This window comes from Diadema antillarum, unplaced genomic scaffold (assembly GCF_040938485.1).
Source record: "Diadema antillarum isolate AM-2024a unplaced genomic scaffold, OU_Dant_1.0 seq00000299_RagTag, whole genome shotgun sequence".
Lineage (NCBI taxonomy): Eukaryota > Metazoa > Echinodermata > Echinoidea > Diadematoida > Diadematidae > Diadema > Diadema antillarum.
The window spans coordinates 382,576-526,754 of record NW_027271322.1 but is presented as its reverse complement, the minus strand read 5'-3'; the positions used below and the strand labels follow the sequence as shown (position 1 = coordinate 526,754).

Sequence of the window (144,179 nt, the reverse complement as noted above, 5' to 3'; positions counted from 1 at the left end):
ACAAAGCAGTACCCGCTGCATGCTATAAGGATTAGAACCAACACTTGCTGTCGGGCGAAAGCTCGGTGGTTTAGTGGAGATGACGCCTGTCCGGTGATCAGGAGGTCGTAGGTTCGAATCCTGCTCGAGTATGTACGCCCATGATTTTTTATCATGGCTATTACTAAAACACTGATCAATTCAGTGCTTATTTACGTCGATGTAGGGCAATTTGTCAATCAGTTGCAATGAAAACATCTCGACGGAAGAACTTTATGAATTTGAATAACTAAAAGTTTATAATGGCAGAAAAGTCTCTATGAGAAAATAACAGGAATAGTTTTATCATAATTACGTAGGTGCATTTGCAAGAAAATGCAAGACTACAAACATAATGTTTCTCATACCCACCAAGGAAATGTAAATTAACATAATGCAGTACAATGTGCATGTGCTATAGATGTTACCTTTTACCTTGTAGGCAACATAAGTGATATCATGTTTATCTTCACTGCATTCCTGGAGTGGGGGAGCCCCGTGCTATCATTAACCACTGTCTTTTTGCTCCACAAATAACTCAACACTTATAGTCACATTGTTCATTATGAACATATTGAAAAGGCTGGCATGAAGAAGTTGGGATAAATGGCTTATTTGTACTTTTATTAAAGTTACAATCAGCAAAAATAGTCAGCATCAATTTCTGCTACATGTTGCATCACTATCATTCAATTCTAAGGACCATACAGACACAAACTGAACCCTTACTTCTGTTTCTCAAACACATCTCACCAACACAAAGGAATCATCACAAGTAGACTACTACTGTATGTTAATGACTACCACGGAGTCTTCGTGAATGTTGCAGCACAGTGAAGCAATTGAAGCAAGTGAAGTCACTTACCAAACATGATGACCCCTACTGACCACAGGTCAGCCTTGGCATTGTACTTCCTGTCGGTCACAATCTCAGGAGCCATATAAAGTGGGGAGCCTCTGAGTGTGTCTGTCAGAATTTCATCCGTGATGTTCTGGGCAAAGCCAAAATCTAGAATGTGTGAGATAAAACACATTTGGATGAAATGAATGTTTACATTCTCTTTGATTTGATGCTGGTAGCTCTTTCACACAAGAAAATCCACTTTCTTTTTAATACAGTTGGCATGTAAAACAGATATTCCCCTTGTAATAAGTTGGTTAAAAGTTTTCTGCATCGTCATATCTAGTACTTTATTCGTTTCTGACCTCGCCAAAAGACAAATCTGGCTATTATTCATTCATATGTATCTAATGAACATGTAAACATCGATCGGTATCTTTTTGGTATGAAGAGTAATCATGTCATATGTATACAGAATTACAATCATAACTTGGCTCTCCTTCTTTCAGATGATAATATGGTCAAAATACTCCAACCCCCCCCCCCCCCCCCGCAAAAAAAACCCAAAAAACAAACAAACAAACACCATCAATGATGCCTTATTTCCAACATAAATTGAGCTTCTCAAACAAGTGAATCTTGGTGGCCAAATTAAGTACATTTTCTGACATTCTGTACGTGCACGTCATATAAAATCCCTAGTATGTGCCTTCATCTGGATGTATTAATGGTACTCTTCGCCATCTTCACAGCCCAACACTTGGCTCTCTGCTAAAGGCTGAGAAGTGTGAGGTGTTGGCATACCTGCTACTTTGAGGACGGGATTGTAGGAGTTTGACAGGAGGAGGTTCTGAGGCTTGAGGTCCATGTGGGTGATCTTCTTGGAATGGAGGAAGCGTAGAGCACTGGCTGCAGGAAAAAAAAAATCGGTAGAGAATAATACAGAAAGATTGAGGATGGACTCAACATCCAGATTGAAAAGGTGGCAGTGACCCACTCTTAAAAGACGCCTCTAATGCAAGATCATCATTTACAATTCAGTAAGGAAAACAGCCCTGCCTTTAGTACCTATGAGACAGCTAAAATTTGCTTGAGATATAATTATGACAGTAATTCATGCATACGCATGGACTAATTTTTCAGTGCCCCATCATTTTATCATGCATTATCGGATTAACACAAGTAAACCAAATAGAGAGCCTTGTACTAAGATCACAATAAGAAGCATCTGTACCAAAGAGAAAGACTGTACATATTTCATTTACACACTAGCTAGAAAATGTAACCACACAATAGAATGGACTCTGTGCTCCCTGTAGCTGGAAATTGAAATCAGAAATCTTGCCTCTCCACCAATTAGACCATATGTAGTGAATAATTTTTGTTTGCTGTGTGATGCTTTTTTTTTTTAAAGATGGAAATTGTGAATAATTATGTACTTGTTTGTCCAGTATTAAACAAAAGACCCAGTATTCAAATATTTCCCTAAGAGAACTAAGGTTTCCATGTGCACAGATTACTTCTATTATCAAAATCTCCAGTTTAAATTGGCTATCCATAAATCATATTATTATCTTTACTTTCAACCAAATGTCAATAACAAACTACAAAGCAGAGCTCCATCAGTAAAAGTATTTTACTGCATACTACACCCCCTACAAAGCAACCAAATAAAGAACATGATTTTTAATAATCTAACCTTAGACTATGAAAAAAATATATATAGAACCAAAATATGAGAGAGAGAAAGAGACAGGGAGACAGGCAGACAGACATATAAAGAGGAAAAATACTCTCAATGGCAAGACCTGCCACAAGTACATTCTCATTGTTTTTCGGTAGTACATTATATTTTCTGCAACTGATTGAGATGTCATTGAATTTTCTTTTCTTTTTTTTTTCTTTTTTTTTTTTGCAAGCTTTCAAAAATTCTGGACAATGTACATACCAAGCTGTCTGAGGAATGTCTTGACAGTAGACTCTGGTAGTGCAATTCGTTGGTAGATGGTCTGTGAGAGATCTCCACCACTGCAGTACTCCATGATCAGATAAATGTAGTTTGAATCCCACTGAACAATTAGTAAAAGATAGAGGAAATGTTTTTTTTCTTTTCTTATCTTTTCTTTTTTATACCATTCTGACCAGTGTTTACCATATTGATTTATATTCAATAGCTGTTCTGTTTTAGCAACTTTCTAATTATAGTGAAGCCTACAACAAGGAATTTGTTAAACTTACAATGAAGTCACAATGCAATAGAAAGTACTCTTACTTTATTTTCCAATCGTTACACTTTCTTTCAGAAAATGAAAATTTTAATTGAAGTTTCATGCATAAGTAATCAGATACATGAGGCAAATCGATTTCCCTCTATTTTTCATATATATAGTACCGTAAGCACAAGATCTAAGGTTTAAAAATGTAAACTTTGATACATTCAGTAAAGCAAAATGAAGTTCTAAGTGTATTTGATACACATCCGTTCATACTAATCAAAAGTGATGTAATAAATTTTGTACAGCCATTTGATAAATACTACAAAGTAACAATTGTAATTCACAAAAAAAAAAAAACACAGACACAAAATTGAACTTCATTTTCATCTCTTTGGGTTGGCATAATAGAAACTGTTACATGTAGACAAAAATTGCTACATAGCTCTACACAAAGATACTTTTCAGAATACATGATTATGAATGGGAAATATTGCTCTTTACCTGGAAGTCTTTGAGTTCGACAATGTATTCATGCTTGAGTGTCTTGAGTAACTCTATTTCTTGGAGGAGGTTTTCTGTTGATATTTTGTTGAGGCTTTTCTTCAGTACACATTTCACAGCCACAACCTCTCTCTGCTGACCCTGTAACACACAAAAAGGAAAGCACAGATTATTTTCCAGTAAGTCTTTCTTGCATGCATATATTTATTTTGTGCGCAACTAGTCAATGGCTTGTAATATTACGTTTTGAATATGCTCTGGTAAAATTTGTTTATTGCTGTTCTGCAAAAACTGGTAAACCTATTTTCACTTTGTATCATCGCATCAATTACATTAACTTTATGACTCTACGTCTTACAAAATTTGTACGATTGTAGGATGCACAATTTTTTAGTGTTATTTTGTATTGAACACTCAACTTGATTATGGCACTCACCCTATGCAGTGATGTCATGAATACCGGTATCAGATGAAAAGCTTACATTCTTTTAAATTTCAGCTCACAGAACTAAATTCAACTGTCAAAAATTGAAAAATGTGTGATTTAATGCCTAATAAAGTAATTACTTTGTCTGTGGGGGGAAAAGGAAAAATTTCATAGACAATATCACACAGACTAGCTAGTTCCACTTTATGCGGTAAATCTCTAGATCTGACGTTACTGTAAAACAAGGAATTTTCGCGTGCACTTTAATTTCGCGAATTTCGCGAGCGCCAAGATTCGCGAAATTAAAATGCACGCGAAAGTCCATGTTTACATTATATGCATTGAACGCCAGTGGCACTTCGCGAAAATTTCATGCCACGAAAAAGGCTGTCGGCTCCAATTCGCAAAAAATTCATGCCGCGAATATTTCATGTTTTACAGTATTTATTGTTAGGTCTTTACTTACTGTTGGTAAAATATTGGTCTCCCACAATCCATTTAGCCTTAGAACTATAATAACTAACATCGATTACCATTAAGTCGCCACTACCTAAAAAAAAGTCGCCAGACATTCACATCCCATATAACGCGGGCCACGTTACAATCGGACATCAGCTGGGGCGACGGATTTTCATCGCTTTCAAAAGACATTCCTAATTCACCTTTTTCCTCAATAAAAACACAAATAATTGTAATCAAAATGTACTTTACCATATGTAACAGGTGACAAAACCATTTTTAATGCAAGAATGTTTTTGATTTTGAATGGATTTCAGGTGGCAGATTAACAAAGTTTTTCAAATGCGATGATGCACAATGCATCCTAACATTGAAGTGAATACCTGGTATAGTAGCCCTACTACATATCGACCACCTTCTTTTAAACCGACCGCGTATAATTCGCGCACTGAACACTTAGTACGCACTTCTCTACGCGCAAAGCACATAAAAATGGATTGGCTTTGAATGCTAGATGAGGATGGTGTGGGAAAACGCGATAATTCACTGTTCATCAATGGTTTTAATCAAGGACAAAATTTTGAATGAATATTTTCACCGAATCGTAATGACAGCACAATGTATTGTCTATGGAAAATTCTAAAAGGCTTCTAAAAAGCTTCGTACAACACGGTGTTCAATACAACTCAGTTTGCGTGCATTGTCATTGCAAAAACAGCGGTCGATCCTAATAACGCGATTTACCGCGGGGAGCTGAAACGAGGCCACGCAAGTTCGTCGGCGATATTTTTGAACTGAAACTTCGAATCGAAAAGGGAACAACGGCATTTGATAGAGCCGGATTTTCTCAATCACGTAGGTCCAGTTTTTTACGTGAATTTCAGTGTTAAATATTCTTATCAAGCAAATAAACATTAGGCAGTCGATGAGTAGTAGGTCCAACCCTACATGGCGCGCTATGAGCGGCAAACTAATTCAGTGCCTATCGACAATCGTTAGTTCGCCAACCCGGAGTGCATAGGAAATACACGCAAGTGGCGACTATACGGTAATTGACTTTCGTCTCTAGCCCCTTTAACCTACAGTAGAAAATAGACATATTGACATACATTGTCTAGATTCTACACATAGGGCCTAGACTCCTAGTACTAGACCATCTAGGCCCTAGGCTAGGGCCTAACTTGTTAGATTAATCTTTCTTTTCACTGTCTTCAACAAGCACCTTACGGTTAAGTTTAACATAATTTACATTGAATATTATCAGGGCTACAGTGACAAACTCTTGTTATTACAGATACACGTGCATGCTCTTTGAATTATTCACTCAGAGAAAAGCAGAAATGAAAAGAAGATAAAACTTAATCGAACACTCGCAGTATCAATACATGATATTACGCGTATGGGACTAGGCATGCACCTTTGGCCCGTCGTACAACTCAGAGTGCATGCTAACCCACTTATTCTTGGAAAATTAGCGAATAAGGCTAGTTTCAGATGAAACAACAATAAAATAACCGTGCAAATTACCTTTCTATATGCTTTGTAAACTGTTGCATATGTACCGCGCCCTAGTTTTTCTGTAAACACAAACCCAGGTAACCTCGGAATAACATCAACACCGGAGGCTGCCATCTTGATTATTGCAAGGCATTGTGGGTATATTTTCGCTCTTTTTAAACCTCTCTTGATTGCTGCTCTCTGATTGGTTTGAAGTTTTCGGATGTAAAACGGATCAGGGTCCAATCTCTGTGCCCTAATCGTGGCGTTGATTTTAGGAAAGTTTTCTTGTTGATTTTTTTTTTTTATTCATTTTCTTATTTTTTTTTTATTCATATTTTTTTTTTTTAGTATGAGTCCCCTCTACAGTATGGAACATACATTGAAAGACCAACATTTCTTTATTTTTTAAGTTCACCTTTAACACATATATGTATTGAGTGATTGCATTGAGTAACATGATCAGAAGGCATCAGTGAAAGTTTGGAGAAAATCAGAGAATCCATTATGACTTTTAAAAGTTTCTGCACAGTCACTTCTTGATGAGAAGACTACTGTGATGTCACATGCATAGAACGGTCAAGGAAGATAAAAAGATAATTCAACAAAATGCCATTTTTTTAAAGTGCACTTTCCCTTGATTCATTACTGATATATGATAAAGGTAATATTGTATACCCCCTGCCTTCTTTATATCGTTCTAGGCATGTGACATCACAAGCTGTAGTAGTCTTCTCATCCAGCAATGGCAGCATGGAAACTTCAAAAATTCTTAACTTTTGAACGGATTGTCTGATTTTCTTCACTTTCACTGATGTGTTCTACTAATTAATACTGCTACATTCTATCAATCAGTAGGCCTATGTATATGAAAGTGAACTTGTCCTTCGAGTTAGGAAAAAGGAAGTTGATTATTTCTAATGTCTAGTGATGATAGACCTCATGTGTCTTGTGAAAGAAATTAATTGGGACTAAAAAGGACATAAATAAGCAACTGAAATTCTGTATAGCACTTCACCATCCCCTATACTAGCATAGAATAAAAGTGAAATGGGGAAAAAATCCCTAATTCCTAGTAAATTGAAAAAAACAAACAAACACCAGAACATGTGTAGGTGAAGTATCCAGACAATGACATGTCCACTGATAAAGGGGATAAAATTAAGGAAAATGTGTTTAAAAAATATCTACAACTTGTACTGGTGATGGTAATAATGAGGGAGGCTGGGGGCTACATCCACTCATGCTTCAGCTTAACCCATTGAGGACGGGCTGATTTTGTTACAACACGTATCTCCCATAGACACCTGCCTGAGTATACATGGGACTTGTCTTCAACGGATTTAAAGCAAAGGGGGAAAAGAGAAATCCACCACAAGGGGGGGGGGGGGGGATGTGAAGGAGAATTGACCCTTGACTGACCAACCACAAGCAATATACCGTACCCACAACACACACACACACACACACACACACACACTCTCTCTCTCTCTCTCTCTCACACACAAACTATTCTGCAGCACCTGATATACATGGTACAGACATTGCTTTCATGGAGGTGTAATATAGCACTTGTACAGAGCGTATAAAAAAAAGTTAATCAAACTTTGAAGGGCTACCATTTCAAAAACTGTCAACTCTGGAGAGTGCAATCTTGGTTGTCAGGAAAGACAAACTCTTCCTCTTTCCATTCATACCTAATTATGCTGAAAAATGTCATGCATGACTGGACACATGAAAGTGGTAACATTAACAGGCTAGCCTGCATGACTGCAGGTTTGTGTTTAGAGTTTCTTCTAACCTAACTAAGATTGGATGGTAAATGGAGCCACAATTGCATGAATGATGATGTAATAGTGAAATGGGACAAATGATCAATAGCAAACAACCAATCAAATGACAAGGATCTATATCTAAAGCCCGCCACACACTATACGACCTTAAGACCATAAGACCCAGTCGTACAACCTGACCTTATAAGCCGGCTTACGAATGTTCTGCCTGCAGTACATTTTACCAATGTGTATTAACCCTATTCCCACCGGGGGGGGGGGGGGGGGGGGGGGGGGGGGGGGCATTTTCCCCTTGACGTTTCGTGTGATTATTCCGCAATGCGTGATGCTCTCGCCGCGACATTTCATGACTTTTTTCTTTCAAGTATCGTGCAACTTTTGAGATCAAATTTGTTGCTCCTGGACATTTCGTTTTGAAGCCACGCCCCTTTGAAAAAAATTGTCGACCCAAAAATTGCTCAAAAACCTGATTTTGGGTACAAATCCAATGTAAATTGTGTTTTTGCAATTAATTCATATAAAAACAAATATTTTTACTTTCAATGGCTGATAATAATTCATTTTAGCCTGATTATGCTTTAAAAAGTTTCTGCAACAAATTTTGACGAAAAAACTCAATAAAAACAAAAAGTAAAAAACAGGGAAATACATAAGAAATTCAATAAACAATAAAATACATAAGAAATAATTATGAAGCCGAATTTTTGCTTCAATATTATTGTTGAGGATATTGAAAAGAATATGTTCACCAAAACTTAGAAGTCTTGGAGCTTTATTTTTCTATTTATGGGCAAAAAAAATATTTATGCATAAATTAGCATAAATTAACTAATATAAAATACTTAAATTTAAATTTGAAAAATCTAACTATATAGTCTTGTAGATTGCATTGGCCTCTACCTTAGAGCAAATTTTCGGGAGGATCGCGCGATCCACGACCGAGATCTGAAGGGGGGGCCAAAAAATCCCTCAAAAAACCCGGTGGGATTAGGGTTAAAGCGCACACACATGCGTACTGTGTGAGCTTGCATTTTACTGTATTGTGAATGGCTGAAAGCCCACGACCGGTCGTAGAAATTCAATATGTCAAATCTCTACGACTGGCGCTAAGACCCAGTCGTACGACTGGAAACTGGCAAGACTGTGACGTCACACTTCCAGTCCTAAGGTTGTACGACCGGTTGGATCGCATAGTGTGCGTCGGGCTTAAATGTCAATATCTACATGCAGGGGTGTGTGTATGTACTCAGCGTGCTAGTGTAAAGCGCTCAGTGAGCACTCTCGATCTCAGATCCTGCACATTCTCTCTTGTTTCTAAATTCATAACATCAAATGACAAGGATCTTTTTAGGTGCTATATTAAACAAATAATAAATCTTTTTCATTCGTGCAATGGACAGAATATTTCATTTGGTGAAAGATGAAATTTCTGATCCATTCAACTCGGCTGCAACTCGTTGAATGGATCATTTCATCTTTCACCTCATGAAATATTCTGTCCATTGCACTCATAAACATTCATTATTCGTATACCATGTAATACGAGCATTCAAACAAACACTAAAGACATTCAAATGTACTTACTTACATACACTGACACTTATATAAGTCTTCAAACTTAGTCTTTGTACTAAATCTTTGTACATGTACTTAGAAACATGATTTTTCAGAGTCAGAAAAAAGAACAGATTTTTGATGGAATTTCTATGAAGCTTCTGTCACAGCTTCACTCACATTCAACAAAATAAACAAATGAAAAGCTTCATAATGTATAGAGATTGCTCCTTTTATTTCAAAGGCACAGAGTATAAGAGTGACATTGTAAGTAATCAAAAAGAAGATTTTGTATTTTCCTTCCATTCTTTGTCATTCCCTAATGGTGAAAGACATCAATGTCTTGATTAAAAGCTTCAGATCAGAACTCTTGAACAAAGCTTCCTGTGTACAAGAATCATGCCATAAAATATAGAAACTATTCTCCTGAGGAGAGAATGGAAATGAGTTGGCCATGTGTTGGGGAAGGAATCAGATGACATTACAACCACAGCCTTACTCTGGACCCCCAGAGGGGGACAACGGAAGAGGGGGAAGGCCAAAGTACACCTGGAGAGGCACAATTGAGACAGAATTGAGGAGTCTAAAGCATACATGGGGAACCATAAAGCAGCTGGCCTAGAATAGATCTGAGTGGAAGACCTTCATCACTGCTCAACATGCCAGGAGGCATAATGGGTAGCAGTAATGCCACAAAACACATTTACCAGGACAGAATTGACAATAACATGATTGTTGATCCACTTTGTTAGTATTGGAAGTTTCATGAAGTTGTATGAATTTGCTGTTTGGGGGATGTTTCTCATTTAGAACACATCCTCTTGTGTGCTCCACAGTGACTCAAGACTGCACTGTATACTAATAGGTGCTATGGTTGCTGTGTACCATTTTCAGCACAAATAATAAAACTGGCACATTTTTCAAGACCACCACCTTAAAACAGCATTGACATTGTACATAAACAGGTTGCTGATGAGGTTGACACAGCTCATGAAAGACGTATGCACACCTCTTTCATATCCTCAAAATATGAAAGTATGAATTTCATCTCGAGTCCTACATAATGCAAGGATGTTTATCTCAGAGTAGTTGCGAGTATATTTAACATTTTGTCTCTTAGAGATTGATATTGATACTTATTGGTTTCCATGTTCTGTCAGATCAAATATATATATATATATATATATATATATATATATATATATATATATATATATATATATATATATATATATATCTTTTAGCTGTTTGACCATTTTATGATCTACTATTAAAACAGACTTTCCACATGGAGGAGCTGCATCATATGCATGAGTTTGATATTTAAAACTTGCAGCTCCACACAGCTCACCCACTGCATACAGAGCCATGCATGGTACATAACACATGATTTCTGATTAATTATTGCATTTCAGAGACAAGGAGTTAAAAGAATTTAAAAAAAAAATCCCCAAACCCAACTAATGCTTGTCAGTGCATAAATGCTGCCAAGACACTATTAGTTGCACACACAATCAACTTTGAAGTAGTGTGCCTTAATTTATGCACACAATAAGTCTCAAACGGCCAGATTGTAAAGTGGAGCATTGCACATGTACGTGAGTACATAAATCAACAGAGGGGAGTTACTGTCAATATTTGACAATGTAACCATAAAATGCATCCCATAACATCACAATGTATACATGCATATCAAGATAATACTTGTGTAGTTACACAGTGAGTTTTAACACAAGTATTACTGAGTATGCTCAAAACTCAGTGGCAGCATAATCAGATGAAGCTTGATTTGAAAGACTGATTGTTGACCACAAAGACTGATTGTTGACCACCATAATCTATCAAGGCCACTTTTACATCAACTTGTCATTCTTCTGTTATACCTAAACCCTCTACAACTATCAATTAAGACAATTGACACAATCAATGTTGAATCTCATTCAAAATTCTTTTTGCAATTCATCACAGCCTACATACAATAACCCCAGCAGAGTTGTTAGTTAAGTACACTCTGGCTAGAAATCTGCATCCAAAAGAAAGATATCAACTCCGGAGCCCTGTGCTTGGCACAGGTTTTATGGGAGCGAACTTTCTCATGGGGTGACTTGTCCCTGTAGAACTCAATTTCTCATCATCTAAAATTGGCAAATTGCACTGAACACTTCAAATCGGTATGGATAACATTTCTTTAAGAGAACTATACTAATTTGGAATAACTATCCCAGGTGTTCCCTGTACCTCTTATTCTTCTAGTCTATTTGATTCCTCACATGATAGAGATAGAGACATTATGGCAGTGTAATGCACTCACCAACAACTGTTGTAATATCATTATTTTTGCTTACACTATTACATAAAAGAACTGAAATGGCTAGATGTCCGAGTACTAGGTAGCTGATCATTTGTGCAAAATGGACATTTCATGAATTGCTTTTTACAGTGCAAGAAATTCATTATATAACATTTCAGTCATAGGGTTGTTTAAAGTACAAAATTCAGCCTTCTACAGATTATGTGAGCTGTCTTTTTTCTCATAGGATTGATCTAACACACCCTTAAATCTGTACATCTCCATACACCCTTATATATATACACATACACTCTCTTATCAAATGTTACAAATATTTGAGCTTTGATTACCTGTTAATTCAAGTGATAGCAAACGTATGTTGATAAATATCTTGAATCTGGACATCGAAATTCTTTAGTCAAGACTCTTGCGGATTCGGAAGACTGACGTTGCATTTATAACTTTGTTTAAATGCCACAGAATGATTGTATCAGGAATTATCAACAATGTGTACATAGCAATGAAGTAAAGAATTATTTGTTATCATCAATGTAACACCTGCCGTTCCTTTAGAACGACGTATATCAGAGTGCACACAATAGAGAGATGTACTCAAAGTGATTTTCACAAAATGCTTTTTGACCCCAAAGAATACAGCTTCTATATGCTTGCAGTCTGAAGGGTAGGTAAATATGATTGATAAACAACTGAATAAAGCAGATGTCTTGGAAGACCGATTTGCAGAAAGGAATGAGTTTATTTTGAACATTTTTACTGACACATGGAATGTATATCAAACTCTTGTCAAATCTTGCTACATGTGCTATCTATGGAAATAAGAAGTTTTATAATTATAACAGAACTAATAAAGAGAAACTGCAGTATTCACAAACTTAAAAAAAAAAAAAAAAACATACCAAAAGTAATGACTAACCCACAGAATTGAAACTAAAGTTGCTAGTATTGATGGGTGAAGTAAGAGAAGTACTGGTAAAACAATTATGTATCTCACATTGATTGAGAAAACATGGGATTTCCTAATCTTAACCCACGCCCTACAGAACCAAAGCAATGCGTGATGCATCAACTCTTCTGAAGATTGTTGTACTGTATGTCAGTGATGATGGGTTTTACTTACTTGGATAATCACAATCATCACACCCACACTATACAAATCCACAGTCAAATATGTTTACGGAATGAGTTATGGGGCATGAATCACCTAAGACAGCAGCATGATGATAAAAATGGGAATCATCAAATGTTTGTGACTGCTTTAATGAGTTGAATAAAAACTTGACCACTGAGTTTTGAGTAAAAAAAATACTGTAATATGAGATCTGAACACATCTATTACCAGAACGGCTATAACAGCAAGTCAAGAGTGCATTCATTGCAGGTCAACGTGAGGCGCTGCATCTCCTACGCCTCGCCGCACTCTTTGACTATAGCGAGGTAGTCGTCGACGTCGTACGTGGATCCCATGACTACCGGCGTCTTCTGGTGGATGGTGGTGGGCGTGATGTCCAGGATCCTCTCTTTGCCAGTGGTAGCCTTGCCTCCAGCCTGTTCACAGATGAATGCCATGGGAGCACCTTCGTAGAGTAGACGCAGCTAGAGCACACACAACCAAACAGCATGAAAGAATCTAACACATACAGTACTGTATGCCTTTACAAGATAGGTGAAATGGGCCCTGGGAAAAGCATATAAATGCAACAGAAAATAATAACAATGCCACATCTCTTGTGTATCTAAAAGACTTCAAGTCATCTCTGGTGTATCTAGAAGACTTCAACTCAAACAAAGCATTGATTAATAGTCCTACATGCTGACAAAAGTAACAGTCAAAAAGCACACAACCGTGTCTTACACTTTGATTCAGTATTCCATGACTGATCTGAGATACATTATCTTTTTAGTCATGGGGTGCTGAGTACAACTGTGCAATGTAGTCTCTACATGTCACGAAGTATCTAGTCTTTGGTCTAGCAAACCAGGGCTAAACATGGAGAAGATGTCTTGCATCATTGGCACCATTTATGATCACCACCACAACAACTGGTATGTTCACATCTGGTTGATCGCTACCCTGCTGTTACCATGGCAACAGCAATAGCTGCATGATGCAGATTATTGTTTACAGGACCCAGACTTGATTTACATGAGTTATGATGGGACAACACGACACGAACACTCTTCTCGTGTGTCTCACAACAAAAGATGAAATGTTTTCATTGAATTGTGCTCCCCATGAAGCATCTTACATCAAGAAATATTTTACTGACCTTTCCACTCTTGCTCTTCTTATGTGCAGGGTAGAGGAAGATTCCACCATACACTATCGTCCTGTGCATGTCAGCAACCATAGAACCAATGTAGCGGGCACCATAGGGTGATTTACCTTCCTGTATTCCATGACACAACAAATTGGGCCATGATAATGATACATGTGATAAAATAATGATAAGAGTATGGTGTCATCTACCCAGGGCTGTCTTTTTCTTCTTTTTTTATTTGCATTTCAATACCAGAGAACCCTGGCAGTATTATCCTTACTCTAGGATAACATTCCCTGGATATTGCACTAGCATTCAGCTCATTCCCTCCCCCCCCCCCCCCCAACAACTAAAACATAACAAGACATAATGGAAAAAAAAAACCCTTTAAAGATAAGAGCCTCATATTGTCAAGGACTTTCTGTTTCACATATCAGCTTCAGGGAGATTTCAAAGAGCAATCACAGAGATTGTTGTGCTCCTCATGCATGCTTTTATATTCTCTTGTTAGATATTGAGATATTAAAGTTTTAAACAAGCCTTTTATCAAATCAGAAAGACTTGTTTGCTCTATTCAATGTCTTACTGGAAGTTAGTGAAAATTACTTCTCAATCAGTAAAAAAAAATGGAGAAGTTTTAAATGAAGGTCATTGTGAAAAAAAGAAAAGACAAAGAAAATAGATAGTAATAGGAGTATTTCTTTTGATTTGCAGACATAGTGCTAATTGACAGTAAAGAGAGATTGCCATTAATATACAAGTGCAGGCAGTCACCTGGCCATTCAGACGCAAAAAAAAAAACGAATGCAACCTGTGCACTCAAGAGATAATATAGACTATAATAATGATAATAACAGTAATATGATTTATATAGCTCCTTTTCTTCACCGGATACAAAGAGCTTTAACACAACAGTAACCATGTACAATACAAACATGACATAAACAAAGGATAAATAAAGATGAAAAACTGAGAAACTACACCAAATTAACCCCTTGAGGACGAGTCCTGAGTATATTCGGGCAAGTGTCTATGAGAAATGCGTGTTGTGGCAAAATTAGCCCATCCTCAACGGGTTAAAGACGGCATTTACTATACTGAAACACAATTTTTTTTTTTAAAGGACCTTCTTGAAACTGTTGAGTTTATTTGCATGGAGTCACTAAACCTGGAGACTATTCTAGAGTTTAAAGGCATGTGTAAAGATCACAAAGAATTGTGTGTTTCAGGGACTGCTGGAGTATGTGGTTATGATAAGACACAGTTTAAGCGGGTGTTGTATATAAAGAGGGGTGTACAGAAAAAGGTATTAAAGACAAGTAGCTCAAAGCCTGATCATAACTGCATATGTAATTACAATAGACTTGTACTGAATACATTCACTAAATGAATATGTTCATGGAAAAAAGAAATCTGTTGAGAATTCAGTCAAGACAAGTCAGCAGGGACAAAGCAACAGGTAATTATTTTTGTGTGAAGAGACTACACAGCAGTTTAGTCATTCCACCCCTCCCCACACACACACACACACACAGAAACACACACACAAACATCCAGTGACAATTCCTGGCCAACTGTTTACAGCGAGGACAGAGTCATGGGTGACTGGGTTTGCTCAATACAGTTTTGAACAGCAGAGCGTTCATCAAAAGGCTGGGGCTCTCAGATATTCTGGCACACGGAAGAGAAATTTCCCCCATGCTCCCAGTCCTGGATTTCTCGGCTGTTTGCACACAGGCTTGCAACAGCTGCTGTGTGCAGACTACTTGGCTCAATGTGACCTACAGAGCTCTGTAATACTACAAAATTTGATAGCCAGGAAAATGTCAGATAAAAATGACCCATGCCAAGATGTGATTACTAAAAGTGTTTTGACTGACTTGTGTCTGCAAACATTAAATTAATAACAGAGTAGACAAGTTCCATGGCACACTGGTTTCATATGGAATTAAATTAACTACATGTGCATTTTCTAACAGGATGAAGCAGGAATGCCTAAAGTATTTAAGTAAGAGGCAACTGACTGAATAGATGAACTGTAATACTTATTTCAATTTTTTGCAAACTGACCTTTTAATGACACCAGCCTAACTGAAAGTTGATGCAGCTTTCTTCCAGGTCATTGCTACGATCTTGAATAATGAACTAATTTTCACAGGCCCGGAAATCAGCTCTTAGTTTCAATCTGTGCACATGCCCTAACCACGATATTTCTTGTGGTTAGGAGTGTCATCCTAACTGCTAAAGACCTCGTAGCATTGGGAATACCACAGAGTGGGACAGCTGGCCTGGCTTGGATATTATTGAGAATCCCCATTTCAAATTGTGTACAGCTTTTCACTAATCCCTATGTTAGCACACACAGAGCCGAAGAATTTTGATTGGGAGTCAACCATTGCTGGTGAGTGTACGCTTAGCTGCTCATAGTCGCCGACGGGCATAAATGACGATGAAATATCAGAGGCAACAGTTTCATTTTTTCTGTTCCAGACCACCTAAATGTACAACAAATAGTAATAAGTTAACTGATATTATAAATATAAGTTCACATATTGTATGATAAGCAAAAAAATTATTTCCATGCATATACAAATAAACAAATCAAAGAAAATGACTGTATTATGTCTGTCAGACAAGATTCTGCAAAGATTCTTCACACTTTTGTCCAAACATTTCTGGCCACACCCAAAACGACCATGGCTAATGCATGCTTAACCCATTCAGGATGGGCTGATTTTGCTACAACACACATTTCCCATAGACTCCTGCCTTACTATACTCGGGGACTATAGTCTTTAATGGGTTAAACAAAGATCTTACCCCAGGGTTCTTCTTGGACTCCACATACTTGGTAATGCTCTGGTCCCAGTACTGAGCATAGCCCTCATTGATACTAAAAATCTTGCCCCGTGGCTTGATGGTCATCAGTCGGTCAGTCAGCACAAACTCTCCAATTGCCTGCATTTTGTAAAAGGTAGTATCAAGAGTTATTGAGTGGCAGATTATCTAATCGTTACCTATCACAAAATATATAAGTACTCACATTCATACACATCATTTTAACTCTTACTGTTGCAGCAGGCTTTCAAAGATTTTAATATCATTACGAATCTGAAGAACAAGATCTGCAATTGCAAATATTATTGTCTCACTGTACATCCCAAGACTTTTTTTTTGTAGCCAATCTTAAAACTACAAGGCTGGTATATCATTTTTCATTCCTGCATCAATAAATGGCAACACTCTGAAAATTTACGTAATAAAATGATAATGATAATGATGATGCAAATATGCATCAACAATGGTTCCGATATGGAGTTGGAGTTTGAAGGATCACATTTCAACTTGTCAGTTATTTATTTGTCATCTCTTAATTAGTGCTCATGATAATGACAGCAAATTTGGATTTTACATCTGTTTACAGAGTCAAGCAAAGAGTTTGAATAGAATTAAAAATCTTACTTTGAATGGTCTTCTACAGTAAGCAAAGCACAAAAATGACCCATTACAAATTGAGATTTCCACCGTGTATCTCCAACAAGGTGATGGGAGTCACTGAAACAAACAAGCTGGTGTTATTTTGTGCTATCAGATGCCGGGTAAAATAAAACCCCTACTGCTATGGACTTTACTAAGCACATCTCAGGCCTGGACAGGCACAAAATGCGGCTTGGCTCTTCAACTTCTCTGCTTTTCTCTGAAAGGTGTTTTCTGATTACTGTAAAAATGGATATTTTCGCACGAGTAATTTTTCGCGCGCAGCCAGGTAAGATGGATTTCGTGTGTTTTCAATTCCGCAGAATCAAGACATTAACTTCTGGAACATATGGCATCCCAAAATATTCGCTTGCTTTTATTTTTGCGCTAGCGTCTGGTTGTGCGAAATGTGCGAAAATTTCTACACTTTTACAGTACTAAATCTGACTGTCGAGGTACATCTCTCAAAAAATATACTTGTAGATGATTTTATTTTTAAACTATTTTTAAAACTTGTACTAAGGGGAATTTGTATCGCACAAACTTTCAATCTAAATTATTCTTCCTCCTGTTTGAAACTGATCAACTCAATTTACATAGACAGTTGTGACTAATACCAATGTTTTGTGAAAGCATGAGAACTTCCAAAACCCCATAACTTTTTTTTTTCTTTTGCATGGACCATTTCAATGATGCTCCACTGATCTGACTTCACTCCCATCTGCCAAATTCAATTTGTAAATGGAGCGGAATGGCTCTTGAATCTGATAATACTGGGCACTGATTAAAAATCTTACAATGATTCTGGAACATTATAAGAATTTCGGTACCAGCAACCAAAAGTTTAATTATTTGACTTGGCGAAAACTTCTTAACAGTCACTTACTGGATCAAGCTGAAAGCCGTTGACCCCACATCCAGTGCTTAACACCAGCATGGTGGCGCTTCCGTAAAGGGCGTAACCCCCGGCAACCATTTTGGACCCAGGCTGCAGGACATCGCCCTCAGTAATGGGACTCTTTGGATCACCGTCCTAGATGTGGAAATGATTGTAAATGAAAGCATCATCAAATGACTGTTGACAATAGTATGCATATTATATAATGATAATGGCAGAGTAATTTATAAAGTCCCTGAAACCACATTAGCACTCTGGTTTGGAGTTGCATTTTTTCCAATAATTGTTACTATATACAAATGTATATGTACCATTTGATGAATCCTCAGTCCTGACTGGTTAAACGTGCAGTCACTAGCATTTGTTATTGATTGTATCATCCAGCAGTCAACTAGCATTTTTTTACAATGCTTGTAAAGTATATCTTAAAACACGTATCTATATTTGTGTATTGCAAATTCATACTTCATGTAATTTCTCTGACTGGTAGCATAACAACTTCATTTCAATGCCTTACTCTAGCATTTTATCGTAAATTAAGTGGGGTGTGTTATATCAAAAAATATTGACTGCTTCTTGTCTGCGCGACATTAAAACCATTTGCCCTTTGTGTGATTTTTCAACACTGCCATGCCCCAAGACTTTGTTTGGGGGTTTTTAGTACTTTTACAAAACCATCTCTGGGTAGATAGTTTTAACCATGCCCCTCGAAGCAAACAGTAATAGTATACTATTCATAGTTGGCATTACGTACTATGGTAGAGTAGAAATTCTCTTTCATTTGAACACGGTGCTGCTCATATACAAGTTTCTTGGGTACAGATCAGTTTCAGTAGAGACATTCAGTGCTGAATCTACGTAATATCCCTGAATTTGGCAACATGTAAAACCTAATAGGAGTTTATACTGTTTTGTCTCCCAATTTGGCAAATAGTTGAGGTTTGTTTGAATCCCAATTTTGAGAAGATATAATGAATGCTGCCAGTGCTATTTATGTTAGTCTTTTTTTTTTCAATATAATAATGGAATGCCAATTAATGATGACAGGATAATAATTTCTGCAGTAAAATCTAATCCCTAGAATTAATGGTGTTCACCAAGAATACAGAGTAGCCTCTTCAGTGCTAGTAAAACTGCTCTTCCAATGGACACTGCCATTATTACTACTTCAATAGATTCATAACAATATCTACACCTTGGTCCACTGGAACATTGTGGGTGAAACATAAAGTCCATGAATATTTATGCCAGGCAGTTCAAGGAGTGAGAAAATCTTGCATACTGTTTGTTCATGATTATAATAATTGTTTGCCAAATATTCGCATCTGGCTAGATAAATGTACACAACTTGTACACATGTGCCATCATATGTGCTATCAGAAAGGTACATCCATTGCCTGCAGGAATTAGGTTACCATGTATCAAGTCTATGGGGAATCGTCATACCAATGAGTCAACATGTTATATTCTATGCAGAGACTATGAAGCTTTGACCTATGGATCTTACAATACTACACAAAATACCAAATGTTGTGACTTTACCCTCTTCCAGATGCCAAAGATGGAGCCAATGGACACTAGACAGTCGATGTTTGATGACCCATCCAAGGGGTCAAAGGTTACAATGTATTTCCCTCTCCTGTCCGTGTCCACCTCGATGACATTGTCCACTTCCTCCGAGACCAGGGCGCAGGTCGTGAAGGAGTTCTTCAGCTGGCTTACGAAGACGTCGTTGGAGATGACGTCGAGTTTCTTTTGCTCGTCCCCGGTGATGTTGGAACCGCCAGCAATACCATACCTGGAAGGGAGTGAGAAAGCATCTTTGCTTGATGACTCTAGAGACCACCAATATCCTGTCATTAAGGTGTGAGCTTGTCAATTTTATGGACCAGCACATTATTCTCTATGCAACAGGTCCAAAAAATATATACTTTTACAAAGTGGTGTAAATGGGTTATGTTCATCACTGTTCTAAATGCTACCACTGTTTACTATACGTGTGCAACATGGAAGTCAACTATCATTAAATGTAAACTACCCTAGATACAATGTATAAATGTTCCTTGTTTGTTTTTCATTTATACTTCAGGATAACAAATTCATGTACGAAATTACAGCTAAATTAACATAAAGGGTGAAGTCAGAAAATGGTAAAGTCACAAAATCTGGCATTTTTCTGTACCAAAATACAATTAAAATACCATTTCAGAAAGAGAAATCAATCCGCATTCCAAAGCTTTTTGTCTGACATGCTAAAACTTAGCATTCAAGCTTATTTCAAACTGAAAGTAATGCATCGACGAGTTCGTGAGAACTGAAAAATTGTAACAATTGTCAATTTTGTAAATTACACAATAGCCTTTAACCCTCTCAGAACCAGTTCAGTAAATTGTACATGAATGAGTTGTCTGTTGTGTCACAACTGGAGGGTGTTTCATCAACGTTTGTCGGCGCTGACAACTTGAATCACCATAACAGTCAGTGACCAGAGCATCTCAGCCAATCAAAACCAAGGATTTTGCTGAAATTGGTCAGCGCCGACAGTTGTCGGCGCTGACAAGCGTTGATGAAACACCCCCCCCCCAGACCGAACCCACTATGTGTTTACATCAGCATTCAGTAATTTATTCAAACCTGACCTAATTGCAGATTAGCAAGCCAATTCAACAGTAGCTGCTTATATGTATGTGCCTCAGTCCAACAGGTAGGCCATGGTATAACAATAATATGTAGAAATTGGGGGAATAGGTAATCTCAATTGATTAAGAATTAGTTCCAAACATCTGTGCCAATCAGCGAAGAAAGCACTGCAGCATGCATGCCAATCAGTGAATAAAGCACAGCAAAGGGTTTTACTAGGAGCAAAAAGAGGATACAGTGTATGAAAAATATAAAAAGTAGCATATGTCTGTACTATTTCATATGTAGGCCAACATGAATTGAGCTCAAAGTACATCAAGTACATCACCTTCTGTACAAAGTTATTATTCTGTGATTTAAGGTGATGCTGTTGTTGAAAAAAAAACATAACAAAAAAAATAGTGAATTGTCCAAAAGTTTGCCTATTACGAAACAGGAAACAGTTAAGTACTACCTTTTCAGGTGGATTGTGTGAATGGGAATGAGGAAGTAACAGGATAAACTGTGTCTGAGGGCCAAATGCACACAGGGTAATTACAAATCCGTCTATCTCTCACTGTGCAATTTTATGCATATCACAGGAATCATCTTAAAAATATATATTTCACTCTAAAGTTTTGTTAGCATTTTGTTTACAGCAAGGATGCACAAAAATCCATACCATCAATGCATCCTACCTCTTACATCAAATCTTCATGTACCTGTCAGAAACAATACATTCTCAAATAGAATGGAGAATCTAAATGTTCACACTATGCGTGGAAAATAGATGTATAATCTAGTAGTGACATCCATGTCAAGGCACATTAAGTCCTCAACTACCAGTGGAGTTCTGCTAAAGTGCTACACAAAACAAAGTTCTATAAATCCTTCATATCTGAATAAGTTTATTTGTACACTTTGGGACACACACGTGATGGTTTTAATAACACTGAACCTTCATTCAATGGTAACTACGTGTATGTGCATGATCAAAACTTTCTTAAGTTGATCTCTGTATTGTCAGAGGATACATGTACATCAGTATGTACTCCATGCATATACAGTATATCCATTCTAAACATGTTCCATGGCTGAAGGTTACTCAAACAGTTGAATACAACACAACTGAAAGTACAGACTAAATAGATGCCTGTTTATCTACGTGAACATGCAAACACACATAAAAAACATAGCTGATAACATTTGGATTTGGATATTGAAGGTGACTTTCAGAGTCTGGGTACTGTATCACACTTACTTTCTACCCCAGTGACAATGAGCGAGAGATACTGGGGGTGGGGGGGGGGGGGGGGGGGGTGGGAAGGAATCAAAGTACAGTCCTCAATGATGTCCCATCTAGGATAACCAGACAATTCTTTGACTCTATAAAATGGGTATCAAGCAGTGAATAATAAATGTGTCTTCAACTTAAAAAAAAAAAAAGAAGGGGAAGAGTTCAGGTTCCGGTAGCTCTTTGATTTACACTAGGAAACACTCAATAAAAATCAGAGAATCTTGAGAGTATTGCAGTGACAGAGGAAAATAGAAAATAGGTGTCTGTTCAACTTTAAATAGTAGGTGAATACAAATTAGCATTGAGATTTGTTTGGCCAATACCTTTGTCAAGGTTTCGGGAAATGATAAATGCAAATCATACTAGTAAAATGTGCCGACTCATGCTACACAACGAATGAGTCAGCAGAGGAGGGTAACCAAAATATCTGGGAATATGACTGCTCTGATGTCATAAGTACTCTGATAAAGTGGGAAGATGATAACTTTGTTCACATTATTCACATTGGAGTGTTCCTCCAATCTACCGGTGATCTTTTAGTATGACAAGGAATACTGCTTTGTAAAATGTGCAAATCGACAACTGAGCACTGTTACAACAAACAAAAGACTCATATATACCCAAGGATCAATGAGGATTGCTTTCGCAAAACAGAAAACATGAAGCAATACAGTAATCAGCATTTATGTAGATTGATTTGACTGCACAGACTGGTTAGCATTAAGTATATTATATTCCGTAATGGACAGGATTTCAAAGTTTAGACAATACACAGAATTCACTAACTGTACCAGTAGCCATAAAATCTCATTATCATTATTAAAGCAGCAAACTGTTTATCATCATTCCATAATTCAGTAAAGATCAAAATATTGCGCTCCCCATCCCTCTTTCCTGCATAACTTTGTGCTACATTTGTGTTTGTCATTTGCATTTTACATACAGACTTTTGACATTAACTTTCTGTTAGTAGTTGATTGGGTGTGGGGTAGGAGACCTGTGGGGTACCCGGTAATGGTTATTATATAGTGTTATATAAACCGTTTCTTGTTCCTTGGCAGCTCTGTTTATTGTCACAATCTACTTTTCAATTTCTGCTTTGTTACTGCTTAGTATATGTCATTTTTTTTCTATCATGTTGAATCAAAATCTTTTTGTGACTTTCTACATTCACACATTGTCGGCAATGTTGAATGAATAATAATAATAACTGCATTCAAGTCCTAAAGTCTACAAATAACACAATATACACAAGGCTAGCTGGGAACAGTTTGCTGTGAATATGCTAGGAGATAGCACTTGCTAGTGTTTACCCAAAGTACAACAGTTTTCATTTGTCACTCTGCCTTTCATCTCTAATCAAGCATGAGAGAGATCCCAGGCGAGTTTTGAAGTGCTCAGGGTATACTATTGTAGCGTGTACTTCCGGGTGCAATGAGAGGCCACAGTGACCAATGACTACAGTAGCATTTTGCAAGCAACTTTAAATGTGCGTGCATTTGTGTAGACACACACTTGTTGAGGTCACTCTTCTGTGATTGTGAAGTGTGACCCTAACAGTGTGTGTCTACACAGATATTGTTACCACTACAGCTGTACTATGCAACCATCAACACTGCATGATTATGAGGTCTGGAGCTGAAATCAAGCAATTCCTTCGCTATAAAAATGGTGCCCTACATGCATGAATTTGTGTCGGAGATCTGTACATAGCCTAGCTTGAGTTGTAGAACAACCACTCACTTTGATATCTGATATATTATATTTATTTATGGTTTAGGCATTTCTTGCACATGGATGGCAAGGTGTGATTGAAAGTAGCGCCCCCGGGTAGCGCTGTCGAACCCACAGATATAGAAATGCCCACAAACATAGAAACCCCCGCTAATGTAGAAATACATTGAACCAAAAATGTAGAAAATTGCCCCAAAATGTAGAAATTGGACAGTGCCCAAAATGTAGAAACACCCACTAATGTAGAAATAATTTGCAAATGTCGCTCACAAATGCACAAACGGTATATTGGTTATTGGCTTTTGTTGATAGACATAGCTAATGTAAAATGAGTATGCTGTGTACGAGTGCATCTTTGCGTTTTGCTTTTGTGCAAGGTTATTGTCATATTATCTGGAAGGGAGAGGTTTGGTGCACAGACTTACGGAAAGACTTGTATGCTTTTAAAATGAGAATGTTACAAGAACAACACTGAGGCAGACCTACCAAGTCTCATGTAACATTAGGTATGATCAGGCCTCACTGGTCTTTCTCATGCTCACAAACCCAACACACTTTTTCTGATGCCTCTCACACACACACACACACACACACACACACACAGAATTAAAAAAAAAAACACCGAAAAAATATGGATTTCCAACCACCAATAGTCATATTTTGGGATATTGCCTTTTTTTGTCAGAATAAGTCAAAATATTATATTTTTTAGGCACCAGATTACATGATTAACAGCTTGAAATTGCTAGAAGCCTCTTACTGTGGGAAGGGGAACACACCCATGCAGAAGCACCACAAAATGTCATGGCTCTGCTTTCTGACTTTGGCATATATCTGACATCATGGGTCAAATAAGGGTTTTGCACCAAATACACTATGAGAAGACAGTAGATTCAATGCTTCACCAACAGGAACTGACCATTCCACGCATCATTCCTGTTTATCATCTACTCATTGGGCTTTTCCCCTCCCAATTTGACATTTTTCTTTTCAATCCATTGAGGATGGTTTGCTTTTGCTATGCAACGTGCATTTCCCATCTATACACACCTGCCTTCGCGAGTATACTTGGGACTCGTCCTCAAAGGGATAAGATTACATTTAAACATCATGAAAGACTGCACCTCCATCTTTCCTTCAGTAGTACGGTACTTGAAATGTTCATGTTACCAGCACTTTGAGATAATCTGTTAATAATCTTCGTCACATTGGACTACCAGCTTATTTACAGTCCAGAGTGCCCTTCAATACCCTGTCATTTTGGTTCTACCAGTGTGCCTATTCAGCACTCACAATCTTTTACAGTACTTGTCACATGCTTGAGTTTCTACTCCTAAGCACAATGTGCAAGAGTCAATATGTACAAAGCGCATTAGGGCTGTGAACATAATGGAAAGAGGGGTTTAAGAAATACCCCCCCCCCCCAAAAAAAAAAAAAGAAAAAAAGAAAAGAAAAGATCTAAGCAATCCTGAACTTGGGTATGATTTTGACCCAAAGATCAGTCTGTATCTGGTGGTAGGGGATATGTTCCATGGAGACTGCGTCTGGCTTCCCGGAATCCACTCCTATACGTGTCCAAGCAGGAGAGCCGATAAAGTAAAAATATTAAGAGGCTCCTCTGGACAGACAGATTTTTCTGTCTAGTGTGATTACACTTCGTTCTTTCTGATTTATTTTCTTTCTGAACTGAAGGTGTGCTGTCCCGGCCAGCCATACAAGTGTAGCCCCCCCCCCCCCCCCCCCCCCCACACACACACACACGTACACACACATGGGCGTACAGTATTTGTAGTAATGAATGCAAAACATGAAACATCCTTGCAATCTAGTATTCTACATACAATGCTGTACACAGGTTTATGTTGTAGCATTGTGACACAATTTCAAAAATGCATTGCAGCTTTTTTATGTTAACTTCACAAACTTGAAATGAAAACATCAAGAAATCTCAGACTCAGAGACAAGATTCTTAACTTAATACATTTACAAAAATATTGCGCCTCTGGAGTTTGATATGCTTTGTGTTTCCCTTTAATCGCGCAGTGAAATCCTACTTTTGTTTTGCATTGTTTGAAGTATGTGTCTGGCACATGGCACAGCTGGTATCATGATCAAAAGCGCATACATCCGATAGTTGTGCGATCGATCACCGTTAGCATTGATACGAAGATTGCCAAAGTTATTACTTCTACTTCTACTTCTACTTCTATGGTGCTTCTCATCAAAGCCTGTTCAGCAACTGGATGAGGGTTTGTGGTGTGGTGCTTCAGACAGTGGATGCCATTTGTGCTTTGTGCTTGTGCAAGTAAAAAATCTCTGCCATGCTTAATTGGCTTCTGTGGCTCTCTTGAACTGCTCAACAGAGGGCAGTTCAATGATGTGTTGAGGAAGCCTATCCCAGTCTCTGATTGTCCTTGGGAAAAAACTGTATTTGTAGGCATCCAAGGTAGAGCCGGTTCTCATAAAACGTTGATGTTGGCTGCTTCGTGTTGTTCTTTGTCTCTGTTTGAGGTAATGTGGTATAGGTACTGCAATTTGGTTGTTTATTGCTTTGTAGAAGGTGGTGAGTCGAGCTTGCTTTCTTCTGTCTTCTAGGGTAGGGAGACAGATACTTTCCCTCATAGCCGTGACACTGGCCTCTCTCTGGTAATTCCCACATACAAAGCGAACAGCTCTCCTTTGAATTTTCTCCAGCAGGTCTATTTGGTTTTGCTTGTAGGGGTCCCATACTGTTGATGCATACTCTAACTGTGATCGTACTAGGGTTATGTAGGCTAATTTCTTGATGTCGGTAGAACATTTTCCAAGGTTTCTCCGCAAGAATCCAAGGGTTTTCCCAGCTTTAGATGCTACAGCTTCAATGTGAGGTTTCCAGCTTAACTTTTCATGGAGTTCAATCCCAAGATAAGTTAGGGTTGAAACAGAGGCAATATCCTCACCCCCCATGGTATAAGTGTGAGTGGTGGGCCGTTTCCCTCTGTGGATTCTCATTGAGTAGCATTTCTCCGCATTGAGTTTCATCTGCCAGACATTGGACCACTCAAGGAGGGTATTCAAGTCGTCCTGGAGCTTGAGAGTGTCATCTGTGGATGATATTGTGCGAAATACTAGACAATCTTCCGCAAACAGTTTGATGGTTGAGTTGATTTTGTCCCCGATGTCATTGATGAACAAGAGAAACATCAGCGGTCCAAGGACCGTGCCCTGAGGCACTCCTGAGTCAACATGGACAGATGGTGAAGCCTCCCCATCCACGACCACTCTCTGCGTCCTAGTAGTGAGCCATGTCTTGATCCATGCTTGGGTATGGTCACCTATACCATAGAATGATAGCTTTGTCAGAAGACGTTGGTGGGCCACTGAGTCAAATGCTTTCGAGAAGTCTAATATCAGTACGTCGGTCTGATCCTTGTTGTCAAAGGATCTACTAATCTCCTCTAAGGTGGTGATGAGTTGAGACTCTGTTGAGTGCTTCTTACGAAACCCGTGCTGGTTTTTGGCTAGTATGTCATGGTCATCAAGGTGCTCCATGATGGCATGGAAGATTACATGCTCCATGAGTTTGGTGGTCACACAAGTTAAGGAAACAGGACGGTAGTTGCATGGAAGACTTCTGTTACCTTTTTTATAAATGGCAACAATGTTGGCTGATAGCCAATCTGATGGTAGGCTACCACTCTCATAGGACTGGGTGAAAATCATTTGAAGCACTGGTGCAATTTGCTTCGCTGCTTCCTTCAGGGCTCGAATGGGAATGAGATCCGGTCCACATGCTTTTTGTGGATTCAGTGACCTAAGCAACTTCTCTATGCCGTCAGTCGTGAATTCAATCTTGGGCATTGCTGGGTAAGGGCTAGGTCCTTTGTCTGGTATTGTGGTTACATCTTCCTTTGTAAACACTGACTGGTATTGTTTGTTCAGTGCCTCTGCTTTTGCTGTGCTGTCAGTGGCCAGTCCCTCATCTGTCCGAAGAGTCGGGATACTTCCCACATCTTTCCTCTGGCTTTTGATGAAATGCCAAAACTTCTTTCCTGCTTCTTCTGTGTTTCTGTCAAAGATTCCTCCAACATACCCCTCATATGCTCTCTTAAGGCTGCTCTTGGCCTTCTTCCACATGTCTTTGAAGTCCTGCCAATTCCTCTCAGTGCCATGGCGTTTTGCCTTCTGCCATAATCTTTTCTTTTTTCTGATCTGTCTCTTAATGGTTGTGTTTATCCATGGAGAATCCTGCCATGATGACAGTCGTTTCTGTGGTATATGTTTGTCCATCTGGTTGAAGAGTTCTTTCTTAAACATTTCCCAGTTCACTTCCACTTCTCTTTCCATTGGATTTGACTGGAGAAAAGAGTCTTTGAACTTATCCATACTCTGCCTAAAACCTTCCATGTCTCCTTTCTTGTAAAGATATACTTTACGAGGTTTTTTACGTGCATATTTAACAGTGGTATCAAGTTGTACCATTAGCTGTCATCAAGAGTATTAAAAGTGCATAAGTGTTGCTAGGTAACATTGTCTTTGTTGTCTTCTCTGCACATCACATAGTCTGTAGTGATGCCAGGGTGTGTGCTTATGTGCTTCTTAGTATGACGTCACAAAAGAAGTTTGTTAAAGCTGTCATCCTCCTCAGCCAAATCATGAGCCGAACTGTGATCGGACCACCGACTACAGTGGATCAGACTTCTTCGGACTCATGGAAATGGGTCATAGTGTAAGCGCTAAGAGGAGTCGATAGCATAAAGGTCTTTGTAGGAAACTTGCGCCGTGCGGCTGTGTACGCATTTCGACAAAACCACCAGGTCCATGTGCCTTTAACCCGTTGAGGATGAGTCCCGAGTATACTTGGGCAGGTGTCTATCAATAGGAAATGCATGTTGTAGCAAAATAAGTCTGTCCTCAACAGGTTAATATTCCAATTAATGCTCTAGAGTCTATACATTATGGAAATTATCAAATTAATGAAACCATGCTAGCAATCAGAAAGTAATTTACAGCCGAACGGGCCCCTACGTAACCGCAGCAGCGACCCCATACGGACAAATACGTACCGTTACTGTGTTACAGCGCCCCGCGACGGGGTTAGCCCCTACGATACATGTAGCCTACTTTGATATAGCCTTTGCTTTAGGTCTAATTTACAAATACAATTGAATTGGCTGATGTTTACGTTAGACCACCTATGTCATTTTAACTCATAATTATGACCTAACCTAGGCCTAATTTTACTGCTAGTAAGCGACTGTAAGTTCCTTTTGGGGGATCCTTTTAAGGTCACCATCATATGTATGGGATTCTTATCCAGGTAAGAAGATACCAGTACAATTGTAGTACCAATACCAATCATCTATCTAAATGCACTCACAGTCTGGAAATGCCGGCCTTGCGCACGTTGGACGAGATGGATTTCACCGCTGTGGCGATGGCGTTCAGTAGCTGTGTCATCTCCCCGGTGGCCCCCTCGCACCGGGTCTGCTCCTCGATCATGAACCGCGTCAGCGTCATGAAGTCGGTGTCGATTTTCGCCGAACTGTCACCCATGTTTGACTCTGATGTCTTGCTTTGGAAAGTCTCAAGAAAGATGAGGGTTGCAGACGTTCCAGTGCACCGACCGTCAAGTCCGAGGTATAGTATTAGACTATCAGTGTACGTTTACTAATAAATTCCGAAGCCAACACCTGTTGATCTCAGAGCTCCGCTGGGCTAATAAAATACGTATTGGACTCTGTGGAGTAGATAGGATCGATACACAGCAGTACACAGTACACGTTGCGTTGCGCTCCGGTCGCAGCGGCCGTGCGAAACTAGCTGCTCGCTCGCATCGCGGAATGGTACTGTATCTCTTTGCAGAGATACCATTGCACAAAAGTGTACGGAATGTGAGACCCCAAATCAATGCGCGCGCACCGGTGTGATGACGTTGGGACCCCGCCCACCTAACGCCCATGCTTACTACCAGTATGCGTGAGAAGTACACCGGCTGGTGAGTCCGGTCAAGTGGTTTGTTTTGGTTTTTAGGATTTTAAAGAATCTAGACCTATAGAATCTCTGAATCTTACTTTCTTTGTGTGCTTTCGTGTATGTGCGTGCCCACAACTACAATGTCTGTGTTTCTCCTTAATTCTTGTGTTTGTTCTTCATATTTGAGTAGAAATTAGAGTTAAAACAATTTTAATCGGCAACAATGCCCTATCCTGACTTATTAAACAGTGAGCCTTTCGTTCATTCGACCAGTGGCGTATCTGGGGGGGGGGGGGGGGGGGTCAAGGGAGGCACGTGCCCCGGGCGCCACTCCTTGGGGGCGCAAAAAAAAAAAAAAAACGGAAAAAAAAACGAAGAAGAAAAGCAAAAGAGAAGAAGAAGAAGAAGAAGAAGAAAACTCGCCGGGGGGGGGGGGGGGGAGGGAGAATGGTGGGAAGGGCAGAAAACCAAATCAAACAAGATAAAAACAAAACATGATGATGACACGGTCATGATGATGACAATGTTTATTGTATTCACACAAGAATTCCATGTTCTGTCAGCTGAAATACAAAACTTTCGGCTTTCTCGCTCCGCTCGCTCGCCAAACTTTATAAAAAAAAGAAGGTAAGAACAAAACGTGATGATGACGCGGTAAAATGACAATGTCTATTGTGTTCACACATGTCATTTTATATCTAACAGGCAATATGTTTCACGGAGCAGAGGCTGCAATTTCTTTCGGTTTGAAGCTATCGCCAATTGGATCAAAAGAAGGCGCCAACGGTTTCAAACATGGGGGGGGGGAGCAAAAACTCAAGCATAAGATAAGAACAAAACGTAATGATGACGCGGAAATTATACAAATTTCGCCTCACTCGCTCGTACAATTTAGAGTATTTTTTAAAGTCTACAGTTTGTTGGTATAAATCGTTATCTATAAGGCCGTCACTATATCTTGATTAGAATTGTGAGATTTGATAAGCAAAAAATGACAAGAATTCCATGTTTTGTAAGTTGAAGTACAAAAATTTTCGGCTCGTTCGCTGCGCTCGCTCGCCAAACACTCGCCAAGATTTATCCAAAAAAAAAAAGAGAAGAAGATAGGAACAAAAAGTGACAATGACGCGGACAAAATGACAATGTCTATTGTGTTCACACATGTCATTTTATATTCAGCAGGAAAATTGTTATACGGAGCAGCGGCTGCAATTTCGTTCGTTTTGAAGCGATCACCGATTGGATCAAAAGAGGACGCCAACGGATTCGAACTTACGTGGGGGGGGGGGGCGCAAAAAATCAAAAAAGATAAGAACAAAACGTAATGATGACGCGGAAATATACGAATTTCGGCTCACTCGCTCGTACTAATTTAGAGTATTATAAGTCCTCAGTTTGTTGGTATAAATCGTTATCTATAAGGCCGTCACTATATGGATTAGAATTGTAAGATTTAATAAGCAAAAAATGACAAGAATTCCATGTTTTGTAAGCTGAAATACAAAAATTTTCGCCTCGCTCGCTGCGCTCGCTCGCCAAAATTTATCAAAAAAAAGAAGAAGAACAAAACGTGATGATGACGCGGAAACATACGAATTTCGGCTCACTCGCGCGTACTAATTTAGAGCATTTTTTGAAGTCCTCAGTTTGTTGGTATAAATTTATCTATAAGGCCGTCACTATATCTTGATTAGAATTGTAAGATTTAGATGAGCAAAAGATAACGAGAATTCCATGTTTTGTAAGCTGAAATACAAACATTTTCGGCTCGCTCGCTGCACTCGCTCGCCAAAATTTATCAAAATTCATTACATCTATATCACCCTCAAAAGACCCTTTAAGTGCTTGAAAAAGCATATCATGTGGACTTTGTTTAAAGTCCCTACCGGGATGGGGTTAGGGTTGAACACTTTTTCAGAAATTAGGGGCGAAATTTTCGCGCTTGCCCCGGGCGCCGTTTTCCCTAGGTACGCCACTGACTTCGACCAGTTAGGATGAAATCAGATTGTAACTCAATTTCGTCTTCTTCTTTTTTTCTTTTTTTATATGATCAACTGTAACGATCATACAACTTTTGAATCCATTAAGACGGTGAAATAAGCATTTTGAAATCAATATTCCATCCTGATCAAATAATAATCATACTAACTGTTCACCAAGTTCTTTGATCGCACACACACACACACACACACACATCCAGACATCACTCACATCAAACAATGCGGCAACGATAGATATATATTTTGGTATATTTTCATGTTTGGATGTCACTATCCTAGTCCAGCTTGTTTCCTGATGGCTGTCCGAAGCTTTTTGACTTTTCTTTGATTTCCGTGCTGTGAAGATGCAGCGAATATTGCCTTGGTATTGTAACAGAGATGTGACTAATTGAAATACAGTCAAGAAATATAAATACACATAATCATGGTTCTATAACTTGATTTATTAGCATTCTTTATCCACTGGAGCATCGGAGAAATGTTACGTTGTTTTGTTGTTTTTTTTTTTTTTTTTGGTACCTTCTACCGCCACTTCTTTTTGAAATCGTCGCTTGAGCTGTCTGGAATTCTCCCCTATTACCGTGGACGCGCTCTTCTGCAACTTCTCACCCTTATAGAGCCATTGTACTAAAGTCGAACACCTAAGATATCTCCATCAGTCTTCCGACATACCAAGAACAATTCGGCTGTGGAACTCACTTCCCCTACCCCCTACATATTTTCTTTAGCTCTAAACATAGACATATTTAAGAATTGTGTTAATTCGCATTTTTTTTTATTCAAGTTCCATATTCCACATTCCATATTCAGGTTTCATATTCCATTTGATTTCGGAGTAAAATATGTATAACAAAACATTCAATTTTAGACATAATTTCACAAATGTATAAGGACATGTAATAAAATGATGTGTAAATATGAGGAACCTACTAAAAAGCAATGTTGTAGGATGTAGGTTTAATTAGTTTGTTGTAAGAATTTACTTTTGCTATTTTGTATGCACATACTGTTATTTTAACTATGGTTTATAATTTTGTAATCTAGGGCCACTTTAGATGATGGGATAGCATCAGGCCCAAAAGACCAAATTAAAAAATCATAAATTCTTTATATGTCATTTCATTGTTATAATATTTGTGCTCGTGATTTTCGAACAAACAATGCTACGAATGGGCAACACATTCCATGTCCAGTATATATTTATGTGTGTGTGTGTTTGTGTGTGTGTGTGTTTGTGTGTGTAAAGAGAGAGGGAGAGGAGAAATTACATAATCATACATACACATAATTATTGATAAGATCTACTTTATCCTATCAAGCTGACATTAAAGCAAATGTGATATAAGAGAAAATGATAGACATTATCAAAATGTTTCTTGTGGATAAGTCAGAAAGTAATAATGATGAATTTACAATGATTATCTTTTGATTATGATACTGATTACGATAGACTTCAATTTCCCCTTTAAAAATGGTCGACATTACGACTTTCACGGGGTCTGAAATTACTTTTACGGAGCACAAGTGCCAAATTGTTAGAGATATGATTTATGAAAATATGAATTCTTTCAGGGGCCATCACAGGTGAATTATGGCTGTTTTTGTTTATTCTATAGCTGTACACAAATTTGATTTCCAGGGTTAATTGGCATACTTTAACACAGACGTCAATTGTGTTTATTATATCGACTAATCTTGATTTCAAGACAACTATAACAGTCTTGAGATGACGACATCATCGATTCGTGTGACTAAAAATCTGGCCGAGTTGAAGTGGGTGGGATGTGGTTTTATGAAATCACATGAAACTTGAAATTCAACAATTTTATAATGTCATATTAGGTCCTGTTTCCATTCGGTTTGCTTTATTTTGTTGTATGATTGTATTGAAGACTACCGGGTTGCTTATTACTCTGTACATTCTAGAGTTTAGGTTGGCTGTTACACTCAAGACAAGGATATAATATATGGAACTTTGTGTTTGTGTATGCTCAAATGTACGTATGTTTCCCTTCTATTTAATAATTTCAACAAAGCGATTTGAATTTCCAGTAACCCTCCGAGCCCCATCCAGTCCACACCCCAGCGTAGTGTACCGGTAGAGGATTCGGGTCTGTCCAATCAAAGAAAGGAACAGCGTTGCCATGGCGACCAACCTGCAGCCGCCCGGCGATGAAGCTCACCCAGAAGTGGTTGTATGCTGGCATCGGTGTTAGTCTGGACACAATTCCAGGAGCAGCCCTGGAACAGTTGACATAATTCGAGGTAGGCGCGGAGCAGTTTCGCTGGACGTGGAAATCCCTGTTGCTTGATGCTCCGAAATCTGCATGAAAAGGTGTCAGAAAGGCCGAGGCAGATTATGCATACTACAGTGCATTGAAGTATATATCGTAATAACATTTAGCTGTAATAATAATGATAAACATAGAGTGACTCTTAGTATATAGGCCTGATAGTCAGATCCATCTTGTAATGCATATTTCATTGTCTTCCTCTTCTTCACTGCCCCCTCTCTCTGTCTCTCTTTGTCCACGCACATACAAGCAATCTATTTTCACTTTGTACTAGCAGAAAACACCCACACACACATTATACACTCAGCAAAAAAAAAAAAAAATAAATAAATAAAAACTTTTTAAAGTTCTTATTTTTCAAAGAATATTTTCACTAAATACTAATGGTTCTTTTTTTTTGATAGTAGAATCCCTGAGAATAGTTTTAGTCGTTTTGTCAACAAAAAGGGATGTCATCTCGTCAAATATCATCATGTGTGTTGATTGTGACGGCTACCCTACAACGTGGAACATGGCACGAGAGTGAAAATGCAACAATTCACTGTATTTTGCTTTTGAATCATTTATCGATTTTATTTGAACACTTAATCGTCTTAGAAAATACTCAACCAAAATCGGTGTTACCGTATTTTCGTTTGTACATTTTTCTTGAAAAAAAAATAGTTGTAGAAATAAATTAGAATTGAAATTGAGATTAAATTCGAAAATGTATTCAATTTTGTGAAATTATGTGTGTTTGTCTATTTATGCATGCTAATGAAGGCGCCATATCCATTTTAGATCTAACTGGACATTTATTTGTTTTTCCGAAATGTATTCATTTTCATTCTCATACAGTAAAATCTTCAAAGCATTGAATTTTTTATGAGAAGTTCTTTTTCCCGCTATCACTACATTTTTCAAACATCTCTGGACGTTTATACGGGGTCATCTCACGAGACCGACACCCACGAGTCATACACGGTCCACGAGACCGACATCAAAAATAGGTCCATGAATCATACAGCCCATGAGTTCGACACTAAGCACAAAAGGCTCACGAGACCGACACTAAGCAAAGAAGGCCCACGAGACGGACACTACACAATTAAGGCTTAACGAGACCGACAGTACGCAAAAGAGGCTCACGAGACCGACACTATAGGCAAAGAAAGCCCACGAGACCGACACTAGGCAAAGAAGGCTCACGAGACCGACACTAGGCAAAGAAAGCCCACGAGACCGACACTAGGCAAAGAAGGCTCACGAGACCGACAGGATGAACAGCGCCATCTACATGTCAATTACAAGTATGTACCTGAACAGGATGTTCTATTGAGGGAAAAATTACATACTGGCGGATGCAATTTCGTTGCGCTGTCGAGCGAGAGATTGTAACTAAGTAATAACAGCACCACATGCATAACAACGACATTACGTGTGTATCTACACACGTATGGCTTTTAGGGGGCAGTTCTGTCTCGCTATGGGGAGCGACATTGTTACCATTTTTTTAAAATAAAAATGTCCTCTTCATGGGAAATAGGACAAGAACGATGATGGTTTAATTTTAGATGCCATAGTGCTATATTTAATAGGCTTTCCTAATTTCTAATTAGAGGGTGGACAGGATCTAATTTTTATTTTTGCCCTTTCCTTTCTCGCTTCACAAGTTAAGTAGGCCTTATTAGATATCCTATCTGCCTGCTTATACCAGCCTGCTTAGAGTTTGATTTGTAATGTTCTCTTTAACTATGATGTATGAAATTCAACGGCTGAAAACGTTTTTCAGGTGTGCACTTACAACACTGACCATTCTGTGAATAATTTTCTTGTAGTGAACTTCATTTCATACCTGGGTATTTTTCTAGTTGGTTTATCAGACTGTCCACATCATTTTATTATTTTTTTTCTAAGTAGGTGTATACCGGTATGGGCTTTTCAGAGAGGAAAACGATCGAGGGTGTTTTGCTATTTTCGAAAGTAATGTTGCAACATCTCATGCACTTTTACTGAACTTTGTTAATATTTTCCACAAATACAAAAGTCAAACCTGTCTATAGCGGCCACCCAAGGGAAACGGAAAAGGTGGCCGTTATAGACAGGTGGCCGCTATAGACAGGTAATCCAACTTTGTGTGCATTGCTTACATGCACATGTATCATCGTTGTATCCTTACATGTACATGTATGTGTGTACGTATGCACACACCGTGTGTTTCATGTCGGTGTGTATGAAATTGTTGCGCACTAGTATGTGTATTGTCATGAAGAAAGCTTAACACTAGTGCATTATTATGACTGAATAAGGGATGGATGCAGCGGTGGCGATCACTGAACGTTACCCGCACGGCCACAAAGCAGAAAAACACGCTGAATCAGCTACGGCTCCGTTGGGTTTTGGGCCGCTATAGACAGGTTAAAATCTACCGCGGGAAACAAAATTTGTGGCCGCTAGCCGCGTTAGATAGGTGGCCGCAATACACAAGGTCTTTAACAGGGATTTTCTCTCGGGGGGATTTTTCAGTGGCCGCTACAGACAGGTGGTCGCTATAGACAGGTGGCCGCTAAGGCAGGTTTGACTGTACTCACATACGCAAACACAATTAAAGATCTTGAACCGTTCAGGGGGTGAGGGAGGGCAATTGACGAGGTAATACCCTAGCAACTTTCCTTTTCCATCTCTTATACCTTCTTTATGCCATTATCTGGACACCCTATACTAGTCTATAGATGGCGCTGTTCTTCCTGTCGGTCCAGTGCCGTATATACGGCACTCTGTCGGTCTCGTGGGCCTTCTTTGCCTAGTGTCGGTCTCATGAGCCATTTTTGCTTAGTGTCGGTCTCGTGGGCTTTCTTTGCTTAGTGTCGGTCTCATGAGCCTTTTGAGTGTAGTGTCGAACTCATGGGCTGTATAACTCGTGGGCTTATTTTACTTGATGTCGAACTCATGGGCTTTATTTACTCAGTGTCGAACTCGTGGGCTGTAAATGACTTGTGAGCCATATGACTCGTGGGCTGTTTGACTTGTGAGCTGTATGATTTGTGGGCTGTATGACTCGTGGGTGTCTGTCTCGTGACGTGCACCCGTTTATACTTGTACATTGTACTACAATTATGCTAATCAAAATTCAAATATTATGTTGTATACTATTAATATCACACATTGCACTCGGACTATTTCCTCGTGGAGTAAATTTTCCTTCCAACGGTTGCAAATTTCATGCAAAATGAAAAAAAGGTGTCCCTTACTAACTTAATTTTCGATCGACACCTGGTTATTAATCATAAAATGTTCGATGTAATGTCCTTACCCAAAAGTGATCACAGAGCAAAAAGGGTGATGTTCGTTGTTTCGAAGGGGCGTCAAAACGAAACACACAAATTCACTTTATCCAAATGTTCATTAATCCTAAAATGAAACAGGGTTCGTTAATCCGAATTATTTGTGTCGTTATTCTGAAGGTTCCTTATTCCACAGGGGCGGCGCAGCCGTGGGGGCCGTGGGGGCTCGGGCCCCCACACTTTTTGTGCACCATACAAAGGAATACATAAGGTGTCATCACTTTGGGCCCCCACACTTTTTTCAACCCGGAAGTACGTAAGAGGCACTACAATGGGAGGGGAGAGAATGAGCTGAGGACCCTTTATTTTTTTCTTTTGCTTGTCAGCTGAAGAAACCCGGAAGTGGACGGGTAGAGATGAGCTGAGGACCTTTTTTTTTTTTTTTTTTTGCTTGTTAGCTGAAGAAACCCGGAAGTGGACGGGGAGAGATGAGCGGACGGGGACGGGGAGTGATGAGCTGAGGACAATTTTTTTTTTTTTTTTTTTTTTTTGCTTGTTAGCTCATGAAACCCGGAAGTGGGCCCCCACACTTTTGAAAACAGTGCGCCAGCCCTGTTCCAGAGGTTCCTTAATCCGAAAATGAATTATAAGGTCCGAAGGTTCGTTAAATCCCAAAACGAAAAGAATTTAGTGCGTGCTAATGTACCTGCGGAATTACTAACTATGTATTTCATTTTCGGGTCAAGGAGCCTTCGGAATAGTAAACGAACCTTCGGAATAACGAATCTTCGGAATAACCATGGACCTACTACACAATCATAATATGGACTATGAACGGACGTCTTTCTTTGGTCCCATCATCACCGCCGCCGCCTACGGTGAGAACTTTTTGCATTTTGATGTTGTAAATGGTGCAATTTGATGCATGTTTTTGCGCGTTTTATCGACTTGAAACAGTCCCACTCATAGTTGTTAAGGTAGTAATATAATATTTTCATGTCGATTATTGCAAATAATTTTGCTATAAAATGGTATTTAAATAAACTTTTTGCATCAATGCTAACACTGAATATGATGACCGCGACTAAGAACGAGCGAACGGAGCGAGCGAGGGGGGAGGGGAGGGTGTGGGAAGGGGTTGTCCCCCTCCCTAGTTGGGACTTTTTGCATTTTGATGTTTTAAATGGTGCAATTTGATGCATGTTTTTGCGTGTTTTGGGACTTTAAACAGTCCCACTTGTTTAGGTTATATTTTGATGAGATTTTATTATTGAACAATCTGCCTATAAAATGGTATCATTTAAATAAACCTTTTTGTATTAATTCTTAAACTGAATATCATGAACGCGACTGAGCCCGAGCGAGCGGAGCGAGCGAGGGGGAGGGGAGGGTGTCCCCCCTCCCGCGGTGAGAACTTTTTGCATTTTTGTGTCTTAGATGGTGCACTTTGATGCATGTTTTGCGTGTTTTATCGGCTTGAAACAGTCCCACCTGTTTAAGGTATAACAATATATTTTGATGTAGATTATCTTATACAATGAATATCATTAACGCTGTCTGTTCAGCAATCAAACAGAAAAAGCATGCATACGAGGGTGTAGATAAGGGGCATTTCTCCTCCTTCATGGAGGTGATTTTGCATTTTTCAGACATGAAATTCAGCGATCTGGTAAAAACTTTTGGTGCAATGCGACTTTTTCAGTGACGTGTTAAAATCACGGAATTTAGCTCTTATTCCGAATGTGCATTTTCTGTGTTGTATGTACAAAGTCTATAAGGTAGAGCTTAGGGGGAGGGTGTGGGAGGGGGACTCCCCCTCCCGCTCGACGGAGCTTTGGCGTTTTTAGAATTGAAATGAAGCCATCTGGAGCACACTTTTTGTGGAAAATTCGGAAATTGTCATTCCCAAAGTGTACCAAGTCTATAGTGGTTACCAAGCAATGGGAGGTTGGCAAGATAGCTCTCCCATATTCAAGGGAGATTTTTTTTTTTCCGTTTCAGAACTGAAATTCAACAATCTGGCGCATACTTTTGTTGGAATAGGCCCTATCTGGAAATTTGTCAATCAGAAGAGAAGTGTGTAGGAAGTCCGTGGAAGGAGATTCTGTATAATTTTGTGATTGCAGTTAAACGTTTTGGTGCACACATTTTGTGGCATATTTGGAAAAACTGTTAATGTTCAAAGTGTAGCAACAGTCTCATGCATGAGGGGGGGGGGAGGGGCGGGCGAGTAGGGAGAAGGCGTGGACGAGCGTTATCACCACCTTCCCAGAGAATGGAGCTTTTGCCTTTTTAAAGTTGAAATTGAGATATCTCGTATTTAATGGAATATTTGGGAAATCATAGAAAAACAAAACTGATGGGGGGGGGGAACTGAGGGAGAAAAGGGTTGATTAAAAGGGAATATTCCCCTTGTTTATGAGGAAACTTTGAGTTTTTCGGAATATACGTGATAAGTCTTGTGCACTCAGAATTATTCAGAATTTTTTGTAAACCTTTACAGTGTACAAAGCTAGGGAAAGGGGCACAAAGGGGGAGTGTTTGGGAGGGGGAATATCCCCTCGCAAGCACGAGAGATATTGCTTTTTTTAAACTGAAATTCAACGATCTGGTGCACACTTTGAGTGAAATATTGAAAAAAAATGATATTACTTGATGAAAGGTTGAAAGGGAGACCCGCGTTATGTACATACATACAGTATACACGTATTTTTTTTCCGCCTCCCAAATCCCCGGTCCAAATCTTAGGGGGGGGGGGGGGGGGCGACCGCCCCCATCTCCCCCCCCCCCCCCGCTACGCCAGTGTATACAGTCGTCTTCCGTTATAGACTGTCCGTGTTTACTCTGAAGCAATATGCGAAAAATAGGGGAAAATTGATTACAAAGCCCAATCAGCCTGCCGAAATATTTGCTTTCTCTCGTAAATTACATGTATTTCGCAAATGAACTTGGCTTAGCGATGATTTTCTAATATGCACTACAACTGCACATGCATTTTACTTCATTTGAGAGAGTTATTATCTTCTGCGTATGTAGTTTTTAGGTTTCTCAAAGCGTCGTCTTGTGTTTATCCAGGCTAGCTGTCGGCGGCTATGATGAGATCAAAGTAGGAAAGCATGTTCAAAATGTTATTTTGGCGCTTACGGCAGAAACAGGTGTTTGAAGTTATTGACGAGCGATGTGCGTCCATGTGTAGTAGGTTCATGCTGTGACCAAAAATAAGGGGGGGGGGGGGGTGTGGAATACTTACTTAAGCGGTACATGTATTTCTCAGCCGAGTTTACACCAGACAGGGCGACATGGGCGTCGCAGTCAGCGCTAACCTCAAATTCTACGAGTGATGTATCTCCTGTTAGATTGATCCCTGGAAACCAGAAATATCTATTCAAAGTTCCTCCATCTGGCGTGTGAATCAGCGGGCAAGCTGCATTTTGAAAGTCAGGGTGTAATGTGAGCACGTTTTTCAATACAGAATTATACAGGTCAGTACAAAGATTACATATCATGCACATGAAGTAAATACATGACTGCAATCATAATTGGAAGTATAATGCAAAATTGAAGATATTCGAAACCTGATTGTGCGTGTATTCATTTGACTGTTTTACATATCCGATCGAACTCACTATAACTGATAAATTAGTTTGAATCAAGACGAAGTGACCTTTCCCTCAAATACCACATACGCACACCTGCCATCGAATAATTCCCACCTAAAGTAGAGTGATGTTCGTTATTCCTAAACATACAAATTTCGTATACCTAGCTGTTCGTTAATCATCACAAGAAGTTAACATGGGGTTCGTTAATCCTACGGTTCGAAATTCCCAAATACACAAATCTATACCCTAAACTAGATATTCGTTAAATAGGGTGATGCTCGTTGTTCCGAGGGTTCTTTTACCCCAAATTGAAATAAGATTTGTGATTGCAATGGTTCATTATTCCAAAAAAAAAAATCCATACAAAATATGCCTGGATTTTCGTTAATCCGAAAATGAAATAGGGTTCTTTTATCCGGTTATTTGTGTCGTTTTCCGAAAGTTCGTAATTCCGAAAATGAAATAAGGTCCGTTTACTGAAGTTTCGTTTGTCCGAAAATGAAATAAAGTTTGTTATTCTTAAGGTTCATTTATCCAAAAATGAAATATTCCAAACATAAAAAGAAGGTGCGTACTAACTAATCTTTGATATTACGAACCTTATTTTGTTCTCGGATAAACGAACCTTTATAGAACAACGAAACTTCGGAATAACGAACTGTAACCCCTAAAATGAATCTCCCAAACGCTCCCATTCCCTTCCTCTATACATATCTTAGGTATTCAATTTAATTCAATTCAATTCAAATCCATTCACATTCATATTCATTTTTCGACAAAAAAATGCATACACTTTTTATCATAAAAGAGAATAATGTCAAGAAGACAATGTAAAATGAACAGAATATACAAAAAATAGTAAGCCTTGTACTTATGATATTGTAATGAATACTAAAGTAATCTCAAAGTGAAGTGAACAATATGAAGTGTATATAATATTACCCCTCCCCCCCCCCCCCATGGTGATGAGCAGTGATGTAGCAGAATACTCCTCTTTTATAAGAATACTGTAATGCCCATAAAGCCTTTGTATTTCTTCATTAGCGTAAGAGATCTATTTTCTATTCCTTGACATCAACACAGGTACCATGACTGACCGTTTACAGGAGGGTACTGTTTGTTGGGTGATATTCGTTGATCTGAAGATTTGTCAATCAAAAAAAAAAATGAAAAGGAGGCGCGAACTATTGAGACGTTGGAATTACGAACCTTATTTCGTTTTTGGAATAACGAAACTTCGGAATAACGAACTTTTTTTTTCATTTTCGAATTAACGAACCTTCGAAATAACGAACTTTCTGTCATTTTCAGATTTGATAACGAACCTTCGGAATAACGAACCTTCCTAATACATGTAACTAACTGTAACCCTGTTGAGTGTAGCTATCAATGACTGGAGAGAGATATCAGAAAACGTACAACACTGGGGTCCATAGTAGTTAGTCGTGCACGAACACTCGTAGCCCGTCTCGGTCTCTGAACATGAACCGCCGTTCTGACATGGCCCCGAAACACACGCTGTATTGACCGTCAGAAACAAAACAAACAAAAACCAAAACCAAAAACCAAAAAACCAAGAAATAAGACAATTTAAAAGCAAAATATAAAGCCCCGCACGGACAAGGGTGCAAGACAGTGATAAAAGAAAATACAATAACCAGATTTTTTAAGACAGTACTTAATGCATTTTCAATAACTTAGAACTTTACAATAATGCCACAACAGCTCATTTAGAATCAAATGTATAAGATTGTCACACACCAAAACTATGAAGGTTTCAAATATCAGGTTCACTAATCATGACTATGCTTTGCCTTCATCCCGCAAATTTGACACTTTTTTTTAAATAGTGATCTAAAGGTCGTACAAACAGGTTCAGGGAGTGTCAACTTTTTAACTGAGTTTGAAGCATATTCAAAATGGCAAAATTTATTCTATATTATCTGATGAACTGAACATGCGTGTGCTCCCTCTTGCCATAGACCTGTATCATGTCATAAAATAACAATAATTTTAGATCTTTGTTTTTGCACTTTGAATTCATCCAAATTTGTTCTAAATTTTCGAAACGAAGTGAATCTTACGTTTATTTTTGGATCATGATTATACGACGCATAACAGTTCTACATCTAATTGCCTGTACAGCAACAAACAAAACAAAACGACAACAAGACAACAGAATAGAGGACAACAAGATATGACATAGCCAACTACTCTCTTCCTTCTGAAAAGAAAAAAAAATACTTTTTATCATTGCTTCAGGATGATCTCAATTTAGCATTTTCGTATAAAACTCGCTGATGATTTATTCATTAAGTTGATAATTTGTAAAGCTTAACGGATAATTCAATGGGCAGATTGATACATAGGTCTTGGATTTATTGTTTAGAAATGATTCCTGCGCAGTCATTGATTTTGGTTGGGGGAGAGAATACTCAGTGTCCTCAGTTTCTTGTTTCATTAGAATAGATCGTATCGCGATCACTCGCGATCAATCATCAATTGACTGAATGAACCTAAAATTCGCGATCTTAAGAGGATTCATGTTGGAGACATTGTTAATGTTTTGGTTACATGTATGCTTGTTTTGTATATAGGGCTACAAGAAAGGAGAGCTATATTGACTTGATGATTCAATAAGAGAGAGAGAGAGAGAGAGGAAAAGAGATATCTGTAGCAAAAAAAAAAAATCAAAATTTGTTGAGTTGAAAGAGGAATTAAAAAAAAATCAGGATTTAGCCGAATGGTGAAATACTTAATATTAATGATGCAGGAATACCAGACGATTTAATATGATTTAGATTCTTGTTCTGCCTTTATAGTGTGCTGTACTATCTACATGAAAACTCCATAATTTGCGACGTCACAGTACTCTTAATCTTTTTAACAATAACAAACGAAAAACTCCTTTCTTGGACAGCGAAAAAGCACTTAGCGCATTAAACTCAGAAGTCATGCGACTGTGAGCAGTAATTATCTTTAACATTTAATCTCAGTTACATGTGAAAGGGTGTTTCATTTTCACAACAGCAGGTTAAGCGTTATAAGTCTGCTATTAGCTTTTTGTTTTCTTTCTTTCTTTTTTTACATCAAGTTTTGTTGACGATTGGCAATTTGGAGAGGGCAGAATATAGACTTGCCGGTTATAAAAACATTGAACATTTTTTATCTTTGAACAGATCACCTGTTATTCCTGAAACTTTCATCCAGTGTTTCACTAATGTTTACACTTCTGTTGATTTCGCACTAATGTTTAGGGGAAGCATCCATTTAGAGTAAATATATTGAGAATGAGAATGAAGACGGCGTTAAAAAAATCGATTATTCATATAGGGAGTAATCTCGGGTTCACGTCACGAGACTGACATCCACGAGTCATACAGCTCACGAGTCACACAGCCCATGAGTTCGACACTAAGCAAACAATTTCCACGAGACCGACACATTAGCGGCGTGTTGTATCTGCCGAACTCGTGGGCTGTTTTTGCCTAGTGCGAACTCGTGGGCTGTCTTTTGCCAGTGTCGAACTCGTGGGCTGTATGACTCGTGAGTGTCGGTCTCGTGGGATGACCCCGTAATCTCCACACCTTGTCTTCTCCGGCCGTAATTAGCAAACCCGACGTGGCTGCTCATTTTTACCAAAATCAATTGTGATGCTGGTTGGTATATACATACCTGGCATGACACAGATGTACGTCCTTCTGTGGGTCAACATCGGATAGTTCTGCAACATTGCTATGACCTGACCGGGCAATAATAGCTTATGAACCATGCCAACCGTCTCCCCACTTAAGAGGGTCTTGGTTCCGCACTTGGTGCTAAACGTCGGGCAAAATGCATTCTGCCCCTCAGACCACATGGCCCCAGAAACTTTAAATTGAACAGTTTAAAGAACAATGGTGGACAGGATTTAGGATGAAACGCTTTTCCTCAAAACATTGCTATGTTGGTTTCATATCCCTGAATATGACATGTGAACCGTCTTCTCTGTGGATACTACTTTAGGTTGACTGTCACTCCGAGGCGTCTAACATTAGGCTATTTAAGCGTATGAGGGGTAGTAGAGTATCGTGACAAACTTGCAAGACCCTCCATAGAACACAAATACGGCAGATACTGTTTTGTCACATGAGACTATTATCATATGATAATCCATGATCATTATCATGCCTAGTCCAGCAACCTACAAATTCAGGAGTACTAATATTATAGACCGTCTATCTCATCTTAAGCATCATACATGAAGACTTGCAGTAGAAGGGAAATGTTTATCTCTCCAGACGAACGATTAATCTAGCACTAATCATTCTTATTTTTGTATAACCTTTATTTCACAGAACCTATACTGAAAATGGCATGGACTGATATTGAGGAACGTCTTTCGACCCTTTTCGTTCTCTGCCGTTTTCTCCCGTTTCCATGGTAACGATTTATTTTGTGAAAGATAACGATATCAAAAGTACAAAAGCTTTACTAATATCCATGCTTAAATCAAGTACATGATATTTTGCAAATGAAATCATAACCTTATCTCATAGTTCAGTAATTGTAAAACCGATAAATTTCGATAGATTTTACTTCACTAAAGAAAATTGAGCTGGGTGAGAATTTTAAGGAATCCAGTCTTTTATAGACATTCCCCGATATTTTTGACATACATGGCAAAAGAGAAATCGGACGATAATTTGCTACTTGAGTAAGATCATTGTTTTCACAAATAAGCGTTCACTTGCCAATTTTGATAAATCAGGACAACATCCAGTTTGGAGTGACAAATTAAAGCTATAATGTCATAAGTATACTACAAATCATTTGCTTTGAAAGATTGGTACATTATATCCCGTAGGCTTCTTGGATTAAAAAAAAATCTAGAAGTTTTATCTAGATACGTCATACTGATTATTTGATACGAGACACATGCTTTTGTTCCAAACATTTCAGATTAACGAAACTTTGGAATAAGGAATTCGTAATGCATGGTCACTGTATTATTCGTACACTTTTGTCAAAATATTCAACACATTCAGATCAAGGGACGATCAAAAGGGTAAACTATTTTAAACCTTCGATATTTCTATTGCAATTTGAGTATCAAAGGATCTTGACTGAAGATTGTGAGAACAAAAATAATCTGAAAGCTGAATTAATCATGAACCATGACCATGTGAGTGAAGGATTCGATGAGTTGATGCTGCATGTGATCTGTTGATCTGGCCGACATAGAGAGCATGTGATAGTAATTGGTACATAAACATCTGAAAACAGGACGCACAGAAAATGTCTAATAATCTGAGCTTTAATTTGCACTAATGATAGCCACCAGAACGGCGCAATCCCTTAGAAATGGCCAAAAGTTCAATTTTCCTTCTTTTTTTTTTCGTTTCAATTTCCCATCTGAAAAGAAGATGGCTGGATATCCCATATCACCTGCTCTATATAGCTGGTTTTCCATTGGCGTCCAGCAGGATGTGAGGCGGGGCCACTTCACCGGGATATATGCACCCTGTTCTTAGATATGAATGAAAGAAGCGGGATCACGAGCTGTGACATTCTCACACTCGGGACCTCCGCTTTCTGTCCTATCCGAGGGACAGAGTGTTTTGCCTCTTACTGGAGGAAACGGCATGTTTACACACAACATTGCTCACTTACATTCGAATTTATTAGAATCAAGAAATAGAGAATTGAGACTTACCAAAATGTATTCCTACCAAAGTAGTCAGTAGAAACGCTTGTAATTTTCGCTCCATTCGAACGTCTAGAATAAGATTCAATCCAAACGTAAAGATACTGACCATACAAAATGCCCAATCAATTTTTTTTATCTCTTCAATCAATTATAATCATCCATTCCTCCTTTCGTCCGCTGCGAAGTGGTTATGTTGGCTCTAATTGCTCACGCTTGTCTTAAAATCACCTCCGACAACCTTCACCTTGCCATAGAATCCGATTGTAATCGACACGTAACGATGCCACCGTTGTGTATCACAAAATCGAGATGCCACTGAGTTATTTTCAGACGTGACTATGGCAAAAATTGTAAATGTCGGTTACAGACAGTTGTAGTCTGTGTACCTGCTTGTTTAAAGGCCTCCGCACACCGAGCACGGTCCGTTTTTTTCGTTTTGCTTGTTTGGTTTTTTGTTTGTTTGTTTGTTTGTTTGTTTGTTTGTTGTTTGTTGTTTTTTTTTTTTTTTTTTTGCTATGGTGCGCCAAAAATTAACCACGTCTGGTTCAGTTACAATATAACTTGACCACTAAGAATTTTGTTACAAAATATACCTTCAACTGGCGACTTTTTTGCTATTGATTTTGAGATAAAAGTAAAATTTTGCTTGATATTGTAGCAAATGCATTGATATTTCTTTAAATAACAGAACCAATATCAAGGCAAAAATAAACAGTACAAAAGTAATGTTCTGTTTCTTCACTTTTATTTGCGTGCTCGAAAATGAGTTATAATCTCTGAAAGCTTATGTAAAGCTATACTGTTGTAAATCTGTGTTTCGTTATTGTTAGTGGGATTCTCAGATTTGGTTTGTTTTTTGTTTTTTTGTTTCTGGTTTTTTGTTGTTTTTGTTTTTTTTTTGTTTTTTGGTTTTTTTTTTTTTGCTGACGTTTTTCTTCTTGCATTTCGATGCGAAATTGCTGATATATCACTGTTTCATTAATAATTTTTTAAGGCCTAGAGCGGGTATTACAGACCTTCCATCACTGTCAGGAATAAAAAGATCTGCCGATGTATTTTGTCCCTTTCAATTAGCAGTAATGTGTGTTTAAGTTAGTAAACTTGAGTATATGAGAAGAGTAGTAGAATGGAGGCTTGATAAAGACATTTCTGGCTGATTGCTGATTTCAAGGCTGAAGTATGCGTACATTTGTAGTTATTAATTTGGCATGGATTGGGCAATGTGCAACACAGATTTAGAAAACGGAAATTGCCTGAGGAATTTATACAACTTGGATGGCAGCACGTAAACTGTATAATTCCAAAGGTTAACCCTAGGCCTTAAAGGTTCCATGCATTAGCTTTGCTGTCTGTCACACTATTGTTCATATTGTTTGCAGCTGTTCTCATGGAAACGATAAGAAATTTATCTGAACGTGACTTCGAACTGGCGATTTCCAATTAAAATGGATACACGCCTAAAGAACTCTTTAAAAAGGTTTTCGACTGCTTATAATAATAATAATAATAGTGGCTACTTGTATAGCGCACAGGTCCACTTTTCAGTGCTCATGGCGCTTCAAAAATGAAAAGGTATCATATATTTACATGCATATACATATTCAAACACTTCAACAAATAAGAAAATGATAAACAAAAACAAATATATACCAAATAAAGAATACAACATATACCAATTAAAAATACAATATTGATTCAATATTAATGACATACAGCAATTACAGTCCTCAGTATGAAAGGAACAGATAAGTTTTAAGTTTGGATTTGAATGACTCTGTCGATGACAGTTCCCTTAACTGAAGAGGCAACTGATTCCGCAATTTTGGTCCCATAACGGAAAAAGCACGATCACCATACCCATGTTTTACTCTGGGTGTTTGGAGTAAGAATGCATCTGATGATGAACGTAGCCTTCGTGTCGGATTGTATTTTTGAACAGAATTACTTATGTATATTGGGGGAAAAGAATGAACTGAATGATGTACTAATAACAGAATCTTGAAAATAATCCTTTTTTCTACAGGTAACCAATGTAAGGAACGGAGAACTGGTGACATGGAATCAAACTTATTAGTAAAAGTTAACAAACGGGCAGCAGAATTTTGCAACCGTTGAAGTTTTGTGACATCTTTTTTTGAAAGATTACACAACAATGAATTCGAAAAATCCAACCGAGAAGAAATCAAAGCATGAATAAGTATCTCAGCTGCAGATTTAGACAAATATTTCCTTACGAAACTTAAATTACGCAACTGATATCGAACATTCCGCTGAATATGAGTTACATGACTTCGAAATGACATTTCCTGATCAAATATGACACCTAAATTACGGGCTGTTTTCGACGGAGTAATAGAAAGAATTGACATCTTCCTCATAGAGTGTTCTTTTATCGCCCTAGGGTTTCATAGCAACAACCCCGATAATGGCCCTTAGTGGGATGGACTAACGACTAAAAGCAACAAAACCCATGCACTTACTTCATCCAGCAAGGGCTATATATTTTAAGGCACTCCCATGCAAATCATCTTTTTAAAGAGATATTTATTACATTTACTGCTCCAATGGTACGTTGCCATAAAATCAGGACTAATTCACTTCAACCTTACTAATTTAGGAGAAAAACAACTAATTGTGGGTTGCTAAAAACCTAATGTAATTCTGAAGTTGTATTTCAAACCTACATTAAATGCTTCCTTTAATATACAATTTCCAAGTTAAGTGTACAAAAGTTAATGTGAGAAAACAGTTTTCCGGCAGTTTTTGTGAAGACGTCGTCTGAGTAGCTTCCCAAATATATATTTCCACTAAATTTAATGGGGATAAACACCGAGACTTATTCGTGAGAAGAAAGAAACGGAAAATGTTACCTATGCTATTCTTTGAGCCACCTTTCGGCAATCATTATATAAAATGATTATACTACGTGTTACACACAAAAAAAAAATCCCACTTTTGATCCTTGATAGTTCGAAAACTATATATCAGATGACATTGCCATTGGTATGAGTATAATAGCTGAATAGTGCACAACTTAGTTGGGGTGATTTGACTATGAAAGCATGAATCAGTTTCATTAAATCCAAGATTAATTCTAAAGTTAAAGGGCCCCTGAAATCCAAATGAATGTTGATTTGTGTTGATTTATAATACCCTCAACATCACTTTTGCGGTGAAACAAATATCTAGAAACATTCCATATATTTTAATTTGCATGTTTGTGTGATATTAATGTGACTAACAAAAGACATGGCGAGGAAAATGCAAGTTATGCTGAGTCGAGGGAAAGGTGCATTCCAATGTCTTTTGTTAAACATTTCAGTATACTTTAGCAATGATTGACAGATGAGGTCATCTGAGAAATATTGGTTTGGAAGGATTTTTGTGGGCGTTCCCAAGTAATCTGAAGAAAAATAGAAGAAAAATCGTTAAAAATATGTGGAATGTTTCTAGATATTCGTTTTACCGCAAAAGTGATGTTGAGGGCATCATAAATCAACACAAATCAACATGCATTTGGATTTCGGGGGGCCCTTTAAGTTCCAGAATTTGGTCACATTTGAACCCTCTGTACAAAATTGAACATTACACAGGAACCAATAATGTGTATTTGAGTGTGTGCTTACAATGCCCCTTTCATAGCTCTATCTACTGACGAGGCTTCTGGTCTCTAGGGCTGCGTTTATCAACTTTCCTCTGTGTAAACAGCTTTCAAAAGCCGTTTCCAAAGCCCTTTCGAAAGCCGTTTCCAAAGCCCTTTAGAAACGGCTTCCAAAATAGGCTGCGTTTATCAACTTTTCCCTGTTTAAACGGCTTTCCAAAACACCCATAGTTGCGTTTATCAACTCTTCGCGAACACAATAACTGGCCTGTCACTGCACAGCTGCATGGCGCAATTGAAGAGTTTGTTTGCAAAAACCGATAAGTCCATATTTACCAAATGGAGATATTTGCGATTAAAGGTCAAGAAAAATAATGAGAATAATAAAAGAAAATTTTTGCTTCTTTTGACCATATAACTTCAAAAATGTACCTTCGTATATACCAAATATATCATTTAAAATATATATCATTTCAGATAAATCATTTAAAAGGTATTATTTGGTACTTTATGACAGAGACCGTACTTCAAAATCTTCAAAAATGGACTTGTCGGTTTTTGCGAACAAACTCTTCAATTCGACCCGAGGAGAAGAGGTCATAAAAGGCGTGCATGGTTCGTAACTGCAGTACAAAGCCGTTTCAAAACAGCTTTGCGTTTTAGGGTGCGTTTATCAACTCCTTTTCTCGGCAGAAACAGGTTTTCCAAACAGCTTTCAAGGATTTTTACGAGTTGATAAACACAAAGCTGTTTTGAAAGCCCTTTCGGATAGCCTTTTCGAAAGGGTGCGTTTATCAACTCTCCTTTTCTCGGAAGAGACAGGTTTCCAAACAGCTTTCAAGGAATTTTTACGAGTTGATAAACGCAAAGCTGTTTTGAAAGCCCTTTCGGAAAGCCTTTTCGAAAGTCACAAATTTGTGGCTTTCCAAACAGATTTCCTAAACAGGTTTTCAGAAACCTGTTTGTAAAAGCCTTTTGAAGTTGATAAACGCAAAGCTGTTTTGAAACGGCTTTGTAGTATTGTACTGCAGTTACGAATAATTCACGCCGTATATGACCTCTTCTCCTCGGATCGAATTGCGCAATGCAGCTGTGCAGTGACAGGCCAGTTATCGTGTTCGCGAAGAGTTGATAAACGCAACTATTTTGGAAGCCGTTTCTATAGGGCTTTGGAAACGGCTTTTGAACGCCGTTTAAACAGGGGAATGTTGATAAACGCAGCCAAAGTCTCATGCCGCCACTCAGAAATATTTGAAGTATGTGCTAAACTGGAGCTACCTCACAGATAGGAAGACAATTGATTCATGTGGCATTGCATCATGACTCGTCACTCTCAAAGGAAGATATGTCTTTATGATGGTAAGTGCTTTTCGCCGTCCCTTCTTTGAAAACAAGCGGCACATTAATAGTACAGGACTTTGGAAAGGGCTTTGGAAAGGGCTTTGGAAAGGGCTTTGGAAAGGGCTTTGAAAAGGGCTTTCGAAAGCCGTTTAAGCAGGGGAAAGTTGATAAACGCAGCCATACTCGCTTCAAAAGGCTTCTAGAAACAGGTTTCTGAAAACCTGTTTAGGAAACCTGTTTGGGAAAGCACAAATTTGCGGCTTTCGAAAAGGCTTTCCGAAAGGGCTTTCAAAACAGCTTTGGGTCTATCAACTCGTAAAAATTCCTTGAAAGCTGTTTGGAAAACCTGTTTCTGCCGAGAAAGAGAGTTGATAAACGCACCCATAGTTGCTCCAAGGGACATGGATGCTTTATTAATAATTCATGATGGTTTGCCCTGGCTGGGTACTAGCTAGTCTGAATTCATTCAAGGGTAAATTGCATGCACATGAAAAAAACAGTAAGCACATGTTTTCATGTGCTTGCATACACTATATTTCAGGATGAATAAAGACTAGCTGTGATAGTGGAATTTCTCACGAATAGGTAATAGATTATTCAAACCTCGGCTATTGTCTAAGTTTTAACCACACATTCCCATACACACCAATTGAGCCCTGTGCAAAATTAAAGTTTTGTACAGAGGGTTGAAAATACAGCAAAATCTGAACCCTAACTTAGAAATAAAGCTTAAATCTAATGGAACTGAATTATGCTTTCATTTTTTAATTACCTCCAACAAAATTGTACGCTTTTCAGCTATTGCTCATATCAGTGTTATCTGATCTGATATATAGTTTTTTAACTATTACGGATCAAAAGTGGGAAATGTTTTTTTTTTCTAACACCTAGTATTTATGCGTATGTATGCATATGCTTATATTGCAGGGGTCATACATGAACAATTGGAAAACATTGGTTATTCAATCAAGTTAATAGGAACAAAATGCAGGAACGTCATCATCAGTGGAAGCTTGATATTGAAGAATATGTAAGAATATGTTTTACTTGTTGCAAATAATTTCTTACATACTTAAGTTTATTTGCGAGTTGTGGTGAATATATTATAGAAAATGAATTAGTGCAAAGGTGAGTTAGGGTGTACGTACGGAGGTACAGTTTTGTTGGTTTGGATTGTTTGTGTGTTAAGTTGTTTTTGAGGATTCTGTGTGGATTTGTTTGCCATAAATCTTGTGTTTGTAAACGTGTATGAGTGCAAGTTTATACATGAGTGTATGTGGATGTGCATGTGTACATATCATGCATATTCAAATAAGATGAGTAGTTGATGTCATTAGCAAACCACACAAGCTCACCCAAATGACCTGCAAGCAAAGCGTCCTGCGTTCCCCTATCATGACAACTTTAATAAGGGATGGTACATTTTCGGTCGAGATGGGGTTTGGGGTTTCCAACATCTTTGATGATTCTTTTTAGATAATGAGAAACCTCTTATGAAATATGACAGAGGATACTAATTCTAAGAGGAATTCAAAGTTTATTTGATAGAAATTGGTTTTGAAATGGCTGAGATATCCAAATCAGAGCGATCCTTATAAAAGGTGGGACCTGCCCTTTATTAGGAGAGTTCTGTTTTCTTTGTGTTTGGATATCTCAGCCATTTCAAAAACCGATTTTCAGCAAATACACTTTGAATTCCTCTTAGAATTGTATGCTTTTAAATATCTTATAAAGTGGTTTCTCAGTATCTTACGAAAAGTTAAAAGCTGAATTCTTGCCTCAATTAATACTATACCATCCCTTTAAGTGGGAATGAAACAAATAATATTTACATCAAACTTTCTATGTAATGATTGTATGTAAGTGTGTGTTTGCGTGTGTGCGCGCGCGTTTGTGTGGGTTTGGGTGTGCTGCAATAACCTATAGCACAGACCTACAGAGAGAAGTAATTAGCTGAGAGATTACCCATTAAAATTATACTTACTCGTAAATTTGCCTGCTATACGCACTACTGACTATTATGGGCATCATCGCACACAGATCACTTTGTCAACGTAATGGAGTTTTGACTTTACTGTTTCTTTTATAGTTGTTTTTGTTGTTGTTGCTGCTGTTGTTGTTGTTGTTGTTGTACCATTGATTCCTCTGAAAAAAACAAGTTTTGTACAGAGGCTCAAAATTTGACCAAATTCTGGAGCCTAACTTTTAGATCAACAATAGATTTAATGAAACCGATTTATGCTTTCAGTTTCAAATCATCTCCAACTGTTCACACTTTTCAGCTATTACTCATATCAATGATTGCGTTTTCTGATGATACAATATCATAGTTTTCGAACTATTAATGGTCAAAACTGGGATTTTTTTTAAACACCTAGTTAGATAAATCATAGTGTGGAATGGACCATTTATGAAATCATATAAATGATCTCTGTCAATTTTGTATATATCATATAGACGAAGTGTCTAATCGAAAATATCCCTTTGAACACATGAAATGTGAAAATGAGAACCTGGCAGCGAGGATACTGACTTAACTACCTTCAGAAGTACAGCGTAGAGGGGGTACTAAACGGCAGATGATATCGTCGTCGAATTTTCGCTACTGTTAATATGATCATTTTTATTATTTGAGTAGGCCCTACTTATTTAGTAGAGCTGTAGTAAAAATAAAGTAGTAGTAGTAGCAGTAGTAGAAGTATCACTATAGTAGTAGTATGTAGTAGTAGTAGTAGTAGTGATAGTAGTAGTAGTAGTAGTAGTAGTAGTACTAGTAGTAGTAGTAGTAGTAGTAGTAGTAGTAGTAGTAGTTGTTGTTGTTGTTGTTGTTGTTGTTGTTGTTGTTGTGGTGGTGGTGGTGGTGGTGGTAGTATAGCGTAGTAGTAGTAGCAGCAATAGTAGAAGTAGAGGTAGTTGATGTAGAATGGGGGGTTCCTTCTGAGCATTCTTGGGAGTATTCCAACGAATTCCTTTGTTTACTTCGCGTAGCAGCCTTCAAAGATTCCAAAACTAACATTTGGAATTATATGCATATTTTATATATTTTTCTCCCGAGAAGTCTTCAAGGCTTTCTTGAACTTGGATTGTGGCGAAAGTTGCTTGGCTGCTGGCAACAGCTGTGGAACTATTGTTTCCTAGCTGATGAGGGATGGCGAGATCTCTGTGGTGATGAATATTATCCAATGTTATAGTAAGGAAAAAAAGAAGGTACATCTACGTCGTCCGAGGTAAATTCTGCGCTCGCTCTTATAGTAGGGTGTGATATGGAGACTACGCACAAAGGATTTGATTACCCTTTGATGCACCTCTTTGGTTAATGACAAATGATTATGACTGAGATACAAACGACTCTCATCGTAACACCACACGTATCATTTTCTCAAATCTAGTATTAATGTGGGTGGTGACCGGTATCGATAAGCGATTCGCTTGACTTGGAAAACGGCCTCTGGACATTATGGACAGGGAGTGCCACTGAGTGGCATCACTAATGGAAGATTTTCTTATTGCGTTCTTTTTACCCTTTATTCAGGGTATAGGTATACATCGGATATCAAACTACCACGGTCATATTCGTGTTTGTCTTTGTTTTCATCGACCAAGACTTGAAGATTTGGCAATAAACAACGTGCCACCATGCGCTTTGCTCGTACTGCAGTTATTTTGTTTCAGTGGTAAGATTTTTAGATAGTTCATCTAACTTTTAGCGATGTGGTTGAATCCTCCGCTCCTCACATAAACGAATAGATGCTTGACTGCAGTGACAACGGTATCAGAGAACTACTGCCTACTGAATCAAGGCAATGTGATCCCAGCTTCATTCCCTTTTCCAACTTGGCATTGTCGCGTTTCTTAAAGAGCGCCATCTTTCGGATATTCCTGGTGAATCATCAGTTATCACAATGATAGACTGTTTACTTGCCATATAATGCACTGAGGAAGGGGATTTTCAAGTCTTCTTCCGTTTTAAACGGGTTATGAACTATGGAAGCACTAGGAAGTATTTCTCTGCAGTTACTGCATAACCCAGCCTTGACCGCACATGCAAGCATGTTTTTGCCAAAACTCAGTTGACACCATTTCAGTGCGTTTGTTCAATCGGAACAGACGGAAACTACAGTTTAAAAAAAAAAATACTGATAGGTGTTAAAGGTACTGTTTACTATTGGGAGCAGTGATTTAAAAAAGAATGTTCGAGTTATAACATTTGATGCATATGTGTAGGTCATAGTATCACAAAACGTCCTACCATATAGAAATTGTGCAACAAAGCCTAAAATATAATGAGATATCACAATTTTTTCTTCAAAAACCATAACTGTTGGCTGTTTTAATTCTACAAACAATAATAGAATGATTAACATTTCTACATTGAATTTTGTTGTTTCTATTCCTGACTCACCTTTTAAAAATATTTTAAAACACTAAAGCTGGATTTTTGTTTCATTTGCAAATGGTGAATATTACCTTTAAATGAACAATAATAGAGACGTTGGGAGCTGCAAAGATGAGTCGCTGGAAGATTTTCTTTCATTTTTTTAAAGAAGTGAATGACGTGAGATAGCTATTACTAAATATACAGAATGAAGGCAGACATGGAGACTACAGTCTGAGCAGGAGTGAGAGAAACCAGAGGTGAAATATAATCTTTCTCTCTTTTCTCTCTCTTTTCTCTCTCCCTCTCTCTCTCTCCCGCCCCTCTCTCTCTCTCTCTCTCTCTCTCTCTCTCTCTTTCTCTCATTTCTCTCTCTCTCTCTTTCTTCCTTTCCCTTTCTTCCTTTAATTTTGTTTTTGTCCTATTCCGTTCAATTGTATCTCCTTAGTTTAGTCATGTCATGTTGTTGTGTCTCTGTTGTTTGTTCCATTGGATTTTTGTCTAAATCGTTTTTGCTTAATGTATTTGTAATTGTATGTGAAGTAAGTATTTTTTGGAAGAAATTCTTGAGTGGTCCACAATCTACAAGCACTGCTTTTTAGTGGACCTCTCAGTTCTCTTTTTTTTCTCCTCAAAATATAACTTTATATTTTTCCCGTATGTATACATGATTCATCTCTATTAGTTTATTGTATATCGTTTATCCTTCGCACTTTGTACTGTATATATGCTTATGATGGATTTTCTGATTTACCTTGTGTTACGTTTTGTTGGAAAGAAAATGAGAATGAAATAAATGAATTGAATTGAATTGAATTGAATTGAATTGAATTCAATTCAATTGAATTGAATTGAATTGACATAGAACGTGATAAATGGGGAGGAGAGAGGGGAGAGAGCAGAGAGAGAGGGGGGGGGGGGAAGGGGGAGATGACGCATGTATGATGAAGGGATAGAAGAGGACATGGGGAGGGAGAGAGAGGAATCACCAATTCAGTTTGAACACTGCACCAGCATCTTAGCTACCACCATCATGATCAATATCCTCGTTAAGAAAAAATCGAATTGCACCACATTTATTCAAATTCCACACTGAGGTTGGACGGATCCACTCCCCCCCCCCCTCTCCCCAAGAAAAAAATGAGAGAATGAAGAGGAACAATGAAGAAAAATAATAATGATAACAATAATGATGATAATAATAATAATAATAATAATAATAATAACAACAACAATAATGATAATGAAAATGATGATGATGATAATAATAATAATAATAATAATAAGAAGAAGAAGAAGAAGAAGAAGAAGAAGAATAACATGGTATTATTTATCGAAGGTAGCCTCTTCAGTGTTGCCACTGCTCTACCAGAGGGCCCTGCCATTATTATCACCCTTATGTTGCCAGGTACCCATTTATACACCTGGGTCGAGAGGGATATGGTTGGTAAAATATCTTGTCCAAGGACGTAAGCACAGAGCGGAAATCGAACTCGAGATCACCGATTGGGAGTCGCGAGTTTTATCTGTGCATACGTGTATGTAGGACCTAGGTACTATGCCAAGATGTGACAGATGTGGACAGAAGATATGACATGGAGGGGCAAAGACAAACAGTCATGATATCATCACGTCTCTTCGTTCAGAACTGTGATATCGTGTTAAAATAGTTTAAAAAATGCTGAATGATTCTTGTTTGAATACACCTGTGAAAGAAATTTCTGTGGTCCGAAGAAATTTACACAATGAAAAACGTACTGTAATCAACTCAAATGTAACACTAGTATAATCAGCGTATGGACGTATTTGTTCGTGTATATTTGTGTTATTTTTCACCTTTATTAACGGCGTTGTAGTTAGCTTTTATTTAATCGCAGGGATCGTTGAACAAGTTGCCAAACGTTTTTAAAAGTGCATGTGTGTGCATGTGTACTGTGTGTGTGTGTTTGTATGTGTGTGTGTGTGTGTGTGTTTGTATGTGTGTGTGTATGTGTGCGTGTGTATGTGTGCGCATTTGCATAAAAATATAAATGATATTTGATGAGGATCGATTTATTAAAGAAGGGGGTTGTTCAAATAGATGATATAGTGGATGGAATAAAAATGAAACCGTATTTCTATTTTTGGAATTTAGGTATTGAAAGCAAAGGATTACTGAAAAGTTATGATATGTTTGAAGTTTTTCCAAATAATTGGAAAATGAGAGATCATAATATGCTGGTTAATGTTCATAATTTTGGTACATTGCATACATTAGATTAAAAATTGGGGGTAAAAAAGGCACATTGCCTCGTTTGAATTCTAAGAAAATATGTTATTATTTCATTTCATTAGACAATTTTAGGAAGATTAGAACTTACAAATAAGAGATGGGTCCAATCAATCAATCACCATTGTCGTAAGTAAAGGAAATTCCAATATAAGTGACTACATGGTACCTTATATGCTAAAGAACTCATAGATTTGGATTTGCATCTGATAAATCATGTTCCTTTTGTAGGAGGAGGAGACGTATCCACATATATTTCTGTTTTGTGAAAGAGTTCAAAGAACTTAGATAGATTAGATTTGAGGGATCTAGACATCAGTGACTGGAATTTGATTTTTTATGAGGATCCAAGGAGACTCTCATAGAATAAAAATGTGCAATTCCATTATTTTCACTATAACATATATTAAATATTTTTCCGGATCAAAAGGATGCTTCCTTCAACGAACGAAATTTAAATGATGGTTATAGATTATGAAGATCAGGAAAAGGACTTAGCGATTAAAACTTGTAAGTTACATTTACCGAAATGGGAAGAGCTAAATATTTAGGGAATTTAAGTGTCGTACTCTGTTTTTATTGAACTTTTCTCATTATTTTTGGCAGGCGGTAGGATGTAATTGTTTGGGTTGTTGTTCTTGTTGTTGTTATGGTTTTGTTGTTGTTGTTGTTGTTGTTGTTTGTATGCTTTTTTTTCTATCTGCTCACACACCAGTAATTAATGCTTCCCTGGCAGTATAAGCACTGTAGCTTAGTGATTTAAGCAATTGAGGAAGTGAGAATATGAGCGGGTTCACTGGATATGGGGTTGGGTGGGGTACCTTTGTTCTTTTCTGTTTTGATGCGTGTGTTCTTTTCCCTTTTCTTTTCCACTTTTCTTTTTTATATATAAAATTCTTTCTTTTTCATTCGTAATATTGACAATGTGGAATTTATGTTTTCATAATGAAATTTGTATTATCTAGTGATGAATTAACTTGCATATTGTTTATATAAAAAAGAAAACAAATAAAAGATTGAAAGAAACAAAGAGTTTGTGTGAAGGGGGTCTGTCTTACCGCCCCATCGTCTTCTTCATGTCATAAGCGAGTTTGGTTCATTGTGTGAAAGCTTTATGATCTGTATGGTTTAATTACATTTCTGTTGGATGGAAATAAAAGTACAATTGATTCGAATTAGAGTGAACCCTAAAATTGCTGAACGTGTTTCCCCTTTGAAAAAGACACATTCGGCTGAAAAAGAGTTATCATTCTTTGTGTTCCGACTAGGCTCCATGGCTGTGAATGAAGTCAACGTCCTCCCTTACCCTCTTGTGTGCTCTAATCCTTCATAACATTCGTTTTTCGTGACGCGCTTACTTATATACCATGCTTTGTTTCTGCAATGATTTTGTATCATTTTTTCAATTTAACCACCAATTTTTAGTCTCCCTCATTCTCTTGTCAGTCATCCTGTTTGTTTGTATATCCCTACAGATGATGTTACACTACAAATATTTGAATTGCAAAGTAGCATTACTGTAATCTGTCACTTTCATTGGAATGCATAGTACGGAAAAAGTCTGTGCATAATACAGTGGCTTTTTTCTGGCGTGCTGACTAACACCGACCCATTATTGGCTCATCATTGAGTTTTAGGGCAAACTCACTCTTCAAACCCAAAATTGCGCTTGCAGCAAATTGGGCGCATTATACGAAGGTACTCTTTCACCATACGTATTCACAAAAGAAAAAAAAAGCGGTTCGCAAAACTTTGTCATTAAAAATCTTTGTTCTTAAAACTGAAGATTCAACCATTTAGGCTCTTTTCACCACAATCTGCTTCCTGAATCATTCAATGTTTGGTTTGCCAATGTTAGGCTAAATCATAGCAGCAATACTACGAAAGCTGATGTCATTATTTGTGCAAAAAATATGGTCTTAAGCATTATTCACCTCTCGAATTTTTTTGTATCCAACAATGGTTATGGAACAAGGTATACTTATTTAACAATTTATAACTCTAAAAAGCTTTTTAAAAGAGTGCAGAAGTCGCGGGTACTATAACAACTAACGATGTGATCCGTAACTGTTGCAACTTACGTCTGTCAATTGTTTTGTTTTGTTATCTCTTATTTGCCTATATTTTTTACTTTATTTTTCTGTTAAGTCTTTCCTGGAAGGACACCGTAAGTTATATACAGTGTATCTACTTTAAGATGATCCATCCACGTATGATTACATGCATTTTTTTTTTTAGATCAATATTACTTTTATCGTTGTCGTTGTCTGATGTATTGTAATGATTGTGGGAAATAGATTAAATGCGACTGAATTAAGTTCCCCTTGTCGGCTCAAAGCGTTCATAGTATGGAGGTAAGCTGTAATGTGTGTATCAGAATATTTTCTAAGACAATGACTTCCTTGTTCTGGTGTAAAAAGGAACTCATGTGCGAATGCTATTAGAATAAAACAATTTAATCAAACAAAAATGATATGACCCTGCGTATTTCTGGCCACATCTTTTTCTTCTTTTTTTTTAATCCGAATAGTTTTTCATATTTGTATCGCCGTCTTTCATGACGACTACTTTAATTTCAAAATAGTTGGACAAGGAGGTCGATTGGAATGAGGGGTAGGTAAACAACAAAAACTAACCTGAAGTTGTGGCGAGTGTAGTTCCTTCGTATCACTTTACAAGGCATATAGGCCTATAGCTTTTGGAACTTTTTTTTTTCAGTCACGCACTTCTTGTTGTTGAACGCAAAATTGAGAGGTGAAGAAAACGATGACGATACCATGCTAGCTTCACCTGCCAAAATTTTACACGCCCGACAGGAAGCTCGCCATAAACATTCTACACTTATAATCTTGGCACACAACCATGTGTTCTATTGTTAATTTGTGCAGGTGCATGGCACTGCTGAGCTAGGAGGCATGTGCGTTAAGTTTACCCATCCCAGTTTCCGCGAACCGGAAAAAAAAGAGGACAGGCTCTCTATTGAAACTGTTGACGATATAATCCGGTAAATAGATACTCCATTGTCCTTACTTTTATCGCCTTGCCTATATTGTCATTCAAGTGAAGCTCTTCTTAATATGATAGTGATGGCCTATATTTTTCTCCGAGTAATAAACATGGTACAGTTTACATTTGTGAGCTTTGGGTATTTGTCACTTTTTGATTGAGGATGGATGTATACAACTATGATTAATGAACCCTTTCTGTAATGTGTCTCAAGTATACTGTTTGCAAATGTTTTCACTTTGTATACTTACGGACAAATGCAGAAGTGAAATCGAATCGAATCAAATCACAGCAAATCAAATCAAATCAAATCAAATCAAATCAAACCAAATCAAATCAAATCAAATCAAATCAAGAAGAACTGAATAGTGATGAATAACGTTATGAAACAAAAAATAAAATTCTTATATTTTCCTTTGAATTCAAGACAAGAACTATCATTGAACCATATAAGGCAGAGTGATGGCCGAACGTCGGTTGAAAAACAGAAACAACAACAACAACAACTAGACGCACCAGAAAAACAAACAACCTTCACAGTGTATGCGGGTCTTTATTTCCAGGTTAGGAGTGGGGGCGTACAACTCACTGACAAAAGAAAATAGATAAGAAAAAAAAAACATATATCTATAGAAGGACAATAATACATCAATCAAAAAGCGTTGATTACTGTTTGATTTCTACAACGACTTCCTCAAGAAGAAGCAAACACAAGAAATCCATTGGAAATCTCTCCCGGAGCTCAACCTATCGGAAGTTTATGTCAGAAGTATGTCGACAACTGTTGTTTTGATGAAGTCTTGGAAAACTATATCTGATATTGATCATTCAGAGACGGTTCTTCCAATCACTTCACTTGATAGAAATTAAAAACTTGTTTCGTGATCCCTTTCTTAAACTTGATTTCATTTTGTTTAGTGATTTGTGCATCATTTTCCCTATGAAAAAGAATTTACTTAGCAAAAAAAAATCATAGAAAACGTTAAGAAATCAGGATGCATTACTTTACAGAAATTAAGAAAGAAAATAGTGTCATAATCGTGAATTGATCTGAAAGTGAATTTTACTTCTGATTTCAAGTACTTATGGGAGTTGCAGAGGCTGACGTTAAAGCAGACGTCAAAAGGTGTGGTGGGTGACCTTGGAGAAATCTGCAAGTAGATGAATCAGATCTGGCTTTGCTCTCTGAATTTTGAGTGTCGAATTGACAAATGGACACAAGATAACAAAAGAGAGGGAGAGCCAACACGAAGCTGATGTGCTTGTTATCATGGACCCCCTCCCCCTACAAAGACACAAACACATACTCACACACACACACATACACACACCCACACACACACACACTCACACACTGACGCACACACACACACACACACACACCACTCATCAGAATTTCAGCACGATTTACACTCACATCATGCATCTATACTTTTCTCTCCCACACACCTTTTTATTCTGATTACTAACACGTTTGCTTACATTATTTATTCCCTTGTGTGTGCACTCATCTATCAACTTAACAAGTCGTGTATTCAATCGTTCATATATCTATTCTTATTTCTTCATTCTTTGAAACAGACGTCGCAACTGGTTATGACAAAACTTGGATCAAATTTTAATCACAGCAGAATTGAAAGTGCAATAAAACCTATTTTAAGAAGGTTGTCAATTGTCGCATGTCGATCAAGGCTTAGGGTTTTTTTTATGACCTGGACATTTGACCATCGCGTGCACTGGACAACATCGGATTAGTCAGACATGACTTATCTGTACTTCATTGCAATTCGAAAAAGGAAGAGCGATGTATAATGCTATCGACAAACAAACAAACAAAAAAACAATTTCCTGGTCTGAATGAATCACATAGATTCCAGAAGATAACGAAAACAAGAAAAGTGCTATCCCATTTTTTTTTCTTTGCTTGTTTTAACGGTACCGTATTTCCGTGTTTTCCAACCACAGAGTTCAAAGTCATGTTGCAGTAAAAAGCGATGACAGTCCAAGTATGCAAGGTTTGTGGTGATAATTTCATTCCTGAATTGGTAATCATATTTTTTTTTTACTCATACCAGTCTTACTCATTTTTCTCCGCTACATGTTCAAGATTTGTAATTTGGTTCCCTGGGCTTAAATGAAAAGAGTCCCGTGCTGAAACATGGCTTTATCTACTTCAACTTTCCAACAATTAGTTAATCTAATCAAAACACTGCTTAATGTCAGTTTCAACCTTATTCAGGAAACCATAAGACTGTTGTTTTAATGATGAATAAAGGAAAAATTCAGTCTTACTCATCAGCAAATCCCTAAATCACATCACCACGAGGAGTAGCATACTGTAAGGTCATTCTTTACGTGAAGATGAATTTCATAATTGTGTCAGGAAGTAGATGCCCATCTATTCAGTTTATCCTTAATTTTCTGAGTCACAGAAGGTGTGAATTCATTAAGTGTGCGTGTTGAATTGCTTATCAATACTTTATTATAACATTACCTGAATCTGACCACAATTTTATTCCCCGAACTCTGAATATTCGGTCTTTGAAAATGACAGCAGCGCGCATTTTTTACACTATTAAACCCCAGGTGGCAAAGTAATTCGTGGTCAGATAATCACTGCCTGCCAAATTTTACCTGGTAATCGTACAGACCGCTTGGCATCGATAGCCGTTGACCCGACGCGAAGTTGACGACGGATCACGCTGTTCTAGGGATTCTTGGATCAACTCTGCTGCCGCAAGTGAAAGTGCTTCATTTCCGATACAATAATCACCGATTAACATTATGTGCACTGATTCATGAAGAAGAGTACGCTTCCGTGGCTGTGACATTGGTTCTTGACGTCTATTTGTTCATTGGTTCATTGGACACCTGGTTAGCATTGCCCTTGGGCGAAGAAACATGTCCCTGTCATTATGGACAACCCTCTAAGTATTATTTTTTAGGAAACTTGAAATATCGTGTTTTTTTTCCTCTTCTTAAACTCCATCGTAACGCATTGTGATTCAACTAGCGAAAGCAGCAACGAACAAAAGTAAAAATACAACTAAAAACAAAACTAAGCGAAAAAGACCATACAAAACAAATAATCAAAGATAGAATTTATCTGGTATAGTCTGAGTGATGAGGTGTTATTGGTGTTGTTTTGATAAGTATTTTCCCTTGCTATATTTGACACAAGTTGGAGCGTTTCCGGTCGATATTTATGAAACATAAATTAGTACGTCAGCGAAGGTGGATCTATTACTAGTATTTTTCCTATGGGACATATAAATGCCGAAAGTATAGCCCATAGATTGAGCCAAAAATATATCCTAAACGGGGAAAAAGACAAAATAGTGTGCCACTGTCTTTGTTGATGTTGTTGCTATCATATTATAACGTTTATGATAACGATGAAAACGATTGCCCCTAAAACACCGGAAAAACTCCCGAAGTGCCGGACGTGCATCGTTTCCATGGCAAGCGGTGGCACAATTGAATCACGCCTGTTTTGGGATTGTAATGAATATGCCATTTGGTATTCATCATTGGTTCGTGTGGTGTAGACATGGCTATTTACCAACGATATGGGAATGTGCAAAAAAAAAATCTTGATCAGCTATTTTGAAAGGTATGTGAAGACCATATTTTTATGATATAGACGTTTGAACAGATGGGCTGGGCGAATCCGTCACGGATTTAAAAATGGAAATGGATTAACAGATGTCTCACAAAACACGCACATCATAGTATTCAGGCACACGCAAACAAACACTACAGTCACAACTAAGACACCAATGTACGTTTTACCTCGTATGTAGACAGTTTCGATATAGTGTTGTGTTGCATTTTGTTTTGTTTGTTTGTTTGTTTTTGTTATTCTCAGTCACTGACACCCCCCCCCCCCCTTTCCTGACGGAAAGGCATGCAGACCAAATGCAATATTTACTTACGGATTTTTTTTTTTTTGCTTTGTCTTTTGTAGGTAAAGTCTTTGTCATCATGATCCGAATTGGGATCCGAATGAGTTTCATTCATATTTTTATCCGGAACATGAGATAAGTTCTCTGTAGATAGGATCAGTCCTGCCTGTGTTATTTCGCAACTAAACGCTTGAAATATCCAATTCCAAGCATTTTTTTTTTAATCTATATAATATATTGTTGTTTGTTTGTTCTTTTGTGTGTGTGTGTGTTCAGGCAATAGGTGTAAATGTAAGCAGCTATTCGAATTGTATTGCATACTGTACAATTACTTGACAAGAGTCAGGTTTATAAATTGATGGATTAAACAGATAAAAAAAGAAACCCAACTGGAACGATGCAGTTTAAGTGAATCTTTCAACTTTTACCGTTACTAATTTCGGGAGATAGGGAGTAGCTACCATTGTGATTCTTTTTTTTTTCCTGCAGCATACGCATAATATAGCACATTACTTGTTTCTGTCACTTGTATTTCTGATCAGCAAATACCGGAAACTCTGAGTCAGATCTGGTATCGATATGTCAGACGATCATTGTTTTTTGGCGAATGAGAATTGGCGGCCTTCCAGATGACGCACTATACACTGCAGTTTGGGGTTTGGACTACTGCACTTACGAGGGCGTGAGCAGGTATTTCTACTTTGGCTGCGTTTCGAGGACGCGCCGTGGATAGAGCAGATTACGCAATGCCCATATAACATCGATATAGCTGCCAGAAACACATCAATCGTATCACAAATGTTTGGCTACTAGCATGGTTGTTACACCACTCTCGGATCGTTCTCTCGTCGTCTAATACTCTGCGTGTGAAACGAAAGTAGACATCACTGCTGTCAACATGATGCTTTCGTGTCTTGCAATCATTGTCTTGATGGTAACCTGCTCCATATGGAACACTGGATTCTGCCAGCCCATCCTGGGACCTGGACTGGAGACAGGACCCAAAGACACAACAGTTCGTGCAGGGGATCCGGTAGAACTCATTTGTGATCTCGAGGACGACAACGAGAGAACCGTTCTGTGGTACAGCTCCCAGACTCACACCTACATTAGCAGAAATGATGTGGTGAGGAACCCCATGCTTCGAAATCGTATTGCGGTCGACGTGAACTATACGGCACAGTCCTACATCCTACGCATCGAACCCGTCGAGGAGTCCGATGCCGGGACATACGGCTGCTTGATCGCAAGTGGACTGAGAACGAAGCTGCTGGCCTCGGCTCGCCTGACTGTCACACCGCCCCCAACGAGCACACCGTTATGTGATATTACATACCTCCCGCATCTACCTGACTCCGGTTCAAGCCAAGAAATGGATGTCTCCTGCTCGTGGCAGAGCAACTACACGGGCGTGAATGTGAAGCTCTTCGAAAATGATACACTGATTACGTCTGACATTCACTTGAAAGGACGCGTGATTCGTCGACTGAAAGTGGGCGACCCTCCTCAAAGTGCAACGTACCGTTGTGAGGTTTCTCTTCCTGATCTTGACTGGACAAGCTCTTGCACTGTGGACACGCAGCAAGACCCATCGGTGAAAGTTGGAATAAGCCCCTTGATGAGGAAGACAAGTTTCGATTCGTCAGTGACGCTCGATTGCTACGGTGAGAGTAGAGAGAGCATTCGCGACTTCTTGTGGAGAATTCCTCTTAACATGTCGTACCACACGCTGGAGACGCATCACTACGGTAAGAATTTCTCGTCGTTAGAAATCAGTGGTCTGGATCCGAACGAGAAGATGGTTGTTGTAGAGTGTCTGGTGTTCACAGAAGGAGGCCTAAGTGAGACGGGTGTCGCTGTGGTGAACGTCAGACCCAGATACCACCCCTTGAAATCCTCAAGAGTGATTATATCACTGCTGGCTTGTCTCATGCTCCTGTTACTGATAAGCGCCATTGCTATCTGCCACGTTTGCACCCGTAAGAAGAAGCCCAAACCTATTTCACGGCAGAGACTTCTGGCGCGTAAAGGAAAGAGCGCCGCCACTGTATACGACACGGTTGCTAAGTACTACCAGGACGGACATCTCAGCATGCACTTCGACACGGAAATGTCCGTTTTTCCAGAGAACGGCGTGGAGAATGAAGAGGCCACGACTTCTCGCACTTCACACAAGAGATCTGGGAGCTTCCGCTCTGCACTCTACACCAAGCCATTGAAACTTCCCAAGAAGCTCAGTCGGTCCAATAAGTCCTTCAAATCGTCCTTCAGAAAAAAGCCTTCGAGGGCATCCGCGCAGACGACGAGGTCCGGGTCGGAATCCGACGTGCTCTACGAAAATCTGCCGCGAACGGGTTCCATTTCGTCAATGTACTCACGATTCTCGACAGCGAGCGTGTCATCCGGGCAAGTACTAAATGGTAACCATGCTCCCATCGTCCACTCCGCAGCCGAGAACATCTATGAAGCAGATCCCATCAAACACTCCTACGTCGACTTCAACAAGCGGCTACGGGCCCAACAAGACCACAACGACGAAGAACATGATTATCAGAGTATTGATGACGACAGTGATTTTGACGACGAAAGTACATCCCAAGAGAATTCGAGGCCTCTAGACTACGCCGAAATCCAAGTGCCTAAAAAAATGAAAAAAACAAAGTCAAAGCCAAAGCCCAAGTCGAAAGTGAAATGGGCAGATAAGGGTGTGGTTTACACGGAACTTGACATATGAATTCGCGCATAACGTCAAACCAAATAACGGGTTCGAATGCCATAATGACTTAAGCGGTATATTGATTTGAAAGGACGTATCGCGTGACGATACCATAACATTTTAATACCGGCTGGACACTTCAATCGAATACGTTGAAGTTTTTCACTTTGCATTCATATTTTGGCATATTTTGCTGAATGAAACGATGCATTGATTTGAATGAATGATATGGACGAGCGAGAGGGCGTCCAATGACAATGCAGTGTACATACACCAGGTGTTGCTTTACTAGTGTTAATTTTGGTGCACAAAAGATCGAGTACGTTAGATCATCCTGAAGAAAACTCAAGTATGATATGGACGTTCACCAGCATTCGAGATTCGAGTCTGTAGATAATGTCATAGTCTGTTTGTATTTTCGTTTATTCATTTGTCGTTGGGTCTTTTTTTTTTTTTTTTTTTGAGGGGCGGTTTTCGGAGTCAACGTGGAATTTATATGAATATCCGTAACGATGCACTTTTTTTATTCATGCAGTTGCCTACAGAAAAAAGACTCGGGGTTTTGATGGCATTTCAATGTCGGGAGGAATAATGATTAACTCCTGTAAGTATTTCCTTTCAAGCAGGAAAGACTGCAGTTCTATTTCCTTTTCCCTTATGTTCATGTATCAAGTCAAGAACACTGTCTAACACGGAAACCTTTACAACTCGTGTTTTAAAAGTGTCTGATTTTGTTCTTTATGAAAAAAATTAAATGGAATCAAGTGATGGGATAACCATAAACAAGCAACAAAATTCCAAAAGTAACCCTCATATTTCAGTCTTAACGTCACTATCATAAATGCAATCAGCTGACGGGATAACCATTAACAGGCAAAAAAAATAAAAAGTCACCCCCATACTTCCGTCATGTTATGAAAGGAAATAACAACTAATATCAATTGTAACTCCTATCACTGGGTTAACGAAGAATGTGACACTATTGACTTGCCTCAAAAGTCAAGATTTTTGTCAACGTCTGTATACACGTTTACACGTCAGAATGTCTTTATCTATATCTTTTATCCATTAGCAAGTGTGGATTCAGGTGTGCATGTTTAGTTGTGCTTGTGTATGCGTGCTAGCGCGCGTGTGTGTCGGTGGGGGGCTCTTCCCCCCCCCCCACTTTTTTGCATAATGCATAGGAATACATAGAGGTCTAACCACTTGTCCCCCCCCCCCACACACACACACACGAGCACACACACCCCGGAAGTGCCCCCCCCCCCAAAAAAAAAAAAAAAGTGGTTAAGCTTTATTTGTATTTTTTTATGCCGTTTTATGCCGGAAGTCGTACCAGAAAACTGCCGCTGAAGGCCTTTTGCTTGTCAGCTGATGAAACCCAGAAGTGGCACCAGACATATAAACAGCCCCTCCCCCTTTTAAAAATACGGCGCGGTTCTGGGCCTATGTGATTGCGCTTGCCTGGACAATTCATTCATGCACAATAATAATCACACTTTTCGCAATTATCAAGGTTCTGTGCACATAGAAGAAAATGAGTTGGAGTTTTGTTCTTAAATCATGAAATCGAATCTAGGCTAAGTAACATAACGCGAAGGAAATGCAGTGCAATGTATACTACCATTGTCTTACAATAATTATCCAGACTGTTCTATTATTGTTTGTATGTAACCAATGTTTTCTTTGCATCGATTTTATGGCATTTTAAGTAAAAATTGCTCTCTACGTTTCTACTCTGATGTGACAACTGGTCACTGCAAATAAACATTCCGATGTAGAACATGTTGATTGATATACATGTATTTCTGTAATTCCAATGGCAGAACAGGACACAAGGAGCATCAATGTATATTCAGGATGACTGTGGCTCTGGAGTTAAGACTAGTGTCATATTGTAAGCTCATTATATCAATAACTCTAAATGTATATGCAAACAACATGTTCATATACATATGTACAGTGTATATACTTGTACATTTCTAGTATATATCATATGCATCGTACACGATATGTACATGTATGTAGGTGAGCATGCGATCGCATTTTTGCTTGTATCTTGTAGGTTATAGAGTCTTCAACAAATGTTTTGTTTGCAAACGTTTTTGTCAATCGCTATCGCCATGAATGATGATCATCGATTTTCACTTTTGAAAAGTTTCTATGACAGGTCATATTCTTATCAACAATATCCTGGGCCTTTATAGTTAAAACAAATCATTTTCTTGTGGTCAAAGTTATTGTATTCTACGTTAATCGCTGAAACAAATAAAGATTGCTTCAAAAAGAAGACGAAAAAGGAAACACCATACAGTCAATAACGATTACTGATCATTCAGTCATTCGCACAGACGCAGAGTCGTATAATGTCCGTGAAGTAAAAAAAAAAGGAAATCTTTAAAATACAGACTTTCAAATACATCTTTATTTCAACTCTTCGTATCATCTATGACGTTATTTTCCTAGTAAACATAATCTAATACTGCACCACGCTGAGCAGCTTTGAATATTCAGGTGATTAGACATGGCAAGAAGTTGTGGAGCAAAGCGACAGTTTTTTTTTTTCTATTATAAGCTGTGACATTAGAACAGTATCTCAAAAAATTGTCAAAACTTCTTAAATGCCTCGAACGGAAAGGCTTTAAAGTGGAACCTCGCTATAACGACTACATTGGGCATGTTGGGATCCCAGACAATTTTTTACAGTGTACCTTGCTTTATCAGATTTCCTTTTATATCACGACCAACCAACCATCAACAACAAAAACATTTCTGGTTCGGACTCGCAAAATTACTTTGTTATAATAGGGTTTTGTCATATCTGACTTCTTTATTATAATCATAACGAGGTTCCTCTATGTACTTTCAGTCTAAATTTATAGATGTAATCCGTGTGAGATGAGAACAGCGCTTACACGAGCAGTGAAGATGATGACATATATACTGGAATGACAGGATACACGGTGCTTGAAAAAAAAAATGTGTATACACCCCGGTCAGGCCAACTTGTCTGGTTTGGTCACTATGGTAATATCACTTGGCATGCATAACAAGAACTCCGGTCTGCTCGGATCACACACACAAAGGGGCTAACTCCGTAGACATGTAAGAGTTTTATGTTTACCTGGTATTCTGTTCATACAGTGACGTCAGAACATCGAGTGAACTTTCTGTGACAACTTGATAAATCGCACACTCCTCCGTTTGTTTATTCACCGTTATGCTACACACTCATGGAACTGAGTGTATCTTCTCACGAGGAACAATGTATATTATCCACAGTGAACACTCAAAGTACTGTTCCTACTTTTCTGTCCTTACATGAAGAGAAAAACATGAGTCTAAGAAATGCAATATTGTTAGCATTCACTCACGGGGAGAACCCCATTTTTTGTGTCCCTCACAACTGTTTCGTTTCTAGGTTTAAGATTCCACACAAGATGTCGACAGGTCGAAACTTCAACCTGAATGGCGTTTCTTGAGCCTTTTATTAATTTCATGATCTGATCCTGTTTGACTTATTTACGGGAATCAAAAGCGCTCTGAGAGTCAAGAAGACAGTGATCATCCTAACAGTATGGATCGTAAGATAAGAGCAGCTGGAGAGAGGAACGGGTGAAATTAATTTAGCATTTTCATTGTAGTATTTGTGACATAAAGAATTGAACGTTCAACATGCATTTTTTTTGTAATTATTCCAGTTTTCGTCTTCATTTCTGTATCCTCTTTTCTAGGATTATCTTGCTTTCCCTTCTATTATTCTTGATTTATTGTATGTCAACTCAATTATTGCAAATGTCTCACGAATTAGACGTCAAGTTAGAATAACCATGCATGCAATTAGGAATTTCACATGCGCAGACGGATAATAATATACCACGTATTCCGGTCGCACACGTGCAAATTACGAAATAGACAGGCATTCAAAACACACACATACACACTTAAACATATCCTCATGAACACACACGAGGTCTGACTGAAAGCAAATACACTTTAATTCTGCAGTGTTCTAAACTCTTTTTCAATCATTTTCAATCAGTTATGCAAAAGAAAATCCGTTTTGCCCACTTTGCGTATTATAGCATCCACACACTATTTCATTTAAAAGTCAGCAGACATTATATCATTCCCCAACATAGTTTGAAAACATGATCTTCCTTGCTTCATGACAGAGGACATAAGAACAGGTGATAAAGGGAATCTTGAAATTAATTCGATTATTCCTGAATGACTGTACAAGCGAACATGACCAGGTCTGCTTCATTCACTCGTTCTCATGTCCTAACAGACGCCAGACAGTTACCCATTTTACCCTTTAACCAAAAGTATTGGAAATTAACACGAAATATATATATATATATATATATATATATATATATATATATATGAAGAGTTTGTTCGCAAAAACCGATGAGTCCATTTTTGAAAGTAATACCTTTTAAATGATATATTGGTCACTACATATAAAGGTACATTTTTTTGAAGTTATGGTCAAAAGAAGCAAAAATTGTCTTATTATTCTCTTTATTTTTCTTGACCTTTAATCGCAAATATCTCCATTTGGCAAATATGGACTTATCGGTTTTTGCGAACAAACTCTTCATATATATTATTATATATATATATATATATATATATATATATATATACATTGTATATACAATAAAAGGAATATTATAAAGTAGAATGATCAGACATAGGTTTTGACGAAAAACAGATAGAAAAAGAAAGAAGATATGAACGTTCTAAAGTGGCAAACGTATCCTCACCGTTGAAAGTCTGTGTCATAAATGGCCTGGTTGTCAAATGTTCAGATCATGGTCATGGTGCCTTTATCGACGTCAGCTATGACCCCCCCCCCCCCCCACAAAACAAACAAACAAACGAAGACAAAAACCGACACATTTCATAGTACGCCTGACAACATCCTAAATTAGGAGTCAGTTTGCGCTGAACTACTCGGAGATTTTGATATACGAGACGAACACTTTGTACATATTACAGTAGGTGCATTTACCCTCGTATTATACATTTATCCTTATTCTATGTCAAAGGCTCACCTAATTCACACTTCTCGAGTCTTACATTGAAAGAATGTGACAGAAACAGAAGATCTATGCAAACCGTGTCATCAATCATTATCATGATCTACGAGTAATTCGGAGGTAAAGAAATGAGCATTTAAGGTCAAGTTTGATATCACTGACCACAACAGAAATGTCTCAAATGAAAAGAAATAACATGTTATAATGTAGGCCTACTCATGTGTTTTTCACAGCCTTGTCGCTGGTTACAAAAGCTTAAGAAGTGTAAAAGCAGTAGAAGTAATTATAATAACAGACACAGTACCTAATTGTAGTAATAGTAGTTGTAGAAGTAGTAGTAGTAGTAGTAGTAGTAGTAGTAGTAGTAGTAGTAGTAGTAGAAGTAGTAGTAGTAGTAGTAGTAGTAGAAGTAGTAGTAGTCGTAATAGTACTAGTGGTAGAAATAGTAGTAGATGTAGTGTATAGAAGATAGTAGTAGTTGAAGTAGTAGGAGAAGTAATAGAGTAGTTACTAGTAGTAGTAGTAGTAATAGTAGAAGTAGTAGCAGTAGAAGCAGTAGCAGTAGTAGTAGTAGTAGCAGCAGTAGTAGTAGTAGTGGTAGTAGTAGTAGTAGTAGGACTGCAGCGGTCGCACTGTATTGCAGTAGCAGTAGTAGAATTAGTGCAACAGGGTTTCATACAGCAAATGTTCAAGTAGTGGTGGCAGCAGCAGTGAAAGTATAGTAACAGTGCGAATACATGTAGTAGTACTTGTAGTTGTAGTACTAGTGGTGGTAGCTTTTATAGTAAAAATGATGGAAGTAGCAGAAACAGAAATATAGACGTAGTCATAGTAGCAACAACGGCGATTGTTAGTATACTAAATATCAAGCAGGAGTGCTGGTTGCAGGAGTCGGACTATCGGTAGCTGTAGTGGTAATATTGTACAAAGGAGCAGTAGTCGTTATGGTAGTATTGGTGGTAATTGTGACGTAGATAAACAACAACAGTTGCACTAAAAAAAAAATACGGAAAGATACGACTGTGGCAGTGTAGCAGTCCATGGTCAAAGGATAGGATAGTAATAGTAGGGTCAGACGTCCGCCTATGGTACTCACTGACTGGCATCAAGGACTATTCATTATCTGCTGTGTCAAGTACATTGTATAGCTTTTGTACCTTCTCTAAGCACGTGTGAAATTAGACAAAGAAGCAAATAAGAAAATATGCAATAACTTAAATAGTAATCGCAGTGGGTGTATAGTACTTGTAGTGGAGAGTATGGGCAAAAGTCTTGGGCAAAAGAGAGTATTGGAAAAACCTTGATTTTGAGTAGGTTCCACAAATTACATAATCATTTATATGTCCTTAGACATCAAATGTGTAATTTATCTCAAATTGACTGTTGTGTGAAACGGTGTTTTTTTTTCGAAATCATATGGAATGTAAAATTTGTACGAAAATGTGGAATATCGAACAAGAATAAAAAAGTAAAAGAAAAATGAATGAATAAAGGCAGTAGTAGCATTTTATAAGAAAAAATGAATATATAACTTTATGAAATATAAAAACAGAATCAAAGCGGAAGTATAAACGTAAATTGTGACACGATTAACGGGGCTGCCCAGGTCGAAGAAGGTAAGCTCATTACGATAATAAATATCACAAAAAGTCGAAGTAGTACGGTAGTAGTAGTACTACTACTACAATACTAGTAGTAGCATAGATAAACACTGGTTACAACGTTGTAGTTACGGTAGTACTATGTAAGTAATGAAATCTACAACGTAAAGGAGATCAAACTTACCAAAACACACACACACAAATCATATACTTGTACTAGGGAGTTTCATCGGACTAACGGTATTAGAAGTTGTATGTATCATAGATGGTCGGAATCGTAGCAGAAATAGTACAATTATATTGATACCTCTACCATTTCCACCCTCACTTCTACTACTACTACTACTACTACTACTATTAGTAGTAGTAGTACTCCCATTACCATCAAGATGTGGTAGTATGGGTATAAATATGAAACAATACGCAGTGGGAACGATAGATTAGTGCTGTGATAAGTAGCAAATCATAAAACTTTAACACTGAAATTACACGACGTTTAATTGGGCTGTCAATCATCAGTCATTATCTCAATGTAGTGGGATGAACGAGAGTCGCCAGAATACCAGTAGTATAGGTAATAATTGTAGTAACAGTTGTGGTTCCAGTGGTATAAGCGGTGGAGATTGTTGTAATAGTAGTGGAAGTATAGTAGCAGAAGTATGCTGGTAGTAGCAGTAGTAGTAACAGCAGCAGCAGCAGTAGGAGAAATAGTATAGTAGTGATAGTCAAAATGATAATAATTGCAGCGGTTATAGTACAGGGAGTTGCAATGGAAGTAATCCTGTTAACGGACAGAGAGAGGTAGACTTAGTAGTGGAAATATCACCTACTGCGATAGTTACAGTACTTGCCGTAGTAACAGAGAGTATGACCGACGCAGTGGGTGTATTGGTATTACAACAGCCGGTGATACAATTCACAATTTACCAGAAGGAGAAATAAACAAATTAAACGTTCTAATACTGTAATTTGTGGAAAACGAAAGGTATTAGCATTAGCAGCAGTAGATATGGTCAATGTTGTAATTGAAAAAGTAGACACACTCATGGCAGAAGTAGGAGAAGTATAGCATTGATAGTAGTTGTAGTCATGGTAGTAGAAAAAAATAGTCGCTGTAGTATAGAAATAGTACGATTGTCAACAGACTCGATCATTATTCAAGTTGTCTGTCACATAGCCATTAGTTTTCCGAGTGTTCACACCCATCGACTGCTTATCTAAAAAAAAATGATCCTTTAAAGTTCATTGTACGGTAAATTGCATTCAGTATCACCTAAGATTTGACTGATGCTACATTACTGTTATGATGTTAACTAGTTGAGTATATCAAGAAATGGCACGATATATGCTCCAAAAAGTACGGTTATAAGAATCCCTATTACTTATAAGTTAATTTGCTGCAATTTCGCTAATATTCAAACACAAAAACTGCCCTAGATAGCGTAAAACTTTTTTTTAAGTTTTGAAGTTAATCAGCCCTAGAGCTGCCATACCAGTCAAGACTTATAAACACATACATCACATGCAACTTGTCGCCAAAATCCAGCATTGGCTTGTGCCTCACGTTATCAGCTTTCAAATAAAAAGTGATCATGGAAATTATATACACCAAGAGTGACCAAAATTCACACAGATACAATAATATGCTTCATGTTAGCTACCACACAAAGAAATTGAAAGTGTTCTCTTTTCAACTTGCGACGAGTCATGTATGCCAAACATTGATCAAGTTCATCATGTCGCTATAAGCTATAGACGCTAAGAGTCATCTTTCTCACTGTGAGTGATCAGGAAATGAGGAAAATACAACTCGATGTCCAGTGAGTGTCAGTATTCAGTCGAACTTTAACACTTCCGCTGTGATTTTTGGACGTCGATGAGCAATACGATGAATGTTCATTTTTCCTGCTGGCATCAGAATGTACTCTCGAAGAGCGATAAAATGCACTCAGTGCTGGAGATTTTGCGTCAATACAGATGAAGTTCATCACCCTTTTATGATAATCTCATCCAAAATCCAACGACGAAAAAAAATAGCTTATATTGGAATTCCCATTCTGGTTTTCCATTTTTTTGCTTTGCACAAGATTTACAAGATGTCCTTTGCGACATAAGACGGCATCACTTTTTCATACGGAGGTCTGAAGTCTTATAATGATCGGATTTCTGATTCAAGTTTGACTCTGTCATATTCTCCAAACGGTGATTCCATATGTTACATACTTGTAAGGAGTTTCACGGTTCTCCTCAGGATACCGTTACTTGTGAGGTACCTGTAAGAAGAGTGTAGATGGGAAAAAATGAATTAAAAATGATTAGACAAAGAACTGTAATTTCGAAGTTGTAAGTTTGGGATTAATCAGCCCTGCCGTGCCAGTCAAGACTTATAAACACATGTTTTCATTCTTATACCACTGTATGGTATTGCAATCTTCATAGAGGTGTAGCATATTTTATGACATTTGAGCTGTGGTATAATCAAACGTTTCGCTATGAATAAAACCACAGATATGCAAAACAAAAACCGTAAACATGCAAAAACATGTAAAACATGCAAAAGTCATATCATTCTCTAAATTTTTGTATATGCAAATGTCATATTGTATATTTTTGTCGGAAATGAAATGAAATGAAAACTCAAATATCTATGCATAATTAATCATGTAGTAGTCTTTCCCTCTGCGAAACGTTAAAATAAGAAAGTAATGTTAGGATGAGGAGGACGAGAATAGCAGAAGAAGAAGAGAAAGAGATGTGGAAAGATGAAATGCGTATAATAGTGATTAAAGTAATAATCTAAGAAATAATGAAGTGAAACTGATGATAACAGTGATAAGACGTCGATGAAGAAGAAGAAGACGAAGAAGAAGAGCAAGAGGAAAAGTGGACGTATTTATCACACAGGAATGATACTACTAGTAATAGATTGATACCATCTTGATTATGCCATTGTGGTGGTTTTGGAAACATAAGTCTTACTTGATGGTGCGCCGTCGTTCACTAGTCTCCCTTTGATCCACTGGCTGTTTCCTCCATGGTTTGCGTTGCCATGGCGATTCACGCTGTTGTTGAGATGCGGATGATGGTGGCCGTAGCCCTGTTTCGCGGTCGGGCTGGACTTCACCGACCACCGCATGATGTACGTGGACGTCTTCTGGTCGTGGCCGCTCTGGCTCGCCTCCAGGCGACCGATGAAGATGGCGCAACAGGATGCGCACATGCTGTCGAAGTAGTGCAGGTTGCAGCAGCCGTAGACGAGGGGGTTGAAACAGGAGTTGGAAAGTCCAAAGAGAAAGGCCACCTCGTACGCCACGCGGTGACCCATCTTATCGGGGTGTTCGGATTGGTTCCAAATGTAGATCATCGTAGCCAGGACGTACGGCGTCCAGTTAAGCACGAAGGCCAGAAAGATGGTGATAATCATTCGAAGAGTGCGATGCTGGGCGCGCATGAACAGACGGGAGCGAGCCTTTCTCTGCTGGGAGATATTATCCTCGGCGTCGCTAACGGATAAACCTGACATAATAATGTGAAATGATTCAAGAAATATGATGTTATTATAGTTTGAACAAAATAATGTTCAAATGAGATAAGTGCCACAATTTTTACTTTTTTATATGTTTTCTCAATTTCTTTTCATAATTTATTTCCTTTGGAATTGCTTACATTTACTCTACAAGTTTTTGTATGTATGCATTGTCTATGATAAAGATTACTAAACAATGACTAAAGCAAGCGTTTTGTTCGAACATTTAGTTCTTATATGAATTGAGTATCCATTTCACGTTATGTGTTATGCAGTTTCTTGTTCTTTTTGGTTGTTGTTTAAACATTTTGACATTAATCGTGTGACAGAGCCAAATTTCGTTGTCATGTTTTCAAACAGCAATTGGAAGAATAATGAAATGAAATGAAAAGAAATATCACACCGAGAGAGAGAGAGAGAGAGAGTGAGAGACTCGAGAGTTGTTTTCAATTATAAAGACATGATTCAAACTGCTTGATTACTTAACGAACAGTAGTGACTCGCTATATGCACTGAGTTTTCTACGAAATGGATTACTGCCTGTATGGCGATGGTGATGATGTGATGAGGATTACAGTAATAAGAGTGTAATGATAACATTGCAAACACTTTACAAACAATTTACAAACACTATGCATATGTAGATATTCAAAACAAATACAATTACTTTTTTTTTCATTTTGTTACTCATCATCAGATGTATTTTTTTAATTTACGTTTTTTGCAATTATTACAAATATGTTCTTCTTATATATTGTATATGATTTTCTCTGTTTATTTGATGGAAATGAAAATAAATTTGAACTTTGAACTTTATCACGATGATTTTCAATCATAATGATAATAATAACAAAGCATATCTGACACCATTCAAAAACAGTGCTATAGCGTTGAGGAGAAAAAAAGAAGTATATCACGACTTGTAAAAAAAACACAGTACAGTAAGATTTCAGTTAACATTTGAAATGCACATTATGAAATGTAATGAAATTAATGTTAGAAAAGGACAACTGGTTCAAACACCCACCCTTAAAGCTCTCTCTCCTAATCTTAATGAATATGGCTATGTAGGCAGCAAACATGATGTTGAGTGGGGCTACGACTTGTACGAAGAGAACCAGCGTGGTGTAGATTTTCCCGCCCAATAGCGTCAGCTTCCTAATCGTCACACACTGGTAGAATACCACTTGAAAGGGTGCCCTCTCCGAGTAGAATAGCGGCATCTACGGCGGGAGAAGGAAAGTCGAACAAAATATCGTAGGAATTTCAACGAAAGAGAGAGGGCCTTGAAAGAAACAAACATACAAAAACGTTGACCAAAGATTGCATGTCTTATCTACCATCTTATTTCTTGTTTCTCGTCATAGAGGAAGTTTCCATTTTATCATTGTCTTCATAGTCATTCTGAAAAACAACCTTCGTAAACTTTCGAAGGTGTATATTATTGATTCCGCAATTACATGCAATAAAACAAAACGAAAGTAATAGCAAATATACAATCGCTAAAAAACTCAAAAGATATATAAGTTCATAGGAATGATTATAAAGATATGTATTTATAAATGTACCTGCGCGCAGTGTGTGTGAGAGTGAGAGAAAGTGTCTGTGTAAGCACGAAATATCCAACAATGTTACTTTTATTGTTTTTTAACCGGTCCAGTAAATTTGGCAACTCCTGAAAAGTTACTGGCCCGACAGTGATTTTTACTGGTCTGGGACCGTCGGACCATTCAGCCAGTGTTAAGCATTGCATATCATAAATGAAGAGACATGTGCACATGCGACTGCGTGAATGAGCCTTCTTCGTTTGACGCATGTTTTGATACACAGGCGACATCTGCTTCAATAAACCGTCGGTGGCCCTATAAATGTGAAGCATGAACACGACAACAACGGCTGTCGGTTAGATACATCATTCGACAGCATATGTACTCAAATACAATATGCCTCGAACGCAACTGTAAAACAGTTTATCTCCCCCCCCCCCCCCCCCACAGATCTCGTTTTTCATGTTTGTTTATTTGTTTTGTACTTGTCGTTGTCGTTGTTGTTTTCTTCTCTGAGAAGAAAAGCTTAAAGTAAAAGATATCATGTGGGCAACCCCAAATCCCCTTCAGAAAGGTCAAGTTTTGAGGTACTCTCATGGTGGGTCTCACACGGGGTAACGATAGGAAATTTTCCTCATTTCCTCTCCGGTGAGTCGGTGTGTTTGATTTCCACTTTAAGGGTGAGCGACAAGCGATGAAAAGACCAAACGAGCAAACTCCAAGAAACGGTCATCTCTTTCTTCTCTCACTCTCTGTCATTACTTTTCTTTTCTTTTTTCTTTTGATACCAAGAGTGATCTTTTCCCCCAATGCAATCGCGGGAGAATCATCCCGATGGCTGTGAGGTCCAAAAGAACACACCCTTCATTGTGTTGAATCGTGCCATACGTCAGAAGCGCGCGTCTTCATTATGCACGCCAGTGAAGGTGAGAACATCCCGATTATTATCTGCTTAGCAAATGGTTTCCAAAGTTACCTGTCAATCTAATTTCGTGACTGCCATTTCGGCGGAAATGTCTAGCCCATTAATGTTTTCAGATCATTTAAGGATGTGTCTGTTTGTGCACCTAGATATGGGACTGACACGGGCCTTTATCTCAATTGGAAAGCAACAATCGCAGTGGCAGCTATAGGGGGATAAGGTATGGAGGCAGTGGCGTAATAATTATCATCCCCAGCGGTACTACACTATGAATTCGTTGCTGTTTCTAAGCTATCAATACTCGGAGTAGGCCCTACATGTACTAGCATAGCTGGGCCACAATGCCCTATCATGATCCAGTTGAGAGGGACTTGTCCCACCCCTTACACACAAACACATAAACACATACGTCTATATTAACACACTTTTTTGTTTTCCCTTGATGTTAATTGATTTCATTCAAATCATACATGAATTAACCCAATCTGGGTGTAACATGAACAAAACAAAATAAATACAATAAAAAACACAAACAATACATTTTTTTTCAATACTCCAAATAATCTCTCTTCAACATGAATAACTCAATTATCAATCAATCCCACTGATAATTTCTTGACGAGAAAATATTGGCATATGCCAAACATGATGCCAAACATAATCTATATCCCCTAGATATATCAAATTATACACAATTAAAAAAAAACACACACACACATATACACTTGATATTGAACGTGAATTTCAGATATCTTCTTCATGCCATTGTTACGTCCGTCATGATGTGTACTGTTTCCTGTCCGCGCTAAGAGTATCCTGCGTGTATCCCTTAACAGAGGCCTGTTGTTGACGATGGATAGCTTCCTCTTTTATCATGTTCCAATACACCCACCCGGGTGCTGTTCGTTATTCCGAAGGTTCGTTATTCCGAAGGTTCGTTAATCCGAAACACACAAATTCCCTATACCTAGAGGTTCGTTAATCCGAACAATTGTGGCGTTATTCCGAAGGTTCGTTAATCCGAAAATGAAATAGGGTTCGTGATTCCGAAGGTTCGTTGATCCGAAAATGAAATGGGATCGGTCACAAACCTTCGGAATAACGCACTTTGTTTCATTTCGGATTAACGAACCTTCGGAATATCGAACCTTATTTCATTTTCGGATTAATGAACCTTCGGAACAACAAACCTTGTTTCATTTTCGGATTAACGAACCTTCGGAATAACGAACCCTATTTCATTTTCGGAAACGAGCCTTCGGAATAGAGAACTCTATTTCATTTTCGGATTAACGAACCTTCGGAATAACGAATCTTCGGAATAACGAACCATCGGAATAACGAACCGTCGGACTAAAGAACCTTCGGAATAACGAACCTTCGGAATAACGAACTGTAACCCACGCACCCTCGTCTACCACTACCCATGGTTGATAGCAAGATGCAAAAGACATGCTCAGTGGAACACCGATCGAGGACTTTAGAGGAAGGGAAGCTGATGACTCTCAAACACAACATAATCGCCGATGGATGACATTACAGCCTTGCTTCGATTAGTAATGTTTACAGGTATAAACAGGAAAACAGAAAACAAAACTGGGTATTTCCAGTATAGGACTTGTATCATTACTAGTGGGCATTGCAGTCGTAGAAGTCTTAATCATAGTATAGTACACTAGTGAAAGTATAGTGGTATGGTGATCTAGTCACTCCTAATATACCACTATCATTACTACCACTACTATTGCTTCAAACATTACTACTACACTAAGTGTAGTAGTAATGTTTGAAGCAATAGTAGTGGTAGTAATGATAGTGGTATATTAGGAGTGACAGTATCATAGTCGTAAAAGTGCCTCAAGTATCTCCTTGGTAATAGTAGCAGAATAGTCGAAGAAGTATGGTATAAGTAGTAGGTAATAGTAGCAGTAGAAGTAGTAGTAGTAGCAGTAGTAGTAGTAGTAGTAGTAGTAGTAGTGGTAGTAAGTAGTAGTTGTAGTAGTAGTAGTAGTAGTAGTAGTAGTAGTAGTAGTAGTAGTAGTAGCAGTAGTAGTAGCGGTAGTGGTAATAGTAGTGGTAGTAGTAGTAGTAGTAATAGTAGTAGTAGTAGCAGTAGCAGTAGTAGTAGTAGTAGTAGTGATAGTAGTAGCAGTAGTGGTCGTAGTGGAAGTAGTAGTAGTACATGTATTAGTAGTAGGCCTATAGTAGTAGTAGTAGTAGGCCTATAGTAGTAGTATAGGTCTATAGCAGTCAATGGCAGTCGTATGGCAGTTGTAGCACTTTAAGTGCTAGGTGTAGTGGTACAGGAGTAATTGTATCAGTAGCAATGAAATTAACAACAGTGGCAAATGTTGCTCTCGTTGCTATTGCTGCTGTTGTTGGTATTGCAACAGAAAAAATCAAAGCGATTTCGACAGCTTTCATGCCCTTCTCACGATGGATCACTTTGATGGATTTTAAAGACCATAAAGTCATATCAATTGTTTATCGTATCAACCTCAGGGCCTTGTCTTCTTCTTCTTCTTCTTCTTCTTCTCTCTCTCTCTCTCTCTCTCTCTCTCTCTCTCTCTTTGTTACTATCATGTGATAAATGCATTGTGCATGGCGTAACAACACAGGGCTCTATAATATAAGCATTTAGTCTTCGTGTTGGATACAAGAGAGGTTTTTTTTTAATGCTTGCAAGAGAAAAAGTTATTTCCGTTGTCGTAGTACAATTTTTCCGATACAATTTCTCTTTAATATTCGAATCCTCTTACGAGCAAAAAAAAAATAGTGTTAATGACAAATATAAATCGTTTTCTTGTTCTCTTTAAAAGTTGTACATTTATGGAGCAATCTGGAAAATTTCCGGCATAAAAGCTGTCAATTTAGCAGTTCGTTTCATCGCATTCACCATGCAAACTTCAGGACTTTACAAGTAAAGTTGTTTTGTGGGAAGAACTTTTTTTTTTGCAAATTTCAGGAATACTTTTCCGTTCACCTGGTGTCATTAATTGATCGCTACAAAGGAGTTTTGAAAATCGCAACACATCCCCACTCCCTGGTTACCACGTAACGTTAATATGCCAGACTTACATTTTTCCTCTCCGGAGGATAAGGACCTACCAGTAAAATTAGGAGACAAAAGACAAACTAAAATGTGCCAATAAAATCACACCTGGCAGAAATTTACGGCAATTTATGAGAACCCACATGCGATGATTCACTCTTAACTGGCACATGGCACAAATGTACTATGAATTATAGAATGCAACATTTTCATCTTAATACAAGAGGAGACGGACTATAATTTCCTAACAAATTATTTCCATTTTCCCAGAGTGCATTATCTTCTTTAAAACATGCCAGAATTACAGCCATGATACATGAGAAGAAACTGTGAAGATCAAAAATGAAAGTGCGGCGAACGAAATAATTGGAAGATAAGCAAAAGATTTGCTTGTCATTTATTGAGCATTAGTAGTCATGTTGAGAATAGATTGACCCAATATTTCAGACTCGCCGACTCATTTTGGTTCGTGTAACGTATCATAACAAGCAAATAAATCGCAAAATAATGGCCTAGGCGCAAACTTTAATCGAGCTGTCACGTTGCTTAAAAAATGTAGTTTTTGTTGTTCGACTACACGTTTCTCAACAAATGGGCTCATGGATATTATCAATTTCTTTTCTTTTCTTTTTGGAATGACATTCGCACCTTCTGAATGCGCCTTATTCTTTTCATTTGTTCGTCTTCCTTCTTTATTTGTTATTATTTTTAATCATGTTTTGTTTTGACATCAGCATAGTGCATTATTGTCATTCATGTTTGATTGTTTTCCACTCATGACCGTGTATTTTGGCTGAGGACGAAAGGATGATCATCAGCCTTTTGTTCATTTTGTTGCAGCACATTGCAGGATGGTTTAAGTCTAGGCCATGATTAACCCGTCAAATCTCAGAAACCACTCTTGAGTGCTCCGGGGATCTTTTCATTATTCAATTCAGTTAATTTAGTCCACTTGATAAAAGGAATACATAAATTTTTCGTACAAATAATTGCACATCACATTTACAGGGAAATGATTAAGAGAGAAAAATGACTCTTCATATAGCACGTGAGAGAATCAACAAGGGCCATATGAGATCTATAGAGGTCGATTACCTTACAAATGAATTAGATGTGTAGATTATAATAAAAAGAGATATACATTGGCAGAGTACAACGACAGGTTAAAAGAACGTACAACTGAACTGTACACTGAACAACTGCTGAACAGGAAATAAGAAAGGACAACACAACAAAAACAAAAAGAGCAATGGATCAAAACATTTTGTATTTACGTTTAAAGGACGAGAGTCATGGACATTCTTTGATAAAAATTATCATTTGTACTATTCATTATTAGTGCTTCGCTAATGGAAGATTAAATTATCTCTCATTGAGTCCTTTGGCGCTCGATTTATTTGTTTTTTATTCTGTTACATGATTTCCATAAAAATGCCTCTTCATTTATTCAGTTTCAATTTTATCAACGATCCTTCCCGAAACCCCAAAGGGGTAAACAATGGTACGACACGTACAATGAATACATGCAAATAAGATAAAAGCTACAGGGGCGTGAAGAAGCCTAAACATTGCACCATCCGTGTTGCACATAATGGTCACTGTATTGTCAATAAGGTATGTGTACACGTGGTTTCTTTAGTGAGCAAATTTAATTCCTAAATTCACACGTGATTCCTAAATTGGTGACAAATTTCATGGGAGCAAAGTTTTTGTTTCTTACTGTGCTCAAATCTCCCCTTTTCGTCAATTTCTTTTGATTTTGTGCATATCTAAAGGATATAAGTCAAGCATAAACTTTCTCCAATTTAAAAGCGATTCAGAGGAGACAGTTTAATGATGAAAAGGTAATAATTTCTGCAGAGATATTTTCTGATGAGCTTGATGGTTCAAGGTAGTGATGAGAGAGAGTTGATAAAAACCAAACGAGCGGAACTCGAACTAATTGATATCAAACTTCCTACAGGATGTAACGGTGGAACGATTGATAAAAAAAGCACATCTTCCATTCATGCTGTCACGTGTGATTGTGATTGCAGTGTCTAACTGGCTCATTTCGCTGGTCTCGCTGTGGTGATTTCTGATACACTCACCAGCTGGAGATGCGAGGTAGATTTCACGCATTTCTGAATACCAGATAATAGTTTGCTGCTCCTGATAATATATCGATGATACAGATGTTCACTCACAATACTTAAACTTGCGCGCCCATGGATTACCCATGAGCTACCGGAAGGTCATGCTCTTAATGGGGATTGACTTTCGACAGGAACACAGTGACTCTCATTATGCGCTTGCGTTCATGTGTGCGTGTCTCAGGCAGCCCCCCCCCCCCCCCCCCACACACACACACACACACATACAAACATACTTTTGGCTGTTGTAAATGATGAAAAAACGGGACAAAATCGAAAATATGCAAAACGCAAGAAAACCCAAACTTTCCTAATTTTCTGCCAGTGATTCCCACCACCCACCGCAACCACCTGCCCCCTCCCCCCTCCACCCACGGATTCAAAGACGTTCCGCGTTGCCTGTGCCAAAGAACGATACGAAAAGTTTGTCGTGTTTGTGTACACGTTTGTGGATAACCATTAAGACTTGAACAAAGATTACGACAAAGTTTGCCACGTGAGTACACATTGGTGTGACAGGAACCTGTCAGGCGGAAATATTGCAGTAGAAAAAGTACTCTAGGAACGCGTAAAACCTTGTTTGATTTTGTAATGTACTTAATATCCGTGTACATTACCAGGGTTTTTTTTTATACCTTGGAGAGAATGTTAACGTCAAAGAACAATACAAAAGGTTTACACTCTTTTGGTGCACGTTTATGGAGAAACATCGTTCAACACTTGAAGAAAGATTACGACAAAGTTTGCCACTAGAGTATATTGGTGTGACAGATATTTCTCAGGCGGAAAGTACCGTATATTCGAATTTAACTACATTATACTCTGTACAAACTATCAAGAGTTCATCAGCGGAGGTACGGGTAGGCATGTACAACATCTTGTCGCGCGGTGGCCCTTATTATACTTTTTTTAAAACTTCATGTACATTTATGCGCAACTCAAGACGTATTACATTATTTTGGGCCGAATCTCCTCCGGTTTATTAAGTTTTACTGTCGCCTAATCAAGAGAAATCACCTTACCCTTTTACAAGAGTCATTTAATACATGGATAGAAATACCGAAATGCTTATAAAGTACCATCGGTGGTTGTCAGCCGTTTTCTTGTTTCCTAATTTGCAAGCTCGTCATGGTTAATCACCGTGGAAATTTGAGTTCATTACTGCCACAAATAACCCCGCAGTGGTACTAAAATGGCAATCTCACGTAGTATGGTTATGGTTATAGTGAGCTTCAATGAAGAGCTACTAGGCAAAATGAGCAGAGTCGAGGAGTTCGCATATATTTCACTTAAGACCGTTCTGGCGTCGATGGGTGGTTCCAAACTCAAGCTATGACTGAGAGTGAAAACCAAGATTCTATGAAGCACACAGCACATTTTTATTTATTTCATCCACGCCGACTTACAACAACAGTGAGTTGATCGCCCCATGAACCCTAACATACCCTTTCGCCTCCCCGATCGAGATATACAAGCCCCACAGCCCCGTGGCGCATAGCGTCCGCCATGTATCATAAACCTCGTCCCTTCGTCGTCGGCTTGGTATGTATTTTTTTCTCGACCATAATTACATCAGAAATCTAGCCAAATCTGGCTCGATAACCCTGGCATCAATCGGTAACGGAACTGCAATCGATCCGGAGCGCCAGGGGCTCCAGCTGTGAGTAAGACTCACATCGACCCATCAAATTGCCACATGGGTCATCATGTCCTCCGTTATTGTCAGTTAATCATGATGCGCGTTCACCTTCTTCTTCTCTTCTGCTGTTTCCATATTCTTCACATTCTTTCCCTTTTTCACTCTTATTTTTATCTCATTGTTGTGCTTCTTCTGCTTTTTTCCCCTACCATTCTATTTTTATCATTATAAGCATGAGTATTATCATAATCATGATTATAATCATTACTCTTCTTACACTCATATTGTTATTGATATTATCATTATTAGTGTTGTTAATAGTAGCATTATTAGCATTAGTATCATTAATATCATCATAATAGTACTAGTGTTATTACTATCATCGCTTTTATTATTATGATTTCTTTCATCACCATCTATATTCTTGGCTCATTGTTTTGTTTTGGGCTTTTTATTCTGCTTCGTATCTTAATCTAAATCAGCTAAAACAGTTTCGACATCGGCACCAAAGGCGGCATCTCTCATGGCCAATACTCGCAGCAGGAGATCACTTTCAAAAGCAGATTTATGGTGATGATAAAACGGAATACTTCTTGAAGTCACCCTCTTTAGTTACGCAATGATTTTCAATAGAGTGGTTGAGGAGGTAGGGGTGAGGTATAGGGGATGGGTTTTGAAGATGAAGTCGTGTAATTTTTCATCCTAAACGTCAGATTGTCAGGCAATATGATATTACTTGTCTTGTAAATTATTTAAAATATAATTGTTATGATTTATTTTGATTTTGTAGTACACATTTGCTATGCATTTCTTTTGTGTAGATGTGTAGCTGTATAATATTTGTGTGAAAACAATAGTAATAACACGAATTTTACTTCAAAATCATTTTTGATGAAAAATATTCAAAAATTCAAAAATTTTGAATATTTCTGTGCTAATGTTTAACACACAAACAGGAATGACTATCACCTATTCTTGCTCCAAAGTTAGATGTTTAAATCGACAATATTTCATCACGTTCCATTAATCTGGAATAGTTTTTTTTTTTTGATAATTTGAACAATATCAAAGTGTCGAAAAGATCTAGCAAAATGTATAAGTGTAACTTACTGTTGCAAATTTTTGATCACATTTCTAGACCTTAAGCCACTCTCCTCCATTTTCCATTTGCTTCTTGAGTCTTTACAACGTATTATGCTAATTGTTTATTTCATCTGTGACTATTTATGTTATGTCAGAAAAATGGAAGCTCCTCGAAACATGCATGATGTGCCTCAATTTGTATACAGGAATAATTGAAATAGAATGAAATGAAATGTTGTTATTTTTATAAGATTGCTTTATTGTAAGCAAAATTATTGTAATTTTTCATTCTTTTCTATGTTACGGCCTAACTAAAAAAGCTTTCGGCTGATGTTGGTACTGTGAATAAAATGGATGGATGAATGAATGAATGAATGAATGTATGATTGAATGAATGATTGATTGAATGAATGAATGCATGCATGAATGAATGAATGAATGAATGAATGAATAAATGAATAAATGAATGAATGAATGAATCAATTAATGAAAGAATGAACTGAAATGAAATCAAATGAAACGAAACGAAACGAAACGAAACGAAACGAAACGAAATGAAATGAATTGAAATGAATTGAAATGAAATGAAATGAAATGAAATGAAATGAAATGGAATGAAATGAAATGAAATGAAATGAAATGAAATGAAATGAAATGAAATGAAATGAATGAAATAAAATGAAATAAATGAGTGAGTGAGTGAGTGAATACCGGCATCCAATTCGAAGACATCGACACCGCTTTAGCGTATTATCTCATTCGACCGTTAGTCTGCGCTGATCACTGCTAAGCCTCAGAGTCTTTGAACCAGTATCATATTCCGAAACTGACATTAAGCAGACAGACAACCCGGCATTTTCATTTTTTGTTTTTTGGTTTTTAGGAGGGGTGAGGATGAGGGTAAAGAGGAGGTCATTCGACGCCACTTGCCAAAGTTCTGTTCTTCTTTATGTTCCCAGACGTGCCCTAAATCGTCTTACCCTATTTTTTCATCCTTACACAGCCACGCAGCGGTACTTAAGGATTGGGAAGACGCATTGGAGAAAGAAGGTATATGGAGAGGTGTCAAGCGGTGCTGCAGCGAGGCTGTGTGGTTACAAACGGCGTGTTTCACCCCGACTCTGGTGTCGATCTCCAGCCAGGCCTCTAGGCTGGGATGAGCGTTGCACCTGACCGCTTTCTAGGAACGGAAGGACTTCGGTGAATATCAAAGACACTCATCGCAAATTTAAGATTGAAGCCCTTCTGCATATTTCGGGAGGCATTCTTTTTTTTTTTCAAAGAGTGTAAGTTAATATGTCTATGGCACTTAAAATATGAACAGATGTTCCTCTCTTCTTCTTTTTTTTTTTCATTCATAGCGTACCGACCTTGTTAACATCGCAGCGTGACATTTAAGAGAAACCGCCCTCCATGTCCATACTGCTTGTAATAAACAGAGGAAATCTTACACATAACTCAGCATAATTCAATGCCAGTGGGAAATAGAACAAAAATAGGCTATAAACTTCTCACATTAACCGAAACAGTCATACTAGTCAAAATCACTCATACTGTTCTGAGCGAAGGTGATGATGAGTTTTTATTATATGAAATGAGTTGAGATGATTTCGTACAACTATTTTTAGGTCCAATGTTACTATAATAATTGTTGAAAATGAAATAGATGAAATGAAATAAAGTGGAGATCTTGGGGGTGCATCAATTTACAGTCCAGTGGGAAAGATGTGGTTGCAGAGATAGGCCATGGGCTAGTGGGGGTCAGCGTGCACCCCCTCTGCACCTAACATTCATTGTTGTTTCCAGGTAGCCCTTGGTCTGGAGAGTCAGAAAAGTGATGTTAACAAAAAAAAAAGTTGGGTCCCAAGACCCGCCCCGTGACGTTTTGTGACGTCACTTCCGGAACGACCTTTTCGCGAATACGGGGGAATAGCATTTGGGTATTATCCTAATAAAGTAGTCCCCATGCCTTTATTTTTCAATGATAACCAAAGATTTTGGTATTTCTAGATTCCTCAGAAGATGGGAAATATGATGCAAAGCAAAGTTTGGCAATATAAGCCCTCAGTTTGTCGTCATCGACAACAAAATGGGCAACGATGTCGACAAAATTCAACAAAATTTTACAAAATTTGGACAATTTTTCAAGTTTCACCCTTTAAGTTTGTATATTTTTGTGTAAAATGTGTTAAATGACTTGAAATTTGGTCTGGATATTAAATGAATATCTCTTTTTACGAAAACAAAAGATTTTGGCCTAATTGTAATCCAATCTTCTTCTGTAGACATTCAAGTGCGCATGCGCGGTATCTGGAAATAAGCCTCCCAAATGCCTTTTTCTTTATGTCAGGTATCAAAAATGAGTTACAATGCGTCTCTTTATCATGTAAATTTACAAACTTAATCATATTTTGCAATCAGCAATCACCTGATTGAATAAAAGTTGCCTCAAAATGAGAAATCAAAGGTGACCATGGTTCTTTTTGATGATGACGTTGGTCACGACATCGAAGATGAAGACGACGTCAAAGACTATAGAAATACGACATAGCAGGGATTCGTTTACAAATCTCCATTTCAATTGATTGATTTTAGCGATAAATTTACAGTAAAGGAAATGAAGATCATGAATTTTCAATTCTACTGGCATTTTATTTCTTTGCAATAAACTCAAATCCTGCTTAAAGGGGAAATCCAGTCTAGAAATAAGTTAGTCTGATAAAAAAGAGTAAAATCTTACGAGTTCAACGGTAAGAATTTGACTGTAATCTCATGAAAAATAAGGAGGTTACTTTTTTTTTGCTAATTTCTGCAAAACATTTCTTGTACAGTGGATAAGAATATGTAAATGAGTGACCTGACCATGTCATAACCTCACAATTTTCCATTTATCGTGTTCAAAACATTAAGAAAATTCAATGTTTTAGTCATTGAAGTCTGACAAATGATGATATTCCTGGTTGCATAACTTGGTTATAATGATGTTAGATATATCAGGATTTGAGCCTCGAGCATAATTGCGTTTGAATGAAAAACTGGAAATGTCAACATTTTATGTACAAACTATATGGCAAGATGTGAGGGGATTGCATGCTCACTTTGTTATTTGCATATTCATATTGACCGTTCAAGAACTATTTCCTCAAAAAATAGCGAAACTTCAAAATGTCATAACTTCCTTATTTTTCATGCGATTTCGATCACAATTTTACCATTGAACTCGTAATATATTACTTTTTTCTTATCGGACTAACTTTTATTTGGACTGGATTTGCCCTTTAGATAAAGACTTATAACTAGTTTCACAATTAAAACATTAATTTATCTCAACTACGTTGCACTCACTGGCACAATTCTAAATACTGTACCAGGCATGGATAATATTTTGACATGATTTTTCCTCTATTTTCTTCAGAAATTGCATCTACATTGAACTTGTCACCGAAATGACACTATACATGATGCATAATAGAGACAATGGACTTTTAGGGACCTAAATTGTTTTAATGTCTGGGTTTTTTGACTTGGGAATGCTAACTTGTGGGTTCGCGGTTCTGTGGCATAGTGGGTAAAACTTTCGACTCCCGATTGGAGGACCCGAGTTCGAGTCACGATTCAATCACGATGTACATTTCTCGATGGTAATAATTATATTAACATCATTATCTGATTTTTTCTATTTTTATTCTTATTTTTCATTTTATTTCGAAAATTTGGGAATATGGACTTGCAGGTCATCGACAATGAAGTGGGCATACATGAGATTGACAAACTTAAAAGTCCACGCAGTTTTTTACAAGTTCTCACGCTAAAACATCTAAATATCCATTATTTGTGGTTAAATCATTAAATGAAATTAAACCCAGTCTGGATATTAGATAAATAACCATGTTTGGTAAAAAGAAATTAAAAAAAAAAATAAGGCATAATCTTAATTCAGGCGTCTTCTGTAGGCATTTAACTTAAAGTCAACACTTTTGTTAGATCAGCCATGGTGCCTTATGGATGTCCAGAAGCTGACGCTGATTCACCGGGTGCACTTCACGAATTCGACACCCACGAATCATACAACCCATGAGTCATAGAGCCCGCGAGTTATACAGCCGATGAGTCCTAAAGCCCATGAGTTCGACACCCTTGAGTCCGACACTAGGCAAGCCGGGCTCACGAATTTGACACGTAATAAACAAGACCCACAAGAAAAACATATTTCCGGCCTTACGATGTAATATCGAACTTGTGGATCGTTTTTAACTTTTTTTCTTTTTTTTTTCTTTTTTTTTTGGGGGGGTGGGGTGGGGGGTGGGGAGTTGTTGCTTGTGGGATGACAACTAATCACTTTGCCATCCTTTCAAAGTCTGAAATTCTTTTGAGCTCTGAATCGAATTCCAATGTCACCATCATTGTCATTTCATGAGTGTATAGGTTTAATGAATTCATTGTTTTGCTCCTGTCACTGCTTCTATGCCAGTATCGGGCTTTGATACATCAGCCATGGTGCCTTTCAGGACGTCCACAAGCTGATGTGGCATCACCTCCCCTGAGGTGAAGTCAACAGAGGTCGCATAAGATCTTCATCCTTCGTTTATCCATGATCTTCATTTTGGTCCGTTGGTAGCTTCCATATTCTTAGTTTGATAATTGCTACGGAGGACGTGCTGTTCAGAGACGTCTCTGAGAAGCCAGATCAAAAGTTTTTGCCTTTGTGACATAAATCATTTTACCGCACTTAGACTGTATTGTCAAGAATCGCAGAGCATTCACCTCTAAATTCTTCTGTTACCATGCAAAGCACAGCAAAATATTTTCAGTTCATCCATCACCTCAGCTGTCCTATTTCATGATTCAGCCCTTGTATGTACATCATTTCTAGGACTCCACGCATTTACTGGCTGCAATACCACTAGTGCCTTTTAGGTATAAAGGGGAAGGTAAAAACAATGTCGAGGCTGATGAGTCATTTCATGCTGCATTTCCAAAGTTTGGTGAATCTTGAAATGTTATAGCTGAGATGATGATGAACTGGAACGATTTACCTGTGCATGCCTTGTATGGTAACAGAAGAATTAGGAAGGTGAATGCCCTCCAAACTCTTTACAGTCCAAGTGCGGTGAAATGGCCAATGTCACAAAGGCAAAAAACTTTGATCTGGCTATGATACCGCCCTGCTGAAAGGTGTTAGAGCAGCATGTCCAATGCAATTATCAAACAAGAATATGAAAGCTAGCAACAAACCCAAACGAAGAACATGGATGGACAAAGGATGAAGATCTAATGCGACCTCTGTGGACCTCAAGGGAGGTGCTGCCGCGTCAGCTTGTGGACATGAATCCTGGAAGTCACTGTGGCTGATGAATCAGAGCCGATACTGGTATGGCAACAGTAACATGAGTAACAATGGTTTAATTCAACATATACCGCACTCAGAAAATGACCATTATGGACATTGGAATTTGATTTGGCTCAGAACTCATGCGCAAATGAATATCAGACACTGACAGGATGGGGAGATGATTCCGCATCAGCTTGGGGACATCTCTTTAGGCACCATGACTTATGAATCGGAGCCCGATACTGATAGTGACAGTGAAAGTAGTGAAAATGAATTCATTCAACCAATAGAATCACAGAGTTACAATGATAGTGACATTGGAATTTAATTGTAACAGTGTTCATGGGCAAACGAGTGTCAGACTTTGAAAGGATAACTGATAGCTGGTAGATGACTCCATCAATTTCAAACATATCGGTATTAAGCCAGTGGTAATCATTTGAAGCATTTCGATGTTGGACTCTCAATAATTTCATCGGAAGTAAAATGCTGGAAAAATACATACTAATTAGCAAATAACTTTTATGAAACATCATATAACCAATTATTCTACTGTGAACAATAATACATTTATAAAGTTTCTTTATACTTTCAGATGGAATGAAAATTTAAAAAAGAGGTATCACAAATATAATCGTTTAGTGTTGACTAAATATGAATGCTAATAATATTTTCAAAGCATAAGTTACGAAACCTGACTAAACAAAAGAATACTCTTGAAAAAAGGTTGTGGGAATTTGAGTATCTAACAGCAACCAACTTTTATCAAAGAATGAATGTATTATATGCCTTATATGATCTATGACTGAACTATCGTTGTCTAATAACCATGTCAGATAATGTCCCATGAATTGGGGAATTGCTTATAATAAACATGCCTCTATAGTCACATTAAATGATTTGTCGCGGTAAATTATGATAGAATTATGTTGTCATTATGATCATCAGAAATGGTGACAAGAGTACTGTATAGTTGCCTCTAAATTTCTCATTTTAAGCCAAATTTCTCTTAGTTATTTTCTTTTATATTTTCTTTAATACAAATAATGATACTTGAAGTTTCTGATCTTTGATGAAAAACTGATTGCTAGACAGCAGAAAAGAACTCACGGCGGCTTGTTTCACACACCTTGCATGCACTCTAAACATCTTAAAAGACTTCAGGATTATTAAAAAAAAAACACATACTAAATTCTCTTTAAAGGATTCGAGTTTGTTGAGAAGGCAAAATGCAGATGTAATCAAAATGTTCTTTTCCTCGTAGCTAATGGTGTTAATCTTTAAGGGTCGTCTTAAACTAATTGCTAAATTCAGTTGAATTTGGTATTTAGACGAAACTCCAATGTGAATTTTGTCATCGACGCCACTGTCTTTGCCGTCATCACTGAAGTCAATGTATTTCAGCAGGTGTTTGATGATTTAAACAAAATGATTAAAGTTCCGATTTTACTTGAAATATACGAGTTAATATATCAATTTACTAGTCACCAAAAGGGACATTTTGTTGGTTCTTATTTCGCACTCCTCCTGCCCTCTTGAACGTCCACAGAAGATGCGAGGATTAAAATAATGGCTCATCGGTTCCTTTTTAGACAAAGATGGCTATTTATTTAAAGGACAAGTTCAACTTCACAGATATGTGACATGTGGATTGAGTGAATACTGCAATACTAGTAGAACACATCAGTGAGAGTTTGAGGAAAATCAGACAATACGTTCAAAAGTTATGAATTTTTGAAGTTTCTGTTCGCTCACTGATGGATGAGAAGACTAATACAGCTTGTGATGTCACAGTCATGTGTAGAACGATATAAAGAAAACAATATAAAGAAAATTCAACATATTTTCACTTTTCTTACAAAATAAAGAACACTTGACTTGTCTCTGTCAGAAGGCAGGAAGAATAATATCCTTAATATAAGTCAGTGACATGTCGAAGAAATATGCACGTTTTGCAAAAAAAAAAAAAAATAGATTTTGTAGAATTCTCTTAATATTCTCCTTACATTGCATATATCGTTCTACGCATGAGACATCACACTCTATAGTAGTCTTCTCATCCAGCGGTGACAGTACAGATACTTTAAAAAATTCAAAACGTTTGAATGGATTGTTCGCTTTCTCCAAACTTTTACTGATGTGGAATTCTACTAATTGCCGCATTTACTTCACCTACATGTACACGAAGCTGGACTTATCCTTTAACATCCAGACTAAATTCCAATCAATAGTGAATTAACCACAAAGTAATGAATATCTAAATTAGCATAAGAACTTGTGCTGACTTAGTTTGTCGACCTCACTAATGCCCATTTCGTTGTTGATGACCTGCAAGTCCCTATTGCCAAATTCTCGAAAGAAAATAGTAAAAAAATCAAAATAGTTTACGTCATACTGCGTATTAATCAAATGAATATCAGTTCAGTGAAATCAACGGAATAAACAAACAATTAGATATTGACGTTAATAAAGTCATTACCAGCAAGGAAATGTACATATTTGACTGACCCAATTACAAACATGACTTATAATATTTTACGAAATTTTAAAAGAGACTAAAAGATATCTAACATAATCTCTGCTATGTCGTAATTCTAGTCTTTGACGTCGTCTTCATCTTCGATGTCGTGACCAACGTCATCATCAAAAAGAACCATGGTCACCTTTGATTTCTCATTTTAAGGCAACTTTTATTCACTCAGGTGATCGCTGATTGCCAAAATTGATTAAAGTTGTGAATTTACATGATAAAAGATTCGTTGTAACTCATTTTTGATACTGGACATAAAAAAAGGCATTTCGGAGGCTGATTTCCAGACACCGCGCATGCGAACTTGAATGTCTACAGAAGAAGATCGGATTACAATTAGGCCAAAATCTTTTGTTTTCGTAAAAAGGGGTATTCATTTAATATCCAGACCAAATTTCAAGTCATTTAACACATTTTACACAAAAATATACAAACTTAAAGGGTGAAACTTGAAAAATTGTCCAAATTTTGTAAAATTTTGTTGAATTTTGTCGACATCGTTGCCCATTTTGTTGTCGATGACGACAAACTGAGGGCTTATATTGCCAAACTTTGCTTTGCATCATATTTCCCATCTTCTGAGGAATCTAGAAATACCAAAATCTTTGGTTATCATTGAAAAATAAAGGCATGGGGACCACTTTATTAGGATAATACCCAAATGCTATTCCCCCGTATTCGCGAAAAGGTCGTTCCGGAAGTGACGTCACAAAACGTCACGGGGCGGGTCTTGGGACCCAACTTTTTTTTTTTGTTAACATCACTTTTCTGACTCTCCAGACCAAGGGCTACATGGAAACAACAATGAATGTTAGGTGCAGAGGGGGTGCACGTTGACCCCTACTAGCCCATGGCCTAAGACATCTAATTTGCATTATCGAAATTTGGGTCTAGGCCTATACCCTCTTTTCCTATTCGTGAAAACATGTGAAAATGAAACATTCTGTAATTTTCCCTCGTCAGGGCTGAATTTGATGACCCTTCCGTCATTTTGTTTGTTTGATCGTATTTTTAAATCATTTTGTTTAGAAGTCTACTTGGAGAGGCTTTTCACTCAAAGCAAAAAATGTGTTTTCTTCATTTTTTTTCTCTTTGTTTTACACGCCGAAATAATGTTTCTGAAGATGGTGATGTATCTTTGATTAGGCTTCTGCAGCTATTTTTGGGATTCAGACATTCTGACGATAATTGCATTAGTAAACGGCAGAATACAGTTATTGTTTTTGATGCAACCTAAACATTCAAATAGGACAAAGCATACAACATACATTATTTGCGAACACTAGACAAACAAAGTTAGGAGATATGTGTGCCTAGCGATAGTAATTAAGGATCGTGATAATTGCAGTAATATCTTCTTATTCGATATGTAATTGAGCAATTAAGCATTTAATGCATTAAGATGTGTTTGCCTTTCGCTTCTCCTCACTATCTGTCACCACTTGATGAAAACTTACAAAGCGAGAATAATCGGTAAAGACATCGGCACTGAAAGTATCTTGTCTGCAAACGACTGTTTAATTGCTTTGTTTAGCGTACGCAGATATTCTTCCCACTTTAACTATGTGATACTTGATATTCTGATTTTATGTATGCATGATACGTGTACAGTGTTTGAGTTACTGTCTAGTTGTATAGATCTGATTAACTGTAATTCATGTACTAGTACATAATTATGTTTTCATGATGTGTAATCCATGTAGAACTGCAGGGCGTGTGTATAACTTAGTAGGTCAACTCTTCAAGATCATAAAAGAAAATGAATGAAAAAAATAATAAAAAAGGACTTGTAATATTGATAAATCTAATGACGACAAAAATGAATGTTACTTAATATCCGTATGTAAATGATGATAATGATGAACAATACGTTGCGGGCAGTGTGATTATAATGTCATTATTTTGGTTGAGGCTCATGTCAGCAATCTTTGGTTAAGAAGGAATAATCACCTATCGAAGGGTGAACAACCCATGTTTAAAACGACAACCGAGCTTAATTTGTTCAAACCAAATACCATGGGTGACAATGTCTTTACCAATTTTTCTCACTTTGTTCGTTTTCAGCGAGAGATGAAAGGCATGCTCAATAAATTACTAAAAACAAAGTGAAACAGAACAGACCAGTGCTGAAAAAAAGAAGAAGCAATAGCCTCAAGCCTCACTTAAAGAAAATCTGATTGCATCTGTACCATCCAAATAGTGTATTTCTATTTTGTATTCTAGCATTGAATAATATCTAAGCCTCTGTTATGTATGTCTTCAAGGAAAATTTCCTTCAAAACATGCCGCTCTAGCTCTGTGTGAACGTAATAATTTTGTTCCTTTGAAGTTATCCTTGAGGTCACACCATTTCATTATCGACAGGAGAAGCATACCGTGTTTGTTCTTTAAAAATGTGACCATCTCAAGCCCGTATCTCACTACTTTGAATCACTTTCTATATAATCCATCTATTTTTAGTCTAACACCAGGAGTACTATCCCATGGAGTGCCGATGGTCTCTTTCAAAAGGGGGCGAATATTTATTATTTCTCGTTGTTCCCTCATCCTCGCTGTCCTCGTAAATCTTGACCTTCATCGCGGCAAGCTTCAGAGGAATTAGAGGTCATGTGTGAGAGGAGAAGCGAGAGTTGCTATCTGGAAGCCAGCCTACCGGTCAAGCGATCCGATGACCGGGGAGAAATGACAGATGCAGTACTTGAGACGAACATTGATGTTGTTACCATGGCTACAATATAGCCCGGAAATCCCTGGCTAAATACAACTGCACAATCAAACCCATTAAACGTGCGTATCTATCCATCTCTGTCCCCGCGCACAGTTTCCGAAGACATCTGTAAAAATGAAAACAAAAGCCTTGACAGCAATATGCTTACGAAATATTGGCAGATGAGGGCAGCGAGTCAGATATTTTGTTTATCACACTGACCAAGCGCTCGTGAGACTTTATCCAGAATCGTCAAATCCAGTAACCAACCGCTCGTCTGAGGAGAGTGACATTACCGCACGGGGCAATAGACGGGATTGTATGGGGGACAAGCAGCCAGGGGAACAAAATAAATGAAAACATCGATGGTTCTCACTTCAGTTCAAATATTTTTGTCGATAAAGATCCTGTCGTATCGCTCAGAAATAAAAAGAGTGGGAGCAATAAAGGATATTTCCTCCCGTGCGAGATATAATCAACTCTCTCAATTTCATCCGCGCAGTTTGGGATTGGGGGTGGAGGGGGGGGGGGAGTGTGAAGGGGAGTGAGATTGTAACTCTAAATCGCGAAGACAGTGCTCGGGGATGAAAACCACAGATGTCATGTCGAACCTCGATTCTGCGTTCATATCAGGTGAGGCAGAGTATCGTGCCGTAAACATTTTACGTTATAGATTGCCCCAGGCGGCATAAGCCCATCTCCTACCCCTACTCCCTCTCCCTCTCTCTTCTCTCTCTCACTCTCTCTGTCAGTTCACTGTCTTCCTCTCTGTGTTTTTTTTTTTTTACATACGGAGGAAAACCCGAAAGCTTTCATTCGTGAGACAAGCCTAATGTCTTGTTTCTAAGAAAGAAATACATATATAATTCATATGTGCATATTCATCATTGAAAACTATATAGATATGTTTATCATATAACTTTATGTAAAACAATGTATGTATATATATATATAATATATATATATATATATATTTGTATGTATAACTTTATGTAAAACTATGTATGTATATATAATATATATATATGTATATATGTATATATATGTATATATATATATATATATATATATATATATATATATATATATACATAATATACATATGTATATATATATATATAATCTCTCTATATATATATGTATACATATCCGCTGGGTACAGTTTGTAGAGAATCGACGAAAAAGTACTGAGAGTTAGTCTGCCTGAAGATCGCCCTAGCGTGAAACCACCGGTAGCAGACAAGGTACTCAACCACAGGTACTCCTATATATATTATGTGTGGTGTGTGTGTGTGTGTGTGCTTGTGTGTGTGTGTGTCCTCCGTTCATGGTGAGAAATGCTATCCACTTTTGATATTCACTTGATGATTATTTTCTTGCCTATACTTGCAAATGTTACATATCTTTCTCTTTGGTTCATTAGCTATGCAGCACTTGTTATCAAACTGCACTCTGTGTCACCGTTAAAATGTAGAAATTGAATTCACCAAGGGGATGGAAAACTGATTCAAATCACCGGAATTATTGTCTCGAAGGTTTTGTGTGATATCATAACTTCCCATATTTACTTTTGCACCATTTTCAATGAAAGAGTCTACTGAGGATCGCTTTGACAGTGGATACAGGGAACCCACAGACATAAGCTATTACTTAAAGAAAGAAATACAACAAAAGATCTAGGGGAATGTCCTCACGGCAGCTTCGCCCCCCCCCCCCAAAAAAAAAATCAAAACGAAACAGGGGCATAGGCATTTGCAATTGTGCACCTTAATGGATATGGACATGGGCAAGATTGTTTATAGATAAATGCATAGGTGCTTGTAAGTGTGTACGAGACGTATTTGATATTGGTTCATTGGTATTTTTCTACAGCTATACTTGATGTTGTAATATTAAGAGTAAATGGGCTGAGCTCTTGATGAAGAGACGTTCAAAACACATTTTATTGACTAAGCAAAGCTTTATCATTAGAAGAAAGTGTATTGGCACTGAATTAAATAAGTACAGTCCTTGTAAGCAAAACTTTTCTTTTCTTTCCAAAAATTAAGATCATGACATATTTATCGTGAACAGTGAACAACATTTTTCCCTGTTTGTTTTATCCCAAGTAGGGCCTATAAATGTATTCTAAGATCAGGATATCTCCTGGAAATATTTAGCTAATCACTAGTATTCAGCACACACACACAAATCCCATTAACTCTGAAATTGCTAAGCTGACATGGTAAAAAAAAAAAAACAAATTACAGAACTTACAATGCTAGTAATGATTACTATAATGCTACTAATTACAAAGATCACTGTGATAATACTTCCAAATTTGGTCTACATAGAGAGTAAAGAAGAGCATCATTGCATTCATGTAATCCACAAAAATAATTGATAACATGGTAACAAACACATCCATGCAGGAGATGGCCTTTGATACTAGACGTAAGCATCTGAAGTGATAAAGACCTACCTTTTTCTCGGTATTTTTTTTTTTGCTTCTTTGTTGTTCTTGTTGTTCTATTGATAGAGTCTTTGACGTCAGCAACATTCCGCTAATGTCATAATGTTGAAGCAATGTATACATACAACAATACATCGCCCTCGATAACATTGAACGCATTCGATAAGTCCATGAACTTTCATTGAATTCTTCTTTGCTGGCTAGAGAATCATCTGTTCTTCTCTTAGGTAATGGAACTATGTTATAATCCTTAGAGTGGACCTTTCTACGGCTAAAGTGGTCGAGCTTGAGCAAATTGTTACTCTATAACAGAGTACAAACTATTTCCATAACTAATCTCTTGTAGGATCTTTGAAAAAACGATTTTGAGGGGATTGGAAAATGGACATGGTATCGGATTAATCCAGAAACAGATTGCTCACGTGCTTTGAATTTTTCAACTTTACAAACATATCAATTGATTGTTCGCTTTCTTTTTTTCATTTTTTGAGAAAACCCTTTTTAAATCGACCGATCTGATAGCATTATTGAAGTTCGTTGAAATTGCTCTTTGTGTTCAGAAGTGAGGGAAAGTATTTAATAAGTTTCACAAGAATGATATAACTTTTTCGTTTAAAGCCTGATACGCCCATATTTGGGCCATACGGCTAGCCACATCACAGACAACTTTTAACGTGACCGGAATTCCCCTTAGATTTATAATTGGTAGACTAATTGTAATTCACTGTCAGCAAATACTTTGTTGTTTCACAACTTCAGGGCGAGCAATTTAATATTTTGATTACTCTGCAGTCCTTTATTGTCGAATTCAATTTTCCATGCTATTGTCGTTGTTGAAGAAAATTATCCATTCAGATTTTTTTTTTTTTTAGATTTCCGTTGAGAAGAGTTATCAATCACAAACAATCGTCTCAATACATTAACGCAGTGCCGTTGACTGCAGCGCTTTAATACGAAGCATTCACCTTTGAACAGTCGACACGGATCAGTTATAATGAATTAGGTGTGATCGAAATTTATTAAGCACCTCCCTGAAACAAAGAATAGTTACAACGCTCCACTTGTTCCAAGATGACTTACCACTTTGGGCTCACTTGGCCTTTCTAAACTTCGAGCCTCTTTCCCCACTCTTCTCATAAAAGCATCTCCTGTAAACCGTATGCAAGGCAAAACAAAAACAGCAACAGCAAATTTGCAATACGGTAGCATTTCCAAATAGTCGCCTCGCTCAATCGCCTCTCCTTTTCATTAAATCGTGTTCTACGACAAACTCATTTCCTTGAAGCCAGGGATCACACGCTCGGGTCGGCGTGAAAGTAGAACGCCAGAAAGTTATTATGCTCATATACCATGGTAGTCGCGTTGATCCTTGGGTTCAGGAACTCTGGGCTCTGATGGCATGCTGAAGACATCAGAAGATGATATGATGATTGGATCGGGTCATTTCCATTAACCTTTGACACCCATTATCTCCCTGCTCATTTTTTATCTTTTTTGATCAAAGGCGGAATAATATACTTGCTAATTACACGAGAATAACGATTACTTTAGTTGAAAATCATCTGCACTTCCTTCGATAACAGCGTTGTTGGATAGAGTCGTCAAAGTAGATGACGAAGAACGTCTTTGCTGCATGTGTGCTTGTGTGTGTGTGTGTGTGTGTGTGTGTGCGCGCGTATTATTCTCATTATTATTTTCATTATTATTATCATTATTATTATTATTATTATTATTATTATTATCGTCGTCGTCGTTGTCGTTGTTGTTGTTGTTATTATTATTGTTCTTTTTGTTCTTGTTCTTGTTCTTGTTCTTGTTCTTATTGCTGCTGCTGTCGTTTTTCAGGCATACGCAATGCACATAATGTCATTAATTACGAGTACAAAAATTGGTCTGCGCTTTAGTAGGAATTCTATCGCAGCAGACTGATTAAACAGTGGACACGTCTTACTAATGTGCTCCTAGTCATTTACGTTGCGTAATGGAAAACATTCAAGGGACTTTATAAGAAAAATCCCAACGGTTTCAGAGCTTTAAAAAAGAAACTCCCCCACCCCCCCCCCCCCAAAAAAAAAAAAAAAATCATACATGGCAAATATCTAGAGAGAAATAAATTCAAGAACAGGCCTGTAAGGTTGGAAGGTCACAGGAAATGTTTTCGCCTTGGTGGAATTCTAGGGCAAAGGCCTGATTGCCTGTCCATGTATCCTACCAATTTTCCGTGAAAGTCGAGGCTTCATTTCGAAAGCAAGGCACACCTTAATTGTCCCTTAGGGTCTATACCACATCATGGCATCCCATGACTTTCTACTGTTACGAACATATTTCCTACTTTTCGTACAATATGCCTGGTAATAAAACAGAGGACCCAAAAGCTAGACACACTGGTGTTCCGTAATCAACGTAAAATCTTACCCCAACAAACCGAGATATATAGGCTACTTGAAGAAGAGCTTTGATGAACAAAAGCACAAGCAGAATAATTTCGGCAAAATCTTTGATGGGTTTCCATCTGTAATAAAGATGTGTCGAAAAAGAAAAAGAAATCATACACTTTACATCAAATTATGATATTACTGGTTGGCTGCTTTAGCAATGTTCTTTTCTTTTTCGTTTATACAAACAATGGGAGGGGGGAACCAATGGGATATAGGCCTACGGATATAATTACTTTGGAAGTGTTTCATATAATTTGCGTTTGTGATTAGCTCCAGCTCACATTTTGTTGAATATCCGAAAACTATTTTTCTTTTTTTTTCAGATTTGACACAAATTTTCACGGTTTAGTTTGCTTAGAATAATGTTTGTGCACGTGTGTGTAATCAAAGTCAAACGTGAATACGAATTGCTTAGAGAATGCATGGTCGTGCGATAAGAGAATAGGTCATGTCTGCCTTATGGTCAGGAATCTCTCAGCACTAATCACATTAAGAGGCGATTATGCCTTCGGAACGCTAGTCTCGATACAATTAGGCATCATTTTTTTTTCGGTATCTATACCTGGAAGAGGCTGATTTTAACGTTAATTCCCAACTTTGCTGCAGATCAACAAAAGAAAACATTTTTTTTTTTTTTCCATTGGGACCTCTCCGAGATTTCTCTTCGCTGCCACTGGTCCTAATTACAAACTGACGTCTAATTCTTAGAGGCATGTACAATCATTATTGCAACACTTGAAATAAGTCCACAGAATGCACAAGCTGGGGATAATAGCTTGAGAAATAATTGCACAAAATATATTTGATCTGGGTATAGTACAAGCGTTGGAGTCAGATAAAATAGGTGCCTGCACGACCGCATAGCTGATGTGCATGCTAGTGTGACGACTTGTCTAATAATGTATATATCATAGTCATACATAGATGGGACAGACATTACGACATTATGATTAAAAGAAACAGTTTACCCCCTTGGCTGGTGTCATGCTTATAAAATACTGCTTCGTCAGGTATGATTTTAACTCAGATCAAATATTTGCATTGTTTTTCTTTCCTGAGTTAAGGTTATAGTTGATTAACATTGCCCTCCTTCACCCAAATTAGTGATCCCGCACCACAGACATGCAATATCTATAGACATCCAAGCTACGTGATCCATCAAAAGCATTTTATAGGACGAGCATGCGTTGGACACTTTAGCAATGCTTGGGGAATCATTAAGGGTCATTTAAAGGGAATCAGGAATGATTGGTGTGCACATTTTGTGAGAGGGCGCCTTATCCGAATAGCCTTCCGCCCTCAGAAGCCCTGAGCTGATTGTATTTCTCTCAGTCGCCGCGCGCTAAAGATCCGCAGTCTCCATGGTGATGAGAGCACTCTTGTTCCCGAAAAAAAAATATAATAAACAGAGAGAGAGAGAGAGAGAGAGGAAGGGGGTGGAGGGAGGGGGATAGATGTGCTCTCATAATATTTTCTCTCGGGGGTCGTTGTAATTGAACAATTATCAGAGCAATTCAATCTCCACCCTGTACCCGGAGAAGTCCCGGCTGCGTCAATATGTGATGCAAGGAGGTACTAGCCTATTACCTCCTTGATTGATGCGTTCCCGGGTCCATTTTAGAGCAAATCGCCCGAACACCTATAACACGATGCATCGAATTCTCACAATCTGTAGCCCCATTATCCACATGCCCAATGCAGTGGTATGAAAACGGAGAATGTGTGTTAAATCAGCCTCTCATTATCAAAGATCACTAGGCTATTTTGTTTATCTATTTCGAGTGATTTTATAGACATCTCTTACCCATTTGTCCCAATATCACCTCCCTCCCTCCCTCCCCTCTGCCTCTCTTACAGTACTCTCTTCGCTACACACGTGACCGTGATAAAATTTAATAATCCGTGTGGACATGAGATGTAATCTATGAGAAATCGGTCAATATTCTTCCTATCGTGTCCCCCCCCCCCCCCCCCCCCCATCCACGTTGTCATAACACGTGCGGGTCAATCTTCCCTACCCCGTAAATCCGTCCACTCCTTTCTGTCCACGAAAGCAACGAAAAGAAACCGTAGGAGTTTGAAAAAAAATACAGAGATTATTTCGGAGAAGTATTATGTTTACCTTTATAACAGCATTGCACCTTGTGTATGTGTGTGTGTGTGTGTGTGTGTGTGTGTGTGTGTGTATGTGTGTGTGTTTTCTTTTTTAAGTTGATACAGTCCCATACGTTTGTAAAGTGTTGTTATGCTGTTTCTTCACTTTCAACATTAAACATTCAACATTTCTAATTGTTGTTAAAAAGACACGTAATAGCTTCCTCTTCACTACATGTCATCCACAGCAAAGTAGCTGTCAAACAATATTGTTTATATTTCCTCACTGCTTTCTGCTGACTTCAGAACAGTATATAGCAAAGAATATACCTTACTTCATATTGCATTGCTGGATCCGAGTGCATGTATAATTTACAGAACTGCCGGGCTAGCAGGAGTGGTAGCAGCACTGGTAGACTTAATTATTTATTTGAGCACTTTAAATGAAACCCAGGAACTTTTATCGGCAGATATTTTCATTAATTACGTTCTCATCTGAGTCATGGCTAACGGTAGACATGAAAGATAGTCGATAGCCCAGTTATTGTAATATATAGAGAGACAAGTATGACTTGCCATAATTACATAACAGTAGTAGTACTATAGTCGTTGGATCCGTAGAATTAATAGCAGTATATAGCAATGTTGCTACTGCTACACGCAGCATTATATAGAGACAAGTACGACTTGCCATAATTACATAACAGAAGTAGTATTATAGTCGTTGGATCCGTAGAATTAATAGCAGTATTTAGCAATGTTGCTACTGCTACACGCAGCATATACACACCCAAAGGAATAGTAGTAAAAGCAGTCGTGGTTGTAAAGGCTGTAATAGTAGTAAGGAGATGTGGCTTAATAGTGAAAATTGTAAATTTGTTTGCATTCGAATCATCGTGCATCTTTCTCACCGGTATCCTCATGTGCAGCAGTCTCTCAACTTGCGCATTTGACCTTTTGCCCTCACAGAATATCAAGAGGTTTCCGTCTGCCATGATGAGTTGAATTAAATTTTTGGGGCGCAGGAGCACTATGACACAATCCCGCATCCTGCGTTTTGCAACGCTTCCAGGCATGTACTCTGCGTTTTTAGAGAATGATTAAATCGGAAGCCAGATATGTAGGGAAGATGAACGCTCAAGGAAAGACATTCCAGTTACTATTTGAAAGGGAATTCTCGCGCAAAGAATGGGCTGGCTTCGGCACAGGTCTTACACAGCACTGACGCAGTTTCATTGGTGAAAGTAGGGCGGGAACGCACAAAGCCATTATGACCGCCAAGCTCAAATCCACCCCAAAAAAATCGCAGACTTTGATTCTCTGTAATGGACCACATTATGTAATTTGGGATGACCGACTCAATTTTATAAGTTTGTCTTACCTGAGAGAGCAATCTTTTTCTCTACGTGCTGCCAAATTTGGCGGCTTAAAGCAAAAGCGAAATCGAGATATTTAGCAGTTTTTTTCGACCATACTCTTTCGGGCTGGCGCTGCTCTCACGGGGAAATGGAACACATTTTCATTGAAACTTCTGCCCAGCATGCCCAATAGGTACCCTAATCTTTAAATCCTCTTTTCTCCCTTTTCTATAAAATTGCATTTCCTCGCTCTCTTATTACAATCACTTTTTGAATGGGTTAGGATGATCAAAGTCTAACAAGTTATATACCATTTTAAAGCTTAGATGTTACTGTTTTAAATTATGCAGCAAAAGGGAGTTCATTCGGCCTGCTTTTTGTGGGTTTTTGAGCTGGGCGGTTACATATCATGTCTTTGGTTTTGTTTATCTATTCTTTTATTGCTTGTCCACATTTGTCTCTTTTTGGGAAGGATACCATGAGGTTCCAGTCTATTCGTCGTCTGTAATAGGCGGACATGTCTTAAAAGGGCATTGTACCGGTTTTTTATTTTTTTTTATATGTTGTTCTTTTAATTCTAAAAGACCCAGCGGTGCAAACAGATTCAAAATTTCATAACGATTTAGTCCGTAATTTCATTTTGAAAATGGAAATTTTTGGGCGAGAATTATGCTAATGAGCTGACGAGCCCGGGTGTCGTGATGTCACAGGTGCCAAATATATCACTGATTACAAGCCCTCGCATACGCGTGCGTTAAATCGTGCCGAGTAGCAGACGACGCTTAGGCCCAATTTAGCTAGCAGGCGGCACTTGTGTACTGTCCTATCCATGCAGCTGTCTCAAATTTCGCTGAACCAAATCGCACCAAAATTACAGGATATACGTCAAAGCATATTTCAAAATAATGTATTATGTTTGAACGAAATCGGTAATCGAGAAGTATCAATATTGACGCCGATTTTCAAGTTGTCACTAAAAAAAACTCACTCTTCGCGAGAGATCTTGGTAAACGCGACATGCACAATCTAGAACTGAAGTTAGCCGACTAGTCCTGTGCGAACGGGGAATTTGCGCGGGAACTAAACTAAAAAATGTCATGATTTTGGCAATTTGTGTGATTTACGAACTATATTTTTCATTCAACTTAACTCAAATAATTTTTACATTGATTCTTTGCTCCCGATTACTTGAAAGATTTGTCTCATGATATTAGATGGCTAACTTCAGTCTGTGCGTGCGCAGGCAAGTAGGGCTACTACGCCGCGATAACTCTTGTTTAGTCGTACAGTCTCTACAGAGCAGATTGTTTTTAGCGACGACAGGAAAGTCGACAACTTCACTTACGCTTCCCGACTTGCTATTTGGTTCCAATTAGCGTGAGCAAGTGGACATGAGTCATAAAATATTTCTTGTGATTTTGGTGCAATTTGGTTAAGTGAATTTTGAGATATCTACATGGATACGGAAGTACTCTAGCACTATGCCTACACCAGCGCTTGGATCGCGAAGCGGCGGCACTGTTTGTTTCTACGTGGTCAGGCCACTCTTCCGAGGTATGGGCCATGGGTCGTACTAAAACTAGATCTAAGTTAGTCCTTGGTGTTAATACGACCACAATGAGATTTATCTCGACTGCAAAAACATTGAAAATCCATAAAGCAGATACCTTACCTGCAAAATTCAGCACAGAAACAACAGGGCCTGCAGCACAAGGGCCTAGATCTAGCGGCAACCCTAGACCTTGGAGTCTGGACTTTCGTCTGGACTTTCTTCAAGTTCTGGCAGCAAGGGTAAGTATTGCATACTAAACCGTTTACTAGTACGCTGTGCCTATTATATAGCGCTGTGCACGTACAGCTGTCGACGGGCGGGCGAGTAGAATCTTCTCGGTCCTTGACTGCTCACTAGTCCTAACGTTAGTCATAGTTCTAGTCTAGCGTCTCTACTGAGTGCAGTTTTCTTCTAACTAGGCGTAAACCGTGATTGCCGTTGACTATTTTTTGGATTTAGATTTTAAGAATCACTCAGTCCTCATCTTCGTTAGATAGTTTGAACTGTGATGTCGAACCATTATCGCTCATCATCAATGCATACTAGTTAGTGCAACGTTACTTACACACAGTTTTCTATGGGCAGCACGTTCGGACATGATGCCAATTTCATTTTGCATATCTGGAATATTCCCCACAAATTTGATCTAAATAAAAAGCTTTTGAAGAGATTCCTTTTAAAAATTAATGAATATTGTTTAACATGTTTATTTCAGCTCCATATTGCAATTTTACTAAATAACAGTTTTTGCAGTACTTCGTGTGAGATTTCATCAGTAAATTGACATGTGTAGTTCATTTTGCTAAAGTTGGAGGTTAGCACCTGTGACGTATGCCAAATTGTGTGGATCGTTCCTTGGCTTGCTCGTTTTCATTTTTTTCAAAAAATCATTACAGGCTTATCCTGGGTTGTAGAATCCTCTCTTTTCAGTTGTAGGCGTCAAAAAATGTAGATTAGAATTATCAGACAAGTAGAAAATGTCAGTACAGGTTTCTTTTAAAATTTGCGTCTTTTCTGCATCCCTACACAGATGCTCTTTTCATGCTTTTGCATGATTATGTTTAGCAAGTGCCACTATAGCATAAGATAAGAACAGAACTGAAAAAAAAAAAAACTACTGATCATCCACAGATTAAACTACAGGAATAAAAAATGGAATCACCAAATTCGCTTTTATTTATTTTTTTTTTTTTGGAGGGGTTAATTTTATGTATTTGTATCCCTTGGGAACTAAAGCTGCTTACATGACTGTCAACTTTTCAGAGGAGCATCAAAGCGTACTCCTTTTTATTAAGTTGGATATGAACCGTAAGCGTTTGCAGTCAAAAGTGGAGACAAAAAAAAATCACAGTTATAACTGGCTTTAAAGCTCACAAGGCCACAATAAAAAAAATAATAAAAATGAGGAAAGAATGTGGGTGAAGCACGATCGTTTCCCCCAACGTCTCATCTTCTGAACTCTTCAAAAGACGGCATCAATGGAAATTGGCGCTCCAGTGTGTATACATGCTATTCAAACGTCACCTGCTTAATCGGCCAATGAGCGGAGCTAATAACGACACGCTGGCAAACACGACCGATGGTAAAGTTGTCAAGGTGGAGGCAAACACTGGCCTGACATCTCTACGTCACAATGGGCCGAGTAGCAGTCCATTGAGAAGTACACGTTCCAGTAATGATGTTCATCAGTTTATTGCATCATGTCCATGATCATGTCCATGATCAGCATGCAGGCCGCGCCCGTTCGGTTTGTTCAGACAGTTTAAGTTTCCTGCAGATTTGGTTACCATGGCAGATCTGTCCTCTTTCTTGTTCTATTTCTGTATTGGCCAATCTCTCTCTCTCTCTCTCTCTCTCATGTAATATGATGTATAATATAATGTAATATAACACAATATGAGATGTTACATGCTGTGCTTTGTTATGCTAGAATAGAATAGAGTAGAGAATAGAATAGAATAGAATAGAATAGAATGGAATGAATAGAATAGAATAGAATAGAATAGAATAGAATAGAATAGAACAGAATAGAACAGAATAGAATAGAATAGAATAGAATAGAATAGAATGGAAAAATAGAATAGAATATATGATAGTATCCATATATATGGTATATATATTCATATTTATACACAGCTATCATCTCATCTGTCTTTCATGTCCTATTGATCTCTCACCCTCGTCCCCACACCGAAAATTATAATGAATAATCTACATATCGCTTAAACATGAAAATCGTCACTGTTAATACATGTTCAATTAGTTATAACTGTATAATAATGTCTGACTCCGGGTCTATTACCTTTCCACCTTTTTTTTTGCGTATGTGTGTGTGTTAATGTGCCTGTTGTGTATAACTTCAGGTATGTATAATATGAGTGTGTGTGGGTGTCATAGTATACAACGTTATACTGCACATCACACCGGGCTTCAGCAAAAATTATTCACACGATATTAAGATTGGAACGATAGAAAACGCACCAGGCAATGTAATACTAATACACTAACTCGTGGTGAAAAGTTAAGTGGAATATTTAAGCAAAATAAGAGCCTGATCGCGTGATAGCTCTCAGCCTATCATTGATAAGGATACCTATCAACATTTCATGATGTGTTTGTTTGTACAAATATTCATTTTGTCTGGTCTTCATGTTGTCAACATAGCACAATACGTTCACCTTCCTATCTTTCGATTTTGTCTCTTTTCCGTCTGAAGAACATGCATTATATGCTTAGCAAGGATTTCAAGGCACAAGTTCGAAGCATCCGAGCCTCTTCTCAACTTTGAAAAAGAATCCATATTCATGGCGGCGCATTTTGTCCATTACCCTGTAACAGAATCTTGATGGTTATGCTTCATAATGATTCCGGTCTTTTTTTTTATTAGAAATGTTCTATTTTTCATCAGAATGACCATAAAAAAAAAAATCTCATTTATACCACTAGCATGGGACGACGGTGTATACAAGAAATCAAAGGAAACTTTGAGAGCATTTCCAGAGGGAGAAAAGTTACCATAATGCTTTTGAGGCTGCTGCAAAGGAAATCTAAGGCTTTTTAAGATAAGGACCTGAATCATCTTGTTACATTAGCTTAACCGGGGAGAACATAAATTACGAGAGAGGGAGGGTGTAGGGATGCATCTACATGATGGTGTATATATGGTAGTTATGTGCGCTTGTGTCCGTGCGTGAGTGTATCCAGTAGTGAGCCCTTCTGAAAAAAAAAAATGGTAGATGGATGGATGCCTTGTGGAACAAGGAATATCTCTTGGCGTCAAGTAATATCGTTTATGAACATGGCATCATCGTGTGCCAGGTGCATCAGAAACCACAAAATCCACGCTTTTTTTTTTCCAAACACCATTATTTGACAATGTCGTGGCAAATTGCCGGATAGGAATGAACGAACATTCGTCATTTTAACAGTCATCATGATGTCCTCGTGAAGTCCTACCACCCACAGGAATGACAAGGGTTAATTTGAAAGATGTTTTGAGGTTGAGGTAAACAGGAGATAACGACGAGCCTGAAAAGACACCGACTTTCTCCCTGTCTCTATTTGATAAAGTGACGAAACCTTCAGGTAAAGGGCAGATGGCTCCACAATGTTACTAATCTTCAGGAGGTGAATTCCTCTGAAGTTTGCTCTTTCTCATTTTTCAGTTGCAGTCAGTCTCAGTGAAAGCTATGGGAAAAGCACATGATGCATTCAGTTCAGTTTAGCCTGTATGAGATTCGGTTGCGAGAAAGGCAGAACTGAAATAGATCTCTGGCCCCTTAGAATAATCAAAATACAGTTACGAGACACCGAAACTGTATCTTTAGATAAGTGTAACATTGTAATCTTGAATAATTACCTCCGCCAAGGGAGGAGGTTATGTTTTCGTTACCGTTGATTTGTTTGTTAGTTAGTTAGTTAGTTAGTTAGTTAGTTAGTTTGTCCGTGTGCAAAATAACTCAAAAAGTAGTTAACGGATTTGCACGAAACTTGCAGGAAAGGTTGAGAATGACACAAGAAACAAATGATTAAATTATGGTAGTGATCAACGGCGTAGCCAGGATTTAATCTTAGGGGGGCGGTTAGTCTGCGAGGGAGCGAAGCGACCGAGCCCGAGCGAGCGGAGCGAGCGACGGGGGGGGGGAGGGTGTTGGAGGGGGGTGTCCCCCCTCCGACGGTAAGAACTGTTTGCATTTTGATGTTGTAAATGGTGCAATTTGATGCATGTTTTTGCGCGTTTTATCGACGTGAAACAGTCCCACTTGTTTATGGTAGCAGTTTATTTTGATGTAGATTATTATTGAACAATTTGCCTATAAAATGGTATAATTTAGATACACTTCTTGTATTGATTCTTTTCACTGAATATCATGAACGCGACTGAACCCGAGCGAGCGGAGCGAGCGAGGGGGTAGGGGAGGGTGTGGGAGGGGGGTTTCCCCCCTCCCGCAGTAAGAACTTTTTGCATTTTGATGTTGTAAATGGTGCAATTTGATGCATGTTTTTGCGCGTTTTATCGACGTGAAACAGTCCCACTTGTTTATGGTAGCAGTTTATTTTGATGTAGATTATTATTGAACAATTGCCTGTAAAATGGTATGATTTAGATACACTTCTTGTATTAATTCTTTTCACTTAATATCATGAACGCGACTGAACCCGAGCGAGCGGAGCGAGCGAGGGGGTAGGGGAGGGTGTGGGAGGGGGTGTCCCCCTCCCACAGTAAGAACTTTTTGCATTTTGATGTTGCAAATGGTGCAATTTGATGCATGTTTTTGCGCGTTTCATCGACGTGAAACAGTCCCACTTGTTTAAGGTAGCAGTATATGTTAGTGTAGATTATTATTGAACAATTTGCCTATAAAATGGTATAATTTATAGATACACTTCTTGTATTAATTCTTTTCACTGAATATCATGAACGCGACTGAACCCGAGCGAGCGGAGCGAGCGAGGGGGGAGGGGAGGGTGTGGGAGGGGGGTGTCCCCCCTCCCACGGTAAGAACTTTTTGCATTTGGATGTTGTAAATGGTGCAATTTGATGCATGTTTTTGCGCGTTTTATCGACGTGAAACAGTCCCACTTGTTTAAGGTAGCAGTATATTTTAGTGTAGATTATTATTGAACAATTTGCCTACAAAATGGTATATTTCAAATACACTTCTTGTATTAATTCTTTTCACTGAATATTATGAACGCGACTGAACCCGAGCGAGCGGAGCGAGCGAGGGGGAGGGGAGGGTGTGGGAGGGGGGTGTCCCCCCTCCCACGGTAAGAACTTTTTGCATTTTGATTTTGCAAATGGTACAATTTGATGCATGTTTTTGCGTGTTTCATCGACGTGAAACAGTCCCACTTGTTTAAGGTAGCAGTATATTTTAGTGTAGATTATTATTGAACAATTTGCCTATAAAATGGTATAATTTAGATACACTTGTTGTATTAATTCTCTTCACTGAATATCATGAACGCGACTGAACCCGAGCGAGCGGAGGGAGCGAGGGGGTAGGGGAGGGTGTGGGAGGGGGTTTCCCCCCTCCCACGGCGAGAACTTTTTGCATTTGGATGTTGCAAATGGTGCAATTTGATGCACGTTTTTGCGTGTTTTAACGAGTTGAAACAGTCCCACTTGTTTAAGGTTGCAGTATATTTTAGTGTAGATTATTATTGAACCATTTGCCTATAAAATGGTATAATTTAGATACACTAGTCTTCTTGTATTAGTTCTTACACTGAATATCATGAACGCTGTCTGTTCAGCAATCAAACAGAAAAAGCATGCACACGAGGGTGTAGATAGGGGCATATCCCCTCCCACACGAAGGTGATTTTGCGTTTTCAGACCTGAAATTCAGCGATCTGGTGCAAATTTTTGGTGCAATACTTTTTCATCGAAGTGTTAAAATCACGGAATTTAGCTCTTATTCCGAATGTGCACCATCTGTGCGTATGTATAAAGTCTAGTGAGGTATAGAGCTTAGGGGAAGGGGGATTCCCCTTCCCGCTCGCGGAGCTTTTGCGTTTTTAGAATTGAAATAAAGCGATCTGGGTATAGCCACAGTCTACTTCTTTGCATGGCCGGGGGGGGGGGGGGGCGAGCAGGGAGAAGGCGTGGGCGAGTGTTATCTCCACCCTTCCCTTCCGATGGAGCTTTTATCTTTTTAAAGGACAAGTTCACCTTCATAAACATAAGGATTGAGAAAATGCAACAATATTAGTAGAACACATCAGTGAAAGTTTGAGGAAAATTGGACAATCGATGCAAAAGTTATGAATTTTTAAAATTTTTGTGTTGGAACCGCTGGATGAGGAGACTACTACAGCATGTGAGTCATATGCGTACAACAGGATAAAGAAAATGTAAAGAAAATTCAACATATTTTCACTTTTTTCGCATAATAAAAGAGCACTTGACTTGTCTCTTTCTAAAAGCAGGGGGAATAATATTACCTTTAACATATGTCGGTAACGAGTCAAGGGAATATGTACTTTTTTCAAAAGATGGAATTTTGTGAAATTCTCTTTATATTTTCCTTATATTGTTGTACGCATGTGACATCTAAGTTATTCATACACTGCAGTAGTCTTCTCATCCAGCGGTTACTACACAAAAACTTCAAAAATTCATAACTTTTGAACGGGTTGTCCGATTTTCCTCAAACTTTCAATGACGTGTTCTCCTAATATTGCTACATTCTCTCAATCCTTATGTTTATGAGGGTGAACTTGTCCTTTAAGGTTGAAATTGAGATATCTCGTATACGCATATTTGATGGAATCAACATTTGAGAAATCACACAAAAAAAAATTGATTTTGGGGGGGGGGCTGAGGGAGGAAAGGGTCGATATAAAAGGGGAAATTCCCCTTAAGATACATGAGGGAACCTTCAGTTTTCGGAATATAAGTGATAAGTCTTGTGCACTCAGAATTATTCAGAATTTTTTGTAGATCTAAAAGTACTTGGCTAGGGAAAGAGGCACAGAGGGGGAGGGTTTGTGAGGGGATACCCCCTCCCAAGCACGAGAGATTTTGCATATTTTGAATTGAAATTCAACGATCTGGTGCACACTTTGAGTGAAATATTAAAAAAAATATATATCTTATTTGATGAAAGGTTGCAAAGAGACCCGCTTCATGTGCATGCATACAGTATACACGCATTTTTTTTTTCCGCCTCCCAAATCCCCGGTCCAAATCTTAGGGGGGGGGTGGGGGGGGGGGGGCGACCGCCCCCATCGCCCCCCCCCCCCCCCCTGGCTACGCCAGTGGTAGTGATCCGAGAATTTTGGGGGAATTTATGAAGGATTTATTATATTTTGGCAGGTATAAAGGGTCAGTGAACTTGGGAGTTCAGGCTGCGCGTATTTGAGGTTTTCATGCGCGACGAAAGATGATTCATTTTTTGTACACCTTTTGTACATCAACCAAAAATATTTACAAAACTTTGATTAATTTCTTCTTTGAACTAACAAAGGCAAATATGTATGCTCTTCTTTCAGTTCAAAGTAAACAAAATTGAGGTAAAGAAACATTTTAGTAATTGATTCCTCGATTTCGAAGTAAGTTTTGTCTGGACAATGATGACTTACCAAAAATGTGTTATAATTTCACAGGATAAATAGGAGTGAAGCATCTCTCAAAATATTTATCATCTCAACATTTACACAGAGCACGTCCTTCTTCTTCTTCTTCTTCTTCTTCTTCTTCTTTCTTCTTCTTCTTCTTCTTCTTCTTTCTTCAGCTTCTTCTTCTTCTTCTTCTTCTTCTTCTTCTTCTTCTTCTTCTTCTCCCTCCTCCTCCTCCTTCTCTTCCCCTTCCTCATCCCTACTCCTTCTTCTACGTGTAGTCTCCTTTACTGAATTATGTGAAGTGGTTTGTGGGGAGCACGGATACCCAGCCGCTTCATCGGCAGGAGAACCAGACCCCTTTGGAAAGATGCTATACCAGGCGTGGAGTAAGATTTTTAAGATGCGTTCCGAAGATGAATATGATGATGATAATGATGAAAGGAAGAGAGGGAGAGGAAGAGAGAGATGTAGAGAGAGAGATTTCTTTGTCTTCTGTTTGACTAGCGACTGTCCGTGGAGATTCTTTGCATAGGGAGGATATAACCTCGATTGTAAAGCATTGGCATTTCATAACAGTATGTCTTCATCTTTTTCTGCTGGTCAATGGTTCCAATACAAAACACTTGTTTGACAGGTGTATATATGCATGGCAAACGTTTTAAGTAGCTGTGCTTATAGCAGGAAGAGAGATTTGTTGCGATATAATGACACAATTCCCCGGTGAAATTAGCAGATACCATCGGTTAAGACGGTAACAATAACCGCTGCTGTAACTTATCTGAGTTTGTTTTTTTTTCAACGGTATGAAAGCGCTTGCCATTCGAGGTACAAATATTACTGCTGACAATACAAGAACGCCCCTTAGCGAGCTTAAAAGGTCGTTTATTGTTGGGTTTTTTTCTTTAAGGTCACCCGCTGCATACTCAACCATGTAGTTGTTGTTGGGTTTTGTTTTGTTTTGTTCTGTTTCGTTTAGTGGTTTGTTTGCGTGTTGTTGTTGTTGTTGTTTTTTTTTTTTTTGTTTTTTTTTTTTTTTTGGGGGGGGGGGTCTTACTCGAATTTGCACATTTAATTTCGTACTATACTATACATGTATAATTATACCGACAAATGCTACCCGTGCAGTTATTTCTGCGAAGATTTTTTTTTTAAATTCAAATCACTCTTTTACACACATCAACTATATTAAAGAAGTTAAACATTTCATTTTTTACGATACTAGTATAACATGGTTGTCATAGCTACAATTATCATTTCCTCGCGAAACCATATGAGATAACTGTTTATAGTAATGATGACGATGTTACAGAAAAAGGTTAGTTTGTTAGTTAGTAACGCTGAAATATAAATGTATAAATTGTCATCATTTTTCTTTGATGACTTTAATCTCACTCCCTCTCTAAAGAGATTTACAGATAACAAGAAGGCCAGAGGAACAGATATAGAAAGCTAGATAATTTAATTATATAAATGAAAACCCACAATATAGACTTACAAAGATACAGACAGGTACTCAGGCAGACTGATAACATCTTAGATCGAAATAACGCAAATAAGATGTATTCGTATGGATTCTTTTTCTTTTTCTTCTCTCAAAATATTCAAATTTGCTTCACGAAACTTGTTATGAGACTTATTATTAAACGACAGAATAAGAGCAAACCGAAGAGAGAGAGAGAGAAAAGGAGGGAGAGAGATTCTCAGTCAGAAGGAGAGAAAATGCCAGAGAAAGAGTGAAAAAACAAATAGGCATTAAGGGCGAAGTAATGCATAAGATATGATGTAGGTGACTATGAATTTTGATCGAATTTTTGCTCACCTGCAACAAACCTGCTGGGAGATGTAATCCTCTTTTGCAATCCCTTTCAATCTCCCGTAATTTCTTTTCTGGATGATTCTTTTTTTCTTCTTTTTTCTTTTTTGGTATGCGAAGGGAAAGTGTCAGAATATTGCACTCGAACTTCCCTGGAAGGTTGACCTAAATGAAAACATACATTTGATGTACTGACGTTCAAACAGCCTTATGATTGTACTATTTTTAGACCGATGTGGCTGCGAGATTTCTCTCTGCAATGAAATGAATCTCAAGTTGACGGTGTTACTAGCCTATATGTTTCCACAACGTGTGGTGAGAACGCATTCTATGTATTAGAGAATGCTACATTGCATCACTAAGTACAACCCCGTGGAAAATAGAGCGCTATTGATTGGTTTTGAAATGGGCAACTTTAACTGTCACGTTACGCTACAAGCTCAGTGTCCTCTCGAGTGCTCTAATTCTATTCGATTCAATTCTAATTACGCTTTATAGGTATTGCACAGTGTAAGAAAATAAACTAGGCAAGTGGTTTAATTTTCCCTTCGCGATAGATTCCCCCCTCATTTTCCTTCTTCGCTACGGACAGAATGAGAGGACAAGAATTATTATAGTCTGTATGGTCAGACCTTGTTTTTCTTTTTTCGATTCCAATGTTATTAGCGTGCTCATCGAGAGGTAGGCCTACTCTCAGTGGTAGACTACAGGCGCCCAAGAGATGGGGAAGCGACTAAGGGGGCTCATGAAGGATCTCTCGCACGACTCAAACAAAGAGCTATGACAGAATCAGAACGAAGGACCAGTACAGAAAGACAGGAAAGACAGATGCAGAGTTATAAACAAATATCGATGTTGAAAAAATAGGTTATCTGCCGCTTATCGTTGCTTATTGGCTCGGTGAATCTATTTCCTTCTTTCACACGACTTCCACCCCACCCTCCCTCCCCTCCCCGACTCAATCCGAATCATTCGCAGGGTGAGACATTGATTGGATGGCAAACTCCCAATTCAAGGGTCAAGGCTCCAACATCAACTCTTTCAATACGCTCTTCCTGTTTCTTTTAGCCTCAAAGAGTTGCAAAGGGTTGCAAAGGGTCAAACATTATCCCTTGTTTATAATGCGCCTGTCCGCCTGTTTTTGTAGAAGACCATTCTCCAGTAATTTTTACACTCAGTGATGACTGCCTCCTGAACCTCATTGCAAGTGAAAGAGGTCTCGGTCTGTTAGTATTCACTTGAAAATAGTGCTGAGAGCTGCACATGATGTTATTCTTAGAAAGCACAGTATTTTCGAAGACGATAGGAATTAATGTTGTTTACTGAAAAATACTGTATATCTTATTTTTATGTTTCTGTGTATTTACATTGCTCAATTCAATCACCTATGTGTATCTATTTATGTACTGTTATCGATTTATTTCACTGCACTTGTTATTCTTTGTCTTTGTACTTTTTGAAGTTTGCAGTCAAATTGCATCTGATTGAATGCAGAAATATAAAGCAAGCAAACAAGCAAACAAAATGTTCTGTATTGTTTTGCTCTGACAAACATTTCGGAAAATTTTACAAATACATTTGTACAAAGGGTGACGATTCATTACAAATATTTGCCATATCACAATAAGTTTCTGTGTTCGCAGCCTATTTGCGACCTTTCATAGAACTACACTAAAGTGGTTTCTGTATCCGATAAGTCTGCTGGTCTCACGGACATTCCAGGGAAGGACAGTTGACAGCAAAACAACAAAACTTTAGTCGACTTTCCGAATCTAGAAAAAAAAAGTGGTTCTTCGAAACATAACTCCTGTCAGGGATAAACATCATCTTAATCATGTGGAAGTAAGAAACAAAATCTCCTCGTCCGACTTTAAGGTTAAAGAAACCCACCCAATTGAAGAGAAGTTGTGAGTTGTTGCAGATACTCTTTTCGACATTGTATCAAAACCTTTTTTGTTTTCTTCTTTTCTGCGGTGTTGTAACTTAATCCATCGACAGTAAAGGACTTGACGACCTGAATAAATATACAGTATGTTTGTCAATGGTTACTTCTTGCACTATTTCTGGTATTATCTTTCAAAAACCAGAGTAGAAAGATACTGTTGAAATCGCAAGTGGGCGTGCCCAAGTGGCCGAAAAAGGGGGAGTGAAGATGATATCGAAGGTAAGAAAGGAGCTTGTTTTGTACTGCATCGTTTCTTGTTTTGTTGGATTGTTGTTGTTTTTTCTTACCGATCAGTGTTTTATTGTGACGTAAACGTCCGCGAATGTTCGTAGAGGGCGATGTGGTCTTAAAAGTAACGCGCAACCGATTAAAAAAAAATAAAGAAATAAAAACAACCGCACACACATCGCTCAGTCAGTTATACCTTTAGACCCATTGCAGAATCCGTACAGTCCTTGACCTCCAATAAAGCTAGTTAGCAACGCTTGTGATGCACTACTACCTACACCACAAAATAACTGAGTGTAGTTCTTGCAGAAGAAGCAAAATAAGGTAAGGTTGTCTCATAATATTATCTACAGGTAAACTATGCAGAGTCTACGACATCCAAATGTATTACTTGGTGTTTACGTGGGGGGGGGGGGGGGTGGGCACGATATTGCTAAACCTTCTTACACGGGTCAGGCGCAGGGGACGCCAAACTTCTGCCTATGATGGATAGACATTTCTCAATCTGCGTTCATCTTGATTTCCTTCGGACAAACAAAGCCAAGGTTTGAACGCGGTACCATCTCATTCGCATACGATCTCAACGTAATAGCAAAATATCGAGTCTCGCTGTGAGACCGTGATAAAGGGAATAAAATGCGACCCATGACTTCGATTGCATTCACCTTCTCAACACTCAAGCCATGGGGGATCTTTGCATTACTGCTGTTTTAAAACTCAGCAAACGAAGCCTTCGTTAAGCCGTGAATTTAGGCTGAAACCAGCCTAAGAAAGAAAAGGCATTCTCTCTGCGATCTGCCTTTGGTAAAGTTGGCTTTACCCGACGGCAGCATTATTCTTTTCTCCTCCTATATTATAAGCCTTTTGTCCTTGCTTGTGGTGCTTGAAATATGGTAATTGAAGATTCTCATGCATATATTTTTCTTCTCCGTCTTCATATTGTGATGGTCTTTGTGATTAGGGTCTCTACCTTTCGGCCCAATGTCCTTCTACCTTGATAGGAATATGCGAAGTAGGTGGATGTAAATTACGGCTTGATCAAGAATGGATTCGAGGAAGAGGGAAAGATGTCTATGGCTATTTAATAAGTCTGCCAGACGACGCAGGCCTACGTGCACTTGCTTCTACTCATGTATGTATGAATGATTAAAAAAACATGTATAGCAGAATACTTAGGGGGCGGAGAAGAAACACAGGTTAGCACCACACTCCCCATTGAGAAACAACCAGCAGTGTAACAACTGAAATCGCTTTGAGAATCAGATGTGAGCACATCATCCTAGCTGTGAGTGTAACATGTACAGGTGCAAGAAATAAGAATGGTCCTCTGCACTCTACAACCTCGATACAGCAGTATGTATGCAGGACTGTATGCAAAATAAATAGATGGAAGTCTATATCTATGTATATATATATATATATATATATATATATATATATATATACATATATGCATGTATATATATACATATATATGTATATATATATTTAATATCTTTATACCAAATATATGGTAAAGATGTATTGGTAGAAAGAAAAAAAAGAGCGATAGATAGATAGACCGATACATGCATACATACATAGATGGATAGATGAATATATAGATAAGCAGTGACAGATTAAATCCCTGTCTAAATCAGATGTGAACACATTATTCTGGGTGTACATAAATTATGATATTTACAGGTGCAAGGAATTTATCATCTGTACTCTACAACTCCGCGGCGGCAGCATCATGTAGGCTTAGGGAAAATGAGTACGAGTAGCTAAAAGCAGATTGACAGATAGATAGAAAGAGAGCGAGAGATAGCTAGTAACATATAGACACTATTTTGAAGCTTCTGTATAATGGTTTAAATCATGCAAAATGTTACGGTTACGTCGTTATCAACCATCACACTTAAACATGACAAACGTATTCAAACAGAGGAAATTGTCGGATCTGTCCATTAAATTAAAGAGAAACGGCCTTGGAGAAAGCCAGAATTCTGGGGGAAAAAAGTGCTCTAACCCTCAGCACGATTATAAACAGACAACGAGGAAAGGCCTCTACGAATTACATCCATTTACATGCTAGGCGTTAGTTGATGCGCCTCTCTAAAACGGTGACATTTATCATCCCCGGCCGGCAGGAGTCCTATATAGTGGACGGTTCAGTGAGGGATCAACTCGTTTGCCTGGTTATGATCTAAGATGGGCCCCCGTCTCATTTTTGAGGCAATGTTTATTTCGATAGGACTGCGACAAATGAGTGACGACAGGAGTGAAAAAGTAGCAAAAATAAAGGGTGAAAGCGAATGGTCGTTCAAGGAGCTAAAGTGGAAATTTGTGCCCGCACCGATGGCGACTAGGACGAGTGACAATGCGTCGAGACGTCATCGCCCGACAATGTTTGCGCACTTCTCTTGTTTCAAAAACAATAGGATTGATGGTGTCTGATAAAAAAAAAATGGACGTGTCAACATGGGTTGTTCCCTTTCACAAAATGGTGATAGATGGTTTACCCCCTGGGTCAAAGCATTATTCGACATACAAAGCGTGCTATTTCCAATATGAATTTGACGCCGTTTCGAGAATTTGTATCCGTGACTCTGGTCAAGACGATTATTCTTTCAAATTTTCAAAGGGAGTGCAACAAATAATGTTCATAAAAGTTATGAAATATAATCTCCCTGTTGATTTACAAACAGAGTACATGTTAGCAAGAGATTATTAAGCAGAGTGGTAAAGATATGTGATATGAGTTTCTTCAATTTGTCTCCATCTGTGCAAATTAAATTTGTGAGATCGCAACTCCTGTTCTACGTGTTTCTCCAACATGTTTGCTAAAATGTAGATTAACAGTTGGGATCCGACAAATTTCATTTGTACAGACAGAAACAAATTGAAGAAGAAAACTAATGTTCCACAGAACGTGTTCAGGTATCGCAATTTGAAAGAAAATTCTAACTTTATTTTATTATCCAGCAGTTATCTATTATTTTAATGTAATACGTAGAAAGAATGTGTGATCCGAATTTGAGCTATCTATTAAAGGGCTAAAATGCAGCTTCACACTCTCCTACCCTCCCCTCCTCCAAAAAGATAATGGCGACGAATACTTGACCCCGTACTGTTGAAAAACATAATTTTAGGTCTATCGCCACATTATACCGAGTGAAGTAAAAGGTTAAGAGCAACTTCTGCAAAATTTATTTACTCGGCATCTTGAGAGATTGTATACTGGTTGATCACAAGCAGAATGAGGCACTACAGAAGAACCCACTGATGCACCCCAAGGGATGCAATACAAATTCACTGAACCCTGCTATAACTATCTCTTGTTACGCTATGTATTCGCTGAATTTCGCGACCTGTCAATCTTCGTATTGCTCGACTATTCTAAGCCTGATATACTGATGATATTTATATTGGGGATCTCATCTGTGTTATTGACCCTAATGTGACAACGAACGTGGGTGTTTGCCTATTATCAATGCAGGAGCTCACTTGCATTATATCGTGCCAGTCAGTTCCCTTATGTATATAAACCCTACCTTGCGCTGCTGATAGAGTCTCCGTAAAACTAACTTTATCCGACAATTCACGCAGGCTGTCTTTCACACATGCTGCAAAATGTACAAGTTTGCCAATACACTGTAATGGTTACCTGCACAAAAGGTTTATGTCACGTGGTAGCATATCCATGGGCGCCTAAATGAGTTTGCCTGAGATAAAGCTTTGTTTGGTGAAGACAAACATTCGGCAAAATGTTGAGCAAGGGTTTCGAAATGAGCGATGATAGTGAACGTTACGGTTTGAAATATTTGTATTGCTCTAATTGACACACGCATCATGTATCTGCTCATGGGAGTGATTTTTGATAGCATAATTTAGGAGGAAAAATTCTGGAGTTAGTGTCATCCTGATGAGAAAGCGGACAAATATTAAGCAAATTGAGTCGTTTTCTTGTCCTGAAACTCTTCTAGAATGGCTGAAAATGAGCTTGTTACTGTCAGTATAATCTATAGAGCTCTGCTGTGACCATGTGACCGTGACGTCATTCGTAGGAAATACGTCACGGTACTACTTCCTTCCTTTTCTATATTCACCCTCGAACATGCTGCAAACCCTTCGTGTTATTTTCCAAAACTATTCATAACAAATGACATGTCGTACCACGCAAGTCGTTAATCATTCCTCCCATTCCGGCCGGTTTGCAAAGGCAAGGATGATAAAAGGATATTGGGAGAAATGAATAACGGCAGGTTTACATCATTGAAAGACCTTTCAATTATCAAAAATACCTTCGCCTGGAGATGATTAATGCCATTACAATCGCCGGCATGACGCTGTACCCATTCATGTGGGAAAAGCTATTTCTCTATCGCTTTTATTTTCACCTTTACAGGTGTTTACAGGTTCTGTTTTCTCTACCACCTGAAATATTCTTCCGATGGCCTTGATATGACACTTCCTACCTTCCAGAATGTTCTGCTTATCTACTGGTCATGAATCAAGTATTGTCAGCTTCTAGGATGCCTTTTTTTACAGTGAACATATTTCGATATTTTCATAATATTTCTCCGCAATGCGTGCGGTTGCAGCATGTTCACCGGTACTCACGTATGATTCGTCTACAAACCAACCCCAACTGTCGAGTCCTATTTTGGCTTTCAGAGGACACCAAAAATTCACTTAAACACTTTCATGATAATTATGGTCAGTCAATCTAGGCCTAGAAAGGATATATTCCAGTCTGTTGATATCAGCATGTTACTGTAAATTGTTTATTTGCTCCTCATAACACAAATTATCCGACTAAGGTCACATATTACATCCATTGTTAATTCTTATCCCCCATCAAACACATACACACACAAAACAAACAAACAAACACACACACACACACACACACACACACACACACGCACACTCACATCTTCACTTTCTTAGTACCACAAACGCTCATATCTCTACATCAACATTAATCAGTGTTCGGCACTGGCCCTGTTTAGGCAATATGAAGTTCCAATAATCTCCTCTTGCAACGCCCACACCCACGTGCACTTGGCGAAGGAGTGACAAATCTCATTTCTGTCGAGTAGACATATCAGATTGGAGCTCGTTTGCTCCCCTCTCTCTTTCCCTTCTTCGCCCCAACTCTCTTCCAGTCCTCCAGTATCTGACAAGTCAGTGATCTGGCGATATTGACTTTATATCCCCAACAAGCAAAAGCCGGTAAGAAACTTCTAATTATCGCTATGGCGAGAGGGGCCTTATACGAGATATTGGTTAATACATCATCGCTTCAGAGCAACATAAAGACAAGTCAGTTCGACAGGTGCGTTATAATATATCATATTGCCGATTTTGAAGTATATATCTCCTGGAAGGGTTAACATTTTTTTTTACGTTTAAACTGCAAGCTATATCATTATGCAGTCAGAGTGATCGACGAAAGATTGAGGAGTGAGATTGTAACCAAGACACCATCTTCAGAATCATCATCTCCACCCGTTGCTGTAATCGACAATTCCACGCAGTGACTAATTTCAGGTTCCGTTTTGTCTTTCTTTCCCAGTTGTCGTTGTTGTAGTTGTTGTCTACAAACTAGTCCGTGTTACTACTCAGCATGTTTGATAGTGTCCGTCATTGGGAAATACTTTCTTGCGACAGTGAAAAAAAAAGAAACCCACTCTTGCATTTAATCACCAGTGATCTGGTTTGATTAGAATTTTACGGAGTACTGTCGACCTTGTTATTTCATGCTAAAAGTCATTCGAATAGTGCCCTTAGACACTTGTATGCATGAGGCAAATGTGTGGTATCAGAGTCAAATATGTCTACATGAAATTCGTTATATTGTACTTTTACTGGAATAAACTTGACTTGGCGGGATATGCGATATTATGACAGTAGTGTTGGCAATCATGAACGTTATACAAACTATTGGCTTACGCTCCCAGTTACTAAGGATAGCCTCTTCATCGTTGATATTGTTCTCTATGAACCAGAAGGCCGTAATAATCCCCAACATCACCCTGTACCAATGTATTCCTATCACAATATTGACTGATGAAATGTGGCATGTAGACGGGTAGATCACGTGCGCGAGTTTCATGTACGAATGATGGAGGATAATGAATTCGAAGTGAAATATTACTATTTTCCCATTTTTCTACAAAAATATATACGATCACTTTCTCCTGGGTAACAGAAAATAAGGTGAGCAAAACATCGTAAAAATGTAAAGAGTATATACAATGATTGTGAAATCTTATAGTAACTATGCATTGTCATGAGAACTGAAGTGATCATAGTGAAGTAAACAATACGCAAAGTGCGAAAAATGAAGGGACCCACTGAAAAGACAAAGTTTGTAAAATGTGGGCCCCTATGGAAAAGAACATCAATAGAAATCACAGGAATAAAAAAAGGAATGACATTCAAGCGTCCATAAGCTCTTTACCAGCCCCCAATCCCCAACCCACCCCCCACCCCCCCCCCCCCCCCAAAAAAAGAAAAGAAAAGAGGGAAGAGAGGGTATGCTCCATTGAAGTACAAGAAGAGTTAAAAGAAGTGAGCCCAGCCCTGTATTGGAGGGACTTTATGAAGAGTTCTTACCAAGAATCAAATGATTTGCAAGTAAAAATGAATAAGCCATTACCAGAGAAGGTATAAAAGAATTCTTCACGTTGTGTTTGAACTTTCACCTTCAATTTAAAGAAAAAAAAAAGTTGATTCAACACAAGGACGTTATTCAAACATTATACAATATTAATCTATCTCCATACATGTTGATTAACACAGGCAGTTACAAATACGTCGTATATCACATAAAATTGCATTGTATTGTCAATAGGCCTCAAATCTCTGGAGTACGTCTGGCATATCTGGAGGACTCTTTTTGTTACTGTTTTATTCCAAGTGGTGGAGAACGCATTACAAAGAGATAATGTGGCATGGAGAAGTCGCCGCCAGGGAATTATCATTAAAGCAAAACTACACATTCCCTATCAAGATTTTATTTCTTGTTCGTTTGTTCGTTTGTCTTCTAACATTGTCTAATGCCTCATTTTATTGAACCCGTGTAAAACCTTATTCATAAATGAAAGCACAATCTTACAAAGAAGTCGAGTGAACATAATAGCTGACAAAAAAAGTACCTGACAGTCCCCTCACTCCAATTGCGGAAGTACGTCATACCTAAAAAGCCAAACAAAAGACCCATCATGTGCCAAAAAGGAAAGACAAAAAGCGCAAGGATTATTTCATAAGATCCCTGTTTGCTCTCGCCTGGAGAGGGAATACGACACACAACGGACGAACGGAGATGCGCAGATATGTCGAGTGTTACGTGTCTTTTAAGTGTATCAAGAGAGCCCCCAAATCTCGCTGGGAAGCAATGGAAAGGGGTAGAAGAAGAAACTATGAAATGTCATCCAATGCCAGAGAGAAAAGAAACGCTCTTCGACGTAAGTGTCTAAAACTCTTACTCCAGCCTTTCCTTTCACGGTGGGAGTGGGACAAACACAAGCTTGAGCTTGAGGCGTCGCGGTCCCGTGCCGCTCTATCTTATCGCTCACTCACCAGCTTGCCGGGATGGTGTAAAGGATAGCTATCCAGTTCGACAATATCTCTCCTTCAAATTTACTTAACTGCCTTAAACTTTGTTTGTGTTTCGTTCTTTTTTTCTCTCCATCCACTCTTTTTTCACTCTCTGCAAAAAATTTTCCGCTTATTCGTCAAGAGCCGACTCTCAAAAGAGGAACGAAATTTTGGGAGCAAAAAAAAAAAAAAAAAAATACAGTAGAGATATGCCCGTTTCATATTCCCCTATCGGCTTTCCGTCATCAGCCTTGCGAATGAATAGGTAAAACTTATATTCCCAGTGTTGCTTCGCGTACCTGTGTAACAGTACCTTTCTTCCTCTTCCCTCACAGATCAAGTGTGGATAACGCGTTTTGTTGTTGTTGTTGTTGTTGTTATTATTATTTTTGTTGTTGTGCTTGTTGTTTCTTTGTATACAGGAAGTGAAAGCAGGTTGAAACTGAACTTTAATCAATTGAGTCAACACGTGGATACTAACTCTCACACTAACTTTGCCAGCTGGTTGGTGTAATGGATTGCTGACAGTCAATACTTTGGCATTGATTTGTTTGTTGTTGTTGTTGTGTTTGTTTGTTTGTTTGTTTTTTTTTTCAGGCATGCTTTATTCAGCGAGAGAGCATACCTTCCAAAATACATTGTGCCTGTAAAGTTAAAAAGAATATATATTGTCTTGTGGTTGTCGAGGCTGAATCAAAATGCGTCACTTATCTTGAGTAGATATTAAAACATTCTAGATTCATTAGTTAAGCTTTATGAAATGTATTGATCCCCCCCCCCCCTAGCGTAAATGAGATCCACGAACATCGAAAGCAAACCAGTCTTAGGAAAACAATTAATTTCTGCACACTGATGCTCTACAGCTTTGAATTTTCACCTGAAAGCTGTTAAATATATTGTGAGTACTTTCAAAGGAATAGGGCGATTATGTTCCAGACACCGCGTACTACGACAAAAGAAAAAAGTGGGTTAAAACTTTCCTGACGTGCACTTGTTTGAACAGATGACTTAGTTCAACAGGAATTTATTTGATAATTAATGGACGCTATGACGCTGTAATGCAATTGAGCCTTACGATTTAAATAATTTGCCCCGCAGCCGTCGTCAAATGGCAAAGTCGAGAAGTTAACGGTGATATCAATGAGGGAGCAATTCGTGAGATGAAATTCGATGAGGCGCGAAGAAAAATGTATGAATGCATTTTTTTTTTTGCAGAGAAACATTACGCCAGTGGGAATGCGGCCCAGTTTGGTAACGAAGTTAAGAAGGAAACAACGTCCGAGTCCTTCCTATCAGCTTTAAGCGACATTGGTATTGCTTAATGAGATGAATCAACTCATTCCTTCCTATAAAGGGTAATTTTGCGCAGAAATTAAAGTCCCATCATCAAATTGGCCACTCTGAATATTACTGTGTATCCCACATTTGGAGAAACATTACATGAATGTGTTTACATTCATCGAAACAGTAAGAAATCAATGAAAATATCAGAAAATTTGCCGTTTTGTGACATAAACATTAACTTTTATCGCCCTGAATGTTGTTGCCTATTTATATATCGGCTAGCGATTCAGATGCTATTGAAAATTTTGCTGCAATGGTATAAGATTGAGATAGGAATCAGAAGAAAAAAAAAGTTTTTTTATTCTATGCCTTATTGAGCACAAACAATGATTTAAAATCATTATAAGCATTAAGCGACACTTTGTAGTCTCTTGGACTCGCCATTCAGCTTGATGGCAAATATCAGTGGAAAAAATAATTGTACTTAAAGATCAACCAACGATGCACAATGGCACACGGACAAGCTAAAATCTGTTCGCTATTCCCCAAGAACTTTTTCTTTATTCACAACGCAAGAATTACAAGGTTCGCTAATGACGCGCCTGTGATAAACCAACAAAAAGAGGAAAAGGGTGAGCCAGTAAGTAGGCGGCTGAAAGATTAACTGTAGTCACTTTCATTCCTGATCAAAATTCTAGTACGGGAACTAATTTTTTTTTCCTCCTGACACCCCCTGGATGATGGACAAATCAAAAATATAAAATTCATGAAAGAAATAGCACAGGACTTAGACAGATCAAATACTAATACATCTATGAATAATCATCCTCTCTCGAAAAAAAAAAAAAACACGTTCCAAAAGCAAATACAAAAACAAAATACTATCTCATACTTTTCATCAGCCCTTCCACTCAACAGACTCCTTTACACGTAAGCAAAACAGACGTAAACTCACCTGTGGAATGCTGAAAAAGGCGGCGAACACGTAAGACATGATGATCATAATCTTGGCCTTCCGAGGTCGCTGGGTCTTGGCCAGGGGGTAGAAGACGGCCATGCAGTGGTCAAGACTTATATCCACAGTGAGAAAAGACGAGAGGAAGAGACCAAAGCTGGAGAAGAACTTGACCAGCTTACAGAGGAAGTCACCACCGTACCACTGGATGACCGCGTACCAGATGGCGTGCGGGAGCATGTGGGTGTACGTGACGAGGAGATCGGAGATGGCTAGATGCAGCACCAGCAGCGTTACCGTCGACTTTCGACGACGTCGGAGACGACAGGTGATGACGACGGTGGCGACGTTGCCTATGGTCGAGACGACGATCATGACGCACAGGGCCAAAACTTTGCCGAGGCTGAGGCCATCGACCGTCGGAATGAAGTGCATTAAAGAGTCGTTCATCGAGGGAGACGTGGACCAACCCTCTCCGCTCTCAGTCCTCTCCGGGTGCGACGTCGACAAGGAGGCGTCGAAAACGTTTGCCATAATGTCCAGCAGTAAAGGGTGTAAGTCCCTTCAGCAGGAGTTGAAGATGCAGCTAGTATCCTGGATATAAAGTGAGTATAGCTGAGGGAGGGTAGATAAAACCAAAGATGTCAGCTTAATGTCCGTATGTATAAAGGGAACCGATTTCCGCGAAAGACAAGGAACGGCCCAAACGATGTTAATCGTACTTACGCGTTCACTTAGGACGCCGGGAAAATTATTCTGTGTTTGAAACCGCGAGGCTCGTTAGCATGTAGAGCAAAACCAAGGGAAACAAACCACACCCTGCACACGCGTCATGTTGTCTTGCTGCGGTGAGAATTATTAAATACCTGTTATTTCAGCAAGTGTGCCGCACACGACAGGCTTCTTTCGCTGAAGAAGGAAACTAGGAGAGTGGATCAAGAACAGGCCAAATCACAACTTTCAATGCCGAATTAGACGTGTGGCAAAGCAATAAAAAACGAAACCATGCAGAAATAGAGGAACAAGCAAACTCGTGTAACTATTATGATGTGTACAACCAGAAATTTAGGATTCACCTTCAATATCTTGCTTCCAAGTCGTCTGCTAGAGTAACAAGATGCTTCTTTCCCGAGTCATTGCTACAAGATGACAATACACTCAACTTTCAGAGACACACGCTCGTTAAATGGAGATCAGGAGAGAAGTTACGTGCGGTTCACATTCTCGATAAGATGCAAAATGTGCCGACGGTAAGAATCCTCGCGATAGGTGACTTCCAGAGTGAGTATAAGTGATAAAGACTCCGTTACGTCATCCGTCGCTCCGCGCAAGGCGAATGGAGGACTGGGAGCAGCGCACACACGCACACGTCGCCACACCGCGACCGCGCTTTAACGTAGAATGATCGTCTCTTCTTAACACAGCCCCGGATCCCCTTTACAAGTTGTAAGAGAAGTTCGCGCGCACATCCGTCCTGGACTGAACGGAGAAAAGGCGAGAGCGAGCAGGCGATAGAATGGGTGACACAACCTGGGCAAGTAAAAGAGAGAGGGGGAGGGGAGGGAGAGAGAGAGAGAGAGAGAGAGAAGAAAAGAGTGTGATGGGGAAAGAAGAAGAAGGGGTGTGAAAGTAAGTGACAAAAGATGAAGAAAGATGCATAATCTATTTCCTTTAATCATCTCTCTCTTTCTCTCTTCTCTCTCTCTCTTTATTATATACATACATATATATATATATATATATATATATATATATATATCTGTCCATATTGTTCGTTTATTTATCTATCCATATATTCATCTATATATTTATTTATCTTTATGTGCATATTGTTTTATGTATCTTTGTGTGTTTCTAGTAGCATGTGAAAGAGTGCTTGGAGGCAAAGATTGACATTGAGTATACAGATTGAGAGTTAGATCTTTTGAAAGGGCACTGATTAAGAGAGAACAGAGTATGAGATCAGCAGACCACAAAAAAGAAAAGAATAATCCAATACCACTTAGTAAAAAAAAAAATGATATCTTTCGTATGCTTCTTATATTGTCATGATAGTAATGTTCGTTATTGCTCAGTGCAACTATCAACTCATGTCACTACATCTGTCTGGTCACTGCAGCGCCGTTGTGTCTGCTGCAATTGAAAACGTTTGCCAAATTGTCTTGTATACCGTCCATGTCATTTTGTCGTTAGTTCAACAAACCACGTGTGTGTGTGTGTGTTTGTGTGTGTGTTTGTCTCTTCTTTTATATTTGTATGACACGCTTTGCAGTGATATACAATCCAACATTGTTTTCAGTTTATTCTCCAGACTGTGTATGTCTTCACGTGTGTGTGGGCGTGTGTGTGTGTGTGATTTAAACTTCGTTGCTGCCGTCCAGCTCCATTCGCCCTTTCGAGAGGGACAATGCTTCATTCAAACATGTACCCCTACACCTTTGTAAATGCAAAAACAGACCGTCTGGAATGGCCTGCGAACCGAGGACGTCCTCCGTTCTTTGTGTTTCCTCAGTTTAAAAGCTCGTGTGTATGTCCTCGTTTTCCACCATGGGTAAGTGCACACACACGCACACACACACAATCACAATCACATTTACTCTGCACAAGCTGCCATTTCCCACAAACACATCCCTGTCGTGCTTTATATAATCTCATATCATTTCACTATTGGACAGAATCATATTGATTAGTTTTAGAACTCCTCACAATTAATAGCGACTTGAAAACATTCGTGAAATCATTCATCGTCTGCTCTGTCACTGATTATGTCGGAATATCATCTTGCGATCGTTGTTTTCCTACTCCGTCTCAATGGAGCTACAGGTTCGGCCATTGAAAATGACGGTAATGGGAGAGTCAAGCAACAATTTCAGTACTTCTTCACGTTGGTCACGTTTGGAATGTTCATGACGTATGACGCTCTTGTCGTATTTGAAATGAGGTAACACCGAACGATAAAGGGTGAAAAAGCTTATTCTTGCGTGAATGCCATGGTTGCACGGTCTAGAACTGAATGAGCCGTAGTATATTGTCCATTAATCAGTTTCGATCCTAAATGACCATGACGCTATACAGTATGTCCCCCGAAAAAAAAAAAGTTACAATCGAATTTCTGCATTGATAACTTTCAATATGATTTAACTGTCTTAATGCTTCTTCAGGGTCGAAAAATATAACAGCTTACCTATATTTTGCCGAAACCCCATTCTTTGGTCAAGTGGTCACAGAGAAATGTGGATCGTTGTAAAGCATGTCATGAGTCTGACTACTTCCAAGTTTAGCACTTGCTCTTGGAACTGCATAATGTGCAATGATGTGTGAACACAATGGACAAAACTTGGAGGGAAGGGATTCCTGACATGCTCTACAAAGGTCCTCATTTCTCTTTGACCACTCAGGCAAATCGGATGGAGTTTTCTGTTAAAGATGTGGGTAATAAGTTATATTTCCTCACTCTGAAATTTTTTTTTGGATTGATTCACTATTTTTAAAGTTATCGCTGCGAAGGGTCAAGTTGTATTTTTTTTGGGAGGACACACGGTATAGCCAGCTCCTACTACGGCAGAAGAGTTCTAAGAGAAAACACGCACTCAGTGGCCCTGGCAAAGTCAGTCGATTCACCTTCTACATGTTCTGACTATTATTGGGATTAAGAGGGAATGGTGGTAAAACACACACACACACACACACACACGCACACACACACACACACACACACACACACACACACACACATACACAAATAAACACACGCAATTAAAACATAACAAAAAAGTGGCTCACAGCTAGAATGAGACGGGGAAATAAACGTTAATTTCACTGCTCTACGCATGCTTTCGACAGGTAAGTGTTGTACAGGAGACTGGATGACTTTTATTGAGTTCATTAAAGAAAGTTATGAAGCACGGGTCACTGACGTGTTGTTTCGAGCCCATGACGTCACAACGAAATGGAAGTAACCTAACTTTTGTTGGTACTCCTGAATGGTAAGCAGTTGGTGATGGGTGCCAAATCCCATTTCCATTCCTATTCCTCCTTTTCATTTTAGCAAAATAATCAAATATACCATGCACTGAGAGGTCCCGGTTGAAATTATGGATTCTGAGAAGACTGGCAAGCACTATTTTCTGGAGGGCGCAGCCTCGAAGAAAAATTGTGTAATGCCAGTCACCAAAGAATCCATAATTCTAACTGGAACCTCGAAATGAGTGCATATTTGACTTATATCCTACCACTGAAAATCTAGACCTAGACCCATAGGGGTGTCAGGTAAAAATGTCAGAGGTAAAAATGTCAGAGGTAAAAATGTCAGAGGTAAAAATGTCAGAGGTAAAAATGTCAGAGGCAAAAATGTCAGAGGTAAAAATGTCATAAATAAAAATGTCAGAGGTAAAAATGTCAGAGATAAAACTGTCAAAAGTAAAAATTGATTGGCCGAGCATTTTTCAAGTTACAAGAGTGTCCCATATTTCTCCCCATGTCCCATTTCTCCACGGTCTTCCCTATGCTTTTTCAGGAGAAGGCACGGAAAGCGCGTGTTGCGATAATGGTGTCAGAAACATGAAGAAAAATCTCTGGCACTTTTACCTCGTCCTCTTATATTTCTAAGTCTAAATGTTTACCAATGACATTTTCATCTCTGACATTTTTACCTCTGACATTTTTACTTCTGGCATTTTTACCTCGGACATTTTTACCTCGGACATTTCTACCTCTGACATTTTTACTTCTGACATTTGTACCTCTCACATTTTTACCTCTGAAATTTTTACCTCTGACATTTTTACTTCTGACATTATTACCTATGACATTTTTACCTCTAACGTTTTACCTCTGACAATTTTACACCGAACCAACCTAGGTAAAGATTTGATATACACACACACACACCCACACACACACATATATATATATATATCATAAATGAATCATCTTTGCCAGTCGATAGGCCTAAGCTTTAAGTTCTTATCTTGCTATTGTAAAATGTACCGTTATTTTTTGGTCAACCTTTTGCTTAAAAATTTTGGAAGGGTTTGCAAGTTTTGCAAAGTTTGCAAGTACCTATGACATTTTTACCTGTGACATTTTTACTTCTGACATTATTACCTATGACATTTTTACTTCTGACATTTTTACCTCTGACATTCACGGCATTTCTGCCTCTGACATTTTTACCTCTGAAATTATTTCCTCTGACATTTTTACCCCTGACATTTTTACCTCTGACATTTTTACTTCTCACATTTTTGCTTCTGATATTTTTACCTCTGACATTTTTACCTCTGACATTTTTACCTCTAATGTTTTACCTCTGACAATTTCACACCGAACCAACCTAGGTGAAGATTTGATATACATATATATATATATATATATATATATATATATATATATCATAAATGAATCATCTTTGCCAGCCGATAGGCCTAAGCTTTGAGTTCTTATCTTGCTATTGTAAAATGTACCGTTATTTTTTGGTCAACCTTTTGCTTGAAAATTTTGGAAGGGTTTGCAAGTATAAGTACCGTCACTAGGGTCTACCTTTAAAAGCTGCAATAAAGTGACTTTCATTTTGTATGTCTGTGTGTTCAGACATGACAATTTATATCATGTTGTCTGAGTTCCATCCGACAGGAACGATCTGATTTAGTGAGATGAATATATCATTTTTGAGCAATATTGGCCCACTCCGACAACCACACACAATGTCATACGCATACACTCCCACGTGCATTCTCGATTCCAGCGAAATCGCGGCAGTTCATCTCCACGACGTCAAGTGTCACTAGTAAAATTGCGGCATATAAACAGAGTTTAGGCGGGATGGCGTATCGCTCGGACGTGTGCCGCCGGCCTGACGTATGACCGTTTACCACGCGATCGATTTGTTATGAGATAACCGCCAACTCGCAAACTTTTCCTGGCCGCAATTTTCCATCACCGCTGATGTATTATGGTTCGAATGTACAGAGTTGTGATAAGCTATTTATAGCTGCGCTTGCTGTATTAATATCATTAGTTCTCTGTATCTCTCTCCTTCCCTTTCCATTCTTCTCTCTCCCTCTCTTTCGTACAATATTTGTCACGTGACACGTCCTATAACAATTCTGATGTGTGTTGTTCCGTTCAAATACGATATTGAAGCATCCGTCCATCCATCCATCTATCTATCTATCTATCTATCTATCTGTCTGTCTGTCTGTCTATATATATATATATATATATATTTCTACCTATCATCTGTAGATCTATGTGATATTTGTTGTAACGTGACGTGGTCTTTGTGATGTGTCTTGTCCGCTCACATAGGATATTGAAGATAGACATAGAATAATCATCTGTGCCTATCTATCATCTATATATCTATCTATTCATCTCTCTATACCATCTATTTATCTATCAATACCATTGATTATGTATACCAACTATAGATTTTTGTATCTGTTGTAACGTGACGTGGCCATTCTGATGTATGTGGTTCCGCTCATATGTAATCATATCTGTAATATATAGATCTGTGTATATTTTTTTGTAACGTGGCGTGGCCTTTCTGATATGCGTACTTCCCCTTATATAGGATATTGAAGGTCTGTTTATCTACCTATTTATATATTTATCTATACATCTATCTATCTTTCTACTTTCTTTCTGTCTATCATCTATAGATCTATGTATATCTCTTGCAATGTGCAGTGGTCTTTGTCATGTGTGTAGTTCCGCTCATGAGATATTGACGATGTCTTTCTGCCACTGAGTAAAATGTCACGAGAAACAAGAATCAAGAGACAGGGGCTGTTCTGAAGATAGAAAGATATACTACGACTGGTGCTGGAAAAAGAAAGAGAAAAGATGAGGGCAAAAGATGAGGGCATTTGCGAAGTAATGCATGCAAGGATTACAACCTTTCCCAAGATCATGCTAATCTTCGCTTCGCCCTTCAAGAGAGATTAGAAAGATGAAGGAAGAATATGTGTTTTGATATCAACATTAATGATCAACATTAATGATTTCCTTCAGTTCATCAAGGTAGTCGACTGTTGTGCTTTTCAAAATAAGATGGATCCAACTCCCATTTCTATTTCCATGCATATTCTGCGTAATACGACCACCTTACGTAAACTGATCATAATGTAAGCTTTCAACTTCAGTGTAGTAGAATAACAGTACAATGAAGGCAGTGTCAAACAAAAGCGTGACATCTTGAAAGTTAGGTCCCATGACAGTTGTAAAGTAGCAATGAAGAAGAATTATCTCTCAGTGAAATAAAAAGAAGACATTTATTCATTTTGTCAATGTGATTGATGAGATTTCACCTTCATACCAAGGAGAACATGCTGGAAGGTTACTAATAATATCTCATGGCGCGTAGGTTCTACATGAAATTCAAGGATTCGTAGTTATATCGACGGAAGAAAAGTAAAGTTACAAACACACGTAGACCTAAAGAAATTGTGAAGTAGGGCAAGCCAATAAGCGACTTGTATTGCATGTATATGCATCTACTTCAGTCAATTCTTTAATACTTGGAAGCAATGTGCTCATACAAAAAAAGAGCACACAGCGGTATCCTGGACTGGATTTTTTTTTTCGAATAGTGATGACCAGTCCATACAGCCTTAGACTAGATGGCGGTGTTGTATTTTTACATTCTGTTGGTCAGAAAAGCAGGTAGAAAATAATAACACACCACACACACACACACACACTCAAATACATAAAACAGAATGAAACTGAAATTTAAAACGGAACAAAGAAGAAAATGGCTCTTTAATGTGTTTGCCATAGATTTTCATCATTTTCGGTAGGTATGTAAAGCAATGTTACAGTTCGTTATTCCAAAGATCCGTTAATCCGAGAATGAAATGAAGTTCATCATTCCGGAGGTTCGTCCGCCTGAAAAATGACATAAAGTTCGTTATTCCGAAGGTTCGTTAGTGCGTTCACCTTCCTTTCATTTTTTGAATAATGAACCTTCGGAATGACGAGCCTTATTTCATTTTCGGATTAACGAAGATCTTGGTACAGGGAATCGAATCGAATTGAATTGAATTGAATTGAATTGAATTGAATTGAATTGAATTGAATTGAATTGAATTGAATTGAATTGAATGTGTAGAGCAATTGAATATGTAAATATGTGAATTGAATATGTAAAGCAATGTTACAGTTCGTCATTCAAAGATCCGTTAATCCGAGAATGAAATAAAATCATCATTCCGGAGGTTCGTCCGCCCGAAAAATGACATAAAGTTCGTTATTCCGAAGGTTCGTTAGTGCGTGCACCTTCCTTTCATTTTTGGAATAATGAACCTTCGGAATGACGAGCCTTATTTCATTTTCGAATAACAAAGATCTTGGTAAAGGGAATTGAATTGAATTTATCTGTTTCGGAATAACGAACCTTCAGAATGACGAACATCACCCATAAAACTGCGTAAACTAGCCTGGGTGAGGAAGGTGTGCGATAAAAAAGATGTCTGTTCTATTGTTTCAGGGGCCATTCCCCCCCCCCCTTTTTTTTTTTTTTTTACAAAACGAACACCCTACGTCATCCCCTCTCCAATTCGAGCAAGTAATCATCAAATCATTCAATATTTTGTAAACTATAGATGTTTCACTCCCTTGGTCTTCTCCTTCTCGATCCGGGGTTGTGCTGAGAGGTAATGACAATGGTTCCGGAAGTCATCCGGGAGTCCCCTGGGAGCCCTCAAAGAAAGCTCTGACTGTGAACACCGAAGAGGCTATAGCCGGGATTTGATATGACCACACTATAATTAGCAATATATACTAAGAGTATACCAGTCCTCTTGTTTGCGACAAGACGAATTGAATTCTTCAGAACACAATGAAAGCAAACGCAAAACTGTAAAACACATGGCAGCCATTAAAGGAAAAATAGTAATAAAGGGACTTGCCCCTGCCAAAAAATCTTTGGTATATCTTGGCGCCAGGAGGGCTTATTGGTGATGGACAGAGATAACTGGAGAGAAACCTTGAAAATGAGAGTGTGCGACCATTGGTATTTTGTCCACTTGCAAAATGTCACTTTAAGCTGTCGAATATCTCGGTCACACGTCACAGGCAAACATACACACATGTAGCCTTCACAAAGTCTTTATATCTTCACAGTTTCCCCTGCATGACACTGCCTGGGAGGAAATGATATTAACCTTGAGACTAAACTGATCCAACAAAGGCTGTCTTTTCCAGCTGTGACTGTAGGAGTATGATCTGTCCCTTGGATAGGACATAAAATGGAGGTCCCGTTTGTGAGAGGGTCATAACCAATGCACTCACGTAAAAGGATGCACTTCATTCATTCATCGCAAAGAACAGGGTGAATATTCTGGCAAAGTGGTCTGCCCCAAGTACTCAAAACTGGACCCCATGGAAGATCAGCTAGTGCAGCTGAATATGGGCTATCCAGTCATATTTTCATGGTAGAAAATTAAAAACAAACAAACAAACAAACAAGTCATAGACAAGTTTGTAGAAGAGATATGCACTGTGTGGCCTACACATAGGACCTACACAAACACACACTCTTTCCCCAAATGGTTTTTATTGATTTTCATGATGATATGTCATAATATTTCATAATAAATTATGTATGAGGATTGTAATCTAAATTGGTATTTCTGTACAAAGTACAATCTTGATATTTTTCATAATCTGGATCGAATAAACGAAAAAAAAAATTTTCCTCCACATTATATTTGTCATATTGTAAAAATAAAAATTGAAAGTTGTTGATAAAAGCACGGAACATCTCATTTGTATTCATTTCTCAAATGAGATGGAATCATGATATTATTACATGCATACAAAACTAGTTTAATCCTCCCCCTCCTCGCAGTGACCGCTCCTTGTATCCTATACTACTGTCGTGTGCATCCTATCCCCTTCGGTTACAGTTCGTTATTTCGAAGGTTCGTTAATCCGAAGGTTCGTTATTTCGAAGGTTCTGTAATGCGAAGGTTCGTTATTCCCAAGGTTAGTTAATCCGAAAATGAAATAAGGTTCGTTATTCCGAAGGTTCGTTAATCCGAAAATGAAATAAGGTTCGTTATTCCGAAGGTTCGTTAATCCGAAAATGAAACAAAGCTTGTTATTCCGAAGGTTCGTTACGGACCCTATTGCATGTCGGATCAGCGAACCTTCGGATTAAGGAACCCTATTTCTTTTTCGAATTAACGAACCTTCGGAATAGCGAACCCTATTTCATTTTCGGATTAACGAACCTTCGGAATAACGAACCTTCGGAATAACGCCACAAATGTTCTGATTAACGAACCCTTTTTCATTTTCGGATTAACGAACCTCTATAGGTATAGGGAATTTGTGTGTTTCGGATCAACGAACCTTCGGAATAACGAACCTTCGGAATAACGAACCTTCGGAATGACGAACAGCACCCATCCCCTTCACCCTCTCTGTTTTTTCCTCCCTTGTGCTTGTCAACCTCCTCCCAACTTATTATTCTTTTTGTTTTATGATAATCACACTACATACATGTCGCATCATGTATTATACACAGATCACGCTCACACACACACACACACACATAAATATGTATACCCCATTTACAAACCATCCCCTCGAAAAACAACAACAACAACACACACAAAAACACATACAAACTCACTCAAATACCTAGGTAATTTTTACTCTGAGCATCAACGAATATTCAGTAATCGTTCTGTAATGTCTCTTGGGCGTATTTGTGAATATTTTTCTGTCTTCAGCAGATGAACTAGGATTGGAGATAATGTTGTCATAATGATAATGTATATATGACCTCCATAAATGTCCCCTAATTATGCACGTATTACTAATTCTCAAGAAAAGTCGCCCTTCAGAAGTATAGATGTAATTTGGCTTGAGGATGTATTTGCGGTTAATGGACAGATGGTATTTGTGTGGCACCGTGCATTGTCAGAGATGATCTCCTTTCTAGCAAGGGCGGAGTAAGACTCTCATTATTGTTTGATTACCGTGTGCAAATCCATATTCTGTTTTCCTTCGAAAATGTCATTACCGCCTGTTTCGTGAGATTGACAGTTTCTATCACGCATGTGCTGTATCCAACGAAACTTAATGGACTCCGGTAAACTCTTGTACGGAAACGCCGCTCGGAAGATAGAGTGGCCAATATGAAGATTTATAGTTCAAACTATAAGTTGCTGCAAGATTCTGTAATAAAGATAATCCTGCCTTCTTATCTCTCCCACGCAAACTGCAGAGAGGTTAGGTTTTTATAGGGTCACGGAAAGTCAATACAGTCACAGCGATGATGACGCGCCTTTACTATTGCTGACATGTTCCTCAATATATGGTACTACACATACAGAGGATAGGACACATTGGAAAGGACAGCGTCTTTAATGTTCGAGTAATTGTTACTGCCCAGTATATTGAGCACTGTTCAAACAAATGATTGCTCGGGGAGATCACGAACCATCGACATCCAGCGGTAAAATTGCTTCCGAAAACCAGAAGAAAAAGAATAAGAGATGTTTTTGTCAATCCTGGTACAGTTTGTTGTTTTATCCTTCCGTCTCATGTAAATCATAATTTAAAACTTAACTTTCGTACTAACGAGCCAAAGTGATTTAGATATTGTGTCCACTCGAGTATTTTCCATCAGTAATTCTACCCAGGAATCACAAATATTCCTTTTCATCTGCATTAAATGTTATTCACATGAAGCTATATAAGGTCGTACATGAGTAGGTTGCCGAGACGGTGCACCATTTTAAGCCATTTATACAAAATGATTTAAAAAAAAAACAAACATAATACTGAGGCTTTATTCAAATTCGACTGGAATAAGAAAGTAATGGAATTGATTTTTTTTTTAATTTCAGACTATATGAGATAGCGATGAGATGTCTTCCAAAGTGTCCACGTGCACACAAATATACTTTTTGGCACGAAGGGAAGAATAATATGTTCAGTGATTTCATAAAATAATTATCATATTAGAGCTTTGAAAATGCGGCAATACCAGGTTTTTTGATTAAAGGAGAAAGCTGCTACTAAAATATCATCAAATCAAGTTACGCCATTACTTGTTAAATTTACAAACCATTCGGAGAACAATTGAGCAAGGACATCAGCACCTTTTCCTATTTGCATACACGCAATAGTGACCAACATTACAATTTCGCAAAAGCGGTGTCGAATTCATTATCAGATTTTCATGAAACTTGTGCTGGAAACGCTCGCTCCATTTTTTTTTCTTTTTCTTCTTAAAGTCATCTTTGATCATGGAGAAGATTTTATCTCTAAAAAGAATGTCCTCTTAAATTATCTTGTTTCTGTTGGTTGAGTAGACCACATAGGAGTTAATACGTCTAACTAATCAGGCTCAATAATGGTAAAGACGGTGAAATTTCGATATTCAGAATAGGAGTTAATACGTCTAACTAATCAGGCTGAATAATGGTAAAGACGGTGAAAATTTGATATTCAGAATAGCAGTTAATACGTCTAACTAATCAGGTTGAATAATGGTAAAGACGGTGAAAATTCGATATTCAGAATGGAATACAATCAGAGGGCTGCGGAGATCTGTTGCTGATGTTGTTGCTGATTCTTTCATTGTCAATTAGCGTCAAATCTCAAAATTATTTCTCAAGGGTGAAGTTGATTGGATTGTTTGTTAAATACTCAAAGAACTTACAGAGATGTTTCCCAAACTCTTATTTACTTTTCCATCTCTTTCAAAGAAAGATCTTAGTTGATAGTAGCTGGGGAAAAAGTAATTGGAAATCACTCACGCAATAAAATATAGTTATTCGTGACGCAATTTTGAAGCTTGTGCCTCTAATGAATGTAGGTGCTGCTCGGAGATTAATAATCACCATTAAGCCACATCAGATATGAGGACATGATATGTGTTGTTGCCGTTGCCAATGTATTATAAAAACAAAGAAGCATCTTAGGCATCATCAAATGACTACTACAAAAAATTGAAAGGCAAACCACTAAGTTTTGTCTAATCAGACGGCTGAGACACGCAAACGCAAGTTGACATTTAGGATGCTTTTGCAATTATTCCTCCGCCATATCTTTGATTTCGGCGCCGTCTGCTCAGACTTTGAGTGGATTGCATGGCGCGCAGGTATTGCAATGACGTAACGTAGGGTTGGAGGTATGCATCTTGCCCCAATTTCTTGAATGCATGCCTGACGCTTTCTCTTCAAACTCTGACATTTCTTTCAATTGCAAATCTATTGCCATAAACTCAAGGCGAGAGAGTTTTTGATATGATCATTGATTTGTCCTTGTAAATGATTATAAAACTGTAAGAAAACAGACATGCAATATATGCTTCACATCAATTCCTCCGAAAGAAATGTTTCCCTAGATGAAGGACATATAAAATGTGTGGCATGTATAAAGCTCATTCATAACAATCACTGATGACAGGTCATGAAATAAAAAAAAAAGATGAAGACTGAAGAAGAAAGAAAGTTGTACCTATCACATAGTTCGTACAACCTTCAGTCAGCAGGGTCGAATCAGAGAAAAAGAGACCCAAACAGGCAGGCCCATGAGAATCGCCTTCAAGCCATTCTTGCTATTACCCATGTTCCTTGGTTTGGTTCGTCTTAGTCGGATGTGAAAGTACCTATAGATCTGTTTCGGAAGACGGCAATGACATCTCGTTTCCCGCCACCGGTCAACTCGAGTTACTGCAAAAGAAGCGGGAATTACCATCCATCTCGAACGCAGACGATGTCGCTCTGAGAGATTAATGGATGGGCATCAACTGTACCCCCTTTTCAGCTCCGTCCAGCCTCGGGGAAGTAAACAGCAGACAATGGCTTAATGTATGCATTTTAGGTCTTACATCATTG

General features: G+C 38.3%; 3 protein-coding genes across 3 annotated transcripts in view; all 3 read right to left on the bottom strand.

Moving 5' to 3' along the window:
* The window catches only part of LOC139730248 (serine/threonine-protein kinase ULK3-like), a 20,376-nt gene extending 14,282 nt beyond the window's left edge, over positions 1-6,094 (bottom strand). The window contains exons 1-5 of the mRNA XM_071641133.1: positions 5,990-6,094; positions 3,577-3,717; positions 2,808-2,928; positions 1,664-1,768; positions 884-1,027 (exon numbers count right to left, since the gene is read on the bottom strand). Coding sequence (XP_071497234.1) covers positions 884-1,027; positions 1,664-1,768; positions 2,808-2,928; positions 3,577-3,717; positions 5,990-6,094 — 616 coding nt within the window. The remainder of the gene's footprint in view (positions 1-883; positions 1,028-1,663; positions 1,769-2,807; positions 2,929-3,576; positions 3,718-5,989) is intronic.
* Positions 6,095-12,751: 6,657 nt separating this feature from the next.
* LOC139730244 (fructose-1,6-bisphosphatase 1-like) lies at positions 12,752-29,436 on the bottom strand. The gene is made up of 6 exons (XM_071641128.1): positions 29,261-29,436; positions 19,793-20,048; positions 18,239-18,385; positions 16,696-16,833; positions 13,885-14,004; positions 12,752-13,210 (listed from the first exon to the last, which is right to left on the bottom strand). The coding sequence occupies exons 1-6, from the start codon at positions 29,434-29,436 to the stop codon at positions 13,019-13,021; spliced, it is 1,029 nt and encodes a 342-aa protein (XP_071497229.1). The 3' UTR covers positions 12,752-13,018.
* Positions 29,437-76,762: 47,326 nt separating this feature from the next.
* Positions 76,763-130,848, bottom strand: LOC139730247 (gonadotropin-releasing hormone receptor-like). The gene is made up of 4 exons (XM_071641132.1): positions 130,315-130,848; positions 79,120-79,315; positions 77,546-78,082; positions 76,763-76,839 (listed from the first exon to the last, which is right to left on the bottom strand). Exons 1-4 carry the CDS (start codon positions 130,846-130,848, stop codon positions 76,814-76,816), a joined length of 1,293 nt encoding a protein of 430 aa, XP_071497233.1. The 3' UTR covers positions 76,763-76,813.
* Between the last annotated feature and the right edge of the window lie 13,331 nt (positions 130,849-144,179).

Bases quoted from the DNA above. Each gene is read 5' to 3' on its own strand.
- LOC139730244 (XM_071641128.1), bottom strand. From the start codon at position 29,436: ATGGGTGACAGTTCGGCGAAAATCGACACCGACTTCATGACGCTGACG. The intron at 18,386-19,792 runs GTAAAGTCACAA...TTCCACATCTAG, and splicing joins TCTTTGGCATCTGGAAGAGG to GACGGTGATCCAAAGAGTCC. The intron at 16,834-18,238 runs GTAAGTGACTGT...TACAAAATGCAG, and splicing joins ACGGCTTTCAGCTTGATCCA to GCAATTGGAGAGTTTGTGCT.
- LOC139730247 (XM_071641132.1), bottom strand. From the start codon at position 130,848: ATGGCAAACGTTTTCGACGCCTCCTTGTCGACGTCGCACCCGGAGAGG. The intron at 79,316-130,314 runs GTGAGTTTACGT...CTCCCGCCGTAG, and splicing joins CCTTTTTCAGCATTCCACAG to ATGCCGCTATTCTACTCGGA. The intron at 78,083-79,119 runs GTGGGTGTTTGA...TTATTATGTCAG, and splicing joins TAGGAGAGAGAGCTTTAAGG to GTTTATCCGTTAGCGACGCC.